At 38.6% G+C, this 144,179-nt stretch overlaps 1 protein-coding gene across 2 annotated transcripts; it reads right to left on the bottom strand.

The window, feature by feature from the left end:
• Positions 1 to 27,626: 27,626 nt before the first annotated feature.
• LOC101466653 (leucine-rich repeat transmembrane neuronal protein 4) lies at positions 27,627 to 137,368 on the bottom strand. 2 transcript variants are annotated; one of them, XM_004538404.4, is made up of 3 exons: positions 136,608 to 137,368; positions 127,928 to 129,489; positions 27,627 to 33,288 (listed from the first exon to the last, which is right to left on the bottom strand). In XM_004538404.4, the coding sequence occupies exons 1-3, from the start codon at positions 136,609 to 136,611 to the stop codon at positions 32,965 to 32,967; spliced, it is 1,890 nt and encodes a 629-aa protein (XP_004538461.1). In that variant the 5' UTR covers positions 136,612 to 137,368; the 3' UTR covers positions 27,627 to 32,964. The 2 variants fall into 2 exon arrangements, 1 of the variants encoding a protein (XP_004538461.1); XR_013099483.1 differs by having other exon boundaries at positions 33,200 to 33,288; positions 127,864 to 129,489.
• Positions 137,369 to 144,179: the final 6,811 nt, after the last annotated feature.

Genomic DNA, 144,179 nt, shown 5'->3' with positions numbered 1-144,179 from the left:
TGACAACCTCTTTGTGACTAGGAAAAATTGGTGGTCATCCAGTCATGGCAGTGAATTTTCTTTTGAAATTTAGTGACCAATTTTAAGTAGTGGTGGCAACCTGCTAGTCTCACAGAGGTTAAACATGAAACCTTTACATGCCCACTTTTAATCACCTGGCAACTGCACAGGCTGCCTGGTGGGAGGCAGCCTGTCTCTAAACAACTGCGGTCATTCTCACTCATTGTCAGACAGAATGGCAAAGATTTGCACATAATTGCCCTGTAATTTATAAACAGAAAGCTTGCAGCCAGCCCCTTAGATTGTTTATCTGAGCCACTCTACATCAGTAAGCATACCTCATCTGCAACAAGAGACTCAACACCATTGCCCCACCATTTAAATGATGTACTCCCTTAATGCCACCTATTAAAAAAATTAATAAATTATATATTATATATATATATATATATATATATATATATATATATATATATATATATATATATATGTGTATATATATATATATATATATATATATATATATATATATATATATATATATAAATGTGTGTGTGTGTGTGTATACTGAAATTACATCTGTGTTTTAGTTTAGAACAACTCAATTCAGTTTGATTTACTATTAAATCAATCATCGCTAAAAATCATTGATTTATTATCAGACTGAAGGTCTTCTGGGTGCAGTTTTACTGACCCACTAAGAAAGATTCAATGAATAAATAATAAAACAGAACAACAGAACATGTGATTTTGCACTTAATGATTGTAGAAAACAGAAACAGACTGCAGATTGCTGACTGTAGAGATGTCAAGTTATCATAGCAAATTCAGCCTATGTAAGATAAAGGCAGGGGCATGGTGGCTTAGTGGTTGCACTGTTCCCTTATAGCAAGGGCATCTTGTTAGGATTAGGATCCTCTTGCTTGAGAGGGTTTTCAGGTGTTTATGTTGGTTTTCTCCATGCGCTCCCGGTTCTACTGCCATCGAAAAACAAGCTTTATTAACGAGGGTTTTTTTTAAAAAAGGTGTGATGGGTTATGCAAAGACAAAGCTGGGTATAACCATATTGGAAAAGAAACTGATTTCAATGTGATACCAGCTTATATGTTAGAATTATTCTACTGCGTAACTGCCATGAAACATGCCTTTACACAACACAAAGCACTGGTGAGACTGTGTGAAACAAGTAACAACACAGCAGGAAACAACTCAAGCTTCACAGGGATCAGTAAAGTCTGCATCTATTATTATTTGTTATCAATCAGAGCACAAATGGCATGAAATACTAATAACTAAGAATGTGACAACAGATTTCTCTAAACAACAATTAACAGAGAAGTTGTGTCACTCTAAAGGATAGAGCGATCAAGTGAGATGCACAAACAGCAGTTAAGCTTCTCACATAATTTAACAGGTACCTAAGGTCCAGATTAGGCAGGGATAATTAGAATGATACCACATTTGCAAAAATGTGCAAATTGTAACATTTTGGGGCGACCTACTAACAATACCTTAATTTATAAGCACAAACATAACCAGTTAATTTCAATAATGACCAGCATTCTACCAAGACCTGCTCAAGTTAGTGGGTCAAAAACAAACTATGCAATTTTTATGCATGTTTTTCTTTCTGGAAAACGGCATGTAGTGTCACATAATGCAAGACAGACATGTCACTAACAAGCTAAAGTAATCCATCGTTCATTGTGAATAACTTGGATGCCTGTAAAGATCCCAGTAAAATGCACTTTTTTCCCTCCCCCCTCCAACACCACATGCTAAGTTCAGTTAGGTTCTGCTCTGTTTGATCAAAAATAACAGTACTGTTAGTGAAAACTACGTGGGGCTCAGTTCTAAATAAAGTTAAAAGCTACAGGAGAGAGCCAAAGACTGGCACTGCATTCACAGCTTTCAACCATCCACTCGTAACATTGTACACTTGTTCTGATAACATCTTCTCCTTGCAATCAATAAAGTAACACTCCTAGAAGTAACTATCACTGCCTCATCAGCCTCAAAATAAGTCATGTTGTTTTTTGGATATAGCATCATATGCAGTAAATTGCCTGCTGCAAACCTTAGTAAATCATGTGAGTATCATTCATTTTAACACTTTTCCCATTTTTTTCTCTGAAAGGACTGAAAGAAAAACTCCTCAATACATGATGCAACAATAACTTCTTACATACCTGTCAGTCAGAAAACTGACACTACAACTCTTTAGTAAATACCAAGAAAATGTTTTTAATATCGCAACAGGGTTTTGCACTGTTGCAGAAAATCTCATGCTGAAAGAACTGCCACCCCATGACTGGACTGGATGTTCTGATCAGACAATTGGTTGCATTCTATTACATGTCTATATAACTATACAGTCTTTTAAGTCATTAGTTTGGCATACATAAAATTGAATTTTTGCACCAACAAGGCCATTTTCAAAGAGCTATGAGCCAAAATTATCATATTTTGCCATGATGTGGAGTATCTTTAAAATTGAGGAAGTGAGTGATGATTGAAGGACAAAAAAAGTGGCAGGCCTGAAAAACTAACTGTATCTAACAATCATGTTTTTAAGAAATAGGAAAAAAAAAATCCATACTATAAACTTATAAACTTAGAATTATACCACTAATATTATCGGACTTGAGTTGTCAAGAGTAAGATTTGTTTTGTGTTATAGTCATTACTTAGTTGTATACTATGTTCTTTTATCCACAAAAACCCCTTCAGATGTAACTGGTCACTGCTACTACTATTCACATGTAGATATCAATTTATTGAGATTCCATTGTTCCCAAAAGTAGAGCATTTATTAGGGGAGGTCAGCTATAAGTGAAGGTGTATAACTGTAAATGTTAAGCAAGGCATTGTTGAAAGCAAGCCTGCCTGCTCAGCAAACCTTCCCTGAATAAATAAAGCTTAAAATAGAGAGTGGAATACATGTGATGAAGGTCATGAGATATATTCCATGATCTTGCAAGTTCACATTACACTCCTGTGCCTGCTGGGACACTAAGGCAGCCCATTAAATAGAATTTAATATAAAGAAAGAAACAGTATTTCAGGGGCATAAGCCAAGGATTTGGCAGCAAGGGGCTGCATTTTACAGAGTGCTGTGCAACTTTGTCAGGTAAACGTGACTGTTAGGGACAAGCGAAGATTGATGGAATCTTTTTTCCCCTTGGCTCAGCAGTCTTTGATTTTCACAGCACAAGGGAGGAAGAAGGGGTGAAGGAATGGAGGAGGAATGATAGATAGGAATTCATGTCATTTATATCCTTAGGTCAGTCTATCACACAACTGACTGTGAGAGAAAGCGAGCAGGAGCTAAAGAAAGATGGTAAGATACAGTTACCATTTAAAAATATATAAATCTATGTTCATAGCAGCTTCCCATAAGAAATTTGCAGTAACTAGGGGTTCAAATGTTTTCATGAGCATGAGTGCAGTGATTCATGCTGGCTCAATTAGCATCTGTGTACTTTTGTCTGATTGAATGAAATAACTCTGTTCCAGTCCTTGAAGCATAACTGTGTAGTGCTTTTCAGTTTCCACCTATTGGTGCCTCCATCTAACATTTACTGGGAGGCAATGTATGAAGATGATTTGGGTTTACAACAGAAGTGCTTTCCTTATAATTGCTTCTGCAGAGACATTGATTGATAAAAGCCTTCGGCCAGATTAAATGATAGGCCTTCCAAAAAACAAGGAAACAGTAGCCATGGGAAAATGTCAGTTCCTGTTACATTATATGATATCTTGTTGCTGCTTTTCACAAATAACCTGGTGGTAGTTTAACTTCTCTTTAATGTATTCATTTTTTTTTTTTTGATTGTGTGCACTTACCTGAAAATTAGGACTAACTTGCTTATACGAGATCTAAAAGCATGTTATATTCTCACATTATGGATAAAAGATACTGATCATACAATGAACATTTCAAAAATTTCATTTTTCCAATATATGGACAATGTAAAAAAAACATTGTTAAACTTGTGCTTGGATTTCATTAATATTATACATGCTGTTTTGGGAACATTTTTGTACTGTTTTGTCATTTATTGTAATATGTCCGTATTTCAAAATCTATTTTATTTTTTAAAAATGACATAACTTTTAAAGCTTAAATCTATATTATGCTGATAATAATTTTCAAGCCAACAGTAGGCCACAGTTCTTTCTGTGTTTTGTTGTTAATTTTCAACTAGAGAGAGAGAGAGAGAGAGAGATATGTGTGTGTGTGTGTGTGTGTGTGTGTGTGTGTGTGTGTGTGTGTGTGTGTGTGTGTGTGTGTGTGTGTGTGTGTGTGTGTGTGTGTATTGTAATGCTAATCACATTTTCTCCATCAAATACCCTGTTCAAGCGGACATGTCTCCCAGTGGGATATCTCCAGGAAAAACTGGGAAGATTATGTCTCTGGGCTGGCTTGGGAACCAAACCAGTGTATCTAGTTTTCCCTCAAGCAATCATTTTTTAAACACTAAATTTGGCTGTTTTTTTTTTTGTTTTTTTTTTAATTCTATCTCCAGAAGTGTCCTTACTTCAAAGTTACTCCCCCCTAACCTCTGTATTTATAAACCTGGCTGACTTTTTCTGTTGGGTTACATGGCTTTCAATTGCTGATGGATTTTCTTTTTCTGTTTTTTTTCTTCTCTCCTCCCACACAAGCAAATTTTGTGTCATAAAAGCTGCAATTGCACAGCTTACCACAGCCAGAAATCTCTTCCACACTGTTACCCATCCATCCCCTCCACAGTGAAAACACAAGATATGTGTGTCACCCATGCAATTAATTGTCCATTTCCCATTTCCTCTCTGGGTTGTTCACACAGATCTACATTCAACAAAATGGGGACACTCGGGTTTGTATTTACAAAGGCAAACAATTATGACATTGCTCCATAACATTCTAGCAGCATGTTAAATGACCTGTAATTTGAGTCTGTACAGCCAAATCCTATAGTTCCAAACCAAGGCTAATTCTGTGTAAGCCTGTCAATTGGACACTACTGAGGAGAAAAATCCACGTAAATTTCTGCACATGCTCTTCTGCAAGACACATTACTCATCTGAGTGTTCATCCACAAATTGCAGACATCAAGCAGTCCCCATAAGTGAAGAGTTTGTTCATATGCAAATGTGCTTCTTCTAATCCTCTATTATTCTGTATTTGCATGCTGTTCTGAAAAATGCCTCAACCCCCCCCCCACCTGGCTTTCATCATACAAAACAAAGGTGTTTACACGACTCAGTGCAGCAACTGCTGCAAGATATTCGAGGCACTGCAGAGATGCAAATTAGACACCAGTAGAATTCTGTAGTTGCTAACCCATTTTCTATGCATATTCACACTGTGCCATCACTTTCATATATCAGAATAAAATGTCAACTCTTGATAAAGCCTTAGCATGCTCGTAGGATTGCCTTAAGTAGGACAAATGTCCATGAAAAAAACATCAAGCCGTTACATTAGCAAGGATGATAATTACATTTAAGATGTGACATGACAATATAAAGTCATATTACTTTATCCATGCATGTTTTTCATGAATCATACAGCAACGGGAATGGTTTTCATTTCAGTTTGCATAAATTAAGTACATACATTTTATTGTTCTTCCACAGAACACATAACCTTTAAGGTTCCACTATGTCAACTGCATTTTATTTTTTCTTCACCATCTCTAAAGATTTTAGCTTGGAAAGGTAACCTTGCATATTTTATATTGGATAAAACAAGATTCCGAATTGAAATATGCAAAGTAAGTAGTGTGAACAACACTGCCAGCAGCTGTAAACATAAATATCAATTTGCATAACTGTTGACTATACAACGTCCTATTAAATAAATATCTTAGTACAGTTTGGTCTGTTAGTATTTAGACAATTCCCTTTTTTGCATTCTACAGCACAGTTTAATCCAAGCAGTAAAAGTTTTTACCTTTAATTAAAAAGTTTAAAAAAATGCTTAAGAATTGCAATCATTATTATAAAGCTAAGAATAATTGGACAAACTAACATAATTTTAAATATAAGGACTGAAGAACTTCCAGTTGTGGTTTGTTTGTAGCCCTCAGTATTATCTTGAGTAACTGAAAAACTGCTTTATTGGGTTAAGATATGGTAACTAATGTGGCCATTGAAGAATTCAAACTTTGTTGAAAGCACCTTTCAATCATTTTCCCAGCATTTGGCTGAATCTAAGCAGAGATTTTAACCCTGTACAGTTCAGAATTCATATTTCCATCGGCAGTCACATCATCAATAAACACTAGTGATCTTGTTCCACTGGCAGCCACACATAACCAATGTTCCTTCTAAGCTGTGCACGTGCACAATTGCGCACTGCTGGCACGGTCTCTGCGCACAGAAAATCTGCGTTGCGCACAAAAAAAATCATCTAACCGGAATTGAAATTAAAATTATTAATAATTCTGTTTTGCAGTGTTAGTCAGTAAGTCACTGGCTGCTCCTGTATGTGTTTAGAACGATGCCACCTTATCCCATAGTCCAGCCAATGATGCGATTCACATTCGTATATGCACAGCTAATCAACGTCGTTGATGACAGCGTCCTTATGTGCCGACACCGGTGTTTTAGCTAGCAAAGCAGCGTGGCTGATGAGGAGTGAAGTCACGTTAATGACAACATGTACAACCATTGGAGATGTGAGCAGGACAGACGGAACAATTGACGGAAAAAAGTGTACTTTATACCAGTTTTTAAATTGTGTTGATAGGCCACGTAAAACTAGAGTTGTGATAAAAAATATGCAATGTTTGGTTTTCTTCCTGAATACTATCGTTATTTATATTTACTGCGGGAAGAAACGGTAAAAACAGCGTTTTATAAGGAAAACGCTCGAAAGCACTCTCCACCTGTGAGCAAAAACAAAACCAACTCCCACCCTTTCCTATTGGTCGAAAAAAGTACCATGTCTACCAATCAAAAAATGATATGGCAACGTGGCATCTAGATGTTAAGACACGGGGGGAAGTTTTAGGAGTGACGGCGGTGTTTTGAGATGTGAGAGATTTGCGACGTTTAGCGCAAATCTTGTGTAGTTAGTGTGTAGTGTAGTTTTTGTTGTGTGTGTCAGAACAATGAGGCTACTGCTGAATGTTACAGGTGTTACAGGAGTGATACATCTCCTGTTGTCAGGCCTGCAGGTATCAGGCTGTTGTTCTCCTTTATCTCACAGTGGACAGAAATATTTTGTGGCACAAATAATTTGTGTGGCATCAAATTTGATGCAGAACAAGTCAGAGCTTTATGAAAAAAAAGAAAGAAAGAAAGTTGTGTTTTTAAAATTGGAGTTCAAGTTATTTTTTACTTCCAATAGTGTTAACATACTACACAGATCATGAACATGATTTTTTTTTACATTTTCATTGTAAGTGGGATAAAGTAGTTAATTAAAAGTAGTCTAACATAAATGTAAATGCTGTAATTTGATTATTTTAATAAACCATGTAACTTGGATGGATTCGATGCTGGCGTGACCACAGTGCACACGTCTGCTGTCGCTCACAGTGGTCCAAGGGATCGCTCAGGGAGTTTGTGTGTTCGTTCAGACACATGAAAAATTAGAGGGAACATTGCACATAACCATAACATTGCGCTCTTTGGTGATACAATTAGTTACGTCAAGATCCAAACAAACAGTAATAAAGAAAATTCATAGCTGTCTCTTGGCAAGGGGACCTTTTGCTGTGAGGCAACAGTGCTAACCATTGAGCCAATGTAATATTGTGGGGGCTGATTAGCCGAAATCACCTCTTATTTCTATATACCGGTGAAATATTCGCTTATGTTTGAAATAATAACTGATTATAAGAAGTGAGTTCATTTTATTTTTTCCAAATGACAGAAAACTGTTGCTATGTTTATATTTTATCAGTGTCCTCAGCAGCAGGTGTTGTTTTGCGTTTAGAGCTACAGCTTCCTGTCAGAGAGCTGAAAGGAGAGCATTTGACAGAAAGAATATATTCACTCTGCTGATTTGTCATCCTTCCTGTTCCACACATCTGACTGGGAAGGAGAAAGGAAGGCGTAACAAGGGGGATATCTTTGGAATATCTGGTTAACACCCTAATTGGAAATGACAAGCACAGTGGCGCGTTCAGCCCTGCAGGGGAGATCAAATAGTTGGAGCTCCGTGAGCAGTATGGATCGGACCCAAACAGATTCCCTCTTGCGTCGACTAATTAACACATGGCTCCCACTAATTAGCTAAATCCACTGCATTCCAGAAACAGATACCCTTAAAAATAAAATGTAATAAAACAATAGTAAAACAATAAAAATAGAGGGAAAAAATAGCTCTGTATAAAGTTTATCACCTGTTGTTTGACCTCTGTTACATTTGCTACTTCCTGTCTGTGGGTGAAAATATAACAACAGGTGTTCTCCTACTGCTCTGCTGCACAGAGTGGTAAATTAAATTGAAGTCGAGTGTTTAGTATTCTCAGTCAAGTGTTTTGTATTGCTAATCCTGTTTCTAAAGTGGTTGCTCAGTACATAATATCTATGGCAACTCTAGTCTTAGCATCTTGTCACACAAATGATAACATTTTTAAAATTTACTGATGAATTTAATAATCATGAAATGTAAAGTTTACATTTTAACAAAATATGATTAAGCCTCCAAAACAGCCCTGCATTTATTGTACCTTTAATTAAAAGCTCGGTAATAAAGGGGTAATAGTAGGGTAACAAGGCAGAAACACGAATATCATAATGTAATTATTTTGTAAGTTATTACCACTCAATTACCTGTGGTAATTTGGTAGAATTTGCATAATAAGCATGAAATAGAGCTGAAAAATGCAAAACTGCCTGTTTCTATTTCATAAAGCATTAATAACCTATTAAAGCAAACTTAAAGAAGTGGAACTATTATCTTGAAATATCTCTGCTAGTTTCTATGTAATAAGCAGGAATTTAATAATGTGGTCATGATAACTTATGCCCTGGAAATTCAGGATTGTGGGAGGTGCAACACCACCATCCTGCACCACCTTCATCGTTAGTTGACCCATAACCATCCGAAGATCCAGCCTCTCCTGCAAAAAGAAGCACCAAGCTACCCACTTGCATACTGAAAAATTTGAAGTTTTGAAAGAAAAACAGTGGTAAAGCAAATGTGATGTAATTATCATTTCTTTGAGTAAGAATTTCACCAAAATTGTCCTACTGAAAAAATGCACCATTTTAATTTGTGTATGAAGTAAAATAATGAATTATTAATTTTCCTTTTCTGCCCAAAATAACATATTGGTATATTTAATGTCTATCATTAGAAATAAACCACTAAAAAATTTACTCAGGGTCGATATTTTGAGTATACCACACCTCCAATGCCCTCACCTGAACTGTTGAAAACTGGAGTGCTTAATTTGGGTGAATATGTCATATTTGAAAGTATAACTAACACCTCTACCCATATTTACAATAATAATGGTAATAATGGTAAGGGGCGATCGTGGCTCAAGAGTTGGGAGTTCGCCTTGTAATCAATCGGAAGGTTGCTGGTTCGAGCCCCGGCTTGGACAGTCTCGGTCGTTGTGTCCTTGGGCAAGACACTTCACCCGTTGCCTACTGGTGGTGGTCAGAGGGCCCGGTGGCGCCAGTGTCCAGCAGCCTCGCCTCTGTCAGTGCACCCCAGGGTGGCTGTGGCTACAATGTAGCTTGCCATCACCAGTGTGTGAATGTGTGTGTGAATGGGTGGATGACTGGATATGTAAAGCGCTTTGGGGTCCTTAGGGACTAGTAAAGTGCTATATAAATACAGGCCATTTACCATTTATTTCACAACAACCTTACTTTAAATTTTTTAACCTACTGTTAGCTACACTTTTAGCAAGTTAGCATGTGGCATACATTAATAACTACAAGAGAAAAAAAAAAGGTTTTACTTATCTTGCAGTCCTACAGCAGTGGCTAGAGTATGGGTTTGATTCCAAATGTATTGTTAAAATCCTTTGGTTTATTCAAGCATGGATCTACGAATCAAGTCAAAAAAGAGGCGGTGGCTAAAGTTAGCAGTTGGTGTCCCAATTCTTCTTTGCCTTTATCCAAAATATAAAATACAGACTCCCAGCAGGCAGCAGTCTGCCACCTACCTGCAGCAAGCTCTTTGCAGGCTGTTTCCATTTATGCTTATAACACAGAAACTACAACAGGTGTTTCCAGGTAATAGTCACACACTTTTTAAGTTTTGCTTTAACAGGTAATGTTATGTTAGTAAAATAGAAACAGGCAGTTTTGCATTTTTCAGCGCTGCTTCCTGCTTATTACACAGAAACTACCACAGTTAATAGAATGATAATAACTTAGAAATGACCACATTAATACACTCTTGTGTCTGCCTTGTTACCCTACCTTTTTTGTTATCTAGCTGTAATAGAAAGTGCTACCCGTGACTTTTAGCAGGCTGCATTAACCCTTTAACGCCGGTCAGAGTGGGCACTCTCAGTTTTGCATAACTATTTTTAAATCCGGTAGAACTGAAACCATGTAAGCTAGTGCAATAATTTTTTTTGCATATGAAACCTGAGGAGTTGTACTTACATCTTATGCCATCAGCTTGTCCTAGTTCACAGTTTCCTTCCACATATAGCTTTGCAAAAATTGCATAAAAAGCAGTTACAGCAACAAAAACATAATATACCAGAAACAGGCTTTGCCGATCCAATCAGCTGTTCATAACACTTCCTACGTTGGAATAGACGTCAGCACGAACTATCGCATGTCCGCCATTACCTGCCCGAAACCGTAAGTGATGTCATTTTCACGGAATTGTAGTTTTTTTTCAACTTCAGGGCCTCATAAGCCTATACTGGTGTTTTTAAAAGTTATCTTTGACTTTATGACTTTCTGTGTCGTTTCTGGGATACTTCTGGGAAACTCAAATTGCACTGCTGGAAATAGTTTATTTTGATGCATATGCTGGTTTTTGCAAATTTGCATTATAATATTTATTTTCATTTTTCCTGCAGTGTATAAAAATTGGTGTATTTCAAAAATAAAACTATGAAGACACTCAAAATAAAGATCCTGTGGTGGGAAACTATTTTGTGCAACTTTTTTGTATTTACAGTTTTGAGGGATAAGCCTCTTAAATTTCTCTAACTAGAAATATATGTTAAAAAAACAAAAATGATTTTCAATTTTTTTGTAGTTTATTGCACTTTTTTGCAATTTATGTAGTTAATATGCACTTAATGCATACATATTATTAAAATATGGGCTTATAATGGTTGTATTGATGTATAGCAATGAAATGAAATGCTCCCAAAAATGGCACTACAGCATGTAAAAATATAATATCAGGTCAACAACACCAAACCCCTTTTACCCAACTGGAACTCAAACACACACAAAAAAAAAAAAAAAATCAACAATAGCTTATTAAATAACAATAAATTAATTTTGTCAGTTTCAACTCTGCCAGCCACGTTCCTTTGCTATTTTTCTTGTTTAATGTTTGAGCCAATGTAACAGAAATTGACTTGGCTTTCTTTTGGCACATTAATAAAGGAAGATGCTTTGAAAAGTCTATTGTAAAACTGACACTTCAGGTAATGAGCGAAAGGACAGTCATTCTGTTGTCTGATTACATACTGTAATTAAGACACTGATTGTGTAATTAGGCAGCAGCAGGTATCCTATGCTCAGAATACGTCATTATTATTATTATTTTTTAGCCTCGATTACTCCATTGTTCATCATACCTATATTGCAATTTAGCTTTTACCACAGGTTAACAGGCTAAACAACAAACAAACAAACAAACAAACAACAACAAAAAACCCCAACTCACTTTCTTGTCATGACAAGATTATGAATTTTGGCTGAGACACTCTTTCAGTCTGTAGCTTTCATCTGTCTCTCTATCCCTGGCCAATCTGTTGAGCTGTTTGTTTGTCTGTCTCTGTCTTGTCAGCCTCATCCTCCCACTAATCCTACTTTTTCTTCCTTCATCTTTTCTTCCTCCTCACTTTCTCTTTTCTCTGCAGTGTCCAAGACAACCAGGCCTGGCTTCATGTGCTACTTTCAGAGGCTCTACTTAAACTGCAGCTCTGTTTAACCATCAGCTAATTATTCTAAGACAGAATAATTTCCCTGACCCCTACTGCAGAGACAAAATCCCATCTCTAGGCTTAGATATAACATATATAATGATGGTGACACACAACATATCACACACAATCATAGTTTAAATAATTGTAATGGTCAAACCAGCATGCCTTTGCATATGTATTATTATTAAAGTGCATAGCTTTATTATTATATTAATATTATTAGATTTTATACCTGCACTGTTGATGTGGAGCACCCACAATTTCCTTGTACATGTGTAATGACAATAAAGGCTATTCTATTCTATCCTATTTAACTTTTATTTATTCTTTTATATTGCAATGGTACTCATCAAATGCAATTTCAGAAATCTACGTATTTACAAAAAACGACAGTGTCTCAAATTTTCATGAGTTCACACCTTGCAGGTAAAGTAATTTCTAAATGTAATTCACAACCCCAACACAGACTCATTAATCAAGTGAGTCTCTTGATGAAATGTGTTATATTAAGATATTATTTTCCTTGACTTCTGAAAATGCGCGTATTAAACCTGCATGTATTTAAAATACATCACAGAACTCTTTGTAAGTCAGGCTGTCCAAAAAATGTTTTTTGCTGTTTGATAATGGTGTTGAGTTTAAGCTTTGCAACTGCTTAAATGATGAAGTGATGAATTCTACTTGTTACTCTCCAGAGGCAAGATTCAGTTCTTTAGAAGTTAGCAGCCTTGATGCAAACAAGAGCTTTACCAAAAATAACATACGGCAAACTTTCAAAGGCAAAGTTTTTCTGTATGTTTTCTCAATTGAAGTTAAGGTCTATTTCCTGCACCAAGCTCAAATATTTTTAGAGAACTGAGTTTTGATGGCTAGAAAGAAGAGAAAGAGCACTCTGGAGCTTTGTTGGCATAGACAGATTTGGGACGATAGGGGATTTGAATTCTTTTGTGCCCTTAAAGATGACCACAAATGAGTAAGAGACTGCTGACTGGAGCCTGAAAGAAGAGATGAGATGCAGTGTATTGCTTTAGCTTTGACATTTTTTTTTATTAAATTTGTAACTACATGTTCATGAAAACGGATGCAGCCTTAATTGCAGATGGGAAAACTGGGTCCAACTATTTCAAAAGGCCCTGTGACATACTTTCGATCATCTATCAGCAGGAATGATGCAACACGTAAGGGCACATCCATCATTTTTGTCTCATCCTCGTACATGTATATATAGAGCACAGATTGCAGGAAACGGAGGGGCCGCATTCCATGCAAGTGTATGACGACCCTGTCCAAGTTCAGACTCGGGGACTATGCAGCTTCCTTATGGTCTTCAACATCTTTTTTTTCCCTATCTGACCATTAGAACCATGGCAGGCTCTGCAAAGACCAGTGTGCCTTGATACATTTTGTCCATTATGCAGATAAAATACTGGCCTGTTACCACTTTGCACTCTGCCATTTGGCCCATGACTGTCTGTCAGTACCCTTCCCAAATACCACTTTTTAAGCCTATCTTCTCTTAACAGAGAGGAGAAACTGGAAGAGCCAAAAGCATCAAGTAGATTAGTCTGACTCCATGCAGCAGTTCAAGACTTAAGAGTTGACTACATATGAAAAGGAAAATCTGACAAAAAAAGACTCATATATAAACTACGTAGTTATATTCAGGTTCACTTACAGTGCTGGAGCCCAGAGTTTCAACTTGATTAATATTCAACCAGTGCTGTTTGTGCAGTTCATTCATTCGTTCATATACTTGGCTTTTACCCAATACATCTATCTTTATGACACCTTTGAGAAAGCTATGATTGTTTGATAGGGTCTTCAAAGTCTGCCAGAAATAAGACATAAAGTAAACAGAATAAATACAGACTTCCCGATTTTAGTAGCATGTTTTGGTAGACGTCAGTATTAAGTATTTATCATATTACGCTTCTAAATTGATCACAAGGGACAACCCACATTACACATTATTCCAGTAAGTGCCTATCAACAAATACACATGCTATGCTTCTGTAGAAGCAAAACTGCATCCACGTTGCCACTTTCTGTCAGTCACTTTATTACAGTTTTGCACTTTGCAAATTAATCTGCTTATATGTGTGTGTATGGGGGCGAAGAATGGCATAGAGCACATTGTACAGATCACTGAATGGTTTATACACATTGTGGTATAGAACCACAAATATATAAAAGTAAAGCAAATTTTGTGGCTATCTCTAACCCCTGGCATAAGTCATGTTTCATTCTAATGGCAGTGAAATTACAAGCACTACACATACATTTTAGCAGTGGTGTGCAGTGACTTTCACAGAAAAGCAGGGGCTTTCCCCACCCCCACCATCACCACCACACACACACACACACACACGTGCGACGTCTTCACCTTTCTGCATTACACAATTTTAAAATACTATTACTTGTATAGTTAAATAAATTTTACCATGAGACTTACTTTTAGCTGAGAAATGAGAGTGGCAGGGGAATTAAGAGAGCAATTCAAATCTAAGCACTTCACCACAGTGATGTTTTAAGTTATAAGTATTTCATACTTTGTTTATTCTATAGTGATGCATCGTATTATATTAAATCATATTTGTAGTGGCTGTACTGTGACGAAATCAACAAAATCAGAAAAAGCTGCTGGCATCACAGCTTAACAAGTTAAAGCTTTTGATAGCTGGAGATGGACAAACCCATGAAAATAAGATGGACTGCAGTTTCCAATGGGATCCAAGCCAAGCGTGCTTCCAGAAACAATAGCTAATTGCAGCCACAAGATGCACGTTGTCTACTGATCAGAAGGTCAGTGGATTGATCCCTGAGTCGCCCAGTCTCCATGGGCAAGACACTGTACCCCAAGTTGCTCTGAGCTCTATTAAGAACTATCCAAAAAGGTCCAACAGGACACAGACAATAAAGAGGTCCAGTTTAATGACTCGAAGAAGCTAAGTAGACTCCAATTGGTTATGAGGGGGAAAAACTATTTGCAGAGATCAAAACTAATTTCTGCACCATGCTGTAAACAATCCAGTACCCGGCAAAACATGTAATTAAGTCATTACGCTTTTCCTCTCCAAAATTTGAAATGGGCAGGCATGCAGAAGTTATATTACCAGCAAGCGGAGAGAATTTACTTAGAGGCACAAAGTCAGTAGTGAGCAAAAAAACATATGAAGTACATTTGAGAGTCTTTAATCACCGGAAACAATTAAGCTAGATGTCTAATATGTATATACATGTATAAGTGTTAATAATGTATGTTTGAACGCTTTCCCTTGATGATTTTCATGTTGACTTGAAAGTTGCAGTAAGCTGTTACTGCAGCTTACTGCAACTTCTGCATGTGTGTACATTTCACGTCTTGGAGAGGCAAAGCATGAAATGGACACGGTGGACCATTTCACGCTTTGCTGGGATATCCGGTTGCTGTAAATGGGCTTTTTAATCCTTTCAATGGACTATGTTAGTTTTTGGAGACTGACTCGCTTTCATCCCGTCTGTAAGTGGCAACTTCCACATGAGATTCATTTTTGAGCTTTGGAGTGTGGAGTCTCTTGGTTTACTAATAAAATACAGCGTTGGGGAGTAACGGAATACATGTACCGGCGTTACGTATTTAAAATACAAAATATGAGTAACTTTTTACAGCTACCATTTAAATAGGTGGTAATCGGAATCCAGTTACTTTGTTGAAAGAATAGAATGCACGGCAGTCACTTCCTGTTTCATATGTTAGGCTATCCCTTCTCTATGCCTTCTCCAATTCTGGTGAGTAAACACAGTCGGGCGCAGGTTTAGCTTGATGAACATGCAGTCATATATCGCATGGGTGAGAGTGGTGTGATCGACTATTATTATTACTATTAATGAAGGCCACTCGTCGGCGAGGTAACTGTCACGGGTTGCTCTGAGGATCCACTCGCAGGACTCCGGAGTTGTGTTTTAACAGAGACGGTTGATTTACAAGATCTTCACCAAGTGTATTTACAGACAGTGCGAGGATAGTGCTATATACAAGATGTGAGAGGCAGGGTTCCAGGGCTCCAGGGAAAACAAGGGAATCACACAAGCGCTCACTCCAACCTCTCTCTCTCCGCTAGTGACCAGTCACTCCTTCCACACTCCACACGGGGAAACATGGGGACGGCCCCGGGGAATCTAGAACACAGAGACACACATTAACTTTCTGAGACGGGGGCACGGGAAACTTGGGCTCGACGTGTACTGACTAGAGTCATCACAACAGTCCAGCGTTGAACAGCTGACCTCCTCCTTCTAAAATACCAGCTGGTCTGATGAGGCCCAGGTGTTCCCAATCCAGGAAGGCGTGGGCCGAGGGCGTGAAGCCGCCATGAGTTCCGCCCCGGCAAAACAGGAGAGAGAGGGAGAGAGAGGGAGAGAGGGGAAAAGAGAGATAGAAAAGGAGAGCCAGGAGTGGGGAGATTATGATCAGTGCCTTGGTCGTGACAGTAACATCGTTAGCTGGCATTAGTTTAGGTTAGTTCATAGACTACAGACTGTTTGGCCATTTCTCAGTACTCAAGTACGCGAGTCCATACTCACATTTTCGCTAGTCCGGACTTCGTAAATTCACAGGGCAGTCCAGACTTCCCGACAAAGCAACACGATCATTCTACAATTGGAATGGCACTGTACTTGATGACATCACAGCTCTGGAGTTTTTACTGACATCCTCTTTTAATTTAAATTTGATTAATATTTGCAATGGAAATAACACATGACATAAAAAAATTGCACATGATGTAGTAGGTTTTTTTAAGAAAAAAATATAATTTAAAAAGTATCTTAAGCACTTTGACAAAATTCAATTTTAGTATCATCTATTTCATAATGTCTAATAAGTTTCATACAGTTAACCACAATCACTACATGACAGAAACACAAACTTAATCTCTCTTAATAAACATAGTACACATGTATACCTGAATAAAAATAAAACAAGTGAGATGTTAGAACACTCTTATTTATTTTAGTAAATACTCAAAACTTAAAATAGACAAAATATATTTAAAATATAATTTGATCATTTTTTTCAGGTTCTCCACGTGTTAACATGTTGTTTTTAGACTTGATGGATTGCATTAATAACCTGCTAGCTGCTAATAATCATGTGCAGTTCCACATGATTATTAACAGACAAAAAGAAAAAATATTAATGATACAGAAATCGTTTTCTATATGAGATCACTACAAAAAGTGCAGCCATACCTAAAATCCACCCTACCGTTACTCATTTAACATTAAGATTTAAAAATCTAGTTGATATTGGTATGGCGAAGAGCCTTCAGCAATAGTAATAAATCACACAGCAATAGTACATTCATAGTTGTAAAAGGCATGACAATATTTTAAGTATTCCAAAGTATTCAGAATACTTAACGGAATATGTTACAAAAAACCTTTTTGGACCATGTATTCTGTAATCTGTAGTGGAATACATTTCAAAAGTAACCTTCCTAACACTGATAATATATAACAACACATAAAATTACTTGCACACCGAATCAGTATGCCTTTAAAAGACTGATTCAGATACAGAATATCAATAGAGAATTCCCAAGTGAAGGCCCATTGTGTTGCACATGAGGGAAGTAATGGATAAAAGAGAAATTTAACTCCAAGGTCAACATGTGTCACTCATTAGTTTCTCCTGACGATGACCCACAAAAACTCTAAAGTCTAGTTTGAAATATGCATTCCTTATTCCTCTTGGAGCTTAAGAGAATTTCATTTTACACCAAGGTCATACATTTATCAAAACCCCACATCTATCATGTTGTGATTATGTCTGCTCCTTCCCTCTCCTCTTATATCCCGAAACTGTTATCATTTTATTATCAGTAATGCAAGTCAAGTACCCCAAAGATAGTGTGTTAGTGCTTTATAAAACCAAGAGATAAACATGAACAACACACTCAATGCGAATAGATTCACACACTGGGCACTCAACCAATTCAAATGATTCAGAACATTCTTGCTATTAGTTTCCCCAGGTCTTTCTGCTGTTTCTTCTTTCTTCTTTTTTTAATATTGACTCTGCTCTCACTTTGACCTCTATCTAAACACAATGCAGTCTTTAAGACTTGACATAGCTTATGTGATGCTGACAATGTGAGAAATCGAACCTTATTTCACCAAGAATTCAGTTATATGCTAGTACTTTTATGCTCCTCAGTTGGATAGGTCTAAATCTTGAAAACTGATATTTGAAATGTGCTTAACAGTATGGCTCAAAATGAGACAAAGAGATAATTTGTCCTCACACTTGTGTGTTTAAGCATGAGTTGGACTCAAACACCAGATTCAGAAAATCAACAGAAGTTTTACAGAGTACTACTACTGGAACAGGTCTGAAGATTCTGCCAAAGAGTACGTAAAATGTCAGAAACAGCCAAGTTGAGTTTGATAAGACTGTATAATATTTGCAATCAGACTCTGAGACTTTACTTTTTCAGTATCTTTAGAAGGAGAAACAGAGGGGCTACTGGAAGATGATCCCAGGGAGTGGAGAGAGATTTGGCAGCGAGTGGGCAGCTGTGTTTCAGGTAAGTTATTTTCTTTGTTGGTGCAACAACCAGCTAGAAAGCTCAGGCAAGAAAACTGGGAAGTCTCTGTTAAACTCCTCAAGGTAACGGAAATCTGGGAACACAGAAGAATAACAAGGATTTCAGGTATCCACCTGGAATTCAAATGGGAAAGGAGCATTATAGGATGAAAAACAGAAAAAACAGGTAGAATATATGGACCTAATTACCATCAGAAATATCGCCATCATCTGGTGGAGAGTAGCTGGTCCTTAAAGACCATAAGCTGATCAGACAGTGTAGAACAGATGCGGAGGAGAAAACCTGGACAAGAGAGCCTCTGTCCACAGTTTGACCAGCAAAGAAATGCCAGTCCACAACTCTACCTGAGAGTGAGAGAGGAAAAAAAAACAGAGACTTTCTTTATATTCATATTTTTTTTTTTTTTTTTTTTTTTTTTTTTTTTTTTTTTTTTTTTTTTTTCTTTAAATGACATCAGAAACAGCAGTATGCGACATTACGTGATGGCAGAGCTTCAGTTCATCCTTTGTCATTTTTTTTTTTTTTTTTTTTTAATAAATAGGACAGGGGGAATGAATGAGAGAGAGAGGGGGAGAGAAAGAAAGAAAACCCAAGGGGAGAAGAGACGGTGAGAAGGGGGGGGAAGAGAGACAAAAAAAAAAAAAAAAACTCCTGGGTCACCTGTATGGAGAAAAAACAAACAAACAAACAAACAAACAGAGGAGACAGCAAACAACAAAGAGCAACATAATAATAGAGAAAACAAAGCACCATCACAATAAACTAGCTAGTCATAGATATCAGTATTTACTAAGTAATAAACGATATTGTGCAGCACGCAAGATAGACAGCGCACAGTGTGCTTTGAGGCAGCAGCCAAGAAAGCTTTAGTCCGCGTCTGTGAATACCCATGTGTGCATACCTGTGTGGATCAGCATGCTTGCATTCCAAAGGTTTCTCCATGTAATGATCTGCTAGGGAGTGTGGGGGGGCCACAGCCCCGTCCTCCAGGGTGTGAAGCGGGTATGGAGGAGATCAAAACTCCAGACATCCAGAGGACCCCAGAACACAAGAGACCATGGAAGACCAACAGAGGGGCAGCCGCGCCACTGTTCCAGTAAGAGCTGAGGAGAGTCCCAGATGAGGGCTCACTCAGCAGCCGCGGAGCAGAAGCCAGGGGGGGTTGCAGTGACGCGCCCGTGAGCTCCGCCGGCCCCCAGCTGCGCCTGAGTGACCGAGCCCTAGGCCGAGAGGCCGGGGGCACCCCACCTCCAAAGGGGCCCGAGCGAGCCCCAGGCCCCAGGCCCCGACAAGCGGCCGCCAAGGAGTGAGCCGGTGTGTACCCGGACGCCCACCCCCAGACACAAAGAACCACCAACACACCGACACCTGAGGGAGTCCGCCACCGGCAGGGGAAGTGGTGGTGGGTGGAGATAGGCCTCCAAACCTTGGAGGGCCTGAGGTGTCCCCAGAGAGGTGGCGTCTGATACCCAACCTGACATATAGACACAGACATACAGGCACACACAGACACAAACATCCATTCCCACCCTCATGCTCTCATATGCACTCACTCCACACTCAACCAACGTGGAGACAGACATAAAGAGACGCTGTACACACAATCACACTCCCCAAGCGTACTCTACAAACCGGGTCTAGGTACCCTTGCCCCTGGAGGGGGGAATTGCACCCAGACCCAGGTGGTGTTACCCTTTTCCCTGCGGTGGGGAGAGGCAGACCACCCCGACTCCGCAGCAGCAGGGAGGCCCCACACCCCAGACCGCAGTCGGACGGCCAACTCCTCCTACTAGCCCCCCCGCTCCAGCAGGCCGCAGAGAATGGGGGTGGGAGAAGACTCCAAACCTCCCTCCACCCGCTCATTGTAGTGTTGATGCATATGTGTTCTAAGGTGCAATTAAAACCCAGGAGGGCATGGAGCTACCTGCCAAGGAGCAGCAGGTAAGCGCATGGTCCCTCCTGCTAGCCCTCAATGACTAAGTGTATTTCTTTATATTCATATTATAAAAAAAGCATATTGGCGGTTATCCACGTTTTATTTTGAGGAGGCATCTAACTCATCTAACTAAGGAAGGCATGTTCATTTTATTCTGCACACTCGTCTTTTTTTTAAAATCTCTTACCTGCAGTAGCACTCACCCCACAACACTTTGGTCAGAGGCTAGCAGTTAAACGTGCCAATCACATAGTTTATAAATAAAGTATCTTTGTTATCATATTACATTTGTATACTTGTGACTCAAGGTCACCAAAAAACAATGTTTCCGAAGTTGTCTTTTTTTATTATGCTAGGACAGTGGCGAGGAAATAGGGAAACTGAAAAGAGAGAAGAAAGGAAGACATGCAGAATGACCTCAGGGTTGATTTGAAATGGAACTTCTGCATTAGCCTTATGGCATACCTGTTCAACCCAGTGAACGAAATTGTTGCCTTAGGGTTGTTCTTAATATGTTTTGGTTTTGTTTTGCTCAGATTCAGAAAGAATCTCTGAATCAAAAATAATCAAGAAGTAGTAGTAATAATAATTATTAGATCAAGTTACAGAGGGTTCATAGATAACTATGAACAGATCATAACACAACCACGAGCTGGCTTCCACGTGGGAGTGGAAGTTGTCCTGATTTGGAATTATTGTATGACCTTTAACATCAGCTCATGACATTCGTTTCTCACTCATATTTTTAATTAAACAAATATTTGTGTGTAGAGATTTTACTACTGAGCGACTACGCAATTGAGTTTAGTATAATACTGTACAGAAATTAAACAGGTCTATTGAGGATAGCAATTTAAAAAAAATACGAGTAACATATATATAGTTAAAATGTGGGTTATAAGAAATATCCCTAGATTATGGCAGTTAAAACCAAATAAAGTTATTGTCATCTGTCTGTCTAGCATATTTACCCCATATCACAATACTAACTATTGGGTTTTTGGTTGGAAGCCATGCTGTATGTGAAGTTTGTGTTTTCATTAAATACTCGAAATCCATCCTGTTTTATGGGTTCAGTGGAATCATTCATCACAGTGCTCTTGATCTAAATATTCATCTAGCATATGAGCCTCCATGTTCTTTGATCTTCTTCACTTTGCTTTGTGATGCTGTAATGAAGTCATAGTAATGAAGTCATCCCTTTCAAGACTAAATGTCCTACTCTGTGTTGTATTTTAGAATAGATCTGCCTAAGTAAACTTTCAAATGATACATGTGTTGTGTGTGTGTTCTGTGCTGAGAAGCTGATGAAAGAAGCCCAGTTCTGTAGAACTACAGAACAATTAAAGTCCACGAGAGAGGCTGAAATTAGAAGTTAAGAACAGTATAAGGTAAAAACAGCAACGCAGATTAAAAACAGACCTACTATGATTGTGCTTTTTTTTTTCTTTTACAGAAAAGTCAGCAGCTAAATGTAATGCCACATTTACCAGTATGAAGATGGTTAAAAAAAAGTATGTGTGAATTATCAAAGCTTTTCTGAGTCAACACCCCAACTGTTTAGAGCCATGCCCCAGATATTTCTGTGTGCTTAGTGATACTGATGGTTTGATGAAACAGAGCATTACCCAATCAAATTAAACCTAATTCATGGATTGATGATATCATCACAAATCAATTGTCATAATTTTTTAACTCCTCTCTAGTAAGAAGTCTGTTAAATAACATAATGAGTGTGTCAAAATACCAAATACAGCTATTAATTGGGCTCTGACAGATCTGAAGTGTGTTAGACGAATACTTGAATCTTACAATATATAAACATGATGTCAGGGCTTCGTGTGTGGATGAGAGGAAGAGAGGATCAAAGGCAGGACTCGTGGCTTGATTGAAGATGAGAATGGCGTTTATTATACAGACTGGCTGAACTGAAAGCACACACAGGAAAGACAACATCAATGACAAGACACTGAACTGATGAAACTGAGGAACTTAAATACGCAGGCTGAATGATGATGACGATTGGAGACAGGTGAGAGCACGGCTGAACATAATCCGACTAATGACGCAGAAAGTAGAGCTAGAACATAATGAAACCAGAAAAGGGAACATATGGAAAATAAACAATGAACAGGAACTGAAAACACTGGGTCAAAGACCCAGGAACCCTGACACATGACTTCAATGAATACCTGGAGACTGTAGAAAACAATGATATACACATATATGCATGTGGCATAGTAAAAGTAATTCCATTACCCTGCAGAAGAATCCCAATCTGATGGAAAATAAAGTACACATATCCAACTGGGCAGCTGTTACACATGGATTTCAGGTTTATATGATGAAATTGTTTGAAAAAGGCATTGCTCAGGTGTCTCAACCAACAAAACCACATAGTCCAAAGCAATTTCTAACAGAAACTGTTCACCCTTATAGAATAACATATTGATTCTCTTTCAGCTGCCTCCCATAGATCTCGGTTACAATTGTGAAGTCAAAATAGTACACTGGAAAAACAGTTATATTTTGGTTACATTACGTACTCTGTCATCACATCTAGTACTTTTTAACTTTTTACCTTCTGAGTAGTGCTGATGTTTTTAGTCATTATTGAAATGAAGAATGTGTCTTTCTTTATAAATTAGATTAGTACATCACCCTTAAAACCTTCCATTCCCTGCAGCACATTTCTGTGATTGCGGCCTCATGCTTATTTGTACTGCTTAGCAAATCTGCCCTTTAGAGCCAGAATAGCCACATTAATGGGAGGAATTCAACTTTTGGGTTTTAAAGGCATTCACGAATTATTAATATTCATTTTTGTAAATAATATGGTAAGAAACAAACTATACTATGTGTTTGATTACATGTATTCCTGTGGTAGTATCCTTAATGGGCTTTCCCTCACAAAGTACTGCACACCAGTAAATCATGCCTGCTTGACAGTATCTTGAAGGCAAGCTTTTAAGTTCACCATTGGCCTTGAGAGCATGAATTCTAGCTTGCACACATTTATTCATGTGCTAACTGTGTATATAACCAACGAAATTTCTTTCGGCAGTTTCTGCATCCTCAAGTGATTTACTCTTAATATGTGCTACTGGAGCGGAGGGAGAAAGCTGGTGAATAAGCTCATCACTCTGCCTTTAAGTGGCTGCCAGGCATCCTGGCTTTACCTCTATTACACTCTCTGTCCAGGCTTCTGGTGGAATTAAACATCTATTTGGTTAAAGCTTCACAATTTTGTTCAGGTAACCTTGATGACCTTGAATGTGCATCTTCAAATCTGTCGGTGTCTGAGGCTCAGAAGCAAGGCCTTGCTGTGCTCTGTCACAGGGGGATGAACTTTGCCTCAATTGAATCCTTTAATTAACCGTAGGTTGTTGTGGGAAAAAAAAGAACTCTTGAAGTCTCCCTGCTGGTATCTTACGGCAAGCTGTTGCCCTCTTCTTGGTGTTTTGCTGAAAGGGAAATCTTTATAGTATAACAAAGTATACACAACAAGGAAATACAGTGAAATCTGGATGATTTTTTATCTGAACAGTAACTTTATTAACATATTCCGTTCAATTCAAATGCAACTTAGAATTAAATAAGATTGACATTTTAAAAAGAAAACAAAATAATTTTTGCGTGTTTAAAGTATTTGAGAATTTTACTGAGAACTAGTCTAGCTCATAAAATCTAGTATTCGTTTTGTTTTACTCATTGTTTTTCAGATTTTCTTTTTAACCGGTTATGTATTCTACATATGATTATGTTATGTTGTTTTCAAAATGCCAGATTTCTTACAGCATTTAAAATAAAGTGCAGTAATATTGGGCTCATTTGATGGCAGACTGAATAAAAGAACAAATCAAGACTGAGAAAGGAGAGCACAATCATTAAATGTTGATTGCTCGTTTCAGGTCAAGGGGAAGGCACGGTAGAGTGTTTAAAAAGAAAAATGCCAAAGGGGAAGAGGAGAGGGGCTCTATTTACTCATCCACAGAGGGGAACAATTGTGACTGAATTTTGCTCAAGCTAAATCCAGACTGTGGCAGGACATAGAAAAGCCTCTGTAGGTTGTATGAGGACAAGACCTTTTACATCCCCGGGGAGCTCCATTACTTACAGTGGATGTAGGGCCAACAGCACCATAGAAATCTTTGAGAAAGAGCTAGAGTAAGTGTAAAGCGAGTGAGCGAGAGACATAGAAAAAAGGGAGAGAGTAAGCAAAAACAGTCCAAAGAAAGATCCTTTGACTATCTCAAACCAATGAATTCCCCACTCTCCTCCAGTAGAGAGTTTTCAGGCCCACAGTACCATCACACTGCTTTAAAGGTCACTGAGAATCAGACACTGCATACTTACCAAGCCTCCTGACCTGGCCAATCAACCACCAGCCAAGGGCTTCTTTTTTTTTTTTTTTTTTTTTTACACAGACTGAGATGAGATGGGCTGTGTGCAATCAACTGAGAGAGACTGACCCCTCAGCCATATCAGACCTTTTTTTTTAACCTTTCGGTTAAGGCGGACCTTTGTTGTGGAGAAGCAGCTACCCTCGACGCAAAGGAAATTGGTCTTTTTTTTATATGATGCTGTGCAAACATTGTGCAAAGTGTGCAAAGAAATACACATATTAATGTATATCATATCCTGAAAGAAAATATAACTCGTAAGGGCATTGGCATGGGACATTTGTTGGTGTCCTGAGGTCCTAGAAGTTGGCAGGAGTTATTTCATGTCATGTGAATGACAAAGTGAGATCTCTACAGAGCAGGCTTGTTGCATTCTTATTCTGAACTTGCTCAACTGGATTTGGGTTTGGGCAATGTGAACAAGTTGCCATGAGTAGCTGCACTTGTTGAGATGGGTTCTGTATACCAAAGCAACATTTCCTATTACACTCTCTGTCCAGGCTTCTGGTGGAATTAAACATCTATTTGGTTAAAGCTTCACAATTTTGTTCAGGTAACCTTGATGACCTTGAATGTGCATCTTCAAATCTGTCGGTGTCTGAGGCTCAGAAGCAACAATTACCTAATTACCTTTGTGTGTATGTCTGTTATGTAGGCATGGTCTGAAAGATACTCTACAAATACATTTTTGCTAAAAGGTTGCAGCACATAAATCCACTGGACTTTTCAGACACACAATCTATTAATCTGTGAATTGTGAATTCCCAGGAGAGACCCCCACACCTACTAATTACCTGGGTTTTCATCATGACCCTCAGAAGAGCCTTGTAATTGATGAAAGTGCAGCTCCCATACATATTATCTGGTTAGATGCTCTCATCAGACAATGTATTACAGGTCGAGGAATATTTTGACATACCAAGCCTTCATTCTGGGATCTTTGGTTTTGTCAAGATTATAACTGACGTGTTATTTTCCTGACTCAACCTAGTCATGGCCATTTTATGACATAGTACTTCAAACCAATCATGATTGTGTCATGAACAAACAGAACTAGCAAGCTTTAGCTGTGTGTGCCCTCAAATCCAAGTGTGAACAGTAGCAACCCTGGGACATTACCTCAGTTGATTCCTGTGTTGAGGGACAGGATGAGCAGAAATCCTGGCACTATGTTGGGCTAGCTTGACAGCTGACAAACCTGCTTGCCTCCTGAAGGCTAGAAGCTAACGGAGAGAGTGGAAAGGTGCAGTGACTTTTTTTTTCTTTTACCAAAAAATGTAGCAGATCTGTTATCTACATCTATCAGCAATTAGCGAAGATTACGGTCATCTGAATGCAGGTTTAAATTTTGTGAATAAATGCAGCGTAATTTCCTCTTATTTGTGTTGATGTTATACCAAAGGGTGTGCAATCATTGGAGGAGAAAAAGTAAAAGATAGCAAGACCCCATGTCCTGAAAACCACAGTGAGCTGGACTGTGAGTGGGCCTGTCATGTTCCTCCAAGGCAGTGATAGCATGATGTGTGCATCTGAACTGACAGCAGGCTGGAGCAAACAGATCTCCCATCTCTGTGACACTGGCAGTGCTCCTTTGCCACGGGTATTTGGTTCACTTTGAACATGTCAGCTGCATTCATCAAGTTGACTTTATGATCACTTGTACACCAACACAGCCTTTGAAAAGTTTGTAAAATAAACAGCAACTTTAAAATGTAGGTTGCTGACTTTGCATTGCTTTAAGGTATGCATACTTTTATACATCATGCTTTAAGTCAAACTTGATGCACAATTTATTTCGAACTACGTTATTCCATTTCTTACACCTATACATCTTGGTAAGTACACCACTGATGAGCCTGGCACAAGCATTGTCTCTGCATCTTGACAGGTTTCAAAAAACACCAGTATGTTGTACACAAGGGATGACACACTTTGTGACAATCTCACACATCATGAGGGTATTGTCACCATGTGATCGCAGATCACAATGTGTCTCATATTGTTATTATAGTCTGTTTTTATGGTAGTCTCTGTGAAGTGTGTTGCTATTTTGAGGAAACCCCAGGCTGCCAAAGCCTGCTGAGAGTGATTCTGTCCCCCCTCTTAGGACTCTGTGATTGCAATCCTGCATGTGGTGAAAAGTCCAGATTAGATTGATGTTTAGAAGTTTGAGTATGAATTTAAATTTCTTGCCAACTGAGATGAAAGATGGAGAAACCCATGACACTATTTTCTGGGGAAATCTTTACATTACAGGGAAATGTGAGCAAAGTAAGGATGCTTACACGCTTGAAAGAAATAGCAGTTGTTTAAAAATGGGCCCCTTCCTAAAGACTTAGGAGGAGTCACTGTAAAAAAATTAGAAACATACCTGAATCGATGAGAAATTTTTATTTTGCCATCAGTGTTTCCAGTGGATATTATCAACAATTTACATCAAAAACTGCAATTGTAAAGGTTCCAAGTACAGACGCCAGCCACGCAAGGCTCTCAGTTTTGCTCCTCTTGAAGGCCCGAAATTTAAAACTTCTTTCAAAAGAAAATGTTATACCATTGTTCTGTCTCTGCAGGCTGACTAGCACTGGCCATAACTGGTGAACTCTTGCTAATAGGTAAGACGGGTAAAGTAATCTATTAACTACAAGCTACAATTGAATTATAAAAAGGACAACACAGTTTCCATCTTTAGATGTTTATTCATCATCAAAATTTTTACAAAACATTATCTGACAATAATATACTCAAATAAGAGCCATATTTTTGCGCTTGGACCAGGTCTCCACAAAAATGCTTTAGGTCTGATTACAGTAAAAAAGGAAATTAAAAAGAAAAAAAAGAAAAAGGAAAAAAATCAACAACAAACCAACTACCAAAGAAAACAATGCAGAGCATATTTACAACCTACAGAAGTTGAAGCTGTCTGCAGGATATGAATGAGGGGGAGACAGTGGAAATGAAAAGATTTATATGGAGAGTATTTTAAGAGGCAACAAAAAAAACATGGGAAAGGACTTGGGCCTGCAAGGAACACAAAGACTAATTATGATATTGCTTTCTTTCGAGCTCCTCCTTCTTGCTTTCTCATTGCACTGTTAACTGAAAGCGAAGAATGCAGCACATTTAAATAAAAAACATGCTCTCTGCAGTGCCAACATTAAATCCAATTAGGGGTGTAAACGGGCTTTGTCAGACAAACGAAAAAGTGTGTTTCCCCAACAGAGGTTAATGATCATGTCTTCCTTTTCTGTGTCCCCGCTGACATGAGCAATGGTAGAAAAACAGAGTTAGGACAATGTAGGTCATAGGTTAAAGACTTCTTGCTAATGTAAAAGAGAATGGAACAATAACAATCAATGGGGACCGGGCTGGCCTGAACATCAGTAATGGTAATGCTGGTTCAGAGGAGGTAGAGGAGTAGGTGCTGCTATAGATACACAAACCCACACACACACACGTGCACACACAGAGGCCCTCTGGGTACATGCGGGGAAGCTAAATCGCTAGCAACACTTCCAGTCTCTCTTTTGCATCACAGAAGTTATTGATTCTGTATAAACACTAATGACAGAGTAACAATAACAGGAACGCAAATCTAGAAATTGCAAATGAGGAATATTACCATTTGTCTTTTTTTTTCTTTCTTTATTTAAATTTTTTTGTTTTTATCCTATTTTTGTTTTTGGAGTGAGTGTGTGCTATATGGGAACGTCCCAGTGCTGCTTACTAGAAAGACACAAATATATGGCAGAGGAAGGAAAGCTACAAAGCCATGTCTGGCTTGGAATTAAATTTTCAAATCCATTTATCAGATAATGGATTAGAGTCCACTGTACCGTTTGATGAACTGGAATGGGGTGTCAAACCCTGCTGTACCTATATTATCCTTTTATTAAGCACATGTGTCTTTTTATGTGTTTGTACATCTCCGTCTGTGATTGTTTCTCCAGCAAAGACTAAGAAGTGGATTACTGATAATAGTGTAAATGATAATTCCTGTTCAGATAAAGTGCATCTTTGTATGAGCGCATGCATAATACATACAGTTCAGAGGATGCAAATATGTCGTAGCTTAATCTGTGTGCCATATGTGCCTCTACAGAGTACAGACTGGATGTGTGTTGCAAGTGTGAGAGCATGGCTGAAGCTGTTTGTGTCATTTCTTGCAGTGGAAACAAAGCTGCCCTGGAGCATTCAAAATATATCACAACGCTTTCCTTGTAACAGAATAAAATGTCCTCGCACTTACCCATTTGTCCCTCTATGTTCTCCCTATTAAACAGTATCTCTGTCTACCCTTCTCTTCTCCCCTGCTTTTCCTGTCCCCTTGGAGATGTGTGTTTAGCTTTTCCTCTAAGCATAAACACTGAAATATAAAAGTTTTTTACTGCAGTTCTTCAGACCTTTATTCACCCCACCCAAAGCAAGAAGAAAAAAAGGCGAAATTTGAAAAAAGAAAAAAAAACTTTTCCCAATGGGGAGTTGAGCCAGAACACAAAGAGTGACAGGGACTGGGGAACTCGGGTAGTATAAACCCATAAACAAACGAAGCAGAAGAGAAAACAAAGCCTACTGGCATTGCGGGGCTAGCACAGACGGTCCTGGAGTTCAGCTCAAACATGCATCATTAGCATGCACTGCTTGTGCTTCCAGCTCTCTGATGGCAAAATAAATGGACAAAAGACTGAATAATTACTGGCAGCAGAATTCAAACATTCCGCTGAACATATCTGATTTTATCTGGGAGGTAGTCATGATCAATTGATCATTTATTAGTAGCTGATTTAATTGTGGATATACAAAGATGGTATTTGCATTTTCTAATTACACATGAGGGCAAAGAAGCTTTGATCTTTATGTTCAGTCTGAAATCAACTATAATCACTGTTCTGAAACCTGCATTAATTAGTATGCGTAGGGTACTAGGCTTAACAGGAAACTATTAAAGGGAATGCCTGTCCCAGGTGTGAGTGCTCGACACAAACCTATTTCTCTATTTAACAGCCTACAGTGCCAGGGAATTATACTTTAATCGAGACAAGGGCATGAATGGGTCAGCAAACAAGATGCTTTAAAAACAGTGAAGTTGTCCATGACATGTGCTGCTGGTTCTAGGGCACTCCGGACAGGAATTATCTCCCGTACTGTTTGTCTCTGGTTCAGTGCTCCTCCCTAAATGGGCACAGTTTCCTAAAATATCAGCATGCAGACAGAAATAGAACATTGTTAAACAGGTTCACCCGAGTCACCAAGCAGCAGACATGAAATTCAGGCCAAGGAGTTATCAGGGGTGATATACAGCAAGGCAGGACAATACATGGATAGAATTGAGAGAGCTCCCATTATAAAGACATTGGCACAGCTGCTATTACAAAGTAAACTCCACCATCACTATTAAGCAACCGTACTGAGCGAATCAACTGCTTTTTTTTAAATGCAATGTCCTGTACATGAAGGGACCGAACCCTTCTTAGTTGTGATATCATGAAGCATTTCGGGTCAGTTGTTTTTTTTTTTTTGTTTGTTTTTTTTTTGATAAAACATTTAACAAAATAATGGCACATTATAAAGAACATCCTTCACAAGTTAAACTCTTGGTATAAAGAAAAGCACACTTCTCCCCGAGTAGACCTTGAAATGGCTGATAGTGTTAAAATTCTTGAACAAGAGGAATGGATGTAACTAACAACACGTTATTTAATTACCACCTGTGAGATGGCTTCTCCAACATGCCTGATGGCAGAACAGGAAATATGAATCTCTGTCAAGTTTGGCGCTTGAAGTACATCACAATAACAGGGCTCAGAATCTTCCCCTCTTCGCGTTATTGAGTAAAATGACTGGATTTGAGAAATAATGTCAGTAACATATTTTGTTTTTAATGGTAGAGTGGTAGAATAGTGATGGGAGCAGATAGAAAAATACTTATCATTGAAACAACGAGAGCATTACAGTAGGAACCTCCTCACCAAGTCATCTTAGTAATATATTCCCACTGGAAAGTGAATAAGGCTCCTCTTCTGTTCACAAGCAGTTTGTGTTTCAGAAGAAATGAAGTTCATACCTTTTTTTTAAATCTTTAAAGACTCATTATTTACATCATAAATAAGTTCTATTTGATTTTGTCCTTTTATTCATCTTATAGAATTTCTTGACATCATCTTTGAACACCTCAAAAATTTTCAAGCAAAAAAATATAATACCAAAACGAAATAAAACAAAAACAATGCATATTTGTTTGAATATGCATCATCTTTCTTGGGAAATGTTGGCCCCTTGCAGTTTCATGTGTGGATCAATCAGTCTCTCTGTAGGAAGAGCAAGCGTAAGTTCCACAGCTCCCTAGAGTATGACCACTGACATGTAGGAAACTGGTGCACTGCTTGAGTTAAACTGAGGACATTGTTTGACAGGCCATGCAAGCCGTATCCGAAATCCTCAACAGCTCCATAAGTCAACGAGCAGCAGTGCTCAACATGGTGGCCAACGGTTTACTGATTAGGAAAAAGAAAAAACAAAGAAAAAAAGAGAAAACATTCCTTAATTTCGGCTCACTTTCTGGAAAAAATTGAGATGTCAGGCAAAACCTCCTGTATAGTCTGTGGGATCATATGCAGGTCAAAGAGAAGTCAACGTGCTGGTTCAGCATGCCACCACTAGGCACCATTATTCTCTGTGGTGGAAGAGCACATGGCCTAAGCCTGGCCAACCCAGCAAGATGGTGCTCTTCAAGTAGTCCAGTTAATGAAAGTCAAACATTGACTCAACAATGTTTCAAATGACTGTTTGGGGCAGTGAGAGTGGTTTGACCTTCAGTGAAGTAGACCTTTTCAATAATATGTACAATACATTTCATTCAAATGTTCTTATTTTAGTTTTTCCATGATTGCCTTTTTTTTTTAAAGCATAGTGGGTTATTCAGCTGGGATATAGTCATATACGGTACAATGACTTGTTGTTCATCTGTGTAAAGGGTCTTTATATATTTAATACATTTATGGAACATACAGTTTATGCTGCTTTGAATTATGTTTTTCATAGTAACACTAAGATCACAAGAACTGACTTGAGCTTACGTTGGGAGTGCCAGGTGTGATACCTCATTATGATAAATACGTTCATAACCTTTCAACATGATGACCCCGTTGATTATTCTATTTCTTTAAGACAATTCTAGTCCATTCGAAATCATCAGGGGATCTAGTGGTAATTATAAATGTGAACTGGCAGAGGCTAGTTCAGTGGAACATCTGACATTTAAAAAGCTCCTTAGTTAAAGTACCTTATGTGCAAAAAGAAAGAAAAAATATTAGTAAACTCTTTGGTTTAACATGCACATTAATGTAATTCAGTACAAAATATGACACTCAAAGAAACAAAATATTTATGTAATTAATGAAATTATATATGTTAACTTTTTTAATAGCTAGTGAGTAGAAATTGTAATGTTAATCACAGTAAGACGCCTTCTGCTCTTCATATGCTCTATCTCTTCGATCTTTGATGTTACTGCCCTCACTTGTCGTGAATGAAAACTTGTGTTTATTGCACTTTCCCTTTCACTCCTGACTCAGAGTAAGCTGGCTGCTGCTGCTGTGAACAGATGCCCCATGATGCTGATATGGGATATGACAAAGATCAGATTTGGAAATAAGGTAATTCTTTGTGGCATATGCTGAATTAACCTCCCTTGAGTCAGGGACCCTTTTTTTTCTATGAGTTGTTTTGGAAAAGAAAAACAAAATGATCAGCAAGAATGTCTCACCCAACTGTATATGGTTGAGACTGTGTGTTTCAGATGATAAATGCCTCCAGGCATAATTTGAAAATTTTGTCCTCTAGTTCACATACCGATGTTCTAAGAACAAGGCCCCACTGAATAACCAGCTCGCCTGCCCCTTCATTTCAAAGTCATGGTGAATGAGAGGCCCTTGCCCCACTTCTAACCATGCTCACTAGCGTCCAAATTTGAGTGTGCCAGTGCGCTCAGAAGTAGGAAAAGGACTGCTGCCGGGACCCTCAGTTGGTGGTCTGAGGGTCGATGGAGGAGAGCGAGGTCCTGGAACAGGGGCACCCATGCTGGCAGCAGAGGGCACTGCTGGCAGTGCCACTGTCTGTATAGTGCCTCTATCACATGGCCCAAGGTCCTCCAGGCCCTCCAGGCCCTGTGGGGGTCCCTCATAACCCATGTTTAGCCGCAAGGGTTGATGGGCCTGGCAGTAGTCTACAATAGGCTGTTCATAACGGTAGAAGGTCAGTGCACCCATTTGATGAGGGACCTGTTTGGTAAGAACAGAAGGGGTGATGGAGGTAGAAGACATATGGAATGATTACAGGAGAGTGGAAGAAACAAAGGAAAGAGAATGGAAGAACAGAGAAAAAAGAGAGAAAAATAATTAGCCATATAGCTTCAAAACAAATTCTTATTTATCTGTATCACAAAACAGAAAATGAAATTATATCTGTCAACTGAAATTTTTCTCCTTTTATTAATCCTGGATATGACCTGCTTATGTTATTGGACCTTCAGCCAATGTAAGAATAAATCTTTTCTGGCACTTCAAACATTTAAAACAGGGTAGCTTTTATGAACACAAGTCACAACAGCCACAGCTGTTTAATTTTTGAGTTAATATTACATACTTTTAAATGTTAAATTTTCTGAAGCATGTAATTTGTTACACTACATTTCATTGTGCCTGTGTGACTCAAAGCCTATAACTCAGTTAATTTGAAAGCTCACTGCTACCTCTTTGTAATCATTCTCACATGGTGACCACCTGAGCCTGCACTTGACCAAAACCTACTGGCTACAAAGACTCTTTGAAACGTGTTCTACAACAACTGATGTTTATAGATGTAAGAAGCATCTTAAGCTAAATCATAGTACGTTCCAAACCCGCAAGTTGTAATGAATTGCTTATTGACTGTCACAAGAATAAGAAGCTCTGGATTTGTAGTGATAGACACATATCTATATAAGACAAAAAGCTGGGTGGTTTTGTGCTCAGCCTTTGGGAAAACATAGCTGGAGAACATAGGGTCTGTGATCTCTCTAGTGCCATGTCAATTGTGTCAGAGCCAGAAGCACTCATCACATTTGGCCATGTGTCTGGTCTTGTGTTCCCCCCACAAACCTTAACATAGTGCCAGACAAACAGATGAGACTCTTGCAACACTGTCTCCCTAACTTTAGCTCACACACTTATTCACCAATTAAGAGTTTTCTAACAAGCCATGAAAACAGCAGCTTAGGATGGCAGCTGACCTGGATTAAACACCCCAGCCTGACAGAGCGAAAGATCATCAGATCTGTACACAGAGGCAATAAGAAACACACAACTTCAGCTACATGATACCTCAACAACACGGAAGACATGAATAATACAACCCCTCTCTCTGAGGTGCTGGAAGCAGAGCAAGTGTCACAACTGTACTTTCATTCAGATTCTTGATGTTTTATTTTTAACTTGTTCCAGTGATGGGAACCAGATCTTAAGAACATGATATAAACCTGTGCTTGACAAAAATGTCATTTACAGGAGGGAGACACTTCTTAAAAAATTAATCTTGGCACCGTCACTTTAGAGTAAAAATACTACGAAAAATCTCCTTGCGACTAAGAAAAAAATGCGGTTGCCTGGGGATTGCTATTACTTTTTTTTGATGTTGGCAAGTACAACTAGCGACAATTAACAGATCCCCTGGTGGGATGTAACCTGTCTCCAAACAATTTTGATCCAGCTCAGTGTGACTGCGATCACTCTTAGACAAATTGGCAAAGATTTGTAAATAATACTACTTGACAGTTGTGCCCTCGACTCGACTCAACTGGTTGTCATCAGACTGTATTCTAGGTTTTATTTTTGTAAACGCAAAGTTACCAAGTACCTGTGTCATTTCACAGCTAAATTGAAAATCTGCAAAAATAACATCACTACTTCTCAATTTTTCTTTCAGATCTATGTGATTCTAACTGAACTCTCAATGTCAGTAGTTAATACAAATTTCGATTCAATGTGAATTTCTGTGTATGCAAATGGCAACAGATTTGCAATTTTTGACAACTTAGCACAGTTAATTATCACATTATAACAAACATGCGCATGTGATTTCCAAATTGACCCCATTCAATTGTAAACTGCTAGCAGACAGAGAGCAGGCAGAGTCTGTCATGTTGCTGTTCTACCACTGTTTTGATACTCTACAGTCACTCAACTGTTTGCAAGTGGTCAAAGACCAGGTCCCCATCTTTGAAGCAACTGAAATAAAAACATTGCACACACTCACAGAAAATTGGTTATTCCACAGTATGCAACTACTGTTTTGTAGGACTGTAATACAGTAGAAGTCATACTGGGCAGGATAGATATTACAATTCAGGCAGACCAACCTGGTTTTTAATAATAAAGTAATTATAATAATAAAATGATATTATTATTATTATTATTATTATTAATAATAATAATAATAATAATAAGACAAAGAAAAAGAAGAAGAAGAAGAAAAGTCCTAAAAAATGACTGACTGTGAAAAAACTAATGGTATGACACCTCAAATCATAATGCATTATGTAAACTGTATTGCTACCAATGCAGATTAAAATTATAATAATAATATAAAAAAGACGGTTTTGAATGACCAGGTCAATAACTTTGTCTCCAATATGCATGTAAAAAATATTCATCATTCGTGATGTAATGTCAGAGAAGAATTTGTTTCAGAAATGCAGATAAGTGCAGGCTGAGAAGAAAAAAAAAAGAAAAACAGCGTGTTTGAGCGTGTGTGTGTGTGTGTGTGTGTGGGTGGGTGGGGTGTGTGTTGTATGTGAGCAAAGGATTAGAGCATTCTGAGCCCCTCTGAAAACATTTACACCAGCTTTGTTTCAGATAAATAAATAAATACATACATACCTGAATACATACATATTTGGGCTTTACTATAATGCATTTGATGCAGTGGATCATTACAGTTAGCAACTGCAGAAAGTTGTAGTCACATTGAAATGTGAGTCCTTGTTTATCTGGTCTGGTAATTCTGTAGTTACCAATGTTTGTACATTCACAAAGTTTCATTTCCATAACACACTTTCCTTCCAATATGCCAGTAGACCAGCAGAACCACCTCCCCACTTACTTTCTATAGAGCGTTCCTCCTCAAATGGACTTCACTAAGTGGGGCTGATTCATTACATTACAGGCACTCAGTGGATTACTAGCCAAAAAGGCTAAAATGACCAAAGAAAAAGTGGAAAACAGCTAAACATGAGAGGTTTTTGGACAAAGTGTGTGTTCTCCATTCTTTAAGCACCGGTTCGAGCACAGTTTAAACACCGGCACCGTTTCAAAAGTACCGGTTTGGTACTGGTATCGGATAAAACCTAAACGATACCCATCCCTATAGCCATAATAATGCTTCTTGGTCAATTATCCATACTCTTTTGATTCTGTGAAAATGAGGCACTACATATAAAACTTGTAATTTCTGTAATTCCTAAACATTTCATGTAATACTTTTGTTAAGCCTCTTGAATTAAAACTGAAAGTCTAATCTTTAATCCCATCTTGATTGTTTGACTTGAAATTCACCATGCTGGTGTCCAAAATCAAAATGTGTCATTATCAATGTCTATGGAACATCCTTCCAAGTTATTACTTGCGGCACATGTAACACATGTAGCAAATTGGCCCAAAGTGCTCCCTGTTTCAGTTTTTGTGATAAAAAGAGCTATTTATATTCATGAATAATTCACTTATAAGAAAGGTATAGCTTACACAATAGAAATATTATCTTTTTTCTTTGTGCCTCCCAAATCAGTAATTCCTTAGACTCAATAGTCTGTTGACAGAAAAAAAATCATCAGTGTGTTAAACCTGACTTGTTTTACAAGCTATCTTTTTTTAAATGGCAATTTTGTTATTGGATAACAATTTAAAGGGAAATACTATAAACTATGTGGATACAAAAGAAAAAGGTTTTCTAGTTAGAAAATAGTGGTGTAGTAGTAAAATTCTGTGTTTTGTATTATTTCATGCTAATTTACAAATCAACTCAATAGTGAGATGATTTATATTGCTCTATTTCAGCGTGATTATAGTATACAACTGTGACTACCCACTTTTTAACATTTCAGTAAGTAGCATTCGGCTAGTTTGTTTGCATTTTATTGCATTTGCCTTTATATTTAGCTGCTATGCTCTATCTGTGACAGCAGGCTATCTCACTTAAAACCTGAGGACATAATTTCTTTATTTAACCTTGAGTAGATATTCCAGTTTTGTGCCTGTGAAACACAGTAAATACAAAAAACCCCCAATATTTAATGCTTAATACATTGATGGTTTAGTTGTAGATCTTACATTTCAGCATGTTTCTGTTTAGCATTATTTTCTGTGTTTTCAGTGCACCAGTACATTTAAAAAGAAAATCAACTAGTCAAGGAATTTTGAATGATCAATTTCAGCTTTTTCCTTATTATTTTTTCCTTGTGTAGCCAGGTTTCTGTACAGTTGCTGTTTGACTGAAAGGTCAAAGCTTCCCAAACAATGTTGAGTCTAAAACAGCTTTGAAACTGGAACACATAAAGTACCTTTGCTTACAAGGTTAGATGTGTCTGCTGAAAAACAATGATGGAGATTATGTTGCTGATTACATGTGAGAGATTTTGTTTATGTAGGTCCACCTTTTATTGTATATGGTATACCGCGGCTTGTGCCTGTCAGAAGGTATTAGCATAAAGAAAAATGGATCTTCCCCACCATTACCTGCATGTGTTTCATCTGACAATGACTGGCATCCTGCCTCTTAGTGGATCTTTATCTCCATATGCTGGAACAAAGCATAGAGTGACCTTAGATGGAAAAGCTTCCTCACAGAGATTAAGCCATACAGTCCAGTGTCATCTTTGAAAATCTTTTCTTTAATTGCCTTTGTGTTTGTGTTACATTTTTTTTGCCAGTTTTAGCAACTGTGTGATATTCTGTTGATATTGTAATTTTCAAAGCTGTCCTTCAAATGAAGCTATTGTTATACTTTGTTGGGACATTTGTCAAATTAGCAATGCATCTCATGCCATAGCCACAGAATGTACAAACATGACTGTAAAACAGTAAAAACTTTCCTTCTGTAAACAATTAAATCTTATGTTAAATTATCACAACAGGTTTAATTTGAAACAAAACCCATACATTTATTTTTCCAACATTTCAGTGCCTCTTAGAAGTTTTGTTTCTTTTTGCATTCATGCTTTTATGAGCAGCTAAGGAGGCAGTAACAGTGCCACAGGCAGTCAATGTTAATGGCTCTGTGGGCTTAAGAAGCATTATGGTTCAAAAGTCTATCTCCTCCATACTCTTTGATCTTCTCAAGTCACTATATTGTGGCACATGGAAGCACAACAAAGTGAAGAGGAGGTGCTAAAGGCTCACAGTAAAATTTATATATACCTTTATATACAAAAAAAAAAAAAAAAAAAAAAAAAAAAAAAATATATATATATATATATATATATATATATATATATATATATATATAATTTTGTATTATATATATATATATATACAGAAAATTATATATATAATTGATAAATAATTTTGACTGTAAAACATGATTTAACAGGTAGTCTTTATGCTGAAGAATGATCAATAAAACAAATCAAACAATGATTGTTTATTTCTTAAAAATAACTACAAATTTATTATCATCCCATATGGAAAAGTAATAGTAAAAACTTTAAAAAAAAAAAAACTTGCATAAGATGTGGCCTACTTCATATAGTGAATCATATAAGGCTTATATGATTTACTCGTGAAAGTGGCCACTTTCTCATTACTTTCATATATTGTTTTAGTAAGTATCCAAAACATACAAGTTTCATTTATATAATTTTTCAAGGGATCTTATATCTGTTTTCACTCTTGCTTTTCATACAAGTTTCACACACGACAGATACAAACTTTATAAGATTTATATATATCTTTTCCATATGGGATATTAGAGAAATGCTGCAGGTTACTTAAGACTGTATGTATGAAGACCAGAATGTGGGTTACCCTGTTTAACTGTTTTTTTTATCACATACCAGGTCTAATCTAATTTACCCTGCACTTACTTTTGCAGGTATAATAAAGGTCACAGTAGAAGAAGTAATATTTGTGGCGGTAACTGTAGTGGTAAAATGAAGAAAAAAAATAGTGAGATAAAACATTGTTTAATAGTGGTAAGCACACATTAACCAGTGAATATATGATGAATGCAAAGTGTGTAAATAAGTGTATAAAAATAATGCACATTAAGATGTATGTTTTTCATGTTTTGAAGAATGTGATTGCCTGAAATGAAAAAGAGGCAAACTCTAAAAACAGTTAAAATTTCAAAACAAATAATCAACAGAATCTTCAAATTATGCTTTGTGAGTGAACACAACAAAATAGTTGCACACATGTTCTTTTGCATGTATGTCACAGGACATCAGCATGTGGGTAAATACTGTCTTTCAAATGTAGCTGCTCTGGTAAGTGTTGAAAGTCAGCACAGATGTTGCTAGGCGGGCATCAACGACGCAGAGCCCACCAGTCAGGTTTCAGCAGAGCGGTGTGCATGGATGTGTCTGAAGAGGTGTGAAGCTAAACACCATCAGTTTGTTTTCAGACAGCATATCCCGAGAGGAAGACTTCCCAGTTGCTTGTCTCTTTATGTGTAGTAGTGTAGATCAGTAATGTTAACATTCATGGTAATTCATGTAATTGTCATGTGTTGTGGTTCTTGGTCTGCAATATTCATACTGCATGTTGTCTCCCATACAAGTCAACATAAGTGCTGACCCTTAAGAATGCAAAGTTTTATAGTGGACCGCTGCATTGTAACAAAATTATATCTTTATCAGTTCACCTGTCAGTTAATGCTGTAACTTATCAGAGTATATATGTGTGAAAGAATTTCCCAAATCTGAGATATATAGACCATCTTATTGCATATTTAAGTGGAAGTGAAGATAATGTATTTTAAATATCAGCATGCAAAAGAAACTGTCTGTATGTGTTAGCTAATAAATGCCAACATCAAACTAAAATCTGTGAGCAGTTTAATCAAATGTTTACTGGAATTTAATATTGCCTTCGTAGTCAAAATGTGTACCTCATAGAAGGTAAATGCTCCCATTGTCATTTTACTAACTATAAGATCATCCACATCTTGGGATTCACAAAGTCTCACAGGACCACTGTAGTTTTAGAGGTATAAGGGGTCAGTTAACTTTAGAGGCAGAATGTATAACCTTGACTTTCCCTCATAGAGCTGTGTGAGAAAATGAGCCCACATGTCCACATTTTAAGCTAATTGATTCTCTAAACAAGCCGTTAGCCTCCCACTAATTCCTTAATGACTGGAGGTCCCTTTATGTGCAGTGACTCTTGATTACAGGTCTCTGACACCACACACACACACACACACACACACACACACACACACACACACACACACACACACACACACACACTTACTTACAAATACATGCACAACTCTGCTCAGAAAACAGGAAGAAGAGTACGGGAGAAATCTAGCGATAGACAGAGAAGGAGAGCGGGATGGAGGGCCCCTTCACGCACCAGTGAGTGCCCACTGTGGGCTCATCACAACATCCTCCCATTCTATGGTACATGCAGTAAAGGAGCTTCTGCAGACCACAGCAAATGGGCCATGAAATGTTACTCAATGCTCAACACGTTCCTCTGTCTGGTTTGTTTTCACACAAACATTTAGCACAATACACAATTACAACAACTAATTGAGTGTGTGTGTGTGTGTGTGTGTGGGGGGGGGGGGGGGGGGGGGGGGGGGGGGGGCTGAGTATCTCTCAAACAATGAAAATTACGGAGCTTACATTGTCAGTTTTATATGCTAACTGTTAATTTTGGACTCTTGGGTTGCTTTATTTTTGTTGTTACAGATCAGGAATGCAGCGAATGATTATTGATTACTTTATGAGTATCATTATTATTACTCTATCAAATGGTAAAACTTGTTAATGACAAGGTTAAGTTCAGAATTCAAGAGCTGTCACCAACAATTTTTAACTGTCATAGCATAGATGGGCATTATAATTAGCAGACATTAAAAACTGCAGTGGATCATGATTATCATTTTTTTATTTATTTGTTGTTAGCACCAAAGAAAGTCACCTAACATACAGCTCACTGATAAAAAGTAAATATGTGAACCATGATATAACACAAGACCAACAGCAGAAACCTTGTCAAGCTAGAGCCACATAGATCATTTTATTTTATGTCATCTATATACATGCAAATGCTCAAAGCTGTGACATGCTGATGCTATTTCATGGCCTAAGAAACAACCCTCAACTGCCTCCAGCACCATGTATACAGTAAATCTTCTGCACCCATTGAAGAGTGCCCGAACGCATATTAACAAGGCAGAATGACAGGTTGTGTCAAAGGGGAACAATTTGTAGTTCCATTTCCACTGTCCCATAATGAATTCAAAGTTCCCAAATCTCTTGGCTGGTGATGTCTTGCATTATGTGCTGCTTCCAGTCATGGTGGCACTGGCAGTGTATCTGAGTAATGAGCATGACCCAACATAAATGCTGTGTGGCCAACTTGGCTCTTCACTGGGAGCGTCAGTCGCACTTTAATCAGTGATATTGGGGAGGAGTGTGCCTGGGAAGGTAGGCTGAAGCTTTTAAAGACGTGACTAATAAGACATGTCAAAGCAAGCTGGCCACCAGCCAGAACTGATATGCAGACCTTCCCTAACTGCTCCCGATCCTGCCTCGCCGCAAACAGCCTCAACTGCACTCAGACACAGATGGCCTTTTAACAAAGCTGGATACTCACTGATGCAAGCAAACAATGCAGTGCATCTCAAAGCAGCATGTGGCACCAGGATTAATCATTTTCTCTCTTTGTCTCTTAGGTTTGTGCAGAATTTTTATAGTTGTCTCGTTATTAAGTTTAAAATCTTGTCAAAATCTTAAGCCGTTTCTCTTGTATTAGAGTTGTGGGTAGCAGTTAAATTTTTTTTTAAATAAGCTACAACCTGATGTTGTTTACAGTGATAGAAATATTTGCTCAGCAATAAGAAAATAATGACCTTCCATGGCCTGCTTACACCTTGAGGACATTTTTTTCCTTCTAATCCCTGTAATGTGTTCATGTTTTGATGGAAAGTTGTGGTCATGGTTCTTAAGCATTTAGCTAGTTACTGAAGAGGAACGACCATAAATGGAAAAACATTATTTAAATGGTAGGTTCAACTGCAGCTCTTTAAGGAGCTCAACACATATATAAACACAATAACTTATTCTATGTAGTTTGTCCCAAAATATGAGGGAAAATGAGAAATTATCTTCAAAGATAAGGAAAGCTCATTTCACGACACTACAGTGGTGGGTCTTATCACCAACGGTGATGAGACGGCTTACAGGGAGGAGGTCAGCGCCCTGACCCACTGGTGTCAAGACAACCATCTCACCCTCAACGTCGCAAAGACAAAGGAGTTGATAGTGGACTTCCGGAGGTGCAGAGAAGTACACACCCCCATCACCATCAACGGCGCTGCTGTGGAGAGAGTGAGCAGCTTCCGGTTCCTTGGTGTACATCTGGCTGAGGATCTTACGTGGTCAGTACACACAAACAAAACAGTGAAGAAGGCGCAGCAGCGCCTCTTCTTTCTCAGGAGACTGAAAAGATTCGGCATGAGCCCCCGCATCCTCAGGACCTTCTATCACTGTGCCACTGAGAGCATCCTCACTGGATGCATCACCACCTGGTATGGCAACAGCACCGCCTACAACTGCAAAGCTCTCCAGCGAGTAGTGCGGTGCTCTGAACGGATAATTGGAGGTGAGCTTCCCTCCCTCCAAGACATCTACAGGAAGCGGTGCCTGAGGAAAGCGGGGAGGATCATCAAGGACTCCAGTCACCCCAGCCATAAACTGTTCAGACTACTTCCATCAGGAAGGAGGTTCTGCAGCATCCGGTCCCGTACCAGCAGACTGAGAGACAGCTTCTTCCACCAGGCCATCAGACTGCTGAACACTTCATAGACACCATACTGTACAGTAATGCCACTGTTTTGCACATGTCTCACTCTGTATATTTTTATATATTCTATTTATTGTTTACTCTATTTAATTTGTAAAATATGTGTATACACACACACACACACACACGTAGAAAAATATTTAGTATACACATCTAGAAATGCATATACTATTATATATTGTACATATATTTATTAGTTTCAGATGTAGCCATTCTTGTATTTTGCTTGTTTACATTATTGTATTTTGCACAACTCTGTTGCTTGTGAAGCTCGCACACAAGAATTTCACTCACATGTGCTGTACCAATGTACCTGCACATGTGATGTGACAATAAAAGTGACTTGATTTGATTTGATTTGAAAGCTCATTAAGTGAGGTTTAATACTGGGATTTTAAATCTTATATATGGAAATGTCGGGCAGGTTAGTGCAGGCTAAACTGGTTAATGATAAAGTGTAGAGTCATGAACTACGCTTGCTAGGTTACATTTGGGGTAATTATGATAGGCTCATGAAATGTACCTATCATGATAGGCTCATGAAATGTACCTATCATGATAGGCTCATGAAATGTACCTATCATGATAGGCTCATGAAATGTACCTATCATAAGTACATTTCATAAAAAAAAGCCAACAAAAAATTATGTGTGTTATTTCTAAGTAATTATTTTACCCATCTTGGACTGCTAAATCTGATATTAAGGTTCCCTAATGTATGCAACTCCATACAGGGCCAACACAATGCAATTACATGTCACAGCAAGTAACTTAAATCAGAGCAAAAACAATAACTTCTTTGCCAGTAATCATGATAGATATGGAAATGCTGAATTAGTGAAGAGGCGTATGTTTTCAATTGAATAGGTAATTAGCAGTAGGGCTTAAGTCATAGCAAGTCATTACAGGAAGTCCCCGAGGGACAGTTTTGCATGCACTCGCAGCAGAGCAAATCCCTCAAGAGAAAGAGAACATTTCTACTGAGAAACTCTGACCTGACAGTTCCTTTGAGAATACAAACTCTCCAGTCTCACATTTAATAAGAAACAGCACAAATGAAACTGAAACGTCATCTGGAATTGAAAGAATTTGTCACAAATAACCTCTTTGATCACGTCACCATTGTTTAACAGAAAAAACAGTTTGGTGCTTGTTTCATCCCGCTCCATTTAATTAGACACACAAGAAAAATGGATCTGTATCTAACTATGTTTGTGTCTATATGCTTTAACATTATTAGAATAAATGGCAAGACTTTAATTGAGTTCCATAAATCACTCGTCCACATTCCTTACATCTTCACGTCCCACTTCATTCAGATTCTCCTTGAACCTTTCAAGCAGCAGCCAGGCTCACATGGTGTTATGTCAACACTATAGTTTTCTGTAGTGTATTACTACTTCCCTCAAATTTATTGGTTCTATATTGTAATTCTTTTGTATTTTTGCCCATATATGAGGCTCAACATATTTGTCCTTTATGTGGAAAATGTGTTTTTCCTTTTGTCTGTTTTTTCCTTTTGAATCAATCTGAATCAAACATCAAATTATAACTGTTGTGAGTTGAGACTGTAAATGATTTGAAAACAAACAAACAAACAAACAAACCCTACTTTACATGATTTAGACATGCTCTACCATGAAGCATCATAGGCAACTAAGAAGAGTTTTAGTTAATGATAGACTTCAACTTACATACATTATTTATATTTCAGCAGGTGGGCTCTGGCTGGTTGCTATTGCAATGTAACGTAATGTGTGTGCGTGAAAACAAGGCATTATGTGAAGCCCACATCAAAAAAAGTATTACAGTTATATTCTCACTTTCAAACCATAAAATGACTGTTGTACCACCTGAGGAATTTTTATGCAGGGCTGCTGCAGGATTTAATAGCACCACTGTTAACAGATGAGATGTTACACAACCAGAATAGGCTGGTCTAGGGGGAATCCAAACCTGACAGATTTTTTTTAACAACAAAATATCCCTGTCTGGTATACTTTGACCAGCTATCTGTCCAAGCCTAAAGCAATATGTTTCCATGCACTGTCAGGTTAAATGATACTGTATCTTGCTACAACCCTATGTCTCTGTGTTGTCATCATTTTATTTATTTATTTATTTATTTATTTATTTTTCCTCTCATTTGTAAATTTCCTTTTTACTGTGCTGTTTTCCTGGTCTGTTCAAGTACATGATGCACACTGAAATCAATTTAACAATTCTTTTGCTTATCTTTTTATTCAAACGGAGACACATTTAAAATGGTCCAAATTACTAAGTATTAAATTTCAAGTGTGCCTAAGTGTGACTAATTCGGTTATAGGAATCAAATTGTTCCATATCTAATTTCCATGTGACAAAGATACATGTATCCAACTATCTATTATTTTCCCTGCCTAATATTTATTGGATTGCTAAAAAATAAATAAATAAATAAATAAAATAAAATAAAACAAAAGCACTGCTTTATGGACTATTTCAAGTTTTAATATTCTCAATCCAAAAATAGACTCATTCAAGTTGTTTTACAGGGCAAACATCAAAGAATGAAAACTTAGGACAAACACCTGCAAGAAGTGATGAGGTATATCCACATTACAACTACCTTGGCTTAACCTCTTATAAGATATTGATCTTGGTTTTGTGTTTTGTATGAATTCTTTATGACTATACTATACATAGTACATAGTTTCATGCTTCTGAGTGCACCAAAGGTCCAAGATGAGACTATTGCAGATATTTAACTAGGAGATAAGTAGTTCTCATGATTTAGTTTTCTGAACGCAAAGAAATTTAGGACAGATTGCAGACATAACAATAGCTCTGGTAAGCAGCATAAATATCAGTAGATGTAGTTGTAACACTTGGAAGCAATAAATAGTTTGGATGCAGTGTCTAGATGGTTTTTGGTGGTACTGTGAACACAGTTTTCCCAGCCAGGTGTCAGTCCAAACTAGATTGTCTGTAAGTCATGTTTTGTGGAAAGAGCTTTATAAATAAATATTGCTTGCTTGTGAGCTTGCCATTTGTTTTTAGTTCATTTTGCTGATAGTAGCAGCAACTCTGCCAATGCACAAACAATCAGACAATAATTCATCCAAATTGAACATTCTCAAAATATTGTAGATTAATATACTATATAGGCATATATTGTAATGTGTCTGTTATAGAGGATTTCAGACTTACATTTTCTCTTCTAAACAACAAAATTTGGTTCTGCTGACATTTAAAAGATTGGCAGATTGCCCAAGACGAACACAAAACTAGACTAAGCAGGCAGGTTTAATTTGTATCCTGGCATGTACCTCAACAGATTTTAAAACTAGCAGATGTAAAATAACTGTCCAGCTCTGCCCTGACTACCGAATCAAACATGATCCACATCAGTTTTACTGTGCAAATCTGCATGAACAGAACTCATAAATAAACAGAGAGAGAAAGAGAGAGAGAGCTATGTGCTATACACCTTATGCACTGATTCTGTCCTTTGTATAATCAGTTATCTGCCCACAGTTATATTCCAGACAAATGCGTTGGCTTGTATTGTTTACACATATCAGGGGAAAGTAAAGAAATTAACCGTTTTGGTTTAAAACAGATGCATATTTATTATAGAGCTCAAGTTTCAGTTTAAGGAAGTACTGATAATTATTATCTTATATCTTTTCCCTAATATCACAACCAATTTGCATGCTGACTTATAAACCGGTATCAATAAAATACATATTTAGTTGAAAGAAATACAGTCAGAAGTTATGAAGGTCCGTTCTGGAATTTGAAAGCTCCAAAGTCTAATCTGCTACAAAAAATATACATAATGGACTGGACAGAATGTGTCAGATTCATGTCAGCTAGACATATCACTTTGTTTGAATCAGCCCCTTATCGAATGCCAGATACTGGCTCTATTTGATGTGCAGCCTGCTGGTGTACATGACATGCCGTCTACTGATGATGTTAAAAGAGTCTTATCACATCTAAAACCTCCACAATGCAGCACATTGTGATATATGGATAAACAAAAGACTGGGGACACTTCTTCCAGCCTCACTAATGCATGTCAGTGTAGACATGAAAGCAGCCTGCTAGCTTTTGCCTTTTTACTGCGTCTTTCTCAGGGTAATTGCAGTTTCATCTTTACTTTTAAAGCCCTGCCAGTCTGCCTGAACTAAATGACAGGCTAGTCTTAACTGAATTACAGAGAAGGGAGCCAAGAATCACCTTCCACTAACTTGCTTGCTAAGTGGTCTGATTGCATGGTCAAGTCCTGGGCATTAAACTGACTGTTTCCATGGCAATTCCTCCAGACACACGTTGATGTAAAATCAACTCTATTAATGCAAATTTTTTTTCAATGGAGCACAGTATTTATATGCATTCAAATCACCAAAGTGTTACACACATTGTGGAATCTGGATGATTAACCCTATTTTAAAATCACCAAAATGGGACTGAAAATGGAGAACACATTCTTGAAAAATAAATGTTAAAACAGTAGTGTTCATTTTGAATGCCTGGAAAGAAAATATGCAAAATTGTTAGGGATGTTTGTTATTGCCTTTTTTTTATTGCAGTGTCATTTGTAGAATGGTGTTTGAAGTACAAAAATTTGCCATCCTGGATTAGCTGTCATTATTGCACTGTTTATGCATCGTAGGTCGGTTTAAATGTTGAAATATCACTTCGGTATGCTTTAACAGCAAGAGACTTCTGAAATGACTATAAGATATCAGGTCTTCATATTAAAAGAATCACTGTGTTAGGGGGTTTACGTTGAAAGTTTAATGAGCCCATTTTTCCTTAGAGATTGACAATGGAATAAAATATTTCTTGCATTATTCTTTTTCACATGATCAGCTGTTTAGTAAATACAGTTAGTTTAGGACTGTGGATTTAAAGTCACACTCATATGACTGACATGCAGACTCTGAGCTTTAATCATGGGGTCTTCTACTATCTGTTCAAGAATTACTGCCACTTTATACATATTAACTCATTTTCACCAGCTTGGAAGTAACTGGGCAATTGACTGACAACCAGTCCCATGGCCAGGTGAGGTCTTTCTCCTCATTATTCCATGCCAAATTAGCCAGATAAAGTATCTTGACTTGACTCTAAGTATTGAACTTCCATTCAATAGCTTTTCACTGGAACTCTTAGTATGATAACCAAAGTGAATTCCTTAGACTTCATGGCTTGATTTGTGCCCTGACATGCACTGTCAACTATAGGACAGTATATAGACAGGTGTGTACTTTTCAAAATAACGTCAAATAAGCTGTATTTACCACAGGTGGAAAGTTCTGACAGATGATGTATATGTATATACATATATGTATATACTAGGGCTGGGTATCGTCACTGATTTCTAGAATCGATTCAATTCCGATTCACAAGGTCCCGAATCGATTCGATCCACGATTCGATTTAATTCGATTCGATTCGATTTAAATCTGGGAAATTTTGACAGTCAGAGATATAATTCAGATCAGGACATTTACATATTTTTGTATCTATAAAAAGGAAGCTGACACTCTCAAGACTTTATCCAAGGTGTGAGCATCACAGCAGATGCCTTTGTGTCAAAGTAGCTGAAGATAAAACACAGAAAAACATGTAGGTGATTTTCCTGGCCTGGGATTTTATAAAAATATTCTGCAGTACATCAAAAACGAAAGAAAACCATTAATTAATCAAGATTACCTCTGACGTTACAGCGGTTTTATTAGAGACATGGCTAAGCATTTTGCATTTTGAATAATTTTAAAAAGTTTCAATTTGTTCAGTATTGAACAGCAGAAATGAGGTTTTCTTTTCGGAAGAATGTAAAAGGGGAAAAAACAGCGGCCGACAGCGCTGTAAGCAACAATAGACTTGTGTAACAAGCAAGCGAATAATGAAGAAAGCGAAACTGTTCAAGAGAGAGGGGGGGGGGAGAGAGAGGGGGAGGGAGAGAGGGAGAGAGAGAGAGCTGCGCATCGCAATGGAAGCAAAACAGTAAAAGAGTGAATTCATGACGATGTTTATGTGAAGCGTTTGGATCTTTTGCTGCTGATTCGGTCAATATTGTTTGGAGAGAGATCAAACTAACAGCTTTAGAATCAGCGCATAAAGGGCGTGAACACAAAGCGCGGACCCGGATCAGCGAGCTGTCGGCTTTCAGCCCCGACTGTGAGAAAGGCGACATCTAACTGATTCTGATCCGCGGGTTGCGCTGTGTGTTTAAGTCTATGTGCAGAATCCCTGTACCTGCTCTCATTTACTGTTTGGTGGTTCTTGAAATTTTGTGAGATGTCACCAGAGATTCTGGCATTTCGGACAAAATAAATTTATATTAAAAAATCGATTCAGGATTTTAATGAATCGATTTTACGTTATCCAAGCCAGAATCGATTTTAATCGATGAATCGATTATAAAAACCCACCCCTAGTATATACGTATTCACAGCCATATATATGTTGCTGTTTTTTGCTTGTTTGTTTGTTTTTTAAGCTGAAGAATGACTTTACTTTTTGTTTTACTTTTTAATTGAACTTTGAAATAAGGCTGCAACATGAGAACATGTGGAACAAGTGAAGTGATATGAATGCTTTCTGGATACACTGTACAACAAGTTGTAAATCAGTGGTTACACTGAACAGGAAGCCCAGACAATCTGAAAAAAAGAAAATCAATCTTTTGACAGATGAAACTAAGAGCAGACTGATGGGAAGACAAAAAATATGGAGAAGGGCAGGAACAGCTCAAGATCTGAAGCATACATATCATCTGTCAAACATGGTGGAAGCAATATTGAGGGATAGGTATGGATGACTGCCAGTGGAACTGGGTCACTAGTGTTTACTGATGATCTTTCAGCTGCTAGAAGTAGCAGGATGAAATGTGAAGTGTACATGGCTATAGTCTCTGCTGAGATTCAGCCTAGATTTAGCAAATACTGAAGAGAAGACCAGATTGGCCTTTACAGTGAAAGTGGATATAGGACCTAAAGCACAGTACAAAAGCAACCTGAATGTCTGGAAATTGGATATTCTCCAGTGGCCAAGTCAGTCACCTGATCTCAACCTAGTAGAGCAAACTATTTATTTACTGAAGGCAAAAATGAAGGCAGCAATTCTTAAATTTAAAATTATGTGAGTTTATCCAATTTATTTTGAGTAATAGGGGACTATGTATAAAATGGCGGTGGTTTCTAAACCAGTTATGACTAAACTCCTGCATCTAAGGAGCTCAGAAAGAAAAAAGCATCTGGACTTCTTAACGCCCACTCACATCCTGGGCCTTCTGACCTCAAGAAATCACATGACAGGGTGGGGCTAGGTTTCACAATGAGTTCACCCGAAACCTTGGCTCATTGTGACCTACATCCGTTTTCACACCTTGGCTCGTGTGATTAGGTAGAGGATTATTGGAGGGTCCATTGCCCCTGTTTAGGGGACACTCCCATAGGGCTTAAATCTGGGACTCTCCACCATTTGACCTTAAAACTAAAGAAGATTCTCAGATGCGAGGTGAAACATCTTCAAGCAACTTAAAGAAGTCCAGACGCTTTTTTCTTTCCAAGCTCCTTAGACTACAATGACCTGGATGACTGAGAACCTTCACAGACTTAAACTCCTGGATTTACAACTAAATGTCTGCAGGTCACATCTGAAGTGTTTTATTTAAAATCCAGTCAGTGTAACTACCTCCAAGCAATTGAGAAGTAAGTACTGTAAGACATCATGGAGATCTGGTATGTCACACTGATTTGTCACCTATTTGTGTATATACTATAATATGTTGCTGCCCTGTCATTAAAGTGCATTTATACATAAGAAAGACTTTGAGTTGATATTTTTGGTTTCTTGCCATGAAGCAGTGTTTTTTTTTTTTTTTTTTTTTGGGGGGGGGGGTTGTTTTGTTTTTTGTTTGTTTTTATTATATCTGCATTTTATTATGCAGCACATAATTCACAAGGCTAGAGAAAATGAAGCTAAATTAGATCAGGAAACCAAGAAAACTGCAGATTAGACAAGCATGCCAAAGGCAGCACAATTTAAATTTAAAATGGATTATTGTTGTAAAGGCCTTTGGGTATTATTAGTAATTTTCTCATTTTTAGTTGTGTGTTTTTAGTCAGATGATAGCTAAAGAACCTCATAGCAGCATTTAACCATAGGTCACATCGTGTGGTCATTGGGTGCATCATTCCAAGTCCAAAAACTGTTTTGAAATACAGTAAACCACACGTGTTTTTATGCTTCATTCAGCACATAAAGGCAATTGGAAATATATAAATAACCACAAACAAAATTTGAGTTGGAAGATGAGATTGTTATGCAGAGTAACACAAATGACGATAGAACAAAAACACAAGGTAAGATAACAGAATAAGTACAAATTGGGAATGCTATAAAGAACAAGAGAAATGCAGGGAGAAGGAGAAGGGAGGGAGAACAAGAGGACACATGAGAATACAGTCGTGTGGCTACTGAGCCGCACCGCTCATGGCTGGGCTGTGGAACTCATTATTGATGTAGTAGAAAATTTGCGCTGACAGGAAACGAAGCTGCCAGCTGTCTCACCCCCACCACGCACACCCGTACACCCCTATTATGACATTATCTCAGAAGGATGGCCAACAGTGGCATTGTATCCTATCACCCGAGTTGCCCCCTGGCATGTCAAGAGGAGATCTGGTCCCACTGTGGACATGGACATGTACACATGTATACATAAACAGAAGCTGTGACATGGAAAGTAATTTGAACCTCATTTTGCAGAGAGATATGTAGAGTCCAGGATCGCTCTCTCTCTCACACACAGAGAGATACAGTGGGGCAAAAAAGTATTTAGTCAGCCACCGATTGTGCAAGTTCCCCCACCTAAAATGATGACAGAGGTCAGTAATTTGCACCAGAGGTACACTGCAACTGTGAGAGACAGAATGTGAAAAAAAAAATCCATGAATCCACATGGTAGGATTTGTAAAGAATTTATTCGTAAATCAGGGTGGAAAATAAGTATTTGGTCAATAACAAAAATACAACTCAATACTTTGTAACATAACCTTTGTTGGCAATAACAGAGGTCAAACGTTTACTATAGGTCTTTACCAGGTTTGCACACACAGTAGCTGGTATTTTGGCCCATTCCTCCATGCAGATCTTCTCGAGAGCAGTGATGTTTTGGGGCTGTCGCCGAGCAACACGGACTTTCAACTCCCGCCACAGATTTTCTATGGGGTTGAGGTCTGGAGACTGGCTAGGCCACTCCAGGACTTTCAAATGCTTCTTACGGAGCCACTCCTTTGTTGCCCGGGTGGTGTGTTTTGGATCATTGTCATGTTGGAAGACCCAGCCTCGTTTCATCTTCAAAGTTCTCACTGATGGAAGGAGGTTTTGGCTCAAAATCTCACGATACATGGCCCCATTCATTCTGTCCTTAACACGGATCAGTCGTCCTGTCCCCTTGGCAGAAAAACAGCCCCATAGCATGATGTTTCCACCCCCATGCTTCACAGTAGGTATGGTGTTCTTGGGATGCAACTCAGTATTCTTCTTCCTCCAAACACGACGAGTTGAGTTTATACCAAAAAGTTCTACTTTGGTTTCATCTGACCACATGACATTCTCCCAATCCTCTGCTGTATCATCCATGTGCTCTCTGGAAAACTTCAGATGGGCCTGGACATGCACTGGCTTCAGCAGCGGAACAAGTCTGGCACTGCGGGATTTGATTCCCTGCCGTTGTAGTGTGTTACTGATGGTGACCTTTGTTACTTTGGTCCCAGCTCTCTGCAGGTCATTCACCAGGTCCCCCCGTGTGGTTCTGGGATCTTTGCTCACCGTTCTCATGATCATTTTGACCCCACGGGATGAGATCTCGCGTGGAGCCCCAGATCGAGGGAGATTATCAGTGGTCTTGTATGTCTTCCATTTTCTGATGATTGCTCCCACAGTTGATTTTTTCACACCAAGCTGCTTGCCTATTGTAGATTCACTCTTCCCAGTCTGGTGCAGGTCTACAATACTTTTCCTGGTGTCCTTCGAAAGCTCTTTGGTCTTGGCCATGGCGGAGTTTGGAGTCTGACTGTTTGAGGCTGTGGACAGGTGTCTTTTATACAGATGATGAGTTCAAACAGGTGCCATTCATACAGGTAACGAGTGGGGGACAGAAAAGCTTCTTACAGAAGACGTTACAGGTCTGTGAGAGCCAGAGATTTTCCTTGTTTGAGGTGACCAAATACTTATTTTCCACCCTGATTTACGAATAAATTCTTTACAAATCCTACCATGTGAATTCATGGATTTTTTTTTCACATTCTGTCTCTCACAGTTGAAGTGTACCTCTGGTGCAAATTACTGACCTCTGTCATCATTTTAGGTGGGGGAACTTGCACAATCGGTGGCTGACTAAATACTTTTTTGCCCCACTGTATATGTGCACACACAAAAATACTTGATAAATCTGAATTAGAACTTGCTCTGAAATGCAGGATGTGACATGAAGCTATAACTCTAATGCTATTATTAATGTAGTGAGCTGAAGGAAGCAGAACTGGACATGAGGCATATAGAGAATTTGCTGTGTCTAATATGCTTAGTCCATAATGTTCCTCCGGTGCTCAATAAATATTGACTGTGGTTCCATTCCATGGTTGCAAAATTTTGCACACATAGAAAAAAAAGGCAAGGTGTAAGAAAATAGTAAGCGACATGCGTTTGGTTTAAGGCTGTTATTCTTATATATATATATATATATATATATATATATATATATATATATATATATATATATATATATATATAGGGCTGCTCAATTAATCGAATTTTAATCACGATTACGATCTGGGCTTTCAACGATCATTAAAAATGACTGAGCCGATTATTAGCCCCTCCCTCATTTATCCGCGACACCTTAAAGGCCGTCTGTGAAAATATTGTCGGGCATAAACCAGTCCGTGGCGCAAAAAAGGGTGGAGACCGATGATTAAGAGGACCCGAGGGAAGCTCGGAAAGCTAAGCAGAAGTTATTTGGAGAGTGACTGCCGTTGGTTGAAAAGAGAGTTTAAAAAAAAAAAAACTTCAGTGGTGTTGCGCACTATTTTATATTATTTTTTTAAAGTCATTGTTAACCCTTTAAAGCCGGTCAGAGCAGCACGCTCCGTTTTGCGTAACTATTTTTAAATCCCTGTAGAATCTGAACCGTGTAAGCTAGCGCAATAATTTGTTTTGCATATGAAACCGGAGGAGTTGTACTTACATCTGATGCCATCAGCTTGTCCTAGGTCACGGTTTCGTTCCACATATAGCTTTGCAAAAATTGCATAAAAAGCGCTTGCAGGAACAAAAACATAATATTCCAGAAACACGCTTTGCCGTTCCTATCAGCTGTTCGTAACACTTCCCACAGTGAAATGATGCACATGCTGTTTTCTTTGCAAATTTGCATCATAGGATTGTTTTTTGTTTTTCCTGCAGTATATAAAAATTGCTGTATCTCCAAAATAAAACTATGAAGACACTCAAAATAAATTTCCTGTGGTGGGAAACTATTTTTTGCAACTTTATTGTATTTAAAGTTTTGAGGGATAAACCTCTTAAATTTCTCCAAGTAGAAATATATGTAAACAAAACAAAAGCGATTTTCAATTTTTTTTGTAGTTTATTGCACTTTTTTGCAATTTATGTAATTACTATGGACTTAATGCATACATATTATAAAAATATGGGCTATAACAGTTGTATTGATGTATAGCAACTTGAAATGCTCCCACAAATGGCACTACAGCATGTAAAAAAAAAAAATATATAAGCTCTGGTGGACTTGGTTCTATGGTAGGTCTTAAAGGGTTAAATAAATATCGTCAAATAATCGTGATCTCAATTTCAGTGAAAATAATCGTGATTATCATTTTTGCCATAATCGAGCAGCCCTATATATATATATATATATATATAAAAGAGTATGCTTGAGAAACCATTTTTGAGAAGGCTCTTATCTGTCTCAGAGTAGGAACATCCTGTTACACAAATTGAGTGTGGAAAAGCTTGAAGGTATATTGTGTAGCAACAGATTACTTAAATCACGCTGTTGTTATTGTGTATATGCTGCTGTTATTATGTATATATTTATTTATATTTCTTCATACATTCTTATATAGTTCTATATTGTGTATTTTGTTGTACAGTTATTTTATTTTCAACTTTGATTTATATATTTTATCATATTCTCCCAGTTAAATTTACCCTTCATTCTAATTTGTGTTGTACAGTTATTTCATTTTTAACCTTAATTTATATTTTATTCCTTCCTAGTTAAATTTACCCTTTTTAATTTTTCATATTTATTTCCTATCTTATTCATAGCCTTTTCCTTTTTTGTTTTCTTTAGGTCACGAGCAGTTGTCCAAGCATTTCACTACATATCGTACTGTGTATGACTGTGTACGTGACAAATAAAATTTGAATTTGAATTTGATGGGCACTGTTATAAACTCAACTTTCCCAGACTTTGTCCCTCTTCCGCAAGAAACAGTGAGAGATAGAGAAAGCAGAGGTGGGTGAGAAAGCAAGAGAATTAGGCTACGTCCACACGTACCCTGGTATTTTTGAAAATGGAGATTTTTCTATGCATTTGCACCTTTCGTCCACATGTAAATGGCGTTTTCGGTCACTGAAAACTGAGATTTCTAAAAACGCCTGCCAGCGTGGATATTTTCGAAAACTCAGTTTTTGCATTTACGTGTGGATGAGGAAAACGGAGAAAACGCAGCGTCAAAGGTGTGCGCCTTTTTTGACGTCACACTGTGCGCCACATTATTGTTTTGGTGAAATGAATTTCTACAATACTGTTACTGTTAATTGTACTCTCTGCAGTGTTTAAATGCTTACATATACACACACAGTTACTGTCCCTCCACACATAGGACTCGGTTCTGCTTCTATGCCCCAGCTTTGTTTACTATTTCCCACCGAGGCTTCTAGACTTCTGATTGGCCAACATTTCTACACGGTTAGGAATATATCGCCACCTGCTGCTTTGGCATGTTCCTAGCAGCGTTTTCCTTCATTTCTGCCTTTACATGTGGACGGGATTATTTTTGAAAACGGAAAATCTCAGTTTTCAAAAATACCCGTGTACGTGTGGACATAGCCTTAATGCTGAGGAAGCTGCACTGGTGAGAATAAATCACTGACTCAAAGACATACATTATATCTCTGAATGTTAAGACCAGTCACATTCTAAAGCACAAATAAATATGCCCGTACCTCTGCACAAGCCATGAGGAAAGGTGCTAGATTACCATATTCTGTGTGAATTCAGGTGAAGTGCACACTTCACCCTGTTCATTTTGGGCTCTGTGTGCACTCTTGATATAGATAGCAGAGGAGGGAAAGACAGCGATCCAGACTGGTTTGCGGGTATCTGGAGTCCCATCCAAATACCCCGCACACTGTTATTGTTTACAGCTTAATGATCAGAACATAGCAAATAAATATGTGATTTTGCTGAAAAATCAACACCACTCACTTCTACTGTGTCATATATACTTATGTAAAGCAAAGAGTTCCAGTAAAGTCAAAAGAGAACATAATCCAGAACTACAGAACGAACTGAAAAAATGCGTGACACATGTAATACTACTGAGAATTCAACAGGAGGATCTAACAAAGGACAAAGCAAGAGGCAGTTCTATATATAAGCAAGGGACTGATGATACAGACAGACACAGCTGGGAAGGGGGCGAAGGAGAGACAATAAACAGGTGAAAACAATGTGGGTAGGTCAAAAAATTATAAAGCTGGGAAAATAAAAGAAAGCATAACTTCAGCTAGACACAAGAGAAAACTAACTTTCAAAGTAAGTCGGATATTAACCAAAAGACAAATGCCACTGAGACATGAAGACAGAAAGATGACAGACACAGGGGAACATGAGAAAATGAAGAACACTGGAGATACTGGAGTAACATTTAATTAAAAACAGGATCCACAATGCATCTAACAAAAACAACAAAAAAAGCAAGAGACAAATTGCAATGTTTTTGATGCTCAAAAACATCACGATAACCTGGGACCATAACATGTTCAGTCAGAAAACAAAAAAAAAAATACAGTGGACTAAAAAAATAACCACAATGAATGTGTATATGACTCAATGTCATACTGGGTTTTACAGTTTTCATTAAACATTTCCTGGTGGATTTATATAGCGGTTTTGTCCAGTCTAGTTTCTCATGAAAATGAATAAAGCGGGTCAGCCTCATGTAATTACTATAATAAACTATACTCAAAAGCACTGGTTGTCTACTTTAAGGAGCAGTAGGAAGCCTGAAAGTACCAATATAGATCATACAGGTCACATTGATAAACGCCAAGACACAACCAAACTTGACATTTAAGTACATAAAGACGGAAAAAATGCCTTGACATGCAGTAGGCAGCAGATTTGCTAAATCTAATGTTCTTAGTCAATAATGTTCCTTTAGAGCATTCTCAAACTGTGGTACGCATACCACTGGTGGTACGTGGGCTCCCTCTGGTGGTATGCGGGAAGTCTCCAAAAAAAAATGTTTAAGATTAAATAATATACCATGTTCTGACTGAGGGATTTCTGAAAAATTTGAAAGTACAGCTCTGCTATCACTTCCGATATAAATGAAGACAGAAAACTAAATAGCAGTGACATTTTCAGGGTTACTGACGTTGGGCTAGCTGGTATAAAATGATATGCTATGTGGTAGCTAGCGACACATCTATGGTTAGCATAATATAAACACATTGAAGCTGGAGGCTGAATGCTAACTTATTTACTTTCGATAAAAGTTAACCAAGGGTTCCTGATGGTTAGGGACAAATGCAATCGCATGGCAGGATGCTGTAAACGGACCAAACTTCAGTCAGGAGAACAACTGAGATAATCCATCCACAATATGAGGTTAGTCATTAATATACTGCTGCATGGGCTGAGCTGTAAAACGTGAGCGAGACCGACAGTGATCACTGACTTTTACAATACAAACACAACAACCTTAATAAAAGCAGAGTAGTTTGGACTTGGAAGCAGGGTACATACGTCATCACTTAAAGATTAGATATACCACTTGCTGTGAATGTTTTAATGCAGTACAGTTGTTATTATTATCACTTGTCACATTCTGTTTATAACAGTTAAAAGAAATAAAACTCATATAAGAAATAAAATTGTCTCGTGTAAACTGTATATGGTGTTAAATAGGCCTAGACTACTGTACTTTAATGTGGTCATAAGGGTGGTACTTCAAGAGCCATATATTTTATGAGGTGGTACTCAATGTGAAAAGTTTGAGAACCACTGCTTTAGAGTTTAATAGATAATGTCATTCTGTGGTAGAAGTACTGAGACAATATGAATTTGAAAAGATCAAAGCGATTGGATATGTGTGCCATGCCGACTCAAAGTACAAGCAATGTTAAGATCTTGCAACAAATTGTGGCTCACTCTGTCATGATGTTCAACAGATAAAGCAAAAATCTACAACCATTTCTACATCAATACAAGGTGAAATGAAGTGACAAAAAATAGGTTTATAAATTTTAATAATATATAAGGAATATATTGGCCGAGTAACGAATTATATGCACATAATAACACCACCTTGGATGGAGGGACAGCACACCATTTGTACATCTCCCTCCACCTTATGTTTTATGCACATACTAATGAGCTTCCTCATGCCGAGATTGTGAAGGTGATGTGTCTGTTTGTGGGCTGGCCTCATTAAAACAGAAAGAGAATGGACTTCTCTGGTAGTGCCTTGGCAGCTTCTGTTACATTCCTGCAAACACTTGCAGGTATAGCTGACATCTTGTAGAGCTGGAGCTACCACAGAATGTGCAACATCTTGATTTCAGCTCTGCCCAGAACCAACATGCACTGCGGATTCAGTGGGCAAATTCGCTTCTGGGCCAGGAGACTTCACCCTACAGCTGAAGTTTGCATAGCCACATTTTTTTTCTTAAAAAGTATACGTTATTAAGACCCAGCATGTGAAAAATTACACGTTAATTTAGTACTGTTCCTTGTAAAGAAATTGCTAATAAAACCTTTTTTCTCCAAGTTTTTTTGTCGCTTTGACTACCACTGAGTCATCAACCAAAGAGACGAGGAAGCGTTTTCTCATTAAAATTTCTCACTACATCTACAATGTCATGTAGTGACTTTTCAAAATATCTTCACTGCACTGCCCAGTGAGACCTGAGAGTTATGCTCTTAAGTGCAAAATCTCGTCATCACTGAAAGTAGTTGCTGACCTCTGTAGTGTGAATCCCTCTGGTACAATACAAGGCTGTCAGCCTGGCTTACACCAAAGGAAACACGGAGGGACACCATGAAACTCCACCATGTAAACGCAGACGCAAGCACACACACACACACACACACACACACACACACACACACACACACACACACACACACACACACACACACACACACACAGGTCCAGCTCATAACCTCAAGTTTTATATTTTATTGATGGGACTTGCAGTATATTGGCTGATGGGCATTTTTTTCGCCCCCTTTTCAGATAGAAGCTATTTAAATGTGCTGAAAAGGTCTTAGCATAGTAATAAGTTCATTCAGATCTAAAGAAATAATTAAATGTATTTCTATATTTATTTTCTAATTGAAGTCTATTATGTGGTAGACTATAATCAAGTTCCTTTGTTGGCACTGATACTGTAGATGTTTTTTTCTGTGTATTACATTGTGCAGTTTAAAATGTAATCACTTTTATTATATCTGAATTATCCTTTTCAGAGGTGAATGTTGCATCAAATTTTATCACTAAATTAATGTTTGAAACTTTAATTAATTAGATGGTAAGACAGTTCTATGGTCTGGGCTAAAATATTTGAAGATGTATGAACTGCCACAGAATGTTGCACTTTCATTGTCCACAAAGAATGAAACAAAGGATGAAAGTAAAGTTTTGCCCCCATCTTTTTCTTTAGCAACATCAAGAAATAAACATTTTATGTGATTACAATCTTGTTAGTTGAACATGTTCGTCTAATTGAAACCAAAATTAAGATTTTAGTGCCACTGTTGACATTCAATATGATTAGAATTAGTATGACTGAAAGAAATAGATTTATCCTCTAATGCTGTAAAATAACATGTGTGAGCCTCTTAATTGTTTTCAATTTTACAAAAGAATTATTAGAATACCCTTACTAGCATGTTTGTATTATGTAAAACATTTTCTTATGCCCTGTATCCTGTGTTTACTACATTAAAAAACCAGCCTCTTAAACAAAGGATAAAAAAACTAAAAGTTCTGCCTTCAAGTTCCACTAGCTATCCAAGGTCAGTAGGACTTTTTATTCACCTTGACAGGTCCCTTAACCACTTGATTTAGGGTCACCAACTACCTTACAGCCACCTCAACAATGGAATTACAGAACATGATCCAGTCGTGCTCATTATCCCCAGCTTACTCGTCTGCCAGACACCCCGGTCCTCATACACATTCGGGCACTCTAGGATCCTCCCCTAATGACTGATCTAACTCGCCATCATGTTGTGATGGGTTGACAGCACAGCTCCTCCAAGACATATGGTTGCAGATCTGATCAATGATCAGCCTATGTCCGAGTGGGTTGTGGTGCCAACTGCAATCGTTATCCTTGAACATAGTTTGCTATGGACAAAGTCCCCAGATGGAGCATCTTTTTGCACACCACCCAGAAACGCCAAGAAGGCCAGGTTTCCTGATCTGTCATTAGGGAAATGCAACGTTCTTAGTAATGACAACTATCCCCAAAGCACTGCCACATCATCAAAAGCATACCTAGAAAAAAAACACAGTAAAACAGTATTAGTCATTGACTGGCCACCCCAGAGCCCTGACCTCATCATTCTTAAAGTATTGTGTGATCATCTTGAGAAAAAAAAATTAAACAAAAGGACCAACATCGAAAGAAGCGCTTTGGAAGGTCGTCCAAGAAGCCTGGAGAACTATTGATGAAAACTACTTGAAGAAATTACAAAAAAAAGCTTCAGAGTTGCCTTAAATTATCTAATAGTTTAAACTTGTTTGTGCTTTTGTTTTTAATCACTAGCTTTATTAAATTGCTGTGCATTTTCCTAGCAAGGCATAAATAAATAAAGGCTTGATCGACACCTTGTAATGGGAAGGTTGCTGGTTCGAGCCCCGGCTCGGACAGTCTCGGTCGTTGTGTCCTTGGGCAAGACACTTCACCCATTGCCTACTGGTGGTGGTCAGAGGGCCCGGTGGTGCCAGTGTCCGGCAGCCTCGCCTCTGTCAGTGCGCCCCAGGGTGGCTGTGGCTACAATGTAGCTTGCCATCACCAGTGTGTGAATGGGTGGATGACTGGATATGTAAAGCGCTTTGGGGTCCTTAGGGACTAGTAAAGTGCTATATAAATACAGGCCATTTACCATTTTACCTTTGCATAGCACTATAAATAAACAATCTTTCTAAATAGAATTACATTGGATGTTAATCATTCTGTTAGTCGTCCCTATAGTTACAACGAACAGTAACTGCTCAGATGTCACATTCCACACCAAAGTTAGACTGTGGAGTATGAGTTCATAGTAATAATTCAAGTGCAATAATTGTTACAACAAAGGAAAACCAGCACAAATCTACTTTTCAATATTGGCCAGAGGGTCAATTAGAGTGTCACACTAAGAAAAAAACTTATAATGCCAATATATACTTTTCAGTCACACTGTTTCTCTTTTGTACATACCAAAAACTGGCTAAGAGCATTGTTAAATCTGTCCCTTATCCTATATGTGTGTGTGTGTGTGTGTGTGTGTGTGTGTGTGTGTGTGTGTGTGTGTGTGTGTGTGCATGTGTGTGTATGTTTTATGTTCCCGTTTACCTGAAAACATCAATAATTGCTTCAAATACTTTGAAAAACAGAGAAACAAAAATAGAAAGAGTGAGCGGGAACTGTCTGGTTTCAGTTCTCTTATATAAAGAAATCCTTCTCACTTTTTACCCCCCTGCTATTGGGCAAGATTCACATGGACCGTTTTTGACTCTCTTTCAGTCCCACGATGCACAAGAGTGCATTCTGGAGGTCCAATGAATAAAAATGCCATGTCAACTAGGAAAGAAGAAAGAAAATCTCCACCCAGAGCTGTCAGTGATTTTCTCTTCTTGCCTTTACTATGGAAAGCTAGTAAAAAGTTCACCTTCCTCCCATAAATTGGCTGGGAGATTTATTTCTTCCCTGACATTCTCTCTGGAGATGCCACCAGGAACCTGGGCATCTGCTCTTTGGAGAGAGATGACAAGGCTATTGTTAGGTGTAGTCGAAAGCTATTCTCTTGTCTCATCCCCTCTGCCCCTTCTCCATTTCTTTTCCTTCTCATCCTCCTTTCTTATAAAACCTGTCAAAAAGCAACAGCAGCCACTTACAAGGTAAAGGCCAACGCTCCCATCTGTCTCTTTCACCTTATTAATTTCAATATCATTCTGCTTTATCAAATTCAAAAACCTTTTAGACAATCCAGTCAAGTCACTGGTGTCCATTATGACAGATGGCAAATGTGACACTCCCTGAGGTTCAAACTGCTCTGAAGAGCGATTATCTCGCTCTACCTACCACCAGCCTTCTACTTTCTCATCCTTAATAAAAATTACATTTAGATCATATATAAGAGGTAAAATCAAGAATATGCAATAATCCCTTTATTTTGAAGGAATGCAGAAGCATAAGAGCCAGGCATTCACAGACTGAGCCACTATTGTATTCAGGAATCTGGCTAACCAGGTCAAACTGAGATTGTTACTCCTCCAGGGCAGCTGAAACCTCTGGGAAGATGGTGTGGGTGTCGAGGCAACTGGGAGACACATACGCATGTTGGCATGGCCAGATTAGGAGAGTATGACAGGGCAGACCCCTAATCCATCATCTGGGAGATTACAGTAACATGACACAGTGCACCACCAAATCCCTTTAATCATCCAAATGTTCCATTCTCAGCCAATGGCAGTATTGGAAGAACAATAAGGGCTCAGGGGAGAGAAGCTGTCGCAGAATATTTTCTCCGGGGCCTTGCTGGCTTGCCTTATGACACTCACAAGCAGCTTAGTTTTCAGTAATATGAAAGAGCTTCTCTGGATGGGCCAAGTCAATTAAGACGACCAGTGTTTTTATAAGTAGGACTGTTAAACAGACAGTGGATGTAAGGTTGAGCAGACGATGCTTGTCTTTGATGTCCCGTGGGCACTTGCAAATCCCTCTGTTGTAGGAAAGGGCAATTAGTCTGATGAAGTGGATGTGTCATCTGAGCCAATCTTATTACACCCTAAGAAAACAGACTGTCTCAATCATTTTTCTTCAAGAAAAGATATGGTTTGTGTGTTACTTCAAAGCAAGGGATTGTGTTTACTTTGTGTAAAAGGAAACAAGAACAACAGAAAGAAAAGGAAAAAAAAGATTTAGGACAAGTTTCAAACATGGTTGAGGAAATGTTGTAGGTGGTTTTAGTAAACAAATACTAAGTTAACGTTTTGATACCTGAAAAATATGCCAGTGGTGTACTATGGTTTCCTAATACATATATAGTTTCAAACATAGGTGGTGACAGGTTGTGGGCATTTTAGTAATTAAATGTTCATACTAATAAATACTAAGATAAAGTTTTGAAAATATGTGTTCATGAGATTTTCAGATCACTGCATTCTTTTTTTTTTCTTTTTTCTTCAAATTGGGGTTATTTATTCAAACTAAATCTCTTCTGACCTTCACCACTAGGACTGCTCTGACTGTGGGATCTTACTTTGAAAAATATGCAAAACGTACATTATCATGGACTCTTTACTCTTATTCTTTCTCTAATATACAGTGTATATTCCTATAGATGACTTCTGAATCGAAGGTAACAAATACTCAGAAAATATATGTTTTCTCCTCCCAGTTTTAGTGCTATTTCTGCATCTGTATAAAAATTAGGAATGAACTCTAGCCTCAATTGTTCATAAGTTGAAGGTTTTCTCTAATTTAACACCCACAATCCACTCAGCTCTGTTACAAATCATATGAATCATCCTTTTTTAAAGCTGTAATGTACTGAACATGTCATAAGGTTAGCCAAATTAATGGCAAATGTTTGAATATTATTATTTGTACAAGTGATATATTTTTCACATACTCTGCCTTTGTTTGCAAGTTAATTAAAGCTTTATTTTTATCAAATAAATGCATTTGAAGATATTTTATGCCATGACAATGATCATCTGTTGTAAAATTTAACAAAAAGATTGTATTCTGTGTATTTATTCTGCATCCTTATGATTGCACATTATTTTTGTATCCATCCAACTCGTATCAATTTACATATTCAGTTGTGTTAAAATAAAACTTTTATACTGTGTATGAATAGGTAATACAATTTTATTCAGTTGCTTGTCAGTTTCACACATGCACAGACGCATGGTTCAGGCAAGTTTGATCAGACTCAAAGAGGAGCCCTATTAATGAATCACCCAGCACTTTGAAGCTATGTTGCAGAAAAATAGCAGACTTGTTTCTCAAAATTTTGGTGTACCCTGGCGGCATTAATTTGAAATGAGCATATACTATTTTTCAGAATGAAAGAACATTTCTCAAGTTCAACATTTGTTATGGTTTCCTACTGTTTTTAGAAAGTAAATAGTTTTAACTGACTTGAAAATCAGTGGATTCCATTTTAATCGGCAGTTTTCACAGTACCCCTACTTTTTCGGGTGGAAAATAAAAGCAGGAAACTCTAAATAGTGCATGGTGAGTGTGACTGTTTAGATCAAATCTGATTCTTTTATTATTTCAAACCCATGTGCTTTTGTCTGACACAATATGTTTTGGTCATATTTAAAAGTTCATTGGCCTAATAGGACATGTGTGGCACCATTGTAAATGTAAGCTGTCAGAAGTCTGTACTGGAGAGAAATGCATTCTCTCACTCTGGTTTTTGCAGCTATGTACCGTATTAGAGCTGGGCGATATATCGAGTTTTTAAAAAATATCGATATATTTTTATACGAGATATAAGATGTGACAATATCCTTTATATCAATATAGTCTATGTTACGTTATAATTATACTTGTGGAGCCGCAGGTTTGCCTCTCTTTCGTCCACTTTCGTCTTTACGCAATGTTACTCGGCCTCGCCTCTCCTTCACTGAACACAACTCCTCGTCCCCCATCGCTTCACCTGCAGGAAGCGACAAGATGGACACGGCAAATCTCCGTTAACGAGTTACTGCGCATCGCCCCATGCGTGGGGCTGGACGGCGTCAACGTGTTAGCTAGCTAACCACGCTAACGAGCTAACCACGCTAACGCCATGCAGCCCAGAGGGGCTGCACGGACTAAAATCCTTTCATTTTCTCAAAAGTTGACAGCGCGCCTTATGTATGAATTCTGGTTGTGCTTGATGGCCGCGAACCGATTTTATGTGGAACACGGCGCTCAGCAATCTGTCAAAAAATGTTTTAGTACGACTTTAGTAAGCTACGGAGCTGCACCGCTTGATGGATTGTCGGAGCATTACGGCTGAGCCTCGCGGAGTGATACGTACTGTGCTTCAACGTAATATTACCCTACTGTGTATAAGGACTATAAATGGCACCTGTTAAGAGACGTGGTTGCGAAGCGAATTTCAAACTCCAGACTGTCAGTCACGCAGTACAAGTTGGGAACAGAGCAGCTGTGAAATCTGTCTTTGTTATTGTGCTCAGCGTCTATTAGTTTACATTTTGACTGCACAATTGTGAGCTTTTTGTTATGCACAAAAACAACATTGTTTTCTTTTATTTATGGAGCATTATTATTTAATAAATGCTCATAATTTATTTTTGAGTAAATTTTATGTACATCTGCTCTATGTTAATAAAAGTGCCTGTGTGACATCTGGGACACAGCTTTGACTAAGAACTCTCTTTTTGTTCTTACTTTATGGCTTTAAAAAAATATATCGAGATATATATCTTATATCGCCATCCAGCTAAAAAATATCGAGATATGAATTTTGGGTCATATCGCCCAGCCCTATACCGTATATATATTTTTAAATGTACATAAAATCACATAAAATATCAGAGACGGATGATACCATCAGCTGCCTAATTACCCAAATGGCATTATGTGTTATGCTGTATTACTGTGTTTAAAATATATCTAATAGTGATTCAATATGATAACAGATTAGTTTGCGGAATTATTACGTATTTATTTATTTATTTAAAGCTAAAATTCAGTTCAAGCTTATTCCTTTTTACTACAGACATCAAAAATGTCTGGTTAGGACAATCTGTATCCACACAATTAACTGGTGCAATCTGAGGAAGAAAGTGTGAAAGGATCAGTGCTCAGTTTGTGATGGACTGGAAATACACTTTAAATTCTCCTTGAAATAATTTAGAGTTTGTTCTACAGGAGTATAAACTAGAACTGTGATACTGTATACTGGTATCTGACTGCTTTTTTTTCTCTAATTTGGAGCTAACCACAAAATAAACCCTAAAAGAAAATCTACAAGGTTGGGTTTCAGATTAAGCAGGAATGAAAATAGATCTTGAACAACAAATGTTGGTAAAGTTATTAAGGAAGAACAAAGTCATCAGCAGTGAGGCATCCCGACCTGCTGAGAGAACCGAGCATGAACATCTGAGATAACGGCATCTGGGGTCGCCTTGGATGGATTTCAAGCCAAAACATATTCAGATTACAACACATCACCATTTACCTCGCCTCTTCTCCATGTGTTTGTGCAAGAGAATGTGGTTATGTGGGCACATGTGAGAGCGTGGGTGTATGAGGGACAGAGAGGCGAAAGACAGATAGAGACAGAATAAGAAAAATGTGAAAAGAGAGAGAAAGTTAAAGAAAACAACAAATACATGTATGCCTTCTCCTGATGGTATGAAACCATGGTTCCACATCTTTCCATAGGAATAACATGTAATGGCTAAGCAAACACCGAGACAGACAGACAGACAGACAGACAGACAGACAGACAGACAGACAGACAGACAGACAGACAGACAGACAGACAGACAGATAGATAGATAGATAGATAGATAGATAGATAGATAGATAGATAGATAGATAGATAGATAGATAGATAGATAGATAGATAGATAGTGTGTATATAAATGACCTGATGGCAGTTTAAGTAATGGAGAATAGCTTGTGTGGGCCCTGCAGTGCCATGTGACAAGGGAGAATCTGCACACCTGTGCTCTCATCTGCTCCTCCGTGGGAGGACTGATATTAAGTCATTACTGCAGGCGCTGCCAGCATACTCCGATTGCGCACATGGCTGCCAGGGTGAGTGTGGATTGGATCATATAGGCTGTCTTTTTCATTTGTCCAGCCTCCTGAGCAAACAGTAACAAAAGCAAAACTGCTGAGCACAAAATGTGCTGGGCCTTTAGTAAAGGAGGGGCCAAAGAACAGGATATGTATGTTATGTTGTTACTGATTTAGTCTTTTTTTTCTGCATTGATAGAGGGCCAGGTAAGGTAGGTTGATTTTCAAAAATACATAAACATTGCCCCTAAAATGTGCACGGTGGAGCTTATTACAACAATGATGTGGATGCAAATAAAAAATCGATGTAATCACTACTACAAGGGAATCACACGTCACCTATCATACATATGACAAAAACCACCCAGTTAGTGTGAATGAAGAAAAAAAAAGATCCTGCTTTCAACAAATGTGTTGTATGTTAACTACCCAAAACACTGCACTGGAAGGCACATACACAACTGAAAAAAAAAACCCAAAAACTGAAACACAGCAAGTACTAGCTGCCCTTAGGCTAACGATTTCAAGGATCATGATGACACCATGATGCCATACCTCTTCTCTCACAGATAGATTACACAATCATCCATTGAAAAGAAATCACTTTAGGGATTTCGCTTCAAAAATGTTTCACTGCAGGAAAAGACTTTGGGATACGGAAATGTTTTCAAATGAGTTTTGTGAGTAACAACATACATTTAAAAAGGAGATTTAAAAGTGGGCATACACAAAGCACTTCTGCTTTAACTTCCAGCCCCCCCTTTAGAGATGTGTTCCTTATGTTTACAGTAATTGTGTTCCCATTTCCAGGATTCAACCTCTGGCCAGACACTGGTTTATTCCAACACGTTCTCACTTCCAAAGCGTAACATTTTACGCTAGGTGACAAATCGTCAACCTATTACGTTTTTGGCTACCCACCACGTTCCTAAATGACGACCTTAAAAAAATGAGGAATCGCTTGGAAACATGCTATTTTACGTCATTAAAGTCCTGGTTAAGGTCAGGAATAAGGTTATGGTTAGGGCTAGGTTTAGGGCTGGAATACAGGGCTGGAACGTCTATTACCGCGGGGCCATCATTACACTGGATTTCATCCATAACCCGGCGCATACCATAACAACGCGGAAGGTGTCCTTACACCTCGGGAGTGCGAACGGGCTATTTATTCATGAGATGGACAGCAGTTTGGAAGAGATGAAAGAGAGAACATGATACATAAAGTAGGGGAAGAATTCCTAATAGAGATAAAAAGTAAACACAATCTCTTGCAATTTGACTATCAATCAGAGCACATGTCTCTGGGAGATGGGACCTAATTACAGCCCAAATGAACATTGACTGCTTTCTAATGGAATTATTCAGACAGCCGATGTTTGTATATGCCAGTCCTTCATTTGCTATTCTCATTCATTAAGACTGCACATTACACTTTGGTGGTCTTTGGCAAGCAATATTTTTTTTGCATGATACAGAAGACCGATCATCCTCAAAGAGGACCACCCTGTTAATGTCCTCTTTTTTCTCTCTTTTCCCCGGATGGCTTTGACAGGATTGACCACCATTATTAATGGTCTGATGAGTTAAGCAGAGGATTATGTCTCTGTCTCCCACTCATCGAGGAAACATTCCTCAATGAGTGAGTTTTTGTCATAATGCGGCTGGGGTAACGGAGGGTATGCTTGTCCCATGGAGAAGGATTTAGGTGTGGAAAATGGGGTTGAAACTAGGTGCTGTGCAAGAGTAAGGGACATCTTAGTAGAGGATAGGGAAGCCAGAAGAGGAACTACGCAGTGTGAACATTAATGAGCTGAGGGATGCAAGTAGGAGTTAGAATCTGTAGACTTCTGTCAGCATCACTGTAAATTGTTCTAGGAACCAAACCTGGAGAGAGATGGCAAGTTGTGGATATGCACACAAATGACAGAAAAAGGGGAGAGGAAGCAACTGAAATACAATATCCCAGGCCTCATTTATGCTTTTGGACTCCCCGGGCCATTGCTGCCGACTGAGTACATCTATTGTGCATACAGTATCTTCACTCTGCAAAATGAACTACATTTGAGTTATTTCAGGAGCAGTGGTATGGTTCAAGGTGGCTTCAGGCCATGCTTCACTAAGTCTTTTGGGAACCATGTTCTTCCAGTTTCATCTCAGAGTCTTTAGTGGTGTATTTGGGCATCAGGTTTTGCACACTGAGGAACACGACATCCGTGTTTGGTGTCGAAGGGGCTTTGTGAAGCTTGATGAAAGTCATCATTAAAGTTGTATAATGCTTCTTGACTGCCAACGACAATAACTTATGACATCTGTCTCAGTGTTTCATGTTGGCTGTCACAAGCAGTTAAGTGCCAGTTCTTGCAGTAATCACTGCAAAGATGGATTACTAGGGATTTTGGAAGCCACTCCTACATTGTTTGCTGTCATATGGCAGGAAGATTTAAATATTATGAATAGAAAGGTAACACTGTCAGCTTAGTAAGACATGGCAGAGTGTGGAGATACATTTCTGAACAGGCTATTTTCACACATTGTCAAATGATGCATAGACATGATATTTGAACATTCATGGTTTGTTATAATATTTCTTTCTAAGGAGAAAACAAGAGAAAAATATTTACAACTGAGTAGTTAACATATACAAAACAAGCAGAAGGCTTCACTGGTTAATATGCATTTTTTTTAAGTTACAAAAAATTGATGGTACCTCTGAGATCTTACAGATGGACTATTATTTATGTCACTCCTTCAATAAATGCTTCTCTCAAGTTCACCATGATTCTAAAGAAAGCTAGGCAGTCGCAGATGAAAGGCTTGGGTAGGGAGTGAAAAACATACCCAGAAACAGGAGTAACATACCCAGACTTTACTATGGGGAAAGGTAAATCTATTTACAGTGACAATGTCTTGGGAAATAGAAGGGGAAGTGAGCTGGGGGAAGAAAAACTTTAGGAAAGATTTCACCAATGTACAAGGCAAACCAACAAAGCAAAGAACAAGGAATTGAGAGAACTTCAAAGTCTTCTGGTTGATTTTCACAAAGAATTTCATTAACAGATTGTGGACTGAAGGACATTAAAAAAAAAATCACACAATGAAGCCAATTACAGCAAGAGCATTGGTAGTAATAAAATTAGCTTATACTCTATTGATAATATTAATCAAGCAGAGACTAGAGGCTCATATAGCAGTAATATGGCAGTGTATCAGTGAGAATATTCTGAGCTTTAAAAGAAACAGAATTCAAATGCAGATGAAGCACATGAGAGCCATTTAGTAAAATTATTGGCACTATATAAAGAAAATGCCTAATGCTCACTGACTGAAATACAAATCATTTACCCTCCCCTAAAAATAATTAAAGACTGTCACATCCATGAAGACAAATGGTACAAAGAGATGCTGCCAGGGTTATGGTCTGAGACAGCAGCATGGCTGTGTTTTTCTCTCCGAGTCTGCAGCGTCTCAACCCTCTCGCACTCCATACTGACTTCACAGGCCAATATGTCTCATTTTAGCACCTTTCTGATGTGTTTCTGCAAGTGGTGTGGATATAGTAGAGCTGTCTTCTTCTGTTGGTTACACATCTTAACCCTTGCGTCTTGGTAAATTAGGGGGTTTAAAATGGCTGTATGCAATTTCACTATGTTGCACAGATAAGAACCGGGACAATCATAACTTCTACCATTTCCAATCTTGAAATGAAATGGTACCAGCTCTTCTGTGAAGCACCTATGCGAGAAGTGACTCTCTAGCATTTTGGCAGATGTCTTATTCAGAATCTATCAGCAAGTAATATCCCAGAGCAACTACAGTATATCTGATAACTGACGGTGCACAACCCCTCACTTCCTCCTCCATTTCCTGAGAGGAAACCTTCAAAGGGAGTACTGCAGAGCTGATAAAACTCAGACAACCTTTTATTTCCCTGGTAAAAGATTACCAGACCAAATAAACATTGTATAAATGGATGACTTTCTGTGGCACTGCAGCAGATGTGAAATTTCTTTGCTCACCTGGAAAGGAGAATTTGCATTGTTTTTTCAGGCAGTGCACGCTACAGTGAAAATAATGAGATGTGATGCATCCCACTGCCACATTTTCATGGCCAGCAACACACTTTTTACACTCCTGATAGTACCATAGCCAAGTGTAAAATTCAAACACAAGTTGCTACAAACAGAGACATCTATTGCACACCATGCTTTCAAGTACATGATACAGTGTGAACATTAACAGATTTAATATGTATCAACTTGAGTTGTCATTGCTGGCTGCTGCTGTTAACTATTCTTTGAGGGAGAGAGAAAGGTCTCTTGCAGAACAGATGACAGCGGTCTGTGTGCACAGTGCACAGGAAGCAATTTTAGATGAAAACCCACACAGGGCAAGGCGTTTTCTTTTTCTGTGTGCTACATTTCCCTTTGACATCTTAAAAGCCATTAGTTCAGCAATGCACACCAATGCTTTACACAATAGGACTTGAAATGCTGCCTTTTAGACATTATATGGGGGCAAACAATGGGGTACATGCATAGGGGAATGCACAGAAAAGACTGAAATAAATATAAAAGAATCCAGAGTGAAATGACTAAGAAAAAAAATCTTTAGAAACACAAAAAGCCTTGAGATTTGTTGTATCCAGCCAAATCCATTATCTTTTACAAAAAAGAACATCGTGGGACAATACACCTCATGCAATCTGTAAACTATGATCACTCTGCTTATTTATTTATTTATTTATTTATTTATTTATTTATTTATTTATTTATTTATTTATTTTACCCAACTACCTTTTAGAGAACTTTTACATGTAGACATCCTTACGATACCTTTGTGTGCTTATAATGATATAATAATAAAATAATTAAATGAATGATAAATAATAACCGCTAGGAATTAAAAATGGGCAAAGTCAGAGATCAGATGCGCAGACATATTGTTGTTGGCAACAATAAGTATTCAGCACTAATTAAAAGATACTTAAATCTTGAACCACTCTCATACTTTGAAATAAATAACTTTTGTTTATCTTATTGTTTTCTGAATGTGTCTTTCTTCCTGCCTCTTTGTTGTGTGGGTATAAAAGGATGCCCCAGATAGGGATTACTAACATTACTAACATTTGTTTTTCCATTTACTGATACTGAGTGAGTCAACACAACAAGCGAAAACCAGGAAAGAACTTTGTTTTCTAAGTTTAAAGTGTGTAAACAGTTATGCAATATCAATTTCTGATTTCAAACTGACCAATACAGATTTTTTAGTTTCATCCTGCAGAGGAAATCCAACAAACAATATTTACATCACATTTGGAGAAATCCTTAATACCTTTAATAATCTTGCGGTATCATTTTTGGTGATAGGAAGAAGACATTCTTGTTGCCGTGGGTGTGTGTTTGGTGTGCAGAAATGTTACAGTGGTTGGTACATTCAAGTAATGTCCATGTAAATGCCACAAACCAAGATTTTTCAGCAAAAAAAAATAATGCTGTGGTGGATCACCTTTTGTACTTTTGGTACTACTTTTCTTTGTCACTTTATTGTTCCTGATTGGATAGATACAATGCCCACAGATCAAAAGAAACACTATAAACAAGCTAAATAAGTGTGGACAGCCCAGTATTGTATTGTCTAGTATAAGGCTGTTCTAAAAGCGTCCTGGAAAGTCTTCAGTGGATCCAAAACATCACAGTGAGAGTACTAATGGAGACTAGAAGGAGAAATCACATTTCTCGCATATAAGCTTCTCTTTACTGGCTTCTTGTTACTGTCCAGAATTGAAATTAAAATCCTTCTAAACACATACAAGAATAATCAGGTTCCACAGTAAACTGCATTTCTTTTACCCTCCTCTTTTTTACTCCTGATGTGATTGTATCTCACTATTGTGTGTCATCAGCAGGGATGATGAGACAGAGTACCGGGCTGTGGTCGACTCCTTTGTCACGTGGTGTGAGCAGAATCATCTGCAGCTCAACGTGGCAAAGACCAAGGAACTGATCGTGGACTTCAGGAAGACCAGGAAACACTTGACCCCTGTTTCAATCCAGGGGGTCAGTGTTGACATTGTGGAGGACTATAAATACCTTGGAGTACACATTGACAATAAACTGGACTGGGCTAAAAACACCACAGCACTTTACAGGAAGGGCCAGAGTCGTCTCTATTTTTTGAGGCGACTGAGGTCCTTCAACATCTGCCAGAAAATGCTGAGGATTTTCTATGAGTCTGTTGTGGCCAGTGCGATCCTCTATGCTGTTGCATGCTGGGGGAGCAGGCTGAGGGTCGCAGATGCCAACAGACTTAATAAACTGATCCGTAAGGCCAGCAATGTTGTGGGGATGGAGCTGGACTCCCTCAAGGTGGTGTCGGAGAGGCGGATGCTGTCCAAGATAAAGACAATGTTGGATAACACCTCCCACCCACTCCATGACATGTTGGTCAGTCACAGGAGCTCGTTCAGTGAGAGACTGAGATTACCGAAAAGCACCACTGAACGACACAGGAAATCATTCCTGCCTGTGTCCATCTCCCTGTACAACGCATCCACTTAACACACTGTTTGCTGCTAAAGCTACACATGTTTCTTTTCCAACTATTTATTTATAAGTGACTTATGTATGTATGTATGTATGTATATATATGTATATTATTGTACTATTCTTAGTTAGCGTATTGTCTGTCTTGTCTTAATGTTGGTTTAAAATGGAGCACTGTAACAAAAAATAATTTCCCCCAGGGATCAATAAAGTATTCTGATTCTGATTCTGATTAACTTTTGTGTTCTCTCTCGCATAGTGTGCCCTTGTCTCTGTGATCTCTCTTTTGTTAATCTTCTCTTTCCTCTCATCCCGCAACTGGTTGCAGCAGATAGCTACCATTCCCTGAGCATGGACATGCTGGAGGTCTCTTAATTAAAAGGGTGGTTTTCTTTCCCACCATTGCCAAGTGCTGGCTCACAGGTGATCTGTGAGCCAGCACTTGTGAGCTGTGATTGCTAGGCTCTACCTTCACTATATAATCGCCTTGAGGTTGCTGTGAACTGGTGCTGCATAAATAAAATGAATTTGAATACTGTTTCTAAACATATGCATAAGAAATATCCTAAAAGCATCCTAAAAAAATAAACTAAATTTAATTAAAGGATATCCAAAGGATAGAGTAAACTTATAGCCATGTAAAAACATTACCACACATACCCATAGAGCAGGAGAAAGAATGATTTTTGGATTTGTCATTTATTTAATTTAGGATATGCTCAACTGAGCATTCAGCAGTGTTTTGACCGGGCAGCATCATTTGATCAACACTTAATGGCACTTAACACAATCGCTTCAAGACTGCCCTGCTTATTAAAAGTGGAACAGATGTTTTACAAAAAGTGATCTTGCAGTTTTAATTAGTCACTGACACTAAAATGCATTAGCACTAACAAACGGGGCCATCTGAAATATAGCCATGTAGAAAATGTAAGGAGAATCCATGGAATTACTAAGCCATAGGGAATAAAAGAAAACCACCACTGGAGGTTGTTAAAAGACTAAAATTGTGGGTGCTGTCACAAACAGTGATTTGACCATATACTCAGTCTGTCATCCGTGCGTTGAGCTGCAGTTAAGAAGATTCATAGCCAAATCTACACCACTGAAACATCTGGTGGTTTATCTATGGAATGGGGCCCATGCTGTGGGTGCGAAGAGCATCTCTAGGAAGGAAACAATCACCATCTCTCTCCCCATATGACCCTGTTTAACAGCACCATATTGCATTGGCAGTAATTCACTCAAACAGGTGTGCTCATGAGCCCAGTTTGAAACTCAAGAGTACAGATGGCTGCAGCTGAAAGAATAAAAAACAAGTATCATTAACTGCAGGATTGGAAACCTATAGCTCAATGAAAACAATTCCAGAAGCCCATGACACCACGAGGTGCCATACACTCAACACTATCAATTTACAGTTGAGAAATATTGACCGGTCTTATGCTTGACACTGAGACTTTATTCTAACCACAACGAATTCTGGGGGGATTTTCCAATAGATGTCTGCTGAGGCTATAATGCCAGTCCATCTACAGCAGCACACTCCAGCTCCCCTGAAAGCAATTCTCAATGCCATACACAACTCCATTCTCTGACTGATCCCCATTTTCACTGGTGCAGGAGTGTCTGCATCATACACACACATGTGCACACGCAAACAATGGGAGCACACAACTGATTGCCTTTTGTCCACCCCTGAAAGGCTGGCCACCTGGACCCTGCTCACCTTCAATAGGATTCATTATGGTGGCTGTGCATCCATACAGCTGCTGCTTAACACTAAAGACATGGATCTGTCTTTCTGCTTCCACTGCTGGCTCTCCTGTGCTCATACAGCTCCAAACCCTTCACCTTGTGTTGGCCTGTCATGCCACAAAAGGCCCCAGTATTCTGTCCGAGCACTAACTGCCTCGCCTCTTGTCTCTACTTCTGCCCCCAAGGTTACATCTTCAAGTAACATCACAACAATAGCCATCCCTTCTTGTCTAAAGATCCTTAGCTTGGTGTCTGTAAATTATATATGGCTGATATTAGCTGTCCCCCTTTAACAGTGACGGAAATGAATCCCCTGATAGAGATTACTGTGGCATGTAACAGTTCTCAAGCAGTGTGGTTTAGAGGGTTTAACAAGGTCAAATGAGTGTGCTGGGATGGTTAGGGAATGAGGTGAACAGGGTTGCCATGGGAAGCAAGAGCGAAGGGTATGAGTTTGAGTTTTGTTGTCTGAATTTGTAAAAGCATGATGATGCATCATGAGCCTTTATAAACTCATAAACACCCCACCACAGGCAATAAAGTCAGAGCGACAGGGGAACAACAGTAAATGCAGCATAACAGACTCTGGGGTTGTTGGCTGTCCTCATGTAAAAGCAAACATAATAGAAAGCTTTTAATAGGAAATGTCCCCACTTAAACATTAATCTACCAAAGCATAGCATTAACCAGATCTGGTAATGACTCGAAAATGGTCATGCTGAAGTCACATCATGAACAGGACAAAAGCTGCAAAGCCCCTCCCATGAGTTCACTCGGGTCACTCACTCACTCAGTTGATGTTTTGGTCATTGTCACTGAGTATGCCCCCCCCTCCCCGCTTACAGGGATTAGAATACTTAAACTTGAGTGACAGAAGAGAAATGCAGATTTGAATTTGCATTTTCTAATGTGGTGTAAATAGAAATGTACCTCGGCTCTCCTCCACAGTTTCTCTCTTTCCTTGTTACTCTGTCTCTCCTTTTTTGTGCACACGTTACCCAAAGAGATAGAAAGAAGCTCTGTCTTTTTTTTTTTTTTTACAGTTTCTTTAAACAAATCACTAGGACGCCCTAAAATATTAAGAGTGTTTTCACAGGCCTTTCTAAGAAAACCATGCTCTTCACAGGCTTACTCAGACTAGCCTAAAGGAGGGATAAGGATGAAATAAATTAGTTTCCCCTTGTCGTCACACTGTCACTTCCTTTAAAATAAAGCTTATATTATTATTCATGAGTACACATTCACTTTTTGTATGTTATTTAAATGAATGAAACGTGTCAAAATAAAAAAATAATAATAGTAAGTAAATCTACTGTATATATCTCTTCAAATATAGACATAAAAGCACAATATTCTAAAGACAGACAGATAATCCCCCAACATGGGGCAGATGCCAAGTTAAGATCAACACAAAGCAGCATAATAATAATAATAATAATAACACCCCCCCCCCCCCCCCCCCCCCCCCCCCACAAAAACAAACAAACAAACAAACAAAACAAAAAAAACCATTGCTGGAGTCTGAGTGTTTGCCACTGTGTGTGTATTTTTCTCCAGAGTGAAGTCAAATTGATACTGTGTGTGTGTGCGTGCGTGCGTGCGTGCGTGCATGTGTGCATTTGCGTTTGATAGGGACTGTGATTGTATTTTCCTTTCTCCTGTCCCCTCAGGAGGTGACATGGTTGGTATTGTAATTCCACTCTCATTTCCTACGTTGCAGCGGCGACTGCAGACTTGTCACTCAGGAGGTGCAGAGAATGGGCCTGTCAGTCAGTCAAGGACCCATTACCAGAGCAATGTCTAAAAAGGCTATATATGCCCTTCTCCTTGTTAACATAACTAAGTCTTAACACTTTGTCCATCCGTGCACACCACGATTAGCGAAATGCACAACTTCAAGGAACAGAGAGCGTGATGGGGGTAAATAAGTACAAAAAAAGGGTTCTTATTAGATTACATTGTCTTTCTCAAAAGACAATAGTGTAATGTGAAAGTGCGGATAAAATTTAGAAAGTAAAAATAAAGCCCTGTGAGCAAACTGACGACAGTTGTATTACGATTTTGCCTAGAGATAAAATGAAAACAACATATATATATATATACATATACATATATACATATATATATATACGTATATATATATATATATATATATATATATATATATATATATATATATATATATATATATATATATATGAAAAGAATTAAATTAATGGCTTGTTGCATGGAACCATCTGAAAAACCCAGGGGAAAATGTGTGACAAAAACAGTCACTTAAAAAAAAAACAACAACTTCACAGCTAATTGGATGGACCACCTGTCTATCGTTGTCTATCTCAGGCTAATAAACCTTATGATGCAGTATGATAGTACCAACAAGAGAATCCAGAATTGGATTTTCCTGTGAAAACCAGAATTGAATTGTCATGAATCGCTGTGCGGCAGGCAGGACTTGGACCCAAAATGCAGGACTCAGGCACGAGGTTTAAACACAAAGAACTCAGCTTTATTCGCTGGCAGGAGAAAGTCATACAAAGCAAACTAAACTGGAAGCTCACAAACTAAACTCACAGGGAGATCCACACAGCATGAGGGACGACGCAACACTGACTCAGAGAAACACAGGGTTTAAATACAGTGGGAAGTAACGAGGGGAATGAGACACAGAAGGAGGGCACAGCTGGGAGAAATCAGAACTGACGAGACAAGGGAGCAAAGTAGGATACACTCACATGAGCAGTGTTGGGTAAGTTACTTTAAAATAGTAACTTAGTTACATTACTAGTTACTTCTCTCAAAAGTAACTCAGTTACTTCAAGTTACTCGTTACTTTCAAAGTAACTAGTTACTAGGGAAAGTAACTTTGGTTTTACTCATAATTCTCTTGTTAATGTGTTTCTTCCATAACTTTGCCAGTCTTCTAGCTTGCTTACTTGCCACAAGTGCACTGTGCCACCTACCAATCGAAAGGAAAAGATAATGTGCATATTTCCACGAGAGAAATCCCACGCCTGGACCGTCATTGACTGCTGCCATGATTCTAGCCTACGTCACAGTGTCATGTGCGCCTTTTACATCAACACAAAAACTGCAGTCGTGGTGCTTTGATTGTACTCAGAACTCGGAAATTCTGCCTTCTGAATAGGAAGATGTAGGTAACACCAGACTGCAGATGAGCTGCATACAGGGCTGGACTGGGACAAAAAAATCGTCCCGGGCATTTTGACTAGAGACCGGCCCACCATTATAGGAAAAATCATAAAGCCTTTGAATGAAAATAAACACTGTTGTGTCAGTGATGTACACTGTTTTGATGGTATATATGCATCAATCTATCAATCGTTTGTTGTAAGATTCAGATTATTATTTTTTAAAAGATAGACATTTTAAATGAGAATAAGAAAGAAAAGTATTTCTTTGTGCCCCCCTCTCCCTGTTAATGCCCTACCTGGCCCCCTGGCAACACTTTGCTAGATCCGCACCTGCACAGTTACCAGCTGTCAGCTACTTAGAAAAGGATCCTGGTGTTATTTGTCTCTCAGAAACAGTTCATAACTTCAACTCATTCATGTCACCTAAAAGGTAAACCTGTTTCTCCATCACCTGTTCAGCTCTGATGATCCAGTAAGGACATCTCCTGGTTTCATCTTCATGTTTCCCTCTCACCACATATCCAAACCGACATCCTGACCAGCAGCTTTTTTACAGCTGTGGCTCCAGCAAACATCAGCTGATACTGGAAATTAATATTAAATAAATTCTACCAACAGCTGATCAAGCTTAAACGTGCTGCTGTTGTTTAGCGCGATATCCCCTGGTTTCCTCTTTCGGCGCAAAGTGGGCGATAAACAAACAAGAGAGCTGATCAGCTGATCATTGATCAGTTTTCATGATTGAAGTAGAAACGGGAGAGGGAGGGTGAGAGGATGAGAGAAGAGGCAGCTGTGCAGCAAAGACACAGAGTAACTCCAGCTTTGTGTCTTTTCCATTGTAGCTGAATTACGGGACAAACTGTTCCTTTTCACCTCAATAAGAAACGCGTAATATTTTCTCTGAATACCAGACGGGACGGTTGGCAACTCTAATAACTTATGAACAAAATAAAGTGCAACATCATTAACTTCATAGCACCACCCAGCTGTATAGAAACTCCGTTATGCTAGCTAGCACGCAGTACGGAAAAAGTCAGCACAACGAAAATAAACTCCACCTAAACTCGGTTTATATCTGACCCAGAGAGACTGCAGGTCATAACTTCTTACCTGAAGTTCAGTTCACACTTGGACTGGCGGCCGCCTCGGGTCTCTTTTCCTCCTGCGTCCCTTTTCCTTCATCTACCTGCGGGCCTCCACCACTTGCTAATGTTACTGAATCTGTGGAAGCTCCGCGATAGCCACCACACGAAGTAACGAGCCTATCTAAATCCCAGTAACGAGTAACGCGTTCCTGATTTTGGCATAATAACTAGTTACCGTGCTCGTTACCACAATAATAACGTAGTTACTGTAACGCGTTACTTAATAACGCGTTAGTCCCAACACTGCACATGAGACACAGACCTTCAAAGTAAAACAGGAGTTAGCAAAGATGCAAACTAGACTAGGGGAGACAGCAACTAAGAAACACAGAGGGCAGCTACTAAATACTCAGAGAACTAAACAGAATACAAGAACACCAAACTAAGACACTACACTAAAGAACAAGCTAGGACAACAACGAGAACTAAGAACATAATACAGAAATTGGAGGTGAGCTTCCCTCCCTCCAAGACATCTACAGGAAGCGGTGCCTGAGGAAAGCGGGGAGGATCATCAAGGACTCCAGTCACCCCAGCCATAAACTGTTCAGACTGCTTCCATCAGGAAGGAGGTTCTGCAGCATCCGGTCCCGTACCAGCAGACTGAGAGACAGCTTCTTCCATCAGGCCATCAGACTGCTGAACACGTCATAGACACCTCAGCTTCACTACTGGAACTTTAACATTATGCACTCCATACTGTACAGTAATGCCACTGTTTTGCACATGTCTCAACTCTGTATATTTTTATATATTCTATTTATTGTTTACTCTATTTAATTTGTAAAATATGTGTGTACACACACACACACACACACGTAGAAAAATATTTAGTATACACATCCAGAAATGCATATACTATTATATATTGTACATATATTTATTAGTTTCAGATGTAGCCATTCTTGTATTTTGCTTGTTTACATTATTGTATTTTGCACAACTCTGTTGCTTGTGAAGCTCGCACACAAGAATTTCACTCACATGTGCTGTACCAATGTACCTGCACATGTGCTGTGACAATAAAAGTGATTTGATTTGATTTGATTTGAAAACTCAGAGGCACAAGAAACTCAAAACACTGGGTCACTGACCCAGGACCGTGACATGAATTCAAAATCCTGCTCCTCACATACAAGGTCTTAAATAATCAGGCCCCATCTTATCTTAATGACCTTGTAGTACCATATCACCCTATTAGAGCACTTCACTCTCACTCTGCAGGCTTACTTGTTGTTTCTAGAGTATTTAAAAGTAGAATGGGAGGGAGAGTCTTCAGTTTTCAGGCCCCTCTTTTGTGGAACCAGCTTCCAGTTTGGATTCGGGAGACAGACACTATCTCTACTTTTAAGATTAGGCTTTCCTCTTTGCTTATAGTTTCCTCTAAAGGTTGTAGTTGGGGCTGGATCAGGTGACCCTGAATTCTCCCTTAGTTAACACAGTAGGTGTATGTTGCTGGGGGATTCCCATGATACACTGAATATTTCTTCTTCAATCACCTTTCAGCTATGTGTTAATAGACCTCTCTGCACTGAATCATACTTGTTATTATCTGTCTCTCTTCCACAGCATGTCTTTATCCTGTCTTCCTTCTCTCACCCCAACCGGTCGCAGCAGATGGCCGCCCCTCCCTCAGCCTTTTTCTGTTGGAGGTTTCTTCCTGTTAAAAGGGAGTTTTTTTCTTCCCACTGTCGCCAAAGTGCTTGCTCATAGGGGGTCATTTGATTGTTGTGTTTTTCTCTGTGTGTATTATTGTGCGATCTACTGTACAATATAAAACGCCTTGAGGCACCTGTTTTTGTGAATTGGCGCTATAAATTAAATTAATTAATTAATTAAACTAAATTGAATCAAATTGACTTGAAAAACACGACAAGAAGCTGAAGCTGAGCAAATTTTTAAAGTTCAGTGGTTCTCGCTGTTTGGACCAGCTAGGCCCTATGATTCTTATCTAACAAATCACAAGAAAATCCAGTTTTTCTCACAAGATACAAGGACTGGTACTTATATAACATTTTTCTACTTTGTTTGACCACTTTCTTACTTCACTCCACACTCACCCATTCACACAAATGCTTTCTATGTCCAAGCATTGTTTAACCCAACATTCACACAGTAACACTCCAAAGGGTGCTTCCGGGGCTCCTCAGGCCTCTGTATCTCGTTCAAATATGGAGAGCAAACCATCAACCTCCCAAGTTCACTAACATAGCCTGAGCCATAGCTGCTCAAGGTAAGAATCACTGTGCAGTGTAAGACAATAATGGACTGTCCCCAGCAGACATATAAACAGTATAAAAATAATCCAAGATGAAAGTGTAAACCCAGAAAATTATTTAACACTAGAGAATATTACTTTCAAGCAGAAAAACCAGTAAGAAAAAAAATAAATAGTACTGAGTGGCATGAGCAAGGTACAGTGTGTGACAAGTAAGGTGGGAGATTATAAGGTATCTGCTCGATCTAAACGAAACAGAAATCAAAGTTGGATGCCATCCATCAAACAGTTATTAACAAGTGTGACATGAGAGGCAAAACCATCCCATGTACAACATAGCACAAAGCTAAATTCAAAAAGTAACTGTGAAAAACATGATCTTAGATATAACAGAAACCTTAATCTGTTAGATCTGTTTCTTCATGGGTTCTGTTTGCATTTGTGTTGCTTAAAAAACTGCTATCATTCTGCATGGAAACCCATTAAGTAACACGATGCCCTAAATTAGTCATATGCAACAGTATGTCATTAAACAACTAAAATCAGTTAAATGGTGGGTGTTTACAATTCATGACATAAACTCGTGTGAGCCGTGGGCAAAGTGATTGTTTAGCATTGAAAGATGGTGAACAGTTTTAGCAATTATTTTAATGGCATTGTTATGCAAAATAAGACAAAACAACACTTTTTTAGCACTAACTGCCAAACTGCTTGTTGAACAAAGCACACCAGTGTTAATTGCTCAAAAGGCCCAACAATTATGATTTCAGTACTGTAATGAAGGCAAGATGAATGTTGTTTCTGTGTGTCCTGGACTGAATGAGGCCACATGCTATGAAGTCCCAGTTTGTATGCTAGACTGTAAAGTACAAACAAGCCAGTGTTGGGATGGAAAGAAGAAGAAGAAGAAAAAAATCAGGTATCAAGTGTGTATCTCCCAGGATCTTAGGAGACAAGATACAAACTAGCCTTTTTGAGGAGAAGCCTCAGGAGCCATTAGGTTGAAGAGCTGCAAAACACTTAACCCTTTCATCTGCTGGATCTCATTCATCGCCTCCGTCCATTTTTGTATTCAGCTCCCATCTGTGGTTCCCTCCCTTCACATCATCTCTCCCTGGAGGGTTAGTCCCTCCTCTATTTCTCCTTTGTATGCTCTTTTCTTCTCCATTTCATTTTTCTCTCTTGTTCAATTTGTCACTGTAGCTCTGTCTTTCTATCTCCCCTTCTCCGCTGTTTCTAGCTCTCAGAGCAGCAGGCTCCATTGGGGACCAGTTATCGATTGAACTGAGTCAGCTATGTCCACTTTAATTCATTAAACTCCCGCTGTCAATGCTCATTGGACAATTCCAATAATGTAAAGGAACGAGGCAGAACCTATGCGTAGGGGTTATGCATAGGGATCAAATGAAAGCAATATAGAGCAAAAAGCACACTGGTGGAAGAATTAAAAAAGATATGTTGAGGCATGGAAAGAAAATCTAATAACATTTATTTCTGACTTAAGGGGATAACAATAACTCAACTGAATAAAAAATGCATATGATAATTTTACATACATCTTTCTGCTTGCACGCATGCATTACAATTCACAACTACACCATACAGATTAAAACAATGCATTCTTTTGTGCTGAAATTTAGTTAAAAATGTATTGAATGTATTATTATGCAAATATGTCCGTGTTTTATTAGAGACTTTTAGTTGGATAGGCAAATCAAAAAGTAAGAAGAAAAAACAGAAGTATAAAAAAGCCAACATAAAGAGCACAGAAAAGCTAATCTGAGTGGATTTATCTTCAATCAGGATGATGCTCTGTTTTATCTCTTTCTTGCTTAAAAGGGCGAGTGGTATCACAACCACTCTGATCCCTCTCACAAGCTGCTCTTCCTGCTGTGTGAAAAAGAATCTCAAGAAAATAGAAACAGAGCTGCCTCCATGCAATCACATTACACACTTGTCAGCTTAAAAGGTCAACATATTAGTTTAGAGCAACTTGAAAGCTGCATTTTTAAGTCATCATGCTGACACGTCACTCTTGTTTTCAATCGTGTGAAAACAAACCCAAAAAAAGGACATGTTTTGCATTTTCAAGGAGTATCTGATGGTATTTACTATATTTCATTGTTTTTTGTCAAGGCAGTGTCAGCAGGAAAAAACACAACAACAAAAAGAAAAAACGCTGAACCATTCTGAGCTTCGCCTAGCTTCCACGCAGACATGTTTAACAGGCATTTTGACACAGGATGTGTCAGTGAGTAGAGTGTGACAGCAGCAATCCAAAGAGGGCATCACAGCAAGCCCTCATCCCTACTACTTCCAACACTCGAAATCGATAGCAGAAGCAGCCACAGTACGTGTGAACATTATGTATGACTCTACTTCCATCTGCATTGGTCAATACGAGGCAGCATTCATCTTTCTCCATTACTTTCCACAGATGAGTCTCCTTTGCCTGAAGTGCCACCTCTGGAGGCGACACATCTTGCTACACTCGATGCCTGACTAATATAAGCCCCGTGCTGTGCACACTGCATCTGCAATCTCACTGTTCTTTCCCAATCCACATTATCAGTGGGTTCTGTGCTTGACATGTGAGAATGTGAAAGCTCTCTTGTATTCACACTGCCCACCCTTGCAGCTCTTGTGTGGACAGTAATGGCATTACAATGCAGGGAAGGATTTCACTGCTGGCTATGTCTGCCACCTACTTAATTTACCATTTATAGATTTACTTTTGAAGTAATTTAATATCTAGAACACGTCCAGTAGTGTAGCTTTATATCTCTATAAAATGTAGACATGGGTTTTTATAAACCCAACATCGTTCTGTGTACACTAACATTAATACACACCTACGAATGATTTGTGCCTCCACCTCCCTCCGTATACTTTGTACGCATGTGGCTGAGGATCTGTGAATGTGTGTGTTCAGCTACCCTGGAGGATGAAGCAGTGGTATTCAGCAACCCTTATTAAAATGCCAGTCTGGCCTAACAGAGTCAGGGAAGGCGCAGGCGGCTGTCCTTGATTTTTCCCATCACCCTTCAACCCCATACACACATTAACTAAACTTTCACACTTATGCACTCACACACAACTCCCCCAGCATTCACTTTACAGAAGGCCAAGACCTGATGAACTATGTTGTCTTTTCTGTGTGCCCACTTCTGTCTCTCTATTGCTCTCTTTGTCATTGTCTCCCCCTCAGTACAAAACAAGGTGAAAAGCTTGCCAAAGGGAATTAATGGGCTTGTTAGATGCATTATATAGATGCTGTGATTCCAACATACTTAAATAAATGATTAATTCAATATACATTCATCACTGGTACCCCTTATCTGTCAAATCAGTGGCTTAGTTTACATCTACGCTAGTTTATGAAAAATTTAAACAAGCAACGGCATGCTTATATATAGACAGCTGAAATTTTCATTAACAGATTTTGTTTATAGATGGGTGTTAAGAACTCCTTTAAGGGGAGCTACTTTTATTAAATGAAACAAAAAATTAATTCATTTGAGACATTTTCTATAAAGCTTTCATGATGACTTTAGTGATGAGCGTGGTGGCTATCCCTTTTCTCAACCATTTATATTATAGTTATCTTTATCACACATATGAATGCAAATAAGTGAAGTGTAACTAGGTAGCTTCCTCCATGCCATCAATTTCCATTTCAACAAATGACCTCTAATCCCAATTAATTAAAATAAGAATGAAAAATATAATGGGTGACTTCTCTTGGGATTATACTCTGTTGGCCTATATGCATATTTACAAAAGTTAAGCCAGAGAGGAGTACACTCTCTGGATTCATGTTTTCTAGAAAAAAAATGTTTTCCCAGTCTGGTGTTTAGTTTTTTCCTCAGTGACTGTTTGAAGTCAGAGATACTAACAGATACTAAAATTGTCTTGGCTGTACCTTAATTCCCAACAGCAGCTAAAATAACTGCCTTTTATCACACATACACAATTAAAATGTGTCCAAAAATGAAGTGCAATTTGTCATCTAAAATAAACAGATACATACATACATGAAAATACAGAATAAAAACACATAGTTTACATATACAAAAGTGTAATGTAGTGCATTAAGTAAACAAAGAATTAAGTTAAAAATGTCTGAGCAAATACAAAGCATATGCTAGCCCTTCGACAGCCGTTCTGCATTACATTCTGGCAGCCTATCTCTATTTGTCAAGATTGCACAGAGGAAGACAAGACCCTTTAAAGCACCACATCCTTTCACATAGAGTTCACCTTCATAGCCTAATGAACATGTTGAAATTTAATCAATTTTAATTTGCCTTCATATTAGGACAAGGGGTAAAAATGAGAGAATTTACTACAAAGAAAATTGAAAAGAAAGGGCCCCCTGTTGGCTTCATGAATGTTCTCCATAAAACGAACAGGAAAGAAAGAAAGGGAGAAAGAAAGAAAAACAATTAGCTTTGGAGCTATAATCTCTATCTTAATGGATGGAGAGGTACTTAAATGGGAGTCTTAGCTTATCTTTCTTATTCAGTTCCTAAAGACAAAGAGGGAGAAAGTCTAAGTGACGGGAAGAGAGAGAGAGACAAAGAGAGAGAATCTAAAAGTAGACAGCAGGATTTTGATAGTGGTGACATTTTTATTTTACTCTATTCATATATATATATTTATTTGTTTTTCCCCACAGGGTTACATTTTTTAAAGGATGCTCTCTCAGGAAAAACAAGGATTCTACAACAGACAGAATTTGACAGGAAACTGCCTAAAACACTTAAACCACCCGATACAAAACGTGACTTTCATTTGTGTGTGTGTATTTTTTTTTCTTTTCTCCCGTGGTTGTCATTCTTTCGCTACATGTTTTCTGCATCTCTTTACAAGACATCATTCATATGTGAGGTTAATATTAACTCTCATCCTTGACAGAACTAATGGTAATGCTTTATAACAACCATGATTGATAATAGTTGTTACTAAGTAAATTCATCAACTTATTTTATTAAAGTGGAATTGCAAGCATTGTTCTGAGTTGGTGCGATCAGCTCCAGTGCCCGCAAGCCACACTAATGTGTGTGTAGTTAAATGCACTTTACTTCTTCTTCTTTTTTATACTAAGTTAATATACTGTGTTGTGTTGTTTGTTGCGTTGTGATGTGTCATATCGTGTCGTGTTGTGTTATATGTAGTGCCGACGTAGGATGTATGACTGTGCAATGACAATAAAGAGTTATCTTATCTTATCTTTATGCACAACTTATCGATGATGCTGAGGCTGCTGCCTGCCTACTTATAAATACCTTAAAAGTTTTTTTAAACATCATTTGCAACATTACAATAACCATAATACTTAAAACTCTAAACTTAAATTGTTTAAAAATAAGCAAACAAACCCACATTAATTAATTAAGTACACATTAATTAGTTTTTCATTTAATCAAAATAAAAATAAATGAACCATCAACTTATCATTTATTGATTTATTGTTCATTAAAATGCTCTGTAAACATGAGGATAAAATAAACTAAAACAACCACAATGTCCCTCATCTGTACATATACAGGTTTCAGATATAGTAGCATCGTTCTAATTAACAGCTGGCCTAGTAATTCTACATTCTACAGTTCTGTCAATCAAGCTCCCTATTCCTGCAACACAAGCCATGGGCTCACCCTGGAAGGATATAAGACATTTTTGAGCTCCCCACTTTACTTCTACATGGTAGCACCTCTCAATAGTATCCCTGCAAGGAATGCAAGTGGTACAAGTAATTGTTAAACCAGAGAGGATATCAAGCTTAATCCGCAGAGAGGCTGGGCTGCAGGTAGTAGTCTGTCACCTGCTATAAGGCAGGCTTTGTCACTGCGGAGTGTCAGCATGAATCCTCACTTGTGAGTCACATCCATCATGTGTAACTATCAACCAGAGTCAGTGTCTCACCTCCTCCTGTTGCCAACTTCCTCTCCTGCCTTACTGCTTTTTGGAAGTTGGGAAGTGAAACCATGTGCATGTAAGATGCATACAGTCTTGCAGGAGATTTCTCATAAAAAAATGGGGTTCTGCTGAAGCATATGTGTAGTACCTTATTGCCATGATCTAGTCATTCAGCATATTTCTCTGCTCCATACATCTATCATGTTACTCTTTGCAAAAACTGAGTAAAAGGGCAAAGTAACTCCATGGAACACAGTGGAAATGGATATAGTAATAACTTGATTTCAAGAAAGTTTGGAAATGACAAAACATGTATGAATTTTCTTTTTTTAAAGTGCATTTGAAGTAGAACGCATAAGATTTCATTACATAGAATTGCATGTTACATGTTACACTGAAGACATTAATTGCAAATAACTGGTAGCTACTTACTGTGTATTAGGCGACAGAAAGATTAAATACAATACTAAAAACAATTAATACTCTCTTGTGCCTGTAAAACCAATTACTTCCTGAAGCTGTCATATTTCCCCTCTTCAGTAGAAATGTAGCTCTGTTTCTGTGGCAACTCAATCTTAAAGCAGCAGTGCCCAGTGCAGACATTGCAGAATAAATGAAGGTTATGTAAGTCTGATGTCCAGAAATTATTGCAAATTGATGACTGGTGGGCAGAAAACATACTAAACAAAACAAAACAGAAAAAAAGAAGAACCATAAAAACATCCTGATGACACACAATAAAAACAAAGTGGAAACAACTATACATGTGTCATAAAGTACAATCACACTGTTTTACTCACTATGGACCCATATTTGATTTATTTTGGTGAGGGCTGTACCCTGATGACACCAAACTCCTCCTATACCCCGTCCTTCTTCTCCTCCCTCGCCATCCCTTCTTTTTGTAGGAGTGAAGCAGTCCTCCCACACATCACACAACCCTCCCTCTCTTGCCCTGTTTGCTCCTCACCCACTGGTAAACATTTCATCATTCCTCAAGGAGAGCCATAAAACACAGTGGATATCAGTGGATGATGTGGTCGGAATCCACCTGCGCATAATTTTCTATTTAAAGGTGGAGCCTGAATAAATTGGTGCGCATTTAGCTACCAAAAAGAAGGGATTTTTTTTTTTTTTGCAAGCCTTTAATTTTAAAAGTAATACTGAATGTTCCCTGAAGCGAAAGAGAACAAGAGTTAGTGAAAGAGATGGAAGGAGAGAAAGGGAAATGCTATGTGGTTCTCTTGTTGCCTAGATACAGGAAAAATGATGGTCATCTCATCTTACTGGTATCTAATGCTTAAATTGAAATGCAATTCCCTGCAGAAACTGCTCACACAAGCGTACTTATCTGCTTTAGTTGTGGGATTACCTTCACATTTGTATCAGGTCTACAAACCCTATTAAAGATGGTATGCCATCTATAATTAATTAATAAACCGTTGTGCTACATACAGTATGCCTACAGTATCTTCATGTACTTTTATAAGGTGGTTATTGTTCATCAAAATAGAGCGCAAGATGCTTGTACAGATTAACACAACTTCCACAAACAAACAATCTAACCCCCCTCCCCCCCCAAAGTCTCTCAATGGTACATATTTAGAGGGGGAGTCTTCTTGCATGCTGCTCTCACTCGTGTGTGAAGTGCTGATTTCTTGCTGCTGAGCCCAGAGGAGAAAGGAGCTCATTACAAACTCTGAAAGATTTACGAGCTATTACAGAGTGACTCTAACTGTTCATTTACTTAGATGCTTTTATTTGTTTACTTCTGTATTAAAGCGTGGATTAACGGATTAAAAGAAAACATAATGAAGGTTGCCGTTTCTCTCTGTGGGGGAAAGAGGACAGCTGTGTACCTCTGTACCTTGAGTTGTAAGGGAGTGGGATGTGGAGCCAGCATGACAGCTTTATGGTAGAAGTAAAGCTTTACTGAGAAAGGGAAATCATGTGCTAAGCAGTTAAATTAGCATCTAAAGTGGCCAGTCTTAATTTTTCAGTGTCAGATGAAAATGTCGAGAGTGATGAAGTATGTGGAATCTCTGTGGAATTGACTTCTTACCTGACTTACTTTGAATTACATCTTGTTTGTTGGAAAGCTGGTCAGACATCTGTTTTGTAAGCGGAAACAAAATTGTACTGTAATTTCCTAAAAAAAATTTGAATACTGATAAACTCCTTTGTGATTGTCCACAGGGAAGTTGAGTTTTAAGTGCTATAATTGTTTCTCACTGATACAGAAACCTGCTTCAAACAGGTCTTGTGGGATACCCAATCGAGGACTTGGGTTGATTAGGTAGGTACAGTCTGAAGTCTGTGAGGACAGATTTAGTTGTGAAGAAAATTGGAAATAGGAAAAAAAAACTGTATGGTACTAAATATGCTTCTTTTTTTTAATATATTAACAATAACAGGAAAGAGAAGAAGAAGTTTGAGAGAAATCATTGCCCAATGACTAGTCGACTGTCTACTACCAGTTACTGAGACACGTTTTATGAGAAGTAAATGCTTTGACCTGTATTCCACTGTGAGTCAGATCATACCGCCGCAAGATTACCAGATGCTATTTAAAAAATTCTACCCCCATCCAAAACCTATAAATATTAAAGATCCAAAAAAACTAATCAACTTTTTATTTGAGTTATTTTTAAGAACACACCCATTTTTTTCTTTGTGAAGAACAAGTATAATATTTTGTCAACCTATATCTGGAAGCACTACAGAATGACTTCTCTAGTGGGGAAGCCTAGAAAATAAGACTTTGTTGTGATACCCAAATACTGCACACTGCTTTTATGATTTTTTTTTTCTTTAACTCACCCGTATCAGCAGATTTGAAACTATTCAGTCAAAATTGCATTACAGTGATTAAATGTTAATAGTCACCCTAATAGTTCTATGTTTCATGTCATCCAGTAGCTTTATAAGCAGCTTACAATGAAAGTTAAAAAAAAAATCACAATCGTATGATGAGGGGAAAACAAAATCAGACTTGAAAAAGTAAGCTGAAAACGGTAGAAAATGAACAGAGAAAAGGAAAAGCTGTAAGAAAGGAGAACGAGAGGGTAGAGAGAAATGTTATAACTCAGACCTGCTCTCTGGGGTAAGGTCTGTAAATTACAGTGAGATGTGGACAGCTTGTCAATGTATAGTCCTGGGCCAGAGCCTCCTGAGCTACACCACACACACACTACACTCTTTTTTATAAGCCTGCCTGCATACCCTCCTGTCTGTATGTCTGTCTGTCTGTCTAATATCAGTATGTCGCAAGAAAACCATATCCTTATATATTCATGCAGGTAACACCCACATATATCTACTGATGTAGCAAATTGGTTGGTCTATTCAAACTCCAAGTGTTGCAAAGGTTTTCCTGGCTCACCTGATTATGGTTCATCAAGCTGTTGCCTTAATAGTCACAGCCACAGTTAAATCAAATGTGTTAATATGCTTTAAAGTTTCCATAATTTGACTGTATAGACACATTCAAATGAGTGCTTCTTCTTGCAAAAATCAATTTTAAATCCAACCTCAGTGTAAGGGTTCAATGAGTGCCATTTTTTTCCATTCAGGCAGCTTACATTAAATCAATGGGATGACCTCAGCACAGACATTGTGTATCTACCGCAAATTGAAATGGATATTGGGTTTGGATCAGATATTGTTTATCAGCATTACTCATGTCGATATTTAAATACATATTGAAATTGTGTTTCAATAGATATTGAATTATCCTCTGATTCAGTGAGTTTTCAAAACATCTATTTAAGAATAAAAACATGGCAGTCCCAAGGCTACAACTGATGAGAACATTTATTACTTTTTCTGAAATGTTTTATTTCAATGTAACTTTTATTTATTTATCTATTTTTCTCACCTACAAAAAAGCAACCAGCAGGGTCTGTGTATAAGAAGAGAATGAAGCAAACCTATAGAAGTGCAATCTGTTCCTCTTGGTCTCTGCTAATTAAAGTTAGAATGTGTTTAGTGGATGTAAAATAAATCATACTTTGCAATGTTATTTATACCAGTGAACAACTAAAATAGACTTTTTACTAAAGCCCCTTTGTGTGTGTGTGTGTGTGGGTGGGGTGGGGGGTGGGGGTGGGGGGGTATTAACACTTCTTCCTTCACTTCAGTGCAGAGTTGATAATTTACTAATCACCATTATGAAAAAAACTCCAAGTCTAATGATGCAGACAGAAAAAAAAAATTGGAACATGTAATTTAATACATGGCTGAGTCTCCTACTGTGTTCAAAAAAAGACCATCAGGCCTTGCTGCTTTGCTGCAGGTATACATCTCTATTTGTTCAATAATTCATCAACTGAAATGCTTTATTTAGTAGAACCCTTCAGCTCCATCTAATTCTTACTTCTGCCTTTGGAGCTTGGAGACAGTATTTATAACTGCAACAAAAACTCCCTACACCCAATGTGGTGGTGATGGCGATTCACAGCATCCACATGTTTATGGAAAAAACAAAGTGAGAATTGACTATCCGAGTTCACACATTCTCTGCCAAAACATTCCAGCAGTATTCATTATTTCCAGGCTCAGTAGAGAAAAACAGTGGTGGGCTTCTGCCCTGTCGTTTCTTCCAAAGCCAGCCATCAACCAGATGGAAGACAGTCAATTAGCCTGGCACCCCCCTCTCTCAGCAGGCTCCTAGTTCCCTTAGTGTCAATCAATGTAGATAGCTGTCAGTCTCAGAAAGAGTCAATGATGACAAAGAAAAAAAAATCCTGAAGAATCCCATAATACCCCTGCTGTGGCTCATGGCAGCGTGAATGATGGGAGATGCTGAATCAGAGCGTCTAAGGCCTGTTGGCGCCTTGCCTCAGCCAGCCTCCACCATTCTATGCCTGCGAGTCTCCTCTTATGCTCTTTTACAGTCAGCTTGTGTTGTTTTTTATGTGGTTCATTTTTTCCCAGCCCTGACACAGGCTTCCACACTGGCAGCCAGCTCCCTCAAAGAGGAGTTAGAGATGGATACCTGCTGGGTCAAGCTAAGCTCCTCCATCACCAGCCTGCTGTACCATAAAAGACCACAAAGGACACCCAGACCCCATAGCTGCCTCTCAGGGATCAGACTCTGTTGTTTTGACTAGCAAGAACAGGCAGGACACACAATTTCTGAAAGTTGGAAAGAATCTTACACTGCAATTGTTTTATTTGAAGAAGTTTCAGGAAAAAAGGATGAAGATGCAACAGATGAAAATAGTTCATCCTTCACAAGGTGCAAACAAGGTTTAGCTTTTTTAGACTTAATCCCACAATGTGGGGACATGATAAATATACAAAAATGTCAGATACAGTAAAACAAGTGTTCTTTCTGTGTTAAAGTTCACACTTCTGATTATGTAATAATTCTATTCTTTCTACATTTTTATTTGCCTATATCTGCTTATAGTATTATCTACTTTCAAGTATCTACTTATTTCATTTACTTAACTATAGAACAATGCACACACCTACACACACCAGTGTTTTCTACACATTACTTTAACTGGATGGGATGCCAAGGGATATTATCTGTTGACTCACTTTAGCATATGCTTATTTTCATCTTTTTATCTAAGACAGCACTGCCAGCAATGCGATTTACTAGTTGTCAATGTCCTGGCTTTTATTGCATGCATATTTCATGCTATCTAACTAGCCCAAGCACTTAGACTGCCTTGGATTGCAGTTGCTGATGACTGTCCTTGCTCTGGTTTAGAGGTTCACTACAAAGAGAAAGGACCAATCTGGCCAGAACTCACAGCAGGTGAGTTCAAGCTCAAGTTCTGGTTAGAGAAATCACAGCAGGTGGGTCTCTACATCAATGGGGAGCAGAACAGTGAGCTCTAGCTCAAGACAAGGTATGCTTTTACTAGCCCAAGGGTATTCTTTTACTACACTGGCACTGTGTTTGCAATCATTGTTATGCTGAAAAATGAAGCTGTTGCCAATCAGACATTTTCCTCTTGATATTACATATTGGATCAAAATATGACAGTACTTTTCTGCATTCATTATTTTATACATTTTGAAAAGATCTCCAACACCACTAGCTAAATGCAGTCCCAAATCTTGACTGAACCTCCACTGGCTATAGCCACTTTTGTTACACGTCCCTCCCCTGACCTTCTTTTTACATTCTGATGAACAAAATTTTTTATTTTAATTTATCATTCCATAAGACCCATTGGCACTAATTTTCAGTCCACAGCTTAAGTAATTGTAGCTTACTTCAGCACTTTCTTCCCATTTTCCTCCCCTTCCTTCCTTCCTTTCTTCCTTCCTTCCTTTCTTCCTTCCCTACCACTGGGACCATTTCTGAAGAGGCTTTGGTGAACAGTAGATTGATCAACTGAAGGGTCATGAGATGCATCTCTCAAGTCCTGTGTCAGAACTTATTTTCCTATTTCTTACAAATGCAATTTTGATATATTAAACGTATGACTTCTTCTGTCCTCTACTTGTTCAGTGTCCTCAGTGTTTTAAAGGAACATTGTAAACAATGCTGAGATATGCCAAATTATATAGGTAAACATTATTTGGTGCAAATCTTGGCATTTTTCATATATTAAAATGAAGAAACAGGAAGAAATGATTTGCTTGTTCAACAGGCTGGTAGTGACAAAGTAGCAACTTAAAATTTTTGCACAGTACTGTAAATAATTTTTTATGAGATCACAATTCAGTTATGCTTAGTGCCCCTGTTGATGAAAGTACCGTATATTTCGGACCATAAGGCACACCGGATTATAAGGCGCATTAAGCGAAACAAAACAGTAAGTCAAATTTTACTCAACTCATTCTTCTTGCTTCCTCTATACCACTGATTCATTAATGTTGAATTCTCTTGCAGCTGCTCTATTCCCCTGTTATTGCAGTATATCAATCAATAACTTCGTATTGTGGATGGATTATTTCAGTTGTTATCCTGACTGAAGTTTGGTCCATTTATAGCATCCTGCCATGCGATTGCATTTGCCCCTAACCATCGGGAAACCTCACGTTAACTTTTATCGAGTGGAAAAAAATTTGCGTTCATCCTTCAGCTTCACTGTGTTTATGTCTATGCTAACATAGCTGTGTCGCTAGCAATCACATAGTACAGTCTTTATCAAACTGTGGTATGCGTACCACTAGTGGTACTTGGGCTCTCTCTGGTGGTACGTGGGAAATCTCCAATTTATTTTAAGATTAAATAATATACTATTATGGAGGTATGCAAAGACGTCATCAGAGTTTCCGAGGCTCCTCTGGGAGCTGGAGTCAACCAGAAAACATGTGAGTCCTCAATGAAGATTATCCTTTCCTTATCTTTCCTTCCAGTTGTCGCGGCCGCTACAGAGCACTGGCTGGCTTGTTTCCCTGGGCCTCAAAACTGCAAAGGTGGCACGGCGATGGCAAAAACACAGCCCTTTTTCGCGGTGCCACCATCCTGCGATCCCAGCCACCATCGATGAGTCAGAGACCACCGGGTGAATCGGTGGGGGCGCGGGAGATGCCGTCGGTGAAACAGGAACTCGCCTGGATGCCGAAAAACTGGTAGCCAGGAGAATGTGATCCGTTTTTTCTGTGAGTGAGTGGTAATCCTTTGCGGCAAGCAGCAGGGAGTTGGCGATGCCAGCTCGCACAGGCAACTGTTGGAGGAAGACGTAAGTGAAGAGGAATCCGCCATCATCCATTCCTAGCAAGGACAGCATGCTCTCCATGAGCTCAAGAGCGGTACCATCACCCAGTCCTGAGAGAGCGAGGAGTTTCTCAGCCTGCTCTGCATCAGAGAGGGAGTAGCACTGCAGCAGCAGTGCCTTGAGAGCGGTGTACTTCCCTTGGGTGGGGGTATCCCAGAGAAGGGTGTTCACACGGCAGGTAGACAACGGATCCAGCGAGAACACCATATGGTATTTTGCGTCGTCGGCTGAAATGCCATGCCACGAACCATGAAGAAGGGTCCTGAAGCGAAAAATCTGGCAGCTTAACCGCCACAGGGAAAAATTAAAACGTACAGCTCTGCAATCACTTCCGACATAAATGAAGACAGAAAACTAAACAGCAGTGGCGTTTGTAGGGTTACTAGCTAGTCCAACTTCAGTAACCCTACAAACGCCACTGCTGTTTAGTTTTCTGTCTTCATTTATGTCGGAAGTGATAGCTGAGCTGTACATTTTAATTTTTTCCAAAATCTCTCAGTCAGAACATGGTATATCATGTTTAGGTGGAAACTAGCGAACTTAACTTAAATTTAATAAATTCTGTTTTCATGGATGCCTGGATGTTAAACTTAATTATCACACCAGGTAAAGCAGAAACCCTGATCATTTTATTAAAGATGAAAAAATTTAGACAAAGGAACTCTCAGTGATGCCGCAGTGTTCGTTTGACTTTGGGACCTGAAGAACAGAGTTTTGGACCCAGATTAATCTAAGCCCATGAGGCTCCTGACTACGGTAGCCATAATGCTCCGACAATCAATCAAGCGGTGTGGCTTCGTCGCTTACAAAAGTTGTACTAAAATATTTTGACAGCTTTTTGAGCGTCGTGTACCATATAAAATCGGTTCAGTAAGCACAACCACAATTCATACATAAGGTGCACTGTCAACTTTTGAGAAAATTAAAGGATTTTAAGTGCACCTTGTAGTGAGGAAAATACCGTAATAAGTTGACCTTGTTGCTGAATAAAGAAAATATTTATTTTATTGTCGTCAAAGGAGCTTGCAAAGAAAAGCTTCTTTACTTCTTTAAGTTGCTTGAAGACGTTTCACCTCTCATCCAAGAAGCTTCTTCAGTTCTAAGGTCAAATGGTAGGGAGTCCCAGATATAAACCTAGTGGGAGTATCCCCCCACAGAGGGACAAAAGGACCCCCTGATGATCCTCTAATCGCCTGAGCCAAGGTGTGAAACTGGGTGTGGGTCCCAATCAGCCAGAATTTCGGGTGAGCTCATTGTGAAACCTGGCCCCACCTTATCATGCGAATTCCTGAGGTCAGATGGCCCAGGAATTGAGTGGGTGTTAAGGCCTGCCATCTATAATCCAGTTTTGAGTTCCTTGCCCAGATGCCTTAACGCCCACTCGTATCCTTGGCCATCTGACCTCAGGAATTGGTTCGAAAACCATAGAAACAACATCAGCTAAATGGCATATCAGCACAATCTTTGCATAAGAAACATTTTTTTTGTAAAAACAGTAGGGAGAGTAAGGTGAATGTGAATTGGGAGTAAGGGCTATTAAAAATGTCTGAAAGAGCGAGAGAGAGAGAGAGAAAGACAAATGCCACCACATTGCAAGTTGCCATGCACCAATATGTCTTCCCATCAATTTATAGATTGAAAACTACAAATGTTGTTGTGTTTAGAAGAGGAAAAGTCAGCTGAACAACCTAATATGTTAGTAGCAGCATCACAAAATGTTAACTCACAAATTAACCTCAGATTTGTGAGTAAGTTTTTTTGTTGTTGTTGTTTGTTTGTTTTTTTTGCAATCCTAAAAAGATTTTAGAATTGCAGTTGAAAAGCGGGTGGGAGGGGATCCTTTTCATACAAGCGCTTATTAGATACATCAACTTTGTGCCTGTCATATCTGAGTAGTGTACCTTTCTATAGCACTAGGGACACAGGGCCTACACTGTTTACCTCACACCTTGCTAATGGCCATCTGTGGTCATTATAGCCCAACAGTGAGTCATAACAACGCTCCTGAATGGAGCCTCTGCTCCTCCAGGGCCAGTGGGTCTCTCCACAACACTACAGCTGCCACTGTTTCCACTGTTGTTGCTGTGTACTGTAGTTGTTATTGATGTTGATTCTCTCATTCTACCCCCTCAAACACATCATACTGACCCACCAGTATGCCTGCAGTCATGCAAGGCGTTGTTTATCTACCAGCAAGATGGTTGAGATATACACATACACAAGCCACATATGGGCTCTCTAATGGAAGATCCTCTCATGCTATTTCTCCTCAGAGAGTATATCCTTTTCATTCCAGTTCAATTCCTCGCTCTTACTCCACATCTCTTATGTTCAGCTCCTTCAATCTCTCTGCCCTCTCGCTAGTATATCAGTAGATGTCTGTGCCCAGCTGGATTAGATCACCGTGGGTAAGCCCATAGTGGTGTTCCATCAGGCCCAAGAATGGTGGGACATTTCATGAAAAAACTAATGCACTGTAGGCAAAGGCCCAGCTGTACCAGGACCAGGATATGTGAATTCAACTACTGCTGCCCCCGATAACACCCAAGCCATCCAAAAAAAAGAAAAAAAGAAAAAAACACAAGCCATAAAGGGGTGTAGGGGGAAATTTATCGGGCTGCAGCCTGGACCAATGGTGACTTTATCTATTTGTGTGCAGAGGTGGACAGCTACATTTCCACAGTGTGTGTCTACATGCCCCACTGTGTGAGGATGCATTTATATGACTGTTTTTCACTATACATTGTGTGCATGGATAATAGCGTCCAGACATGTCTCAACATCAGTGCCTATACATGCATTTTTTCCTTGAAAGTTTGTTCATTTTATCAGCTCTTTTGCTCGGGTTGATGAGGTTACCAAATGGCAGCATGCATTTCTTTTCCTTCCCACCAGTAGGCAGCTCCCAGCAGCCTTTCTACAAAGTCTAAAACCCAGCTGCCTCCCTGTGGCTTCCATAATTACACCACCCATCAGGACAAAGAGAGATGAGGAATACCAATGAGTAAAGAGAGTTAGAGTCCATGCTGCAACAACAGCGTGGACTCTAATTTATATGTGTGTGGACAAAGCTTCGTCATGAGCGTGGAGCCAACTCCAAAGATGAAACCACTCATGGGCAATGGAATACAACAGCTATTCCATACAAATACAATTACACACTATTCGGCAGTAGGAGGTAGACAAGGCAAAAGACCCCCATGCAGAGAAAACTGGATGTCAAATAAAATTTTATAAACAGGACTATGTTTTTAAATCTCTTTTATACTGCACAGATTTCTCATTTCAGCTCCCAAATTGATAATTGTGGCATGTTGCCAGTTTTTGGCAGCTGAAAATACAAACAAATATTGTAATGCAAGATGACTGTAAGGATATATCTAATCAGTCATTTCAGTTCAGAGAGGAACTATATTCCAAGCAGAGGAAACCAGAAGAGAGTGATGAGGCAGCAATCATACAGAACGTCCATCTGAAGCTGCCAACTTTAAGCGCCAAGGCCTGTTGGGAGAATGAAAGACTCATCTGAAGTCTTAGACCATTATCTGGACGAGATTCTGTAACCTTAGGGCAAGATGTTCAGTAATAGGCCCATCCCAAAGGAAAATAGTAAGACAGATAGGAACGGAGATGTATAAAACTCATCAAAAAGAGAAATTTGAATCCCTTTTTGACAGAGGCGATACAGAGAACGAGTCCTGTGTTTTCATTGATAAATGGTTGCAGAGAGTGAGTGGGCATTGTGCCTCACTCTATCATCCAAACAACAGTATCTCTCTCAGGGAGTCCTTCCGTTTCCAAACCACCCCTACTGGCTGTGGCTTTAGACAGATTTGCCAAGCCTTCTCACGTGTAGCCGCCAAACACAGAATTATCCATTGCCTGTCTGCTCTTTCCCTCGTTTCCCTCTCTTCTTCCCCTTCCTATTTCTCTCCTTTAGTGGAATGAAGCCACTGACAGGCAGATGGGCAGATGGGGATCGACAGTGTTCTCTGGGCCGAAAGCTAATTGGGAGAGACTGGGAACGGATTTGGAACTGCTGAATGGTCCTGACATGATGAGAAAATCGATGCACACTTCCAGTGTATTTGCATCATGCTGAACTGAAAGACCACGGTCTAATGCTGTCTCTGCTGGTAGTCATTAAGAGTTTTGTTTCAACTCTGACCCCTCAATGTGACAACTCAGCTCAAGACTGATTGAAACGAGCGCATCAGTTCATGTGGGAGATGGGGCAATATACCCAGTGTTTCTGTCCATTTCTTATGACAGCCAAGTGCCTGGTATACTTGACTTACTACACTTACTGTAAAATGACCTTCTGGGCGTCTATCCATAACAATCATTTAAAAAAAAAGAACATGTCATAAAATCACGACTTGGCAGTCCAGTGTGTAGTTTTCTCCCTATGCCTGTGTCAGTTTTCTCTCACAGTCCAAACACATGTTTCTTAGCATTTCTTCTAAAAGCTGATCAGAACAGCAATCTCAGACACAGGTTCTTCCTGTGCGGCTGGCTTAACAATAATAGTTAGTAAGAAAAAAAATAGCATAGGACGTTTGTAATTTTAAAAAAAAATGGAATTCCTTTAATTGTGATAAATAGATAGAAACAGAAACTGATCAACAAAGTTTCAACAGCAAGGAGAAATAAAAGGCTAAAATATTTTTCTTTTCAAATGGGTAATGCTTTGGCCTTACTTCAGCTTACCCTTGGTTGCCTTAGAAAGACTTAGAAAACTTTCTTGGCAGAGAATACATTAATTACAAGTACATTTATTACCTTGTTTTTGAGTTTTCACAAATATCAGAGTATTGAAGTCTTGAAACAAATAAATCTGGTTAATTGGAAACGTTTTTAGAAACAATTTGTATAATTATAAAATCATCCTTTATAAGAATATTGATGAATTTCTGCTGTCAAGATGTGAATCACATGTGATTAATAATAATAATAATAAATGGCTCATGTGTAAATGAGTGTGTCGCATATCACTGCTTGGTCTCAGTTATCTACAAGTTGCAAACATCTGAACAATGACTGCACCAAGAACCAAAAATTCTGATGAGTTACAGTTATAGGATGTGATTCATCATTGAGTTCATCTGTCGTTGTAAATCTGTTGTAAATTGTGCACATGTGTGATATTCAAGAAAAATCTTCATCTTCAACAAAACGCAATATATCTATGTAGCACATAATTTGCTTCAACGAAGGTGATATGGACCGCCGATATTACAGATGAAAACAACTGGCGGTGCTGCAGGTCTGTTCATACTTTGAGAAAGAGTGTTGGGGGGAGAATGGAGAGTTTGAATCTGTGCTCAAGAAAAAAGCCCACCTGCAGTTTCTAAAATGAGAGATGGTGGAACATAGCATAAATGCAGTGCCTCAAAATCTGTAAGCCTACAGGGGACTGTCTTTCCCTGCATGGAGCAGATTGCCCTCATAATTTTCCAACTGTGAGACAATAGAAAAGTGGCCACTGATTTTCCTAGAACTCCTTTCTTCTTTTGTATCAGGTCTGATTGTATACTACCTAACAGCATCTCAACAATACCTGCCACACAATAACCTGTGTTCTGTTTATTGGAGATCCAAAATGAATCTTTGCAATCACTGCCAGACAGTTTGTGATAGAAACTTGTCATAAATCTCATAAATTCTGACCCCACTCAAAGTGGCATATTCTCCTATTCTACACACACATATAATAGTTCCTAACACATGTTGTTATAATACTTGTCCATGAAATGACCTGAAATGTATTGTCTCATACTTACAACTTAACAGTGTCAATTTTAGGCTACACAAAAACACAAATCTCTATCCTAATGAGAACATGTATGCAATCTCTATTTAAGTGTTTACATATGAACACAAAGCTGACACAACAAAAGCAGCCCAAAGAGATTTTTCAGTGATTGTCACAGCTTCAGGGTCTGGCTGCTGGGCTGGGGTCAGCATCACCATCAGCTTTATCAACACGCTGAGTTTTTGGCTAGCTGTGTGTATCATGCTGTGCAGATACTTCCAAAGAGCCAAAGTTGTGTGAGCAGCATAATCCAGTTGTTTCTGTTATGGACGCAGTTTGCACTTTACCATCACACTCATCTTTTTGTGCTGTGAAAATTAAAGCCATATCTGTTTCTCTGCAGATCTGTCTCTCCTTTACATACAAATTAAAATCAACTGACTGTATCGCAAGTGCACAGGAAGAAGGCCTGTTTACTTGATTTTTTTTCTTTCTATCCACTTCGATAACTAAAGAGCCTTTGCAACCTAATTAATGTCATTATTGTAACTGTAATTACTGAATTTCTTAGAGGAAACCATTACATTATTACATTATTGAAAAATGTAATGTGAATAAACTTTGTAAATTATTTTGTAACACACCCAAAACTGCTCTTCATAATTTAAAAACCTAGACGTACAGTTACATTATAGGCTACTTTCTAAGGAAGGCGAGAGCCCTCTGGGGCGTGAAACTGAACTGCGTTACATATTCCTCCTTATAGTATTTAGATGGTGAGATAAAGGTCAGAGTTGAACATCACAAACGCTCACCAACAGACTGCATCGATAGACACAGAAACATTTTGTGGCTTGGGTGAGCTGTTATATGTGCCCCAAGTAACGATAACTTTGAGCAGATGGGTTTAGGATGTGATTTCTTTTTTGCAACATTTATTAAATCACTCAGATGAACTCAGTTACGGCTGTGGGAGCATGCAGTCTCACCTTATCCAGAATCACACCTATGATACATTTGATCCTTGGGACTTTGTGGATAGTGGAGTAAATGTCATAAACATGATGGCTTGTTCTTATCTTTGTAGACAACATTGAGTTCTTAACCTGTGCAAAATTTGTTCTGTTGGACAAAATAAGATTTCCAGTGCCCCCTTTTTTCAGCACTTAGCAAAAAGACCTGGCAAAATTGGAAGTGTCTAAGAATGTAAGACTGAAAACTTTGGCCAAGATGTTCAACAAAGATGTTAGCTATTAGAAGTATAACAGACTATAAGATTACCCTCACTCCCATTGTTTTATGCGGAACAAGCATAGCGAAAAAATAAAAGGTGCAGAATCTCACAGCGACTGAGAGTTAGAGATGAAAGATACAATGCTGCTATTGCTGCAAGGACAGAACGAGTATCCCTTTCATTTATGGCATGGACAGAACAAGTGTCCCTCTCACTTATTGCTGTGTAGGGGGAGCAAGTGCTTGCATAAAGGTTTTATCCAAGGCAACAACTCAACATTAATCAGAACAAGGGGTAAAAATCTCCCAGTTGTCATGGAAACATCCACTGCCCTGGTAACATTGCCCTCATTGTGACAGGCACTTCTTTTACAACGACAGGTGAAATGAAAAACAGCCAAGTCTCATTCTCTGCCAGTCAGCCATTATATATGAACCCAGCTCTCCCCCTCTCTCTCTTATCCATTTCACATCTTTTATTTGTTGCTCCCATCTTAGGAAGACAAACCTCCACGTACCTTCTTTTTGCTCAAAGAAAGCCGACACAAACTCAGAAGTTGTTTATAGTGCACAAACAGCTTGCTTCTGGGGTTGTGGTGTCCCAGAAAGCCTTGCAAATGAAGTGGGAGATTAGCTTTCTTAGATCCCCCCAACCCTTTTTTTTAAATTCCATTCCAAAGACAGAAGAAATGTATGCAAATGTGTGAATGTTGATGATCAGTGTTTCTATGGATTTTTTTCCTTCTGTGTAACAAACCATTTAAAGAGAATTACTGTAGTGTCTCGAAAGAAAATAAGGAATAGCATTTAGGTCAACGGGGGATGTATATAACTGATAGTGCTTACCCAGATGCTTGTTCAATATAGCCAGGGTATCTTTCTGCTACCTGCCTTAACTTAACATAACATCGTCAATGTATAGGCAGTGACACCAAAGTGGCTATCAAGTCAGTCAGTTAACATAGCATTTATCAATCTAGCCATCACATGAAAGGAATGGTGTTGGCAGGATCCAAAAAAATCATAAATATGGGTTATATTGGTGACAGAATGTTTGATATTTCAATAAATAAATAAATAAAAATAAACCATTTAAGGAAAATATGAAGTGGAAAAACACAGCACACATTGTGTAACAACACAGCTGCTGTAGACAGATCGGAGGTATGAGTCTTTAGAAAAAGAAGGAAAAAGCACTGTTCACTGGTATAATATTCAAACCAGGGTGTAAATGTGAATGTGGTTTAAGCACTTAAGGTCAACAGTGCTACTATATACAGTATGAATAAAGTTTCTCCTAATGTTTTGCAGGGAAGGAAAGCTAGTGAAAAGGCTTACTGTGTAAGTTAACAAACTTACAAAAATCAAGACTTACAAAAATCAAAATTTGATGGATTATAATTGTTAAAACTAGGCAAAGACAAATGAATTCTTAATAGAGCACACAAGGATGAAATTCAAGCAATAAATTAAGGAAACACAAGATTCTCGATACTCTCACACACATTGAGGACTAATAAGGGGAATGGGACATGGAAGAGTAACAAGGTACATGTGAGTATAATCACGGGAAATGACTGACATGAAGTAAAACTAAATTAAGACACAAGGAAATAAAGACTAAAAATACAACAGGAAACAATAAATGAATAAATAAATGACCGAAATTGATAACTGATAACTCAGTTAAACTAAATAGTAACTAAACTAGCCTAATACCTAATACCAGTAGCGGTTTTAGATACGGGCAACACGGGCGGTTGCCCGGGGCGGCATCGTGGTGGGGGGCGGCATGACGGGCATCGGCGAAAAAAAAAAAAATTCCTCCTACTCATGCTGCCCCGACGTCATGCCAGCGCATATTGTGAATGGTACAGGCACCGATCGGTTTTCTATCTACATACAGTACAGAATATAGAGACACGAGTAAGAAAAAAAATATATAGTTTAGGACTCGGGGTAAAGGGATCAATATCAATTTAAAATTTACAGTTTGATGATTTAAAGTCTCACACACAACCCATCAAAAGGGGAGGTGGGCCCTGCTGCTTCCAAATAGAGCACATTTCATTTATAATGTTGTAAATCCAAGCCCATTATGTATTCATGATTTGAATCCTGGGTTGTGTGAAATCTCAGAAAAGCACCTTAGACAAAGTGAATCTGTGAACTAAGGTGTAGGTGTGTTAGATCATGCTGTGGTGACCTTCGAGTTGGGGGATTTGTGTTCATACTGGAGTGCAAAATTAAAATCAATGGAAGATGGACAAGAAAAGTTCAAAGCCATCAGGTCCTCAGTCTCAAGAGAAAAGAAGAGGAGGAGAAACGAGCAAAAGATACAAGTAAGCAGATGTGTCATTGGATAATGGCAGGTCATCCTGAAACAATCAGAATCAGAATACTTTATTAACCCCTAAGGAAATTATGTGGGTTACAGCTGCTCCAAGAAGAAATGGTAAAAATAGCAACAGTAACAGACAGAGGGAGTGTTCGCCCAGGGCGCCAAACAGGCTAGGACCGCCACTGCCTAATACTACACTAACCTAATAAAAGCTGGCACCACTGAATACTAGATGGAGCAAGAAAATTAAAAAAAAAAAAAAACACGAGAAACTAATAAATTGAACAGTATGATGGACAAAAGGAAATCTCTAAACGAACCACAAAATACAGAGAAAAAATCAGGAAACAGAATTCCTAAAAGAATAAACTTAAAAAATTAAAACCTACACAAAGCCATAACAAAACCTGCAGCTTATGATTTGGGTAAAAATAAGTTTTAGTTTTTATTCTTTTACCTGTCCTTTAATGAAGAGTCGCATGAGAAGTTGCGTCTAAATATCTATATTTATGCCTGATGTTCATCAAGGAAAGGCAAACTATTAAAAAACTGTACTTCATTTTTAATGGTTACATTTAAATACTTTACCCCCCTGCTCTCTGTGCTCAGAGGTCCAAATAATCTTCCAGGAGTGGTGTCACTATTTTCTGGAGAAAACAGCATTGGTTCATCAAACTGGTCAATGGGTGGTTATTTCATAGCTGCTAATCTCTAATTTGAGCATTATCCGCTTAGGAGAACGTTAAGTCTGCAATATAAGTTGTCATGGCTATGTATCCAGGTAAGAGGTGAACGCCTTCATAACAGGATTAACCCTGAAGTTAGCTGGATAAGCTCAAATCCAGTTAACAGTACAGGCCACTAGTGTACCATTACAGTATACTGAGAATAGTATTTGGCTTATAATCAGTTTAAAAGCCTGAACAAGAAAAATAAAAGCACCATACAAAGAAACACTAAATAAAAAACAGCCTCAAGTGAAATTAAATTTCAAGCCACTGAAGAGGGATATATACTGCTTAAAAAAATAAAATAACATCTTTTTAATGAAAGTTGGGTTACTCCTGAAGCACGACAATGGCTTATAAGGTGAAAATATGAAAGGAGTTCCTGGAGGATGAAGGAATTGATACCACTGACAGGCCTCCATGGTCTTATGACCTAAAAACTAAAAGAACACGTCTGGGATATTATGTTTTGGTCCATCTGATGTGATTGTTACATGAAGAAAAAATACACTGACAGACTGTATTCTTCAGTTTCTCATATCACACTGTATCAGACCACATTAAGTCACATCCCATCTAGATTGTTAATTTAAATCTTCAACTATTTCAGTCTGTCAAAATCAAAAATGAAAAGAAAAAATGTGTCTGTAACTCTAACCATAATCTTGACCTCTGTGTGTGTAAGGTATAACATAAACTAAACTAAAAAAATAAGTAACTTTACAGAACAATGAAAGGAAACAGATTTGATATATTTTGAAGAACTAAAATTCAAAATAACTTCTTAAAACGAACATCAAGTAATAAACTATTTAGGTGCTTATATTGGCATAACTGGAAATCAAAATAGATGTACTTGTGTCACATATTAAACTTACATGGTTCATTTAGAATGTTTCTAAAGCACTGGCTGGATCTATAAAACCAAAGATTTGGTAAAGTAACTTATATTTTCTCTTGTTAAACTTACTGTCTAGTGACAGTAGTGGATTACTAAAGATCGAAGTGTCCTAATTACAGTACATCGGTGTATTCCTTTAAAAGAAACAAGTGTAATTACTACATTTGGGTGTCTCTCTTTTAGACTTTGTTAATTCTTTTAACCCAGCAGAGGTGTACACTTCCTTGGTCAAGTTTCTGAAGGCAGGTGTGGTCCTGCATAACATGTATTACACAGATCAGGCCTTAAGTATATCAGTTCATTCTGGAAAGTCCACTGTTAACTGCAGCAAGGGAACTGTTTAGTGTTCAAGTGTCTACTTGTGGGTATTAACCAAACCTCATATGGAAAGTAGGCCATGCAAATGATGCCGAGCAGGCCTCTGGAAAGAGAAGGCTATAGAAAGACACGGATAGAACCAAAAACCCACACAGAAAAAATGGGCCACACTAAACCACTTAAAAATAAAATGAAATAACATAAGAAAAAACACACCAAAAATATTCCTCAAAGAGAAGATACAAAGCCAATGTGAACAAGAAATGTGGGAGAAAAAAAACTGTAAACTGGAGCAGACTCAGAATAAACAGATTTATGCTCACTGCTCAAGGAGTGTAATGGTTAAGCCTGCAGACTGCAGTGTAGTGGCGACTCACTACATACACCAGTTAGAACACAGAGCCTTGAAAGCTCCAAGATCTCAGGCCCACACAGCCTTGGAGTAACCTGGGATAAGAGACGAGGATAAGGAGCGAGAGGCTCACCAAGCTGTTACACAAACCACCAAAAGCTAATAACAACTGTGTTTTCCACATTTTTCCTAAAGAGGGATCACCCTATCCACTGACGAAACTACACCCGGTATACAGCATAATATTTCTAAATTAGACATGTTAAACTACATTGTTGAAAATGTTCATATCAGTAATAAACCTTTTTGTTTCCACTTTAAATTTAAAGAAAGATTGTGTCATCCAAAATAAGCTGCAGGATTTTAAATCTAATCTGAAAAGGAAGTTCATAGCAAAATGTCAGCCAAAGCCTCATCTAATATGGTGACTAAGGTTTGACATTTTAAGCGTTATTATGAGGAGGGCATGAAAGTAAAGGGGACTTTTAGCATCTAGAATTCAAAAGACATTCAAAAGACATCTTTACATCAACCATTTCATAGTCTGCATATATATATATATATATGACGGTAACGGTGGTCCCCGTGGTAATCGGAGCACTAGGTGCGGTGACTCCCAAGCTAGGCGAGTGGCTCCAGCAGATCCCAGGAACAACATCGGAGATCTCTGTCCAGAAGAGCGCAGTCCTGGGAACAGCTAAGATACTGCGCAGGACCCTCAAGCTCCCAGGCCTCTGGTAGAGGACCCGAGCTTGAAGGATAAACTGCCCGCAGGGGCATGCTGGGTGTTTTTATATATATATATATATATATATATATAGATAGATAGATAGATAGATAGATAGATAGATAGATAGATAGATAGATAGATAGATAGATAGATAGATAATCTCTACAAAAACAGATAAAGATAATTTGGCAATATATTTATGCCTGTCAAAACTTTTTTAAAATAAATTTGGTTCTTTGTTAGTTTAAGGTGTTCATGAGAGATGTTTACAGGTCTACAGCCATTTATAAAACACAGTGAAGGGTTGGTTTGGGGGTGTATTTCAATTTTGAATGTAGAAAAGAACCATCGGATTTTGCCCTGCCATGCAATACCATGGCCATCACTCATCAATTGGCCTCCCTAGAGCCTGCACCTCAATATTTTTTAAAAAGTGTGCGCTCACTTTGACAAAGAACAGAAAAAAGACAGCCAACATCCAAAGAAAAGCTTTGGAATGTCCTTTTAAAAGTCTGGGGAAAATTCTACTGCATGTTGCAATAAATTAGTGCAATTTGACGTTTCCCTATTCTGTCTTCCTCTCAGTTGATGTGTATATATATATATATATATATATATATATATATATATATATATATATATATATATATATATATACACTCAACAAAAATATAAACGCAACACCTTTGTTACTGCTCCCATTCCCCATGGGATGGACGTAGAGACCTAAAATTCATTCCAGATACACAATATAACCATCCCTCCCAAACAGTGGTCACAAATCAGTCCAAATGTGTGGTAGTGGGCACATCTGCTATATTGAGATAATCCATCCCACCTCACAGGTGTGCCACATCAGGATGCTGATCTGACATCATGAGTAGTGCACAGGTGTACCTCAGACTGCCCACAACAAAAGGCCACCCTGGAATGTGCAGTTTTGTCTCACAGCAAAATGCCACAGATGCCACAAGCAATGAGGGAGCGTGCAATTGGCATGCTGACAGCAGGAATGTCAACCAGATCTGTCGCCCGTGCATTGAATGTTCATTTCTCAACCATAAGCCGTCTCCACAGGCGTTTCAGAGAATATGGCAGCACATCCAACCGGCCTCACAACCGCAGACCTCGTGTAACCACACCAGCCCAGGACCTCCACATCCAGCAGGTTCACCTCCAAGATCGTCTGAGACCAGCCACCCAGACAGCTGCTGGAACAATTGGTTTGCACAACCAAACAATTTCTGCACAAACTGTCAGAAACCGTCTCAGGGACGCTCAACTGCATGCCCGTCGTCCTTATCGGGGTCTTGACCTGACTCCAGCTCGTCGCCGTAACAGACTTGTGTGGGCAAATGCTCACATTCGATGGCGTCTGGCACGTTGGAGAGGTGTGCGCTTCACGGATGAATCATGGTTCACATTGTTCAGGGCAGATGGCAGCTGAGAATGTCCCAGTTCTTGCATGGCCAGCATACTCACCGGACATGTCACCCATTGAGCATGTTCGGGATGTGCTTGACCGGCGTATACGACAGCATGTACCAGTTCCCACGAATATCCAACAACCTCGCACAGCCATTGAAGTGGAGTGGACCAACATTCCACAGGCCACAATTGACAATCTGACAGACTCCATGCGACGATGTGTTGCACTGCATGAGGCAAATGGTGGTCACACCAGATACTGACCGGTTCTGGGTCCCCAGACCCCCAATAGCGCAAAAAACTGCACATTCCAGGGTGGCCTTTTGTTGTGGGCAGTCTGAGGTACACCTGTGCACTACTCATGATGTCAGATCAGCATCCTGATGTGGCACACCTGTGAGGTGGGATGGATTATCTCAATATAGCAGATGTGCCCACTACCACACATTTGGACTGATTTGTGACCACTGTTTGGGGGGGATGGTTATATTGTGTATCTGGAATGAATTTTGGGTCTCTACGTCCATCCCATGGGGAATGGGAGCAGTAACAAAGGTGTTGCGTATATATATTTGTTGAGTGTATATATATATATATATATATATATATATATATATATATATATATATATATATGTATATATATATATATATATATATATATATATATATATATAGATAGATAGATAGATAGATAGATAGATAGATAGATAGATATAGATATAAATGCACATTTGTGTGTATACTCCTTTGAGAATGACGAGAAAGAGGGATGGTTTGGGGGAATAACGATTAAAGACATGGAGAGAGTGAGAAAGTAAAAACTGGCAAGTGGTGGAAGTGCCGCAGGGATGCAAGATGACCTTGATACACAAATAGTCCATCTTTACTTGTGAAAAAAGGGAATTTGATGAAAATCCCTTAAGATATGTATCACCTTATGGTCCACTGTTAGTGAGGTAGTTCTGTTTCAGGTAATTTTCACCTTTAAATCAATCGTTTTTTCATGTGTTTTCTTTTGAACCTGATGGAAATGTGGGAACGGAACTGACTATGACACATGTGCACTATTAACAAAAACCTCATTAACTTGAACTTGAATTGCTTTTAGGAGTAGAGTACAGTGTATAGTAAGTTGTGAAGCAAAACTGAGAGACAGTTGAAGGGATTGATGTCTCTTTATAGCTACTGCATACCATATCTGGTTCTAATCATTTCAGAAAACAGATTTTTTTTCCCACTCATCCAGCAGAAAGAGCTCAATAGTAGCATAGATATGGATATGATAATTTGTTAAACCTGTTTTAAATTGAATATATTGAGCACAGTTTTAAGATTGCGTTTAGTTTCCACAAACTCCTGTGTAAAATATTTGCCTCTTGCCAGTTGTATATTCTTCAATAACTATAGTCTCCAGTGTTTAATTCTTAAATGTGGACAGGTGGTGTACAATTGGAAGGCAAAAATGAATGATAAGAGAAATTGTACTAAGAATAACAACAACAACAACAACAACAACAACAACAACAACAACAACACTAATAATAATAATAATACAACTAATAATAATAATAATAATAATAATGTTACGGCCCTAGCAGGGCCTCTCTCTCTCCTGAGGGTGCCTGTGTGGGCGTGTCCCACTACCTCCTGCCTGAGGTGCCACCTTTCCCTCCTGTACAGCTGACTCCTATCAGCAATTAAGGGTATTTAAGCCCAGAGCAGGGTGAGCTCTGGGCCAGAGTGCCATTTTGTGTGGGCCCAGCTAGTGAGCTGAGTGTCTTGTGGTGGTCCCAGCTAGTGAGCTGTGTGTCTTGTGGTGGTCCCAGCTAGTGAGCTGTGTGTCTTGTGGTGTTCCCAGCTAGTGAGCTGTGTGTCTTGTGGTGTTCCCAGCTAGTGAGCTGTGTGTCTTGTGGTGTTCCCAGCTAGTGAGCTGTGTGTCTTGTGGTGTTCCCAGCTAGTGAGCTGTGTGTCTTGTGGTGTTCCCAGCTAGTGAGCTGTGTGTCTTGTGGTGTTCCCAGCTAGTGAGCTGTGTGTCTTGTGGTGTTCCCAGCTAGTGAGCTGTGTGTCTTGTGGTGTTCCCAGCTAGTGAGCTGTGTGTCTTGTGGTGTTCCCAGCTAGTGAGCTGTGTGTCTTGTGGTGTTCCCAGCTAGTGAGCTGCGCTTTCCTTTTGACTTTTTTCCTTACTGACCGACGCCTGAGTTTTGTTTGTTTCTTTTATGGTGATAACGGCTTGTCCGTCTCCTTTAGTTGAATTACTTCAATAAAACTGTTTTATTTAACTGTTTTGCCTCCCTGACTCCTTTTTCTGACCCGGTCACTTTTGTTACTTCCCCCTCCCCGCCTAGACCCCTCAGGGGAACGTAACAAGTGGGGGGCTCGTCCGGGATTGTTGAAAAGGGAGTTTTGAGTTGGAATTGGTCTTTGATTATCTTGCTGTTTTTACCTTTGGAGATTCAACTTCCCAGTTTAGTTAGGTGAGTGTCCAGCTGAGCTTTGTTTTAAGTTCTTCCTTCGGGCACTCTTTTGTTGTTTTGCCTTTTTTATTTTCGGAGTAATCCTGGGCGGGGATTAGTTCCCAGTTGGGGGTAGGCAATTCAGGGCTCCAGTCGCTGAAGTTTCGCCTTTCAAGTTGCCTCGAGCCCGGCACGCTCCAGAAGATAGGTAAAGTTTGTTGTGCTTAGGAACTGGGTAAGTTGTGTTTGTTTAGTGTATACTGCAAGAGGTAAGTTGGTCAGTTAAAGTAAGTTGTGTAGTTTTCCATTAATCGGTTAATTATTGGGTAGTCTGCGTGAGTTGGCAGACGGGTGTGGCAGTGGTCCTAATTAGGTGGTGTTTTTCTAACCCTTCACCATCCCCAAAATGGTTGACACAGCTGCTAGTGTACAGGTGTCTAGAGGCTTGTTTGTGAGCAATAACATTCACCTGGTTCCAGACTTCTGTGAATCCAGTGTTCACAGCTTTTTCAGTGTGTTTGAACGCCTGGCAACTGCACTGCAGTGGCCTCAAGATGTGTGGGGGGTGATGTTGCTGTGTCGGTTGACAGGTAAGGCTCAAGAAGCGTGTTCTGGTCTGTCTAGGCAGGACGGCCTGGTTTATGGAAAGATCAAAAGTGCCGTCCTCAAAGCCTATGAACTGGTACCTGAGGCCTACAGGCAGCATTTTCGACGGTTGGAGTTGGCGCAGGGACAGTCCTATCTTGACTTTGCCAGGGAGAAGGCGAGGCTCTTTGATAGGTGGTGTGCAGCAAGCCAGGTTAAGGATGTGGGGTCCATACGTGAGCTTATGCTGGTGGAGGATTTTAAAAACTCTGTTCCTGAGTCTGTGGCCCTTTATTTAAGTGAACAGAGGGTTACAACTCTACAGCAAGCTGCCACCCTGGCAGATGAGTTTAGGCTGACTCACAAAGCAAGTGCTGTGGGACAGGATATCCCTCTGCACTATAGCGCATCCTGGACAGGTGAGAGTGGGCCAGCTAAGAAGGAAAACGCAGTTATGGTGTTAAGACCTAGGCCCAAACTGTGTTTTTTCTGTCACAAGCCTGGCCATGTGGTTGCCAATTGTGTCAGACTGGCACTCAAACAGAAAGCCCACTCAACACGAGAGGGGCCTGTTTTGAGTAAAGTCAGTCGTGGCTCTCAAACTGACAAGCCTGCCAGGCCTACTGATAGGCTAAACCTGGAGCACAGTTGCTCGGTAGCACCCCGTAATCAGTGTATGAGGCCAACTAACCCTGAGCTGCCGCTGGTTGACCCATGTTCAAAACCACCCTTCAGACCTGCACCCCTTGCTAACAATCATGTTTGTGTTTCAGTGAAGCCTGCTAGCTGCCTGCTGGGTTCTCCACACGCGATGGTTCGAAGCCCCGGCTATCCCATGGGACACTGTTTTGAGGGTCTGGGGCCACTCTCTGGTAATGTGGTGAACCCACTGAGATGGGATTGGCAGCTCCCGCAGGCCATGCCTAACCGTTGCTACGCGGTTTGGTAGGTGGAAAGCCTGCAAAATTCGTCATGAAACAGTTATGGACTCATTTTTGGTTATGGTAATTTGACAAACCATGGGTTTGCATTTATGGGAGGGGGTGTTACGGCCCTAGCAGGGCCTCTCTCTCTCCTGAGGGTGCCTGTGTGGGCGTGTCCCACTACCTCCTGCCTGAGGTGCCACCTTTCCCTCCTGTACAGCTGACTCCCATCAGCAATTAAGGGTATTTAAGCCCAGAGCAGGGTGAGCTCTGGGCCAGAGTGCCATTTTGTGTGGGCCCAGCTAGTGAGCTGAGTGTCTTGTGGTGTTTCCAGCTAGTGAGCTGTGTATTGTGGTTCCCAGCTAGTGAGCTGCGCTTTCCTTTTGACTTTTTGCCTTACTGACCGACGCCTGAGTTTTGTTTGTTTCTTTTATGGTGATAACGGCTTGTCCGTCTCCTTTAGTTGAATTACTTCAATAAAACTGTTTTATTTAACTGTTTTGCCTCCCTGACTCCTTTTTCTGACCCGGTCACTTTTGTTACTTCCCCCTCCCCGCCTAGACCCCTCAGGGGAACGTAACAAATAATAAAGCCAAGAAGAAGAATAAGACAAAAAAAAAAACTCTAGTCAATTGCTTAAAAACAGGAACATTTCCAGTTTTATCAAATCAAAAAAATCCAGTTAATCGATTACTGGTGCTTTGTTAATGAAGAATATGGTAAATCAAAATGACCAAAATAAATAGTTTAAAGTTGTTTTAGGTTAATTAGATACATCAATGTATGAATTTTGTTTTGTTGGTAAAAACAAAAACAGATAACATAATTATACAGCTCATTATAAAACCAGCATAGTGCATGAGAATGTCAACAGTTAGTCTTGATCAGTATTCACAGCACAGTCATTTTGAATGGTCATTGCCACTAGTGGAATAACTGCCTCATTATTCTGGGCACAGAGCGAGTGGGCTGGTTTTCGTTGCCCAGCGTCATTAAAGTCAGCCTCTTTGGTTACAGTTACTGCCATATTCAATTTTCCAACCAAGCTGGAGGGATGCATCCAGTGCTTCTCTGTGCCAGTGTTTGCAGATTAGGGTTGTGATCTGCAAGCAGGAGGTGCATCGTTTGGGCCATTGTCCCAGTCATCCAGTGACCACCTGCATTGTGAGGCACTACATACAGTACATCAGTACATAAAGGTGTGCAGGCAATCTCTGCTGCATACAGCTGTCAATTTGTATGGTCCTCTAGTGGCGACACAGGCAACAGCAGAGACAACCATAGCTTTGCCTAAGCTGCACTCTGCAGCACCATGTGTTTGCTTATCACCTCGGAACATACTGCCATTCGATGAAGCCTAAAAATATGGTAAAACAGACAGACCAAGAGACAGCAGGAGAAAGTGACAGAGAAATGTAGATGCTGCAAAAAGAATAGACAGCTTATGAGGAAAAAAAGAAAAGCAAAGGAGGAAAGGAAGCATCAGAAGATTGGTAAGTGCGTCATGGATGGGAGAGGGACTAATTAAGGAAGGCTGGATTAATTAGGCTTCCAGTCTGCCTCCCTCTCATACTCCCACCGAGCTTCATGCCAGCTCAGGCCCCAAACCAACTCCCAAAAGCAAGGCCTTGTATTGTTCCACAGATTTCCCATTCATTCAAGGGAATGTGTGTTTTCACTGTCAGTAAAGACCACCATGGGGCTTAAAAATACCCTGGATATGTGGTACATTACACTAAGCACATAAAAAAAGGACAGAAATAATCTCTCATTAATTTTACTTGCATATCTACATAAAATGTGTTGGAAGCCACATTTGGTTACCTTAAATTTCAGACGAGACAACATATCTTAATTAAGCCCCCAGACACACACACCTAGGGACTAAAGGTTGCTAAGAAAAAAAATGTCCTCCCTGACTGATTGGCAAGTGGCTGCTGGAGGTTGAAAGTTGCTAGGTGAAATTGGAAAGAGGGTACTGCACCAAAAACCTCCTCCTTGTGATTGCTTTGGCCACTAGGGGATTGCCACATTCAACTATAGTTTACATGGAAGAAATCAAAAATATATAGCATTTGCCTTCAAAATAAAAGTCGTGCCTCACAACTGCAGCAAATAGTGGTTTTTATTGCTCTTTTCACACTTTCACTACTGTTCAGGGAGCATTTGGTGTGTGTTTGCATAAACATCACCATCCTCTATGCAAACTGTAGGCAACACTGGCATTTTGTTAGTGACCAAAGTAACTGCAAGGAAGTGTTTTGTGTATGACTGTATAAGAGCTTGTGATAAATTTCACCTTGTAACTGCAAGCAATCTCTAGCAACCATTTGGTGAATGCACATTTTCCCAAGTGATTTGTGTTTGCGAGGAGGTCACTGACCACTGGCTTGTGGAAGTGGGCCCAAAAAGATGTGTCCTGTAATTTGCAACTATACCACATTTTTAATATTTGTATTAATATTAATGTTGTATGAATAACATATCTAATAATACTATTTGTATATTTTATATGTATTTATATTTTTACACTCTTTAGAGATTTAATATCTTTGGAGGTTCTCTTTAATCACCCTTTAATCATCATCTAATAACATATCTGCAGTAGGTGGCACTCATAGGGATCATTCTTTCTGTGGAAGAAGAGTCATATGATCTTGACCAGTAACTGACCAGTCATATGACCAGCCATATGAACAATTAATTTTTAAATAATTGGATGCAGCTCAGAGAATAAAAAACTAAAACAGTTTCTTAAAGATTAATTCAATTAAATTCTTGATTAAAATCCATAAGATTCTCCCGTGTGTTAAGATAGAGTTGTGATATGATAATTCTGTTAATTTCTGTTAAGGTATTACTAGTCAGTTGTTGCGAACTTTTTCATGTGACCAAGCTTGCACATATATAGTTAACCCAGGATTTCCCAATCTATGTTTCACACAGATGCATGTTCTTGCACACAGATTATAGTGAGCCTTTGTAGCCTAGTGCCACCCAATACCAATGACATTCCCTTCCTTTGAACTGGCCTTAAACTTCACAAGGCCAGTTCCACAAGGAGATATGGAGCTCCTGCTTCATGTGTCCTCTTTTTTTTAATTAGCACATGTTCTTGTTGCATGCAGAACATACAAAGGTTCATTAATTTCTCCCAAGATAAACACACATACAAACACATTTCCTTCTGTTCTTAAGAGATTTAGCTATACTGCATAATACAGTATATTATAGATTATGTGTTGTTTTATCACCCCTTTGGAGATATGCGTTGACTTCACATGCTCTATTTGAAGTGGACAAAAAGCAGACTCACAAATAGATAGAAGTCTTTACATGGCTACTGGTCCTAAGAGAACTTTCGCATGTTGTGCCCATCTTTTTTCTTCTCCCATTCACCTATTTGGCACATTGAATTAATTTAACACCTGCTACTCATGATATTGAACTAATGTACAAAGTGCTAAAAGTAAGCACAAAGTTCACTATCCAAAGTCAATGTGAAAATCATAGGTGTGACGGGTGTGTGTGTGTGTGTGTGTGTCTCTCAGTGTACGTGTGTTCGCAGCAATACATCTCTTGATGTTACCCCTAAATTCCAAACTCCTTGATGTTGATGACAGAGAAACCCTCTCCAAGCCAGAATGTAATTAAAATCTGCCTTTAGCTTTCCTTCACATCACATCCTTGACTCCTTCTTGGATGGAATATGATGGGATGAATATTTATTGTGGGTCTTGTCTCTGAAGGGCTGCATGGAGAGGCTTGAGTAAAACAAAGTAGGGAAAAAAGCTGGTTTTGCCATTTCTGGCCTGATTGACGCTCCAGCTTGCAGCAAGTAATTCATTCTTAGAGGGAGGCACAAGTACCCCACTCCTTCTCCCAGCACAAGTTTATGATAATCCTAATAAATTATGATACGCTGCACAGACATTAAAAACTGTGATTGGCACTAAATCAAACACGCTGTGCCTCTCAGGTCAGAGAGAGCTGAGTTAGTGTGTGTGTGTGCCCTGCTCCCCCTTCCAACTATCAATTTTCCTATGTCCTTAAATCCTACATCACTCCTAGTCCACCTACCGATTTCTCTCTCTTCTCTCTTTTTGTCTAGTCCTGTCTTTGGCTCGACTTGTAATTTTCATTGCTTTTCTGTGCCCTTTCAGTAGCACACCTTTCTTTGCAGCTGACTTGATAAATCTAGGTGACAGTGTAAAATGTTCCACTGGAAAAGAAAAAAAAGTCTGAGAAATAGAGTACGGCCCTCAGTACCCTGGGAGTGTGTGTTATTGTACCTTCTTCGTATTTGTCATGATTCCCTGCACTGCTCTGTATGTACCTTTATCCTTTCTGCAGCTGATTTAATTCATGGTTGAATGGATAACCAGATTGACACTCACTACTTTAATCTTAGTCAAACACTCATGTGCACTCTGCAGATTATTCTACCTTCATCAGCTATAGCGGTCATAGGTCCAAAACATCAATTTGTTGACGCAAATCTGGTTAGCCTGATGTTGATTACTGCCCTGTGCTGGCCCTTATTATGAGGAAATTGAAAAAAAAATCTTCCACCTGCCTTGATTAAAAAGAGTGAGCAAAAAAAAAAAAAAAATTGCTTAACTGTCTAATTTGCAGGTATTTCATCACTAGAAAAAATGTGGGAATGTAAAATTTCATTAGTATTGGTCAAGTACACAACTACTTTTGTAATGGTTCCCTCCTCCGAAAATAGCACTGCTAAAAGTTGATTATGTCACAAGCGAGAAGCTGATCAGACAGATAGTTGGATTTAGATTTATATACTGTATATAGTATGCATAAGTTCAATAAGGAAGAGAATCACTCATCTGCTTGCTTTCCTGGGTGTTCAGCTGCTTTTCTGTTGTTTACATGACTACCGCTTTCCCACGCTGTCAATTATAATACTGACATCATTACAAGCCTCAGTCTTCATCATCACCAACACCAGCCTAAATATGTTAATTTCTCTACCTCGATAAATCATGTTCAATTCTTCCAAGTGATCTCGCGGATGCCATTATCTACTACAGACACATAGCCTAGGTGGATTTTTCTAATCATCATCATCATCATCAACATCACCATCATCTTTACCTGTGATCATTATAACATTTGAATTGATATTTGAATACAGGCTGGGGCGATGGTTCCTAAGTAGCGTTAGCAGCTTCATGGCACAATCAATCTTTAACATATTCATTGTTGGTTTTGTCAATAAGGTGCTTTTATTACCGTGCTAATGTGATCGATAAGAGGGACCATTATATTTTACAGTCCTGCTGTTTACTGCTGAACATGACCTCAAACTACATGACATTTCATATGTTGACCATGCTGTACTGTAACGAAGCTTTTGGATGGACTTTGTGTAATGGGAGCAATGTTCTCTCGTTGTCATTTGTTTTTCATAAATGCCTTGATTTGAATTGGGACCTATTAAATCTCCCTATTAAAGACAAGAGGCAAAGCAGTGCAAAGAATTACATATCAGTAGGTGGGAGTCAGTAGCCTACACTGGGAAAGAGAAATACATATTAGCATGTGCACTATTGAAAAATTTGGATAAAAACTCCTGATTTCATCTGGGGCTCCTAAATTGCTAAAACTGGTACTGGATGACACTCTTTTTGTGTTTACATGATTTTCTTTACTGCTTAGAAATTTGGGGTAAGAATACAAAAGTGAAGCTGTTCAAGAACAGAAGTGCTCACTCATGAGAGGTGGACATTTTCATGCAGTAGAAGACTACTTGATTCAGGATTAAGCAGTAAGACCACAGTGTGGGATGCTGGAGGATGACAGAGACAGGTAATTAACTAAAAATAATATGTGCTTGACACAGCAGAGAAAAGGTTTTTAAAAGGAAATAGGAGACACAACAGAATGAAACTTCAGAGAATAGCATAGATGAAGGTTACTTTTGTATGTCGACATGAGTGGATGCAACACATGCAGGCAGCCTTCTCAACCACCTACATACTGGAGAAGGATCAGACTTGAAAGGGAGAAGAAATTTCATTAGATTTCCACATCACTATATTTCAGCCACCCACACCCCTTCATGTACATTTTTTTATGTAATGTACAGCATAAAAAAAGCAGCAGTACATCACAGAAGCATCAGGAATTTGATGTCTGATTGCTTTTGCTACCTTGTTACATTTTTGATGGTGTGGTGCAACAGGTAGAAATGGAATTGCACTTACATGTGCACATGCCCTTTGATTTAAATTATGCATGTAACATGATTTGAGTGAACTGAATTTAAAAATGACAAAAAGTTAAATGTTCAAGTGTTCAATTTTTTTATGTATTTATTTGTTTGTTTGTTTATTTTGATTTATTTATTTATTCATTTATTTATTTGGGGGGGGGGGGGGGGGTGATCATCATTAAGCAATCATTTGAATCCTATATAAACAATGTTTAGTTAGTCTTTTGGTGAGAATATTGTCCTAATAATTGTAGTCACTTTAGCATTATTTACACCATCTCTCTACGTCTCTCTAATTGCACCCAATTTTTCCAAACTGCTTATCTAATTTAGGGTTGTGAGTGGGGGTGCTGGAGTCTGTCCCAGCTGCCTCAGGGCAAAAGGCAGGGTACATCCTGGACAGGTTTCAAGTCAATCTGAGCCAACACAGAGAGAGACAATCATTCACGCTTACATTCACACGTGGTCATCCATCCATCCATGTATGGTCACTTTAGAATAGCCAGTTAACCATGTATGTCTCTACACTATGGGAGGAGGCCTGCATAGTCAGAAAGAACATAAAATCATTTCAATCTCAGTTAAACAAAAAATATAAAAAAATCCAACTTTGCAATGCAAATTCTGTTCCAAAGTGCCCTTTAATATAATAAGAACATGGCCACTTTCCTAAGTGCATTGAAAGTTTGACATGGTCACATGGGGTTAGGTTGGGTCTTGTACTGGACTTACTTTATTATCTTCAAAAAAAGAAAGAAAAGTTTAGAGCCATCACTGATCAGAGGATGGACAGCTGTCGGTGGACAAAGGCCTGTGTGTCTTTGTGGACACGCGCCTGCCAATCTAGCTGTCAGGTCTGGATGACTGCCTGATTTCTCTGGCTTTCTAACTGCTTCTCCTGTCTGCCTGTCGATTGCTCCATCATGCTGAATGTTCTTCTCTGCCAGGTTCACTTGCCCACCTGTCTTACTCCACTTCAACTCAGAGAGCCTGCCTGTTCTTTTTGCCTGTTGAACTTGCTGGACTTTAATACTGTCATCACTAGAGAAAGCAGTGGAGAGACAAGATGTTTGGTTACAATAGCTTTACCCCATCCTTGGTTGCTGGTTGAAACTATTGGGATGAATATTCTTACCACATCCATTCAAACTGACTAATGAGCTTATGTTTCATTGCATTGCTCATAGGTAGGTATAAAAGCACTACACAACAATACAAATATTTACTAAGAAGTACAACAAAAATACCCAGAAAGACACTGACATTTAATGGATGCACAGACCTGTGTGATTTTTTTTATACTCTTACTGCAATATGCTCTCAACCCACACCACACTAAAAAGATAAAGTTTCTACCCTCTCTTTTTATTATAGCAATTAGTTAATTGGGATGAACTGTAATAGCATATAACAACTCTTTCAAGAAGTATGGAATTGAGACTTTTGTTTCTTGAAAGATGCAGTTTTAATTCCAAGTAATATTCTTGACACCAGGTCCCAAGAAACCTATTAACACAAACTATATAACTGACTTTGGAAAGCTAAAATATTTTCATCTGACAGCAACGTTATGCTACGATGACGGCCTAATTATATTTGACTTATTGTCAATTCATTAAATAGGACATCTTTTTCCACCAAGAGCGAACTAGCCTGCATAACCTCTGCAGAAGTGCTTGTTTGAATGTACAGTGTTTTGAAGAAGAAAAGGAAAGAAAAGAAAAGAAAAGAAAAGAAAAGAAAAGAAAAGAAAAGAAAAGAAAGTAATTAAATATGCCTATCACAGAGTTGGCTTGGATGCTTTTTATTTCTTCATTTTAAAGCATTTTGAGCCTGAACAGATGTTCCACTGCTGGTACTTAGTGGTCTACTTACATGCAGATCCATGGATGAGTCATCTTCATTTTCATATTACCTGACCCTAACTGATTTACAAAAAAAAAAACAGAAAAAAAAATTTGAATTGAATTGCTAACAGGCAAAGTGGTTTGGGGTTTTGGGGCAGTTCAACCTAACTGAAAATGATACTATTGATTTGAATTTTAGATACTTTTTTTTTTTGCTTGTTTTTTGTTTTTTACAAGTTGTTTGTATAGTGAAATCCCAAAATAAGTGTAACTACAATATCTCACTTCTTTCAGTCCTATACTGTATCTGAGTGCTGAATGAAGATTCACGTACTCTGATAATAGTGAAACAGCTTGCCCTATGTTTACGAAACACACAGAAGAATCTAAAAATACTCATTAGGCCTGATGGACAAAATCAGCTACTAATATCATTATGTTTAATATGCTATGCAAAGCCACAGAAATCACCAGAATCTGATTGAGAAGAAATATACCCTATAGCAAAGTGATCAAATTGGCTGTAAGGTTATGTCATACTATAATACATACCAGTGTGATGGTTAGTAGATAGGAGTTTAACTGTATAGAGTCAAGCTAATGATTGATTGATCTTGTTAATGTAGAGGTCTTAGAAACTACAGCATGAAATGGTTCAAACGGGTAAATATGGAAAAAGGGAGAAAAAGTGTTTTCAAAGCGTTTTACAATATTATAAATACAATTTATAATATTATGTTAATTGCTGCATTTCTGTAGCAACTGAACTGTTTCTTTAATATGAATAGTTATCGACATTGCATGTTTTGGGCTAAGAAACAGTATGTGCATGTATTGGATAATAGTTACAAACTTTAGAAACAATTTTTTAAATTGATGTAACTGAAAATAAACATTGGTAATTTTGGGATGTGATATTACTTGTTCTCTTCTAAGTAAATTGGCTGGACTTTATAAAGCAGGCCATTTTTCAACCACAGCGGCGTGAGGTGATGGTGTGGGGGATGGTGGCGTCAATAGCAGAGGAGCTGGTAAAACATGCAAGAGACTACTGTAAAACAAATGAGCTCTGCTATGATAAATGGCTTTGAAAGTGAACAGACCAGTAGGAGGAAAATAATAATAATTGCCGTGCAAGAGGGCACAGAGCAAGTACATCAGATCCAAATTGTAAAAGATTTTTTGATGAGTTTCACAAAAAGAAGAAAAGATAACAAAGGCAATGTATCAGGAAGCTTAGCATTAATGATGCACTTGGGTTGCTTTGTAAAAATTGTGAGGAAAAGAAAAGTGGCTTGCCTCTTTTCCAGGTAATGTAATTGCTATATTGGTGATCTAACACCCTCATTAAGCATGGATCAAACAGCAGCGGAGAAAGCAGCAGCATGGAACCAGAGTGTGAAACAGACAGGATTAGTGGATGAGAGAGATGTTCTCTCACGCGCAGTGCATGTTTGAAGTCTCCCACATGGCTAATTGTAGACTGAAGACACTAGCATTGAGAAGTTCAGCCTCCCCACTGAATCACAGATAGCTCACTTGCCCTTGGCTAGCCTCCCAGTGTTTGTGTTGATTTTTTTCTGAGCAATTAACAATCTGACACCATGACCTCGGACTGACAAGAGAGGGAAAGAAAACAGGGAAGGTACTTCTTCCATTTCAGTGCAGGATCTATTAGGACTTTAACCTCTGAAATGTTGACATATTCTAAAGAAAAAAAAAACATTTAATTTTGCAGCTTTTTAGTATGCTCTTTAAGACTCAAATATTCCACAGGAAACCAGCTATAAAAATATTATAACCATATTACAGTGATTATTATAAAGTTCGAGAATCCAGTGCATATAATTAACATGTGTCTACTATTGATTTAACTCTCAGTTAATCCTATATAATTGGCTACAGATGTTAGATAGTTGCCCTGTAAGAGGCTGAGGACTTGTCCAGGGTGTACTCCAAGTTTAGGCCAATGACAGCTGGTATAGGCTCCAGCCCCCTGTAACCCTAAATTGAAAAGCAGCTAAAAAATGATTGAATGATGGATATGGTTGTGCTTCACTATTCCTCAGGTCTGGACTATATTTTTTTTGTTTGGTTGTTTGGTTGTTTGGTTGGATTTTTTTGTACTTTATCACAGTTGTTGTATGAATTATGAATTATGTGTTCTTAATGACTAAATGGATGTCAGATTATTAATTTTCTTTTACTTAACCGATTGTTTAAAACAACTGATAATAATTATTAATAAATAGATTTTAAATATTTTCAAAAGAAGTAAATATCATAGTAGATAAAGTAAAGAAGTAGATATCATATAATTTTTTTAATCTGTATTTTTTTTAATTGTCAAATATGTCTGGGCAAAACAGAATAGTAATGCAGTGACAATCAGCCAGGGTGACATTATAGTAAGTGGGTGACTGTAGTTTGGAAAAGGTCACTAGAAGTATCAGAAGAAGGGATGAGGAGGGTGAGTCAAAAGGGCATGTAGCACTCCTGCTAGCAGGAATTAGTTTCAGAAATTGCTAAGAAAGGCAACGCATGAGGTGTGCTGGTGGTATAATCAAAATCTGTATCTAAGAACAACTTTGTGTACCGTGCAAAAAATGTACATATATGTTGTTTATTTGTGATTTTCGATGGGTCAGCAATGCAGAAAAAACTGGCCAGATCTTGATCGAAGTTAAAAGGCAATCATGTTAGACACTAAAAGAAGAGTGAGCCACTGCCAAGGTTAGTGCTGCCATGGACGTAATCCATCACGTATGGTCTGTAAACCTATTGGTTTGGAGATGCCATACTCATGATGACTACTAAATATGATAAGCTACCAGTGAATCTGATGGAGAACCCTGGAATACTATGCATGATACTATATAATACTATACTCAAACAGTAGTGACTTCGCAATCACGCCCTAAACCAGGGGTGTCGAACTCCAGGCCTCGAGGGCCGGTGTCCTGCAGGTTTTAGATATCACCCTACACAGCAAATTCAAAAGTGTTAAATGTTTTGGTGTTAATAGTCTTCTTGCAAAAGTAGAGTTAATTTTACTCTAAGCAGAGTCACATTCTTTTAATGTAACTCTGAGGTGTAAAATGATAGTAGTTAAAATCGAGTGTTAAAAATGAGTGTTTCTCTGTCAAATCTGGAGGTGTTACAATGGAAACATTAACTCTTGACCTCTTAACTCTGAACTCCTACAGGGGCTATGACACCAACAGAGTAAATTCACAGACTCCGCCCCCAGCACGGCTCCAATCGAAGCTGAAGTGAAGCCGTTTCAGAACATTTTGCTCTACATATTTGAGTTGTTTGCCATACTTGGTAAGTCATTTTTTCAAAGATTGTTTCAATTATTATTATGAGCTTTTACTTCTGTGGCTCTTTGGAGTTGAGACAAAGCTGTGTGAAAGGCATTAGCCATGTTGCTCGGTGATAGCATAATATTCTGTTTTAGCTAGCTGAAAGGTATTGTTTGCGGGCAAATACCACAGCACTGAAAAAAAGCTTGCATGGAGTTCGACACCTGTGCCCTAAACCATACTGTGCTTCATCCTCTATTCTGTTTTACAAAATAAACACACTGCGTTAATGAATACCATACTCATCTGGGAATTTTTACTTAAATGATCAATCAAGTGAGAAGTACATAGAATGATAGCATGGAACTCTAATAGAGTAATATGATATCGAACCTCTTATTAGCACTTTAAGGCACTTTCATATTGATTTTTTTTATGTTAAGACATTATCCATTTTTATATACATTCTCAGAGTGCAGCTAGAATGGAGGTGCTCAAAGTATGTTGGAAAATTGCTGTTGCACCATCTTCAGGCAATTCACTAAAAAAGCTCCTAAGCTCCAATTCGTGTCAAGTGGACCTGGAAAATGATAAAGGACAATCATGTGAAGAGGTCCTTGGTTACTATATAGTGATGGAATAGAATCAACTATATAACAGAAATGTTAAGAATAAAACAGGAGGAATAAGGAATGCCCCCACACAGGAAGGATGAACAGACATGAATTGCTATATCCTCAAGCCAGAAAAGAGGAATTGAGGCTGCAAGGTGGGCAGAGTGCAGCTGTGCTGCTGTGTTCTGGCAAGTGATTTATGTCTATGCAAAGGCAACGAAATGTAGAAACAAGATTGGAGCACACTCTGAGATGAACTTAGGACTTTGTGGATGGCTGACTGATAGTTTCTGTCTCCACTTAACAATGTTCTAAGATAGCCCAAATAGATAAGGCTGAAGGGAAGGCATTTTAAGTATAGCTTAAAATTGTTTAAACAAACAGTTCAAAATATTTTAAGGAATATAGCTGCAGCTAAAAAAGCTGAAAAAGCCTGAGGCCAAAATGGTATAATTTGACAGTAACTATTCCCTATAGGTGTGGCAAGTTAATTAGGAGAGTCTAGAATGCCGCAGCAATAGGCACTGACTAAGGTTTGAATGGAATATAATTAAATAAATGCACCAGTAAACACTGGAAATGATCACAACAAGGAGTCTATACTGTTACATATGCTACCTCTTCACATACCCAGCTTGAATGAGATATTTATCTGCATGTTCTAAATCAATTTTTATTGAACAATTTTGACATATAGTTAATATTTTTTTAAGTAACTACTATTTAAATTACACAAAGCAGCAACAATAAAACCAAACTACATGAGATCCAAAACAACTCTATAATAAATGTTAACTCTTTAAACTGAGTATTTCAGTTTGGGTTGAAACCGCAAAATAATACAATTCAAATAAATAAATGTAATAAGATATAATAAATTAAAAAATAATCAGGTCAAAGTCAATATAAATCAGGATTATAGAATGAAATGTGTCAAGGGGAGGTCAGGGACAGCAACAACATGGCAGCTGCTCTTCTTGTAATCAAACCACCGAGAACTACTTGCAAGAATTACATGTTACCAAGTGACCTGCATCCAGGGAAGCCAGATAATCAGTAAAATAAATGAAAAGAATGTGGATGTTCAAGTCCATTTACTCAAAGTTGAAAACTCTGTATAGAGTTATTAAATCAGACACAACCTGCAACCCACTGAGTAAAAATATATTTCAATGGAAGTGCCAAGAAAAAGAAAAAAAGGGCTAATAATGTCACAGCGTAAAGAATTAAGCTATCTCCTGCACAAGATCACCCTGACACCCATCCTTAACCATATGTTAAAAATGCCCTGGTTAAACAGTCTTTAAAAATACTGCATATTTCAAAGGAAGCTTTGCTTCTGAAGAGAAATAAAAAAAAGTTTAACCAAGAATGATACCATTTGTTAGGTACTCAAGAGTGTTGAAGCTACAAGCAAAAGGAGACGACCAGCATTCCCATACTATTATAGTCTGTAAATACTGTTTTTAAGAAATTCACTTGCCTGTGTAAAAGAAAATTCAAAGGATTCTCACTCCTGTTGGAACTATCAAAGGCTGTTTTTTTTGTGTGTGTGTGTTTGTTTGTGTGTGTGTTTGCATGTGTCATTTTTTTTTCATTGCCTGTGTTAACTGAAGTGTGAAGTATGCATATGGTTTATGCATGACTAATCAATTAAGCAAGGGAGTAAACAAGTGAGTAACTTCAACAACTCAATAAGAAAGGAAGGTGGAAAACAGAAGTTCTCTTTGGGGACAATAAGATTAAGTATTTTCTACCAACTTCTCAAGTCATACAAAAATGTGAAGTCACCAACTCAAGGAAAGCTCTCTTCAGTGACAAGAGTCTCTATTAGCATTCACACCCGGTGTCCATAAGTGAATCTTCCCACCATTCAGCTATTCTCTATTCACAATGCTTCTCATCAAAAACCGAATAATGGTAGAGCAAACACACAAAGCAGAAAGTCTGTGATATGCAAGCAAACAACTATCTAAATACGTACAAATGTCTAACCACAAACAGCGTAGCTTAATCTCAAGATTACGAGGAACAGGGTATGTAATCAGTCTCATTTATCTGTATTTCTGTACCATTCTGTGGCAAAACAAACATTTGCACCTCAGCAGAGATTATGGCTTAAGCAAATACACAAACAACCATGTGAAAGCAAGAGATATCTTCTTATACACACAGTGATGCTGAAGCCATCTCTTTTCATTCAGTAATATTCCATGGGAATACAGTATTTACCAAACCTACTGGGTAAGGTTAAGTAATCAAGTACAAGACTAATTTTTATTAAAGCAATGCAAATAATTACCTCTGGTCGCATCATTGTGGACTGAGTTTTATTTTAGGAGTAGTGGCGGTGGTGTGGGTCATACCTCGCATTCTCGAGAGCCTGAAATGGTATAGGTGCAGGGTCCGGTCCCATTGACAAGCACATCCATGGCCTCAGAATTGGTGGGCTTGTAGTCCACATAGTACTCCTGCAGGGGAGAGCTCAGTGTGCGCTCCGTCTCTCTAGTTTTCTTGCGACGTTTGCGAGCTGCTGCCGAATGCTCCTGCAGTTGCTTGACACTGCTAGGATAGCGCTTCCATGATACATATATTACTAACAGGATCATCGCAACAGAAAGAAAAAGGGCAACACTTCCAGCCACAATCTTGTGGAAAGACACAGGCTCCAAGTCTTGCTCTGGGGGTAGTGCTACAGGTGGAGTAACTGCTGAAGATGTAGGACCCCTAAGAGATCCCTCACCTCTCTTTCCAGAATCAGTGGGTGAAGCAAGGATAGCTGGGCGATGCTCAGTTTGGGCAGGGACACTAGATGGGTTTGGAGGAATACTCACTGTAAGTGGTGTTGCTTGGTTTGATTTACAAACACCAAAAGCTTCAACTGCATCCATCACTTTTTCACCCTGGGCTTTCTTCGGGGAGGCGCAAATCATGGTGGTTTCCTTTGCCCCTCTAAAGTTTCTCAACCAGGCCACCAATGGGCAGATGGCAGGGCCACAATCCCATACATTCCCAGCTAAGCTAATCATAGTCAAAGAGATCCAGGCATCAACTACCTCCTGGGAAACATTGGTCAGCTTGTTGGAATCCAAGTTGAGTGTTTGCAGATTGGGTAAGCATTGGTAAACTGCAGCATCTACTTCTGTCAGCTCATTCCCCGACAGATCCAGTTTCTGGATGGAGACCCAGGTCCAGGTCAGGCCCTGGTTCATAGAGCGAATCCGATTCCACTGCAGGTAAAGAGCCCGCAGATTGTAGAGGCGAGGAAAGTGAGAAAAATTGATCTTTGAGAACTGGTTATGCTCCAGATGCAGCTCAGTGAGTTTGACCAGGCCAGAAAATGCATTTCGAGTGATACTGCGCAGACGGTTGTAGCCCAAATCTAGGAACTCGAGATTTCTGCAATCTTGGAACAGACGCATTGGAATAATTTTAAGAGAGTTTGAGCGTATGTGAAGGCTGAGAAGCTTCCGTAGGCCCTGGAATTGTCCAGGTTGCAAGGCTTGCAGTTTATTATACGAAAGGTCCAAATTACGCAAATTAGGGACAGGGTGGAATGTGGTGTTGTGGAGTGATGTGATCTTATTGGAACTCAGGATCAGTTCTTTAAGTCTGCGGACCCCCTGGAAGGCCATTGCATCCACAGATGCAATGTAATTATGGTCCAAATAGAGCCAGATGAGGTGGTTGAGTCCTACAAACTGGCCTGCACGAAGACTGGCGAGGCTGTTGTATCGTAAAGAAAGGCCCTCACAGCCTCCTGAGAGGTTCTTGGGGACATCACGAAAGGCGCTTGACTCACAGTAAACAATTTTTCCATCACAGCGACAACTCTTGGGGCACTGGCGCTCACTTAGAGATGGATTTGCTGCCAGCCACACCTGCATCAGGAGTTGGACCACTAGCCAGCGGCGCCGCAGAGCAGAGCCTATAGTGAGGGAAGGGAGAGGGATAAAACAAAATGGAAAAGAAAAAAGAAAAAAAGAAGGGGGGGGGGGGGTTATAAAGAAAAGATTTAATACAAATTCAAAAACATGTAAGCCATATTTTTTAATTAATTTTATAAACAAATACATTTTTTTTTTGTATGAGTGAACAGAAAATGGATTTATTCACACCCAGACAAGGCTTTTTACCCACAAACAGGGGCCACAATCTTAGCAGTTTTAGCAGCAACTTCTGATGAAGTGTCCTCAGGTAAACATCGAGTGCTGTACCTGCACTTATACATTTGGATGACTATTTTTACTTATGAAGTCAGTATACTAATACAAAAACTGAACTTTTTGACCTCCATAATAAACACAGGAATTGTTGTGGATGCATCTGAAGGAAAAGTCCCTCACAGTACAGCAAACATATTTGAAAAGCTTAAAACCAACTTCACCAAACAAGAAAGTCAGGACAAAGCATAAGTGCTGTTAAGGATGAAGGATCCATTTTCTTAGTCACTCATCTGATTTACAATTATGCAAAAACAACCTCAGATGAACAATTACACTAAATGTTATTTCTTTAAAAGCCTAAATGCTGTGCAGACTACATGCAGTGGGGAAAAGTACGCTCTTACTGCTTCCATAGATTTCAAGAGGGTAAATTGCTGCCACATGCTACTAATCGGCAACACTTGATTACTTGATATGCATTGTAATTTTCCTACCAAATATGTGCATAGCTGATAAAAAATGTGCAAGTTTGGGGTTTACGAATTTTGCCTACGGACATTACAATATGCAGACTGGAGGAACCCGACCACTGACTTTTGGATTAGTGGATATTCGACTCAACCCTTTAACCTTCTCCAATGATGTAGGAAATATTTTCGTAGCACATTTTGGGCCCATTACTACCAGTTATTTATCACGTAAATGCCACAGCTTGCCTGTGTATTGTTGCTGACCGTGTACATTCGTTTATGGCTGCAATTTTCTATCATCTACTGACTACTTGCAGCTTAATAGTGTGGACCATGTCATGACCAAAAGTCATTTCACTTCAATGGCTGACAGTGAGTTAAATGGATTTCAATGGCCTTTCCAATCAGCAAATTATAATCCAGTAGAATACACCTTTTGGGTGTGGTACAATAGGAGATTCAGGGCTGAATGTGGATGTGCAAATCTGGATTTTATGATACAACAATATCACCGTGGTACACAATCTCAAATCAACAATTATTTTAATGGACCCCCACCTTGCATCATCGTGTTCCTAGACAACTGAATAGAGGATGCATATCTTTGCAATATGCTGGTTTTAGAACAGCAGCACCTTCCTAACAAAGCACCATAATTTATGAGCTATAAGGGAATAGCAATCTATTTTCAGGATTATTATCTTAGCTTTTACTATGAGATTAAAATCTGAAAAACACATAGAGAAGAGAAAAGGAAAAAATGTAACCTTTCAACCAAAGAATAATTTAAGAATGCACTGCCTTAAAATCTACTTTTGTTAGGGATTCCATCATCAATAAGTGATATAAAGAAATGTTATTTACTTATATAGCAAAGTTGACATCAGTTAGTTTTGATGTCATTGCCTCTGCAAGTTTACAGTGAATACCCACTGAAAATCAATGTTGAGAGAAGAAACTTTACACAATCATATCTTTATCTGCATTTATATTCCATTGTCCTATAAGCAGTCATTGTACTAAATGCAGGAACAGATAAGTCATGAAAGGGAGCCCGCAAAGAACAAATTAACATTCAAGAGCTTATGGTTGTGTATGCAATCCTGGAGGCATTTCAATTTAAACTCCAGACATTTCATTTTTAACCAAACAGTGCAGTACAGATTTTGTGTGAATCATCACTTCTGCTTTCCACAGGTCCAAATATAAAAATCTGAATAAACTCCATGGGAACACACAGCTCACCTCGGGTGTAGAAAACAACCACCTGAAATCCAAATGTATGGGTGGAGAATGTCATGGCCCGCATGTGAATGATGCATAGAATTGTTAGTTTTTAAAGAGTCGGGTGTTGTGAATGCACAGAATTCTTGGTTTTGGGGTTACATTTTTTGTTTTAAAAACTAGTTCAAAAGTGAAAAAAAGGATTAAGTCCCTGTGATATCACTCCTTGTTCTGTGATGTGACCGAGTTCTTTCCAGTACAAACATTCCCCTTTACAGAGCCAATAATGATCTGTTGTTAAGATACATTGATTTTCTCTTTGGGGAGGTAGTATGAGGGAATTCACTTCTTTGTGTTACTCAAGGCAAGATCATCAAGTGTGGACTTGATAACAATTATCACAATGAAAGAGGTTATTATGTCAAAACGGAAGTTGTCCGTGGTTTTAAAATGTAGAATATGTCTATATGGCAGAGATATGTTAAAACATGGAAGACTTTGGGGATAGCTTTGGTGTGTTGGTGATTTAAATTTTGTAGGGGTTTTTTTTGTAATCATAACTGGATTTGTCATAAATGAGTGCCTGACATAAAGTGGCTGAGAGGCATCATGTAGCATATGGTATCTAACATAGCTATTTTGCTCTTTGCCAAGCATCTGCCGATCCCATATGGGTATGGTATGTGTATTTGTCTGTGTCTAAGAGTGTGATGGATAGAGACACACTTATTGTTTGTTTTCAGAAGAATCTTTCATCATTTCTTACAGATGGAGGGAACCATAGAACACTGCAGATAATTTGTGCTGGCTATTGATTATACTAGCACATACATCAATCATGTTTCTTCATCTTGGATCTTACTATTGTGATATTTAAACATAAATATTGCAGAGAGAGAAAGACGATGATCACAATATGCAGTATTTCTAAATGCAGACGATTTGGTTTTCGCTTCAACATTTGTGAATGCAACTTTCACTTGTCATTACTGTCATGCCTCAGAGGCAAACAGAAAAAAAGACTGGTAAAGTAAATAGACAAGTACTGATGTACAAGAATACTCATGTGTGATGTTTCATGTGCATTCAAAGGTATTTTAATAGACAACACTTTAGACTCGGAGGTTATTGAATCTATGTTTTCTAAATTTTGCATTTAAGCATAAAGAAGCAACCCCCACTGTTTTCCTCTCTCGTGTGCATAATATGTTTACTTTATTAGAAGAGTCATCTCTTAAAGACTAAAGCTGCCTCACACAACACCCTTTTCCCCTTACTGACACTGTATGTGGTTTAATGAGAGCTCTATGCTCTAATGCCTCTGTAAGTCATCTCCTTCCCCACTACTCATCTAATCATATTCACAAAGGAGCACAAGTCACCCGTTCAGGTGTCACTCAAAGGATTGGTGTTTCTTTTACATCTAACCTGATGTTCCCCTCAATATTACTGTTCTTCTGCTGCATCAAGATGAACAATTTCTCCTTTATATTCCATTGTGTTTAAAATATGCTGGTTTCACATGCCCTTGAACCCTCAGCACCATAAGAATGTATTTATAATTTGCCATCCATTTTATGTATGTGGTCAAAATCATCCTCTCAGCTCTTCTCACTTCCCTGCTTGATTTCCATTTTCACTTCCTAGCCATGTTTTCTTTTCTTTTTTTTTCTTGCTTGTGTTGAGAGTCACCATTTATGATGAACATTGTTCTTGGACAGAGTTTATTGTTCTTTATAATATATAGATCTGCGCTTGTCATTTTTCTCCATCACTCTGGGCAGTTTTATCTCAAAATCTAATGGAGATGGATATGTCGCAGTTAAAGTTTGTCCAAAGGCATGTGTGTAATGCTTACTTATGTAGCAGACAGCCCTGCTGTCCTCAGCACGAGAAGATAGCTATTTCTGCCTCTCAACCCTAACACATAGAGAGAGTAAGTGCACTTTACTGCTGACCTAAAATAAAACCAAATGTAGCTTAATAACTTGGCAAATGGACTCACTAACTGGTGCACTTTGAGTGCACACAAGTGGTTCATTGCTATTTGCTGCCTGTCATTGACAAAACTGCAACCAGACTAAGTTTTGACTGTGCACAGAGACTGGGGAGTAGCCTAAAACATAAGGAAGGACGTCCCCAAATCAGCCTAAGCCATCCTATTAGTCTCCAATTATCTTTGAGATGATAGCAAGGCCTGCCAAGTTGGACTCATTTTAACAGTTGTTGGAAAACATTGTGTCCTTGTAAGCCTGCCTTGTGTTTGTTAGAAACCAAGTAGAAAAGCACTGGGGGGAGTATCGTCAAGAATACCGTGTGCAAACAAGCACACATAGATATGCGTATATACTGAGACAAATAGACCAAAAGAGAGAGAGAGAGAAGGAGAAAGAGAGAGAGAGAAACAATGTTTTGTTTTTGCCCCTTGTCTGATTCCTGATTTCCCTTGGTGGCAATAGTTCCATGAAGGTAGTCAGAGAATAAGTAATCAGTGCACTCTACTCACTGCAGTGCAGTGGAATAAGTCTCTGGCCATATCAAATTCCTCTCCGAACTCCCTAAAGTGCTTTTCATTATGGTTACTGTAACAACACAACAGATTGCTGCAAGTAACGACATGTAACCAAAATTCTTGTGGTTGCAGTGATATTTTGAGGGCAGCAAAAACTAGTAATACAATTTCTGTATTAAGTTCAATACAAATTTGCCTCTAGCCTCATATAACACTGTGCTTTCTATCATCTTTTATGTCATCTTAACATAGTTTGTATAGCTTAATTGACAACCAAAGAAGGAAAAAAAAAACCCCCAAAAAAACCAAGCTCCACACATCATATTTTCAACCCATTACTCCAGTAAGGTTCCTTAACATGCTTGTTATTTGTTACTATTAACCTAATCCAGCAGTAGAAAATATACCTTTTTGCACTAATTTAGCTTCCTTAATATCATCTATAATAGTTCTTTGTTCTCTGTTTGATGTACCTTGGAGAACTTAGCTCTGTAGACTGCCATTCTCACATCAAAACATTTTTTTCTCTCTTTTCCAATTGAAACGATGTGCAGCAGCTGTTTTAAGTGCCATCTTCATAAACAATCAGACTGAACCACATGGGGTCTGTAACTTTCTTTTCATTTCTGTTTCAAATTTGGCTTGTGAAACAAAACAATCATGGCTGACTTTGTGTGACAATTGTCTACAGTTCTAAGCACAAGAACTATCTCAAGCTGTAGTCAACCAATGCCTACCATAAACAGGTATTGATATTGATACTAGATGTCAGATCAAAAGTCCATTCTGGCATTGAATTTTTTCCTTTTTCCTTTTTAAAGAACTGCTGCCCTCAAGGGCCTGTTTAGCCTCTCTGTTTACCTGGTTCACCTGAAGTGCATAGGTCCAACAAATGGCATCTGTTGCTACACTAGATTACTACTTGGAACTTGAAATCATAGACTAAAATATTACACAAACTAACAGCTAAACAATTGTATTTCTTGTTTATAAGGACAGCTGTCTTTTTTTCTTTTTTTTTCTTTTTGTTAATGGAACTCTAGATAACCATATGCAAAAGGTTATCTAGAGCTCCTTAACCTATCTTAAACCCATGCAATTCCATCTCAAGCGGTGGCTTTTAGCTGTCCCTACCCCACTGTTCCCTTTCCAAAAGTAGATCTCTAATGAGATGGTCCATGAAACATAAGTACATTGCATGCTGTTAATGAAGAGCATCCCAGTCAGCTAGACTGGTGGATGAGTGAGACTACAGCACCATGCAATCATCAAATAATAGTGGGCAAAAGCATGCTATGTGGTTGACACTTTGTACAAGAATTTCTGAATTTCTGAAATTCATTATTAAATTAACAAAAAAGGAAATAAAACAGATTTATTCAATTAGTACATCAGTACATCTAATGCACAATGCCTCTGAGCTCCTGCAGCCTTTGTGTGCTCTTGTAGAATATATCGATGTGGTGCAGTACCCTACTGTGGGTTGATATATCATGTGGTCTCACAATTAATGGAACAGCCTCACCAGTAATCTTTTTCATCTGTATGTTAGTTAAGAATATGGACTTTGCCTGCTTCCGATAATAACATCAGACGGAGGAAATGCACTAATGGCATTTGAGGAATTGTAGTGGGGTGGAAAAGAATGCAAAAATCTAACTGTTAAATTCCAAGAAATGGACAAATGGAATAGGAAAGAGTGGGTGGTGGGTATGGTTTATGAGCTTGTAACTGTGCGCAGGCGTAAGGGGAAAAAGAACAGGGAAAATGGTAAATTCTAATCAGAAGTGAGAACAAGATGCAGAAACATATATGACTGTGCCTTAGTGAAGAGGGGGAGACAACTCTCTCTCTCTCTCTCTCTCTCTCACACACACACACACACACACACACACACACACACACACACACACACACACACACACACACACACACACACTCAAATACATAGTAGGCTACTGATACATAGACATACAGCCATATGCCCAATTTGGAGATTCCCTCTTCATGGCAGGTTCACAATACCGGTTATCTGAATGGTTTGCAAGGAAAAGTCAGCAAGACCGGATGGACTCTGATTAGAAGAGTTTTGGGGAACAGTGACTGCGACTGGACAATGGGCTCCATGCATACAGATCAGACAAAAATGATTATGCAGGACCACGCTTTATAAAGTTGACTGTCTTCCAACATTTAGCGTGATTAGCATTCCGGTCCATGTCAATGAGCCAGCCACTCTAACTAGTAAGGAAAACAATGGACAGTCATCACTTGGGCAAACATGTTTAATTACTTTGTTCTGATTACTGCACCGAATCTGTTATCGTAGAGTGTTGAAAAATACGAATTAACTATTATTAGTCTGTAATAAGCCACACCGTCAGGAAATGGAGGAAAAGCACACTGCAGCTCTGCGACTAACAGGCAACAGCACGGGTTTCAACCACATTCCACAAGCTTCACGAACCACTTAATGAACGGCACCATAACGCTTATTGGATGTTAACACGCTGCATTTGAAAAGGCATGCGTTTTTAAACATCAGATTCAGAGCAGGTTTATTCCGGAATAAAAGAAGAAGATAATTGTGGTCTGTATTAAGAGGAAGGAGAAAAATGAGTGTATTTCACATTAACTTACGCTATCGAAAGGATTGAGGCATAAACAAACTTACCCATATCCGCTTATCTGTTAGCTCCAGCCTACAGGTTTTAACGGCTTCTAGTGCGCGACATCCGAGTCCGCATGACGCGCTCTCCACAGTCAGGTATCGTTCTAATCCACTAGCCCTGTCTCTCCGCGCAGCCGCCGATTCCAAAGCGCACCTGCCCTTTACTCTCCCGGACCTGGGTGCACTATCCGGTTTAGTTCTGCATCTCTAACCGTGCAAATCAGCCGGGGCGAATGTCATTTACTTCCAACTCCGAAATAAAGGGATAAAAATCCGGGTTCAGAATTCCTTATCCATCCCTTCGCTGCAAAGGATCACTCTCTCTTTTTCAAGTAACAGCCAGAAAGAGTACTGCATTAGGTGCAGATAATAGCGAAGCCACATCCGAGTAAGTCATGTCAGTCTTACACATGCAGATTTTGCGAATATCCAGGTAAAAAAAACAAACAAAAAAACTTCACAATTATAGTGACGGTGTGCAAAAAAAACGAGTATAATGTTCCAGTAGACTCAGCCAGCCCCCAGATTCCTAATAAACCTCTGCGTCTCTGTTCTCAGAGATGCTCAGTACGATCCGCGCATAGCGCGCAGGAAAGTAAGGCGAGGATATCCCCAAGTCGTTGTAAACGCTGTCAGCGGGTATCACCAGATAGTCAAATCTTCAAATATCCACCTTTTTGTAAACCTTTGATTCTCGTTGTTGCTCGGTTTGAAATGCAGCATGACGCTGTTGTTAATCACGTCTACATGTCAAAGCAACTTTGTCAGGCAGAATCGGAATGCCCTCTTCTGGTGAGAGAACGATTCAGGAGCTCGTCCAATGTCGTCACGATCATGCTTTGGTGGTATGATTTTTTTTTTACTATTATTACTTATGAAAGCCAGTTTACACTATAGTTTGCACTGCTAGATAATAACTAAATGGAATGAACTTTAGTATTCGTGTTTCATGTATGTGAGTTTTGGACTATTCAGAAATGGTTGTTGGTTAGCACTTTGCTTTAGTTGTTTGAATTATGCTTGAGATTATTTCTAGGGTGCTTATTAAGTTTGTGATACGAAGCTAAGAAACACAAGTATCCTATACATATGTGCATAACTATGAGAGAATGGGCACGTTGCAAAGGCAGCTCTAATACATTCCCATACAGAGGATCTATGCAAACTGCTGAATGATGCTGTCCATGGTGCTGAATTTAAAAATTGTTATTTTGTGGCTGACTGACCCCTTTCCAGAACTTTCAGGACTAAACTCCTTTATCTCAGTTTACATGCAAAATTATTAATATTATTATTGTTTTATTTTTGCTTAATATGTTACAGAAAACGTGTCACCCCAAAATACCAGAATTCTTAAATACCACTGCATTTTCAATAATTTGCATTGAAAATGCAGTGGTATTTAACTCACATCTTCTCCCTCTGCATGACCCCGGTGGCCTTTTAAAGCCTTTGTGTGTTTAAGAAAGAAATGACCAGCTGAATTTTTAATGTCCATTGCATCTGCTCTGGGTTGCTAATTTATGGTTGCCCTTTCTTCAGACATAGCTCCATTCTTATACTGACATCAACTGCTTTAGTAAGTATTCTGACCCTAATTTTCTTTTGCACACTGCATTATAGATTCATTTTTACTTGAATGAATAACATGTTTTCATATAAATTTCCACATATTAACCCATGGCGCACTAACATATTTTTGGGGAGATTTTACATTTTTAAAAATACCATACATTTTTAATATCAAGATTTTGACAAACGTTCTTGGCCACCTATACATTGCACCTACAGCCTACAGGAATTGCTTGACCATAGAAAACATTTAGCATTTGTGACCAAGTTGCTAAATACTAAATACTAATATTTTCACTACAATAATACCACTTACCAGAAATAATACAACTAATACCAGTTAATGGTTGAACCTCTAGGAGGAATTTTGCAAACTGACTGGAACACTGCAAGCTCTTTAGAATGTTTACAAATGTTAGACTGCATGGCTTTCTACTTTTGTCTTTAGAGTGTATGTTTTGAACTTTAATTCAGACCATCTTTATTTGTTCTAAAACACAACACTGCTTTTAGAAGTCAGTGGTGATGTGTTAAGAGTGTCTGTGACAAACTGTAAATTCCAGTGGCACCTCTGTTCCTGTTTCTTTGCTGTAACCCTTTTCTGTGAATTTGAAATATGTCATGATCCCTACCCACAGTGTTTCATGTGTCAGTTACATATTTGAAAAGGATCCACTTTTCCAATTTGTAATGCAAGACAAAATTAAGTTTAACTCTTTATTGACATTGCACAGTCATGTGTTGTACAAAGAAATTGTAGTACTGTCCCACATCAGTGCTAAAAAAGGTAAGCAAAACACAATAAACAAGTAACATATATACAGAATACAATATACAGAGATGAAGATGTCATGCAGATTTAATTGTGTTTAGACAAAAGGGCACTGTCATAAAGATTTGGAAAGAAATAGTCAAATCTTACTTTTACCAGTTTATTCCAACTATCATGGCTGGAATTAATTAGTGAAATTGAGATTTATTGCACCAAATTCAGATTTATTGCTATGCTCTACACCTGTTTTCAGGATATCGCTTAACATTTCCAGACAACCTCCAATACCATCTTAAAATTAAGCATCTTGCACTGTGGTTCGGCCGCTGTATCTGCGCCCATGCAATTTGGCTGATGACTTTACTTCTGGATTCAGTTCAACAAGCAGAGGCCATTCTGCTGACGGTGCTGAAACAATTAATACCCTGTGAAGTTATGGAGATACAGGCTGTGCCAGCCCATAGGCTACAGCTGTGATTTCTCTTCTAAAGAACTATAACTGTTAAGTTTAAGTTTACCTTTTTACTCTGCCAATGAATCACTTGTTTATTTATGTGCCTATTGGATATATAGTATTTGACAAGTAAAAAAGATGCAAAAACAGAAGAAGAAACATGAATTAGCTGCTTGGACAGAAACTATATCTTATGCTTTGTTTTCATGTAAAATACTTTTTATTTGTTTTGACAATATACAGCCAAGTGTAACTGTTCACTGCCATGGGAAATTGTATAGACCAAAATGTAGCTTTAAAGATAAAATTTACCAAAACATTCAACCATGGCTCTAACTATGTTTGTTGCCCAGCAACATTCACACTGAACAATTTTTCAGGTTGTTAAGTGTCAAGGTGATTTCAATAGCACTGCTTTTTGAGCTCCCTCACTATTATCCTTCACATTCTAAAGAAATGCATTTATCACCCTCTTTTGAGATTAGCATTATCCACATAACATTATAAAAATACAGCAGGATCTCAGTGTTCTGGTGTGAAATATTCAGTTTAATGCGATTGTATACTGTACACATTCTAGTGATATTTGACACAGGAAATGACTTGTCTTGTAAATGAATGAATGCCAGATGCAGAGGTAATCTTTATTGCCTGAAAGCTGTCTGTAAGCCTATAAGTTAATCTGTTGGAAAACAAAATAATACAGAAATATGTGTACATGCTTATCTGTATATACTTAGTTTGACTGACATGGTACTTATATAATTCTACAATAATTCAATACTAAATATTTAAAAGAAAGCTATTTTGCAGGGATTTGAATATAAGATGGATTAAATGACTGTGGATGGTTTGGTGACCTACCTGTACGGGTAAAATGTGTGGCCCTAACTTGTGCACTGTGTTCTTTGTAAGTGATTCTGACAACAGAAGATATTTTCAGGCTCTCTCCAGGGTGAGAGACAGCGCCGTCCTGTCCTTCCCATGTTCACATTAGACTGGGACTTGTTCTCTAGTGTTCTTTTCTTTTTCCATTTCCTCTGATCTTAAGCCTGGCAGAATCGTCTTAGCCTGCCTCAAGGCAATTTTCAACCTGACACTGAGTTTCTCAGGTTCACCTATGAATGTGAATCCTCAAACAAATATCCAGGGACAGCTTATATGGTGAACACTGAGCCTTTTGAAAATAAAAGTTTTTATTGTAGCCCCATATTAAAAAAAATGTTTTTAGTACAAAGAATGTTACATTGCCAAGGTTGCCACAGCAGATGTTGAAAATCTCTGTTTTGCAGGTTGCCTCCATTAACCTTTACCCCAAGCTGGCTTCCAATCTGGAGTGCTGTGTTTCACACACTGCAGTTCAGGTTGGAGCTGACATGTTTGGGCTTGAACATACATGATACCAGACGTATGTAAAGTGTTTGAAGCATGTAAACAAGCAGGATAAAAGGCTTCTATTTGTATTGCCTGCACAAGGATAGATAGCGTTTGCATGTTGTGCTAATGTTCTTATCTTCTTATGGTTATTAGACTGCATCAATGGTGGAGCATGTTCCAGCCTACTGACTATATACAAAATCCTCTATATATCCTGGCCAACCATTTTCCAATTCATGGCTCTGTCTTTTTGAAATGCATGTACATTTTATCCACCACATATAGGCATTCATATGGTGCTACTAATTGGGATGCTGGTGGTTTGATCCCATGTCCACATGATAAAGAGTCCCCAGGCAAGATATTGAGCCTCAAATTGCCCTTAATGCAGCCATTGTGTGTGTGTGTGTGTGTGCGTGTGTGATAGAAAAAAAATGCTTAAACTGCACAGAAAAAAGTGCTTTATGAAGGTGAGTGTGAATAGGTGAATGCGACTTGTAGTGTAAAAGTGTTTTGAGTGCTCAGTAAGAGTAGAAAAGTGCTATATAAATACAAATCCATTTGCCTTTAATATCTGTACAAAATGAACATTCATTACCAGTGAACATGAAAATGAACATTACATTTTTTTGTTCTATTACTATTAATATTTTTGGGCTGTGTAAGTAACTTGTTACGAAAAATGTGATTTCATTTTCAATTATGACTGTTGAAATCATAATGACTTTTTGGTTATTAGCTTCTGCATTTTTCTTTGTAAAATTAGGTCATTAATATCAGTTTTTAGTAAATGTTCACATTCACATTTTTCAAAAATGCAAATATAGCTTCGCAAGTAAAAAGAAAAAAAAAACTATGCCGGCTGCTGTTGTGTTCCATGTTCTTCTAAGACTTTTAAATTGCAAAGGATGAACTCTGACTAGTCCAAAAATGTAAAGCATACCTGATCATAACTGAAAAGGATGTGTCTGCATAAGCATTCACATGTTTATTGATTTAAAAAATTCAGATTATTTACACTTTTAAATCAATTTACCTTAACAGTACTTTCACACACAAAAAATAATTGCACGGTGCTGTACCAGATGTGACAACAATGACGGTATGAAATTTTGCTGATTAGACACACTAAAGCTTTGCACTGTTTCAGTGTTTCTCTCCAGATTTTGTTCCCTCAAATGTTTGATTCCATGCCTATTTCATGTGTTTTGTCTTGGCAAAGATGTGAGAGATAAGAGGTGGGCATCTGTGTATGGCAGTGCCTTGCCATCTGTCAACTGCCCATGGGGTCTCTGTGGACATAAGCTCACATGGGTAGAACATGGGTAGGCAAAGAGAGTCTCCAGTAATAAAAGAAAATATGAGAAAAGAAAGAATTAGAAAGATAAGAAAAAGAAATACAAAATTCAATATAAATTCAATTGTGCAGAGAAGATAAATGTACACAAATTACCCAAGTTTACTTTTGCAAGTACACCATATGTTGGGAATTTTGTAGCCATGATTTCCTCTATACCGACAACCTTTTTACAACTATGTGGGGTCAAAAGCAAAGACACAAGGGTGTCTTTTAATGCTCTGAGAGGAGGAAAAATTTACATAATGTGAGATGATAAGGATCAATAAACCCAGCGGATCAATGAGGTCCAATTACAGGCCACTGGAGTTTCTTATCTGCTTCAGTTTAACTTTGTGCTGCCTGTGGTCCTCCACTTTCATTAAATCCCCAGTGTGATTAGGCTGGCTGATTGGCACAAGTTGAAGATTATCGCAGAATAGGATCACTGTTTGCCTGCTTACTTTTGTGTTCAAAGACACAAGAAAAGCATCCTCAAGGACACATTTTATGCTAGTGATAAATAGTGCTCCTGTTTCTGTAGAGGCCATATCATTAAGCCATTATTATATTGTATCTCATTATTTTCTGTAATTCCATCAATGTTAATGAATCTTTTTTTACTTTTGACCTTTTGAACTCTGTGGATAACTGTAACAGAAAAAGATCATTATGTTTTTTTGGTTTCTCCTCATCTTGCAGGTTTTGAGGACTGCACCTTTTTTAAAGTGCATTCACCTGTGACAGAGAACAAAGCCATTGAAGGTTACAGCCAGGAGACACATTGGGGAAAAACTGGCTTTTTTTTTTCCAAAACATGTACACACACAAATACCTCTATGGATTTCCTGAATAGTCCAAAACACTTTTTTTTCATGCCTCTCTTTCATCTACATTTGTTATTCTAGGACTTGTGCACTGTAGAGTCATTTTTATTGTCTGATGCTTCCCATTTGACTTTCATCTGAGCTGAATGAATAGTACTTGACAGTTGACGGAAAAAAAATCTTTTCATCTTTTCCACCAACTTTATTGTTGACTTGTGGATTACAGACTCAGTGCGAGCATCTCTTTGGTGAAGATGAAGTAGACAGTGTTTCCCGCACATGGTGTTTATCGTGTCATGGTGACACTGTAGTAGAACACAGATTAGTAAGCTTCACAAGAGCGCTTACATGTGACTCAGCCTGTTTGGCCAATTACTCACCATGCTACCCGTTCCCTTGACACACCCACTTTGTGCCACATTCCAACAGCAGTGGTAGATCGTCTGACTCCGTCCCCTTATCCCGCTCTCTCCCCTCATTCTTCTATTTTTGGCATCAGACATTCTGGGCACGTAGGTCTCAGCACAATGTAAATTATTCAGCCTGGCTTGCCAGAGGCTGGGAGCAAATCATAAATCGCAGATGGTCTCAGGCTATTTCATACGGGTGACTGTGGTTAAACACCAATGCACAGAATCATTTTCAAACCCACACAAATATAAGGTTTCATTACTTGTAGCTCAGTGAGAGAGTATTTGATTTTGAACTCACACAGCGTGGCCTTTTTGTTGTATTCAAATTTGCACTGTGTGCTCGTAGCATGTTACACGTGGAAAACCTCTGATTTTTGGCTTGACTTCAAATAAGATTTCTGCAGAGGTTACTTAACCATCAGGGAATGCAGAATATGTAAGATTTTTCCGAATGGCTTTGCTGCTTTTTTACCTTTATAGGACGTCAACAAAAAGCTTTACCACAATATTCACACATGCTGTTTCCTACGTCTATACAGTGAGGGAAATGGTTAACAATGATGATAGAAACAGGAAAAAAAAATCAAATTCCCACTACTTAAACATTCACCATTTAATTGTCCCTGAAAGATTTTTTTCTTGTCTTCTCTTTTTTTTCAGATGATAATAACTGTAGCTCTACTTGGAAAAGTAGAGCCAGACAAAGTAGTCTACCCAACAAGATCTGAAGACATAGTAGCACTCAAATTTGTGGGCTAAACAAATTCTTTCTTTCTTGAAAAATATAAAGCTATCTGAAACGAGTCGGTAGCTGAGTTTTATGG

This window comes from Maylandia zebra, linkage group LG7 (genome assembly GCF_041146795.1).
Source record: "Maylandia zebra isolate NMK-2024a linkage group LG7, Mzebra_GT3a, whole genome shotgun sequence".
NCBI lineage: Eukaryota > Metazoa > Chordata > Actinopteri > Cichliformes > Cichlidae > Maylandia > Maylandia zebra.
Note: the sequence above shows the minus strand (reverse complement) of the source record. Positions and strands in the feature narration are given on the sequence as shown.

Excerpts from the sequence above, each read along its gene's own strand:
- LOC101466653 (XM_004538404.4), bottom strand. Across the intron at positions 33,289-127,927 it reads CAGGCTCTCGAGAATGCGAG|GTCCCTCATCAAATGGGTGC; the intron begins GTATGACCCACA and ends CTTACCAAACAG.